Source organism: Blennius ocellaris, assembly GCF_963422515.1.
Source record: "Blennius ocellaris genome assembly, chromosome: 8".
NCBI classification, from domain to species: domain Eukaryota; kingdom Metazoa; phylum Chordata; class Actinopteri; order Blenniiformes; family Blenniidae; genus Blennius; species Blennius ocellaris.
Window position 1 is genome coordinate 8,312,268 of NC_137657.1, and position 121,554 is coordinate 8,433,821.

The 121,554-nt window shown below is 41.9% G+C and overlaps 3 protein-coding genes across 5 annotated transcripts; 2 read left to right on the forward strand and 1 right to left on the reverse strand.

Moving 5' to 3' along the window:
* Positions 1–26,560: 26,560 nt before the first annotated feature.
* Positions 26,561–65,108, forward strand: nphs1 (NPHS1 adhesion molecule, nephrin; the record flags this gene model as incomplete). Its single annotated transcript, XM_080501309.1, has 30 exons — positions 26,561–26,624; positions 28,811–29,005; positions 34,309–34,431; positions 40,660–40,782; positions 41,491–41,572; positions 44,163–44,266; positions 46,016–46,137; positions 46,378–46,549; positions 47,813–47,970; positions 48,983–49,124; positions 49,771–49,895; positions 49,973–50,141; positions 50,352–50,481; positions 50,642–50,814; positions 51,529–51,669; positions 52,279–52,407; positions 54,185–54,306; positions 54,945–55,104; positions 55,270–55,426; positions 55,749–55,900; positions 59,014–59,125; positions 59,214–59,395; positions 59,519–59,569; positions 59,878–60,000; positions 60,588–60,639; positions 62,285–62,417; positions 63,742–63,820; positions 64,004–64,170; positions 64,302–64,381; positions 64,928–65,108. 30 exons carry the CDS (start codon positions 26,561–26,563, stop codon positions 65,106–65,108), a joined length of 3,903 nt encoding a protein of 1,300 aa, XP_080357435.1.
* A 5,120-nt stretch (positions 65,109–70,228) lies between these two features.
* Positions 70,229–81,928, forward strand: fxyd5 (FXYD domain containing ion transport regulator 5). The gene is made up of 10 exons (XM_080500678.1): positions 70,229–70,366; positions 72,582–72,627; positions 75,066–75,149; positions 78,256–78,369; positions 78,476–78,526; positions 79,160–79,219; positions 79,669–79,698; positions 80,529–80,603; positions 81,103–81,148; positions 81,794–81,928. Exons 1-10 carry the CDS (start codon positions 70,310–70,312, stop codon positions 81,816–81,818), a joined length of 588 nt encoding a protein of 195 aa, XP_080356804.1. The 5' UTR covers positions 70,229–70,309; the 3' UTR covers positions 81,819–81,928.
* Positions 80,837–94,267, reverse strand: LOC308133348 (uncharacterized protein). Of its 3 annotated transcripts, none has more exons than XM_080500679.1 (8): positions 94,144–94,267; positions 88,848–88,908; positions 88,407–88,445; positions 87,591–87,626; positions 86,666–86,731; positions 86,466–86,534; positions 86,195–86,237; positions 80,837–84,981 (listed from the first exon to the last, which is right to left on the reverse strand). In XM_080500679.1, the coding sequence occupies exons 2-8, from the start codon at positions 88,897–88,899 to the stop codon at positions 84,936–84,938; spliced, it is 351 nt and encodes a 116-aa protein (XP_080356805.1). In that variant the 5' UTR covers positions 88,900–88,908; positions 94,144–94,267; the 3' UTR covers positions 80,837–84,935. The 3 variants fall into 3 exon arrangements, with proteins under 3 accessions (XP_080356805.1, XP_080356807.1, XP_080356806.1); XM_080500681.1 differs by lacking the exon at positions 94,144–94,267 and adding an exon at positions 93,039–93,286; XM_080500680.1 differs by lacking the exon at positions 94,144–94,267 and adding an exon at positions 91,589–91,714.
* Between the last annotated feature and the right edge of the window lie 27,287 nt (positions 94,268–121,554).

Consider the following 121,554-nt stretch of genomic DNA (forward strand, 5'->3'; position numbering starts at 1 on the left):
AATTTGAAAATCGAAAATGCAATTTCTTAGCTTGTTATGCAAGGTCTCACTGTCGTTCACAATCGAAGACCTTGTTAAAAACAAGACGATGTTAAAAGTGTGCCCTTTCTTTCTTTAAAGACTGCAACTTGTTAAGATTTTTTTTTTAAAGATATTGTTGACGTGTTGTTGTTGTAAATGTAAAACTGTTTCTTATTGTACTCACTGTACATGTAACATTTAGAATTGTGGTTATTTATGGATTATTATGCTTTTGTACTGATTTCACCCACTGAAGATTAAATTGTGGATCGTCTGTGGCTCCTGAACTAACATTTGTTTGCTGTAAAGTTTCTCTGTAATTCTGAAAGCAACTGACTCCTATTTTGAAATTAGTGGACCAGTTACAACCAGTCATCAAATATTGCATTGTTATGTAAGTTTATTATTATCAGGAGTGCTATACTAACTTGAACAACCATGCATTGAGGGGTATATTACTTTGCGATACTTAAATTACATTTAAAGTTTAATGAAATGTCCCTGGTATTTTTGATATGTTCAAAGTATTTGTCCTAAATTCACATGTATATGATGCACTTATCACAAGGATGCACAAAAAAGTTGCCTTGTGATAATGAAATAACTTACATGTATATTTTGCTAAGATTCAAAATCACATTTCTTTACTTAATTACTTACTTTCTTACTTTCTTACCAATGACAGCAAAACTTGTAAATGTGGTCGAGAAAATGAAATCAAATTTGTCGTTAGGATTTATTGCATCAGGAAAGTTGCATTTATTTACAGATTTGTATTATTATGAGGAATTGTATATGAAATCAGTGACATTCATCACAAGACACCATAAATATATGATTAAAAGATAAATTGACACTATATTTAGTGCCGTATTTATTGAGTGTTTGCCATACGAAAAAAGCAACATTGATCTACATTGTTCATTACTAATTATTCTCAGTTGTGCAGGGTGAACATGTTCAAACCTTTATATAATAGTTACTGTATTGATAACAAATGTGGTTCTAGACATTGTGACTTATTATTATTATATCCAGGTGGATTTAATTATGAGATACATTTCACCTTTCCAGTTTAATTTATATGTGTTATAGTAATTATGTTTTCTTTTTAAATTGACTTTCCTCCCTTGTTCTGTGGCGCTTCTATATCGAGACCACAGAGGATGTAGAAAGAAGACGTGGATGTAACCTCAGTGATGTTCACCATTTGTTTGAAGATTACCAGTGACACTTCAAGAGGTTGGATTGTTATATTTTATAAACTGAATAGGACACAACATGCAGCAATTCAGACTCTCAGACAAGAGATCTAAATGTTTAACAAAAATGTAATGGAAAATTCCAAGTTATCGCATTCATCAAACAAAACATTTTTTTTAAATGACAGGGTAGGGAGTGGACAGGCCAAGAAGTCTGGGCTTCCGTCCAAAGAACAGTCTTCATATATGAGAGACTAGTCCAAAGCAAGGCTGGCTTAAAACTGGCGACGAGGCCACTGTGGGAAATGGAAACGATGTGATGAACACGGGAAGCTGAGCAGGTTCTTTATAGTATAGTCTATTTGGCTGGATTGATGGCAGGTATGCAGTGGAGTGGGCGGAGGTAGAGAAAAGTGAGAATGAATGACAAGGAGTGGCCCGCCACACCCTGCAGCAAGGGAGAAACAGGCCTGGCATACACTGCAAGTCTTGATGTGCAGATCGGAACGCTGAAAAGTAAAAAAACAAAACAAAACTTAGAATCAGCAGATTAAATGTATTATTTAGTTACAACTTTAAAGTATTTAATTTGTAGAATACTTTTAGGATTATACCTTCCCATGCAGTAATACAGTGTATTTTGCTTAAACCACTACCACAACAGTACCATGAAGGTTCTTTTTTATTAAGACCAAATAGTTCAAAAATAAAATAAAAAAAGGATTTCATGAATACAAATAATACCAAGGAAAAACATCAAGGATTAAATGGAGACTTGATTCCTGACTCCAACATGTGCATCCAGATAAAGCTGGTTATGTTTTAAAGATCAAAATAGAAGATCTATTTAAAAATAAGGACGGTGGTCTTCAAGATACAATACGAAAAACACAACGGCTTGTTGTATATTAATATAGAACCGTAATTTGTCAATATTTGCATGACGATCACATCAACACAAACTACTGTTGGTGAAGCAAAGACTGAGGCAGCCTGCTGAATGAGACCCAATAATCATCTGTTGACGACGGCGAGCTGACGTCTGTGTGTGTCTGCGGGGTTTGTGTCAATCACTCCACAAAAAAAAAAAAAGAAGAAGAAAAAAAAATCTAACCGATTAGGAAGACGCTGGAATCATTTTAGAAAAAAGGTGTTTTATTGTGGCTTAATATTGAGTTGTTGTGAAATGTCGGCTGGAACAAACTTCAATGAAAGGTCAAACTGTGAGACCAAAGGTAGAGGTGTTAGGATAAATAGCCGCGTGCGCAGGGAGACGGTGGAAGAGTGTCTTTGTGAATCCACCGACACAGTTGCTCATGGTAACCCACCGACCCTGTTATTGACAGTCGTGTCCCACTGCATGGTGATGAGCAGCTATTAGAAAGTAGCTTTCAAACTGTTCACAATGGGCTTCCTGTATAATCATCACTGCGCCACTTTTATTATATTTTCAAGAAACCCCATGGTAAATTTATCTTTTTTTAAATTGTGTTTTTATTTATTGTTGTTTTTGAAGCTCTACAGACGTGCGCAAGCTCGCTGGAAACATGAATGGGTAGGGGTTTTTTTTAGGATGAAGGTTTTTCTCTTTTTTTTTGTCATGTTGGAAGAGCTGAGTCTTCATGCTGTTGTTTTCCGAAGAATGATGGCAACGAGGAGAAATTCCCAGAGAAGTTGAACTTAATTAGATTCTATTGAATCAGACAAGGGCTAAAAGTGAACATTTCCGCTGGTGCTCCAGTCGTGGGGAGCACAAAGCTCATTCATGACTGACAACTGAGGCTCTTGTGTATTTCTGTGCACATTAACATACCCGTCTTGAGCATCGCTACTGTAGCGCAGATATACCACATAAAAAGCCGCCACCAACAGGACTATTGTTCCACATTGAGCCACATTATGATATAATGTGTGTTTTCCCCCTGTATTCTGAGCCTTGTACATTATATTCTGAGCGAGCCATAAGAGGCAATGACTACATGTTTACAGTCCATGCGGCTGCTTGTTGCTCTCTGCTTTTTCACACCCCACATTCAGACATAGTTCGCGTCTCAGTATGTTTTTGTTAACCGTTGAAAGCAAGGGTTTTCTAACAATTGTCACAGGCATTATCAGCACATCAGTCTTCTATGTGAGCCAGTTAATGAATTCAAGGTTGAAATCTGAAAGCCCCACATGTACATTCAATAACAAGCCTTACAGGAATCCTACAATGTAGCCACATATGCCAAAGGATAGTCCCTGTGAAGCAAGAGTTATCTGGCTGGGTCAACTTTTCCTGTGCTGAAAAGTGAAACAAACAAAAGCTGTGTGGAGTCTCTGGCCAAGTTTTCTAGTTTGGACTTTGGACTCTTCGATGTGATTGCTCTTGTTTTTTTGTTGTTTTTGTTTTTGTTTAGTTTTTTGTTAGTTGTTTTTTTTTCATCTGTTTGTTTTTATGTGCATTTCTCGGTCTGACGTGTTTGCATGTCTTGAGCTCAATAGTGAATGTGATTCAGATATACTGTACGTTGGCTTGATAACTTACTGGCAAGATCCAAATGTTGGCAAATGAAAAGGAGGTCAGGAATGGAATGGAAATGAACGGACCAAGATGTAGAACCTACCTAAAGATTTAGCTAATTCGTCATGTGCGTTTCACCCATTGCACTTCTTCGTTGTCATCGTTTAATCCATCTGCTTAATGCATCTGCTGTTCGTGAACGTTTCACCCCCTTCTCTTCTCCAGTGTGTGTGTGTGTGTATGTGAGTGTATGTTTGATGTGTTTCGCTGCTCTATCGTCTCTGTTTCCTCCAGCTTGAGTAAATGTCAGAGCAAGCTGCTGCTCTTCCCAGACCACGCCGTGGGAGACAGACCAACCTCATCGCCGTGGCAACCCTCTGTTCTGGCTCAAAGAAAGAGGCGAGGGCAGAGAAGAAAGGAACTTTTATGCCTCTGAACCCCCACCAGCTTCCTCATCCCCCCTTGTCCTTGTGCATTGTAGCCCAGGCCTGTTCCATGTGGCCAAGCTCCCAGGCTTCGCTGTGACTGGAGAGGAAGAAGAGGGGAGGACTACAGCCACTGAGTCGGTGATGAAGGATTGATAAAATAAGACATTGTAGAAATATTGGCAGGGAGTCTGGGCGACATGACTTTTAGATTATATCCATTATAAATTAAGTGAATGGGGGGGGGGGGGGGGGGGGGGGGGTCACTTGTTAGAGAAAAAAGAAAAATCAACCAAAGAGATTTCACATAGGAGGTAAAGAAAACTTCTCTAGAATTACCAGCAAGGCAAGGAAATGGCTCGATTAGATTTCCCAGAATACCTTCTTGGCTTGGAGCCATTGTATTTGGTTTCAATTTATATCGGCAGGAGGCTGCCTGATACCTTTCTTCTCTCGTAATGGCTTTCTTCTCCAACCTGACTTGTCACCTCTAACAAGAAGTGCACCTTAAGGGATTTCAGTGGTCATAAGGAGAAGTCGTAGGAGCCCGGCCAATGACTGTCACTCATATCCAGAGTTGAAAACATTTTTCTTTTCGTTTCCTTGACAGCTAAATCAGTAAAGTTGAGTTGCGAAAATGATAGCATTTAGTTATTACCTGCCCTCGAAGAAACCTGGGAGATTGTTGAGGAGACAATAATTGCAGGCAGGATAACAGTGTGGCAGTGATGGTCAGAAGTGAGGAACCATCTGGTTTGATGCGCAGCACCATATTTAACACTGGCACACGTCCAGCATTGTGATTGTGGTGTAGTCAGGTTTGTGCCTCCAGATTTGTCGTCTTTCGGTCTAAATCAATTCATGGTCCTCATAATTTCACATTTTTCCTCATTCATTTCCATTGTATAAAGCAAATACACACATGGAGTCTTTTATTCCTTTACCCTTTGTGCCACTGTTATATGACATGCAAAAGCAGACAGAACAAACAGTGATGCCGATTTCAGTAGGAATAAATTAACTTCATCAACTTATTTAGTTATATTTCACCTTTTGTCATGTTTACAGCTGAGGTGTTTATTTACATTCTATAAATGTCACAGATGCAATGCTACAACTGTATTGCACAGATGGGATGGTCTAAATGTTTTAGTTCTTAAGCAGTAAGGTCCTGTTATGCCAGTAGCAATTACACACATGCGATTGCATGTTCCCTCATTAGAACTAATATGCTGTTTACAAGTGAAAGGGAGAAGGCAGGGACTCGGCAGTGGAGCCGGGGCAGGTGTGTCCAACATCATTTCCAAATGAAATAGTCTGCTTTTGGCAATCTTGATCATGCTAATGTTTTTTGAAGGTGTGTGCACATGCATGCACCTTAGTAACCATGTGTGCTTATGTGTGTCTGCGCGGGCTGTCTGTATAATAGTGTTTTCTGCTCGGCTGCCCGTGCCGGTGTGCTCCTCTGTTCAGCTTTGCACATGACCCTGGCTCCATTGGGAGGTCTGTGTCTTTCATGTCCCCTGTTCAGTTCTGCCTGGAATCTGGGTCAAAGGATAAAAGTATCACCCCAACTTGCTATGACACTAACACACTCTGACACACGCCGGCCTCTCAGAAAAATGACTTCCTAGAGATTTGAGTGGTAACAAGGTGCCATTGTAGAGGACACTGAAGCGGGCAACTTTAAAAACTCACCTTATGTGGCAGCTAACACTTTGTCCTAAATGCAGAGTGTGTCACTTCTCTTTATAACGGTAGTTATTTTTTCCCACTGCTTTAATTGAGCCCTTCTCCAATCCCACGTTATCTCCCCTTGGTTTGGTTCAGTACGTCTCAAAGTTGACCTTGTGTGGACCAGACAATGCCTTGTTTACAAGTTGGCAGCAAGCTGATTAGGAGGCTGTGGCTCAGTGTCTCCTGGTATCTCTGTGGCTGTGCATTTCTCCATCACAGCTTCCCTTCCTGCTCTTTGTCCTCCTGTGGACTTTCCCTCTTTCCCTCGCTCTGTAAGCCTGTCCAACACTGCTGAGGCTTTGGAGCAGCTTCAACTCACAGAGGAGGGGAAAAGCCATGCTCGGGCCTTTGTGCATGTCCATGTGTGTGTGTGGTGCGGCCACTCGTGGATATGTGTTGCAGCGACAGAAAATAGTCCAAAAAATAGTACGAGGATCTGTATACCTCCCCCCCATATAGAGAAGTGGGGAACTGTTCCTACTCTGGGACACCCTCCTCCTCCTCCTCTCATATCTTCAGACTGGAGCAGGAGGTTACATGTCAATGATGTGAGGACCTACTGCCTGTCACAGATAAAGGCTGAATACCTCCTACGGTTCGAGCAATGGGACATATCCATCTGGGAGGACCACTTGCAGTGTGTTGTATCCATGCAACCCCCTGCTGTGCACCTCTGTACTCATACATACACAACATTCTCAGATGTCCGTGCTGGGTGAGAGAGAGTCCTGTCAGGTTGATGGAGAAGTCCCCTTGGCACACTCAGGCAGCTTCTTTAAAAAAAAAAGAAAAGAAAAAAAAGACAGTAGAACAAAGAGTCACATCCCCACCCACCTCTTAACTCCCAGAAGTCCGTGCAGTGTTCTTTTTTCCCCCCTCTCCCATCTCGGTGTCTCTGTCTTGCACAGTCAGTGCAGGACATTGTTCCTGTACCATTCCCTGTTAATAGAAAAAAGGGGGTGTGACTTATGTGTCATTGTGTGAACAGTCATCAGTGCCTGGCAGGGGTCTGAAATGGCGAAAAAGTATTTTTCTCCTTCAGCCAGCATTCCACAGTAAGACGAAAGAAAGCGAAGGTCACTGTGTGCCCTGGTTAATGTGCATGTGTGTGCATCCACACAGCCCCATTGTGGCTTCCTTTCCCCTCAAAGTCTGAAACATTGTCGTCTGCTATTTAGAATCATTCCAGCTGTGTGCAGCTCCTCGCCTCATCTGACTATCAACCAACAGTTCTGTTCTTCTTCTTTGTACAGTACCATGTGCTTTGTTTTTTGTTTACGGTGACCCAGACTGTGCAGATATGTAAATTAGGAGATAAAGACTCTCTGTAGTGCACTCATGCTTGATTATTTAAACAGCACCAAATTATCAACAAAGAATAGTCTCTGCACAATCCTAAAGAGGCTGTTTCCTCATTCAAAGCGATCATCTCCCTTGCGTCCCTGCAGGATTGCTCAAAACCACCCACATTAGTTGGCAATATTATTAAATGAAATTCTTATTTTTCAGTTATTAATGAGATACAGAAGCATTTCAGCATGGACACATATTTACGCAGTCATATTTGATATAATCATAGTTTTTTTTTTAAGTAGGATTTCTTTATTTTAATTAGTAGGCCTTGAAGACACATAGGCTACACATATTTAAACAATGACTTTTGGAGCACTCAGAAGGAAAGGGTATTGTTTTCAAGTGTTAGCCTTTAAATTATGTTTACTGTATGGTGGTGTATATTTATTTCTATTCAGTGATGATCTCCAGCACACATGGATTCACTTGGTTTATGCTTAGTTCCAATGTGACTTTCTAATATGATGGTTGGAAGCTCCCGCAGTGAATAGAGTTTCCATGTACACAGTGACGGCCATGTGCAGATGTCCACAAAGAAGGTGTGAAAGCTATTCAAGCAGGTATGCAGGGAGGACAATAAATAGCAGTGTGAATCTCAGTCCATTTAGTTTCCAATCCAATGGCTCAGGTGCTGATCTTCTATCTTCACCGGCGGAACTGTGGAGTGAGACACAGTGCTATCCTGGGAAATTACCCTGTCGACAGACGGCACATTGAGACTTCGTTAGTGCAACCACCCAACCTAGTGCCTCTCCAACCTGATCGAACAGAGCAGCTCTCCATGACAGAGTAAACAAAGCAAAATCACACGGATGATGAGGAGGGGAAGGGCTTTTTTTCATGTGATTAAATTGCTGCAAATCGGCAGTTTTGTTCTGTTCATGTGTATTGGCAATTGAAAATCTCTAAGCTTTTGTATTAATTTGGCGTGATCATCTTTAAGCTGTGTGTGCTTGTTTGTAAGAGGGTTGTTTATTTTTATTGTGCATAGCATACTGTAAATGTCTGTGTTTGGATACTGCAAATATGTGTGTGTTTATATGTGTGTGTGTGTGTATTTCTAGTTGGCAATGAGGAATGTCTGTTGAGGAGAGAGAAGAAGCAGAGAGGAGGTATAAGTCAGACACTGAAAGTAAACAACCTGCAGTAGCTACAGTAAGTGTCAGTTTTCCTGCTGCTCCTCCGTCGCTTCCCTGCCTTCCTCCGTCACTTTTCATTCCTGCACTTAAACAAACATATACAACCACGCTGCCAAGTTACTGGGGGACTAGCTCAGCAAACTCCATGGCGTTGCAACTCTTTGTGTCTAAATTGATAATTGAATTGACTATCGCCATGTAATCAATTAGGGTGTTCATCCCCAGCTCTGAATCAAACAGTTAATTGGCTTGTGCCACAGAGAGTCCGAGACAGAAAAGCAGACTGGTGCAGGAGGGACTGTTGGATTACTACAGATGGGCTCCCGGACCCATTTGCATTGTGTCTGACTTTAAAGTCCTTGATTGCCTTTCCGGTTCGGAAATTGCTTGGGTGTGAGAAGCACACAGGTTGATATTGGACCTCGGTGACAATTCCTGCCTGTTTTAGCTTAAAAGAGGGTAGAGAGAGAGGTATAGAGCGCACACAGCTGGTTATCTCTCTGCTTTGATCACAATCTTTCAGACAGATGCATGCAGGTTTCACCACCATTAAACATCCTTTGTTACTTTATTATTTTTTTTTTTTTTACCCAATGTCCGGAAAAATTCTTTGCCACCTGCAGTCAGCTCTGCTTTGTCTGAGCACACAGAGAGCAAAGCATTTCAAGTCCAAACAACCCTGCAGTATTGATCCACCCCACACCTTATTCCATTTTGTCCTCTAAAACATGCCTTTTCACTCGGTTGACTTCTATTCAAAGCTATCCAGTGAGACCTGTGTCAATAGGGAAGCTTGACTTCATTCCATAGCTCTGGAAACCCCCTGGGGACTAAGCATAGGTTGCTAGACCATGACAGGCAGGGGGCTAATAGGCCGGATAGGATTGAATAAAAGAAGAGAGGGGGGGTTGTTGCAAAAAGTTTTAGGACCAGGACACCACCATCTGCTTTTGTGGCGATGAGCATCAAAGCCTGAAGGAGCTCTGTTGGGTACCTCTTTCAGATGGCCGTCCTACATATGGGCTTCATATTTCACCGGGACAGACAGTCAGCAAGGCCCATTGGGCCACTGCCGAGGCCGCTATTCTATCTCCCCGCATGGTTTCCAGCTTTTCAGAAGAACAGCGAGATTACTTTTATTTCTCTTGAGAAATGTGGCTAATAAATGACCATGCTTGACCCAGAGGATTTGGGCCTGCACCCCCACCTCTCTAAATGAAGGTGAAGAAGAAAAAGAGGGGCTCTGTGGGTATGTTTCTGTTGAGAAAAATGTGAGAGAAATGGGTCAACGCATGGCTCCAACGACATGCTCCCAGGATGATTAATTATTAAAGTGACTAATACTACATTTGCCTGGCAGCAACAGGGGCTTCGGTCCACACTGGTGGCACCGTAACAATAATCAGCCCTGCTGCATCTTTTATATCCATCTCCCCCTCTTCATTTCTCCCCATCTCCCTCATTTCCCCTTAATTTCCACTCTTTTTGTTGTTTTGCCCTCACAGATTCCTGCCTTTCTCCCCTCATATGTCTCTCCCACTTGACAAAAACAGACCTCATTATCCAATTATGCCTTTTCACTCATTGGTATTATATCAATGTCCCTCCTTTCCTCTGCTTCTGTCAGCTCGTTCTCTTGTTTCCCGACTGACCGTATCTTCGCCTCTATCTTTGAGGGAGGCTTGCGGATAAGTATGTACCTTGATGAGAAATGCGAAGGCCAGACACATATAATATCAGTGCTGATGGAAACCAGCCACTCTCGTCTAACTCTGCTTCTCCTTCGCCTTTTTGCTAGACTTCGCCTGCCTTAAGGTAGCATATGGCATTCTCTCAGACTGCTGGACTTGTTGGCCTCCCACACAACAGTGTGCATCCATCTCTCCCTCACTCGCAGCTCCTTTATGGGCTCTCCAACAGTTATTTTCTCCCATACTCCTCTCCCCTGATACTGTGCAGAGCCCCCATCCCTCCACATTCTATTTCACACAGCCACACTTCAGTGACGTTCACTGCAGAGATGGCTTGGTTCTGGCAGTTGGCGAGAGGAGGGCGGTCGAGTCTGGAAGGCACAGTCATTAGTTAAATATTAGCCAGACTGTGCTCTATTCCCCCATCATCCAGGGGAGGGGTACGTACAAGAGTCATACCCTTCCAAAACAATGGGCCATTGTGTCCTCATGCTCAGACACACTGTATTGTGTAAAAGACCTGGCTTCCCTAACAAACTCATACAGATGGTGCTTCTTTGTTTTATCTTGTACATAAGGTGCAACTTACCCCTTGAGAGATGTGATAACCTCTCTAAGGTTCAATCAGAATGGCAAACAGTGAACATGAGGGGTCACACAACAATAGGAAAAGCTTGCAATTACACCAGTATAAGAAAAAGAACATGACCAGATACAGTGGATATGTGTTGTGCCTGCAGATGTAACAATTCTGTGATGAGGACAGAAAGTTAAGTCCTACAGTGAAGTTGAACAGATGGTTGTGAAAAGTTAAAGTTGTCTAAGTACGTATTTACTGCACAGGGTTGTTTTTTCTTCTTCTTTTTTTTTAACGACCAGGAGAAAGTAAAACCGACTGCAGTAACAGTGAAGAAAATCTGAGTCAGGAAGGTGACTTGTGCACGGATGTAAATGCTTGTTTGAGGTTTTATTTTTACTTGCATTTAAATTGCAGTGCACTAGTTTCATGCTTCTACTGTTTCTGGTTGGACTATATGAAACGGCAACATTCATAAAAGATTCATTCCGAATCGTATAAAAAAAAAAGCAATGGAGATAATTATTGGTCGTAAACAGGACTTGGGGTACATTTTGTCTTGCTTGTGGATAACTCTTGTGGGGGGTAATCATAATGAGAAAACTGTTTTGTACCCAATCAGTCACACTTTGATATCTCGGTTGCAGTGAGGCATTGTCTCTGTGGTTCCAAGTGCATGCGTGGGTCTCCAGGGCACGATGCATGGTGTGTGTGGGAGCCACAGGGCTCACACATGCTGTTTGTGTGGTGAGCACTGTGTGGACATCATGCTGTGAGACTCAGAGATCATCTCTGCTCTGTCCAGGAAGCCTCTGGTCAGACCAGACCTATATCTCAGCAGACTCCCCCTCTTCTAATTTTGTTTTGCTATAACAAAAAACAACAACAAAAAAAGACTCAAACATGTCAATACATTGTCCTTTTCTATTTAAAAAACATGTCATTGAAAAACAATGTTTTCTTTGTAAAGCGCAGTGAATGGTGCTCTATAAATACATTTGCCTTGCCTTGCCTTTTTAATTACTTTTTACACAACTTCACAATATTTTTACATAATTCATTAATTATAGTTTTTAAACAAACAACATTAACAGGATTAAAAATATATATATAAAAGAAGATTTTGTATGTTGTACACACTGTAAGATGGTGGTTGTGATGGAAATTAATATATACAGTCCAACAGTCGTCAATCATATAGAAAATAAAGTTATGAAAATGACTTTGAGAAGACAATGTGTTTCTTAGACTTAAAAGAAAACGTGCAGGAGCTCAAATCTCCTCTGAGATAATGTTCCAGGGAGTGTTGGCCATAGGAGAACCGGGTCCAAAGCAGTCACTGCATGTTCATTTGTGTCTTTTTATTCTCTTTTCTCCACAAAGTATCGATGTTGAAGGTCAAACATCAGAGCTGCTGATGAAAAAGACGACTTATATTTGCCAGCTTTTAGTTCCAAATTGAGTGACAAAGCCCCTTTCTGGTGGTCCACCCTCATCCACCTCCTGGCGGCAGTCAGACAGACAGATGGAAGGACAAACAATCAGTAAACAAGCTCCCATTGCCACACCCACATGTTTCCAGCCTCGCTTTTTATCCTCCCATTGAATCCCCACCAGAGCAAACAGGGCAGGCACAGGTGTGAGCAATTACACAGATTCAGTATTGGACACGCCTGCGCTCAAGTCTTTTCTCTCCTCAGTCCCAGACGGAGTCCACTGGGCAGGCAACAGTGCAATTAGTTCAATTTGGTAGCCTTGAACAGCAGTCCTCAATGCACAATTCTCTCTACAATAGAACACCGTACGATCACATCAGCGCAGAGGATCAGGAAACTACTGAATCCACAGCGAGGACCCACAAAGCACTCATCGTTTGCTCAAGACATTTACAGCTGTTACAGTTATAGAGTCAAGAGTATCAGCAAACTGTGCTGTGTCAATGTACAGAAAACTCACAGCTATTGATTACCAAAGCTGTAAGTTTCTGTCCTGTAGGAATCATAACAAACTCCAGATGTAGACTAGTGTTGGATGCTTCAACTTTACTGTTACAACAGGGTAGGTGTCACAAGTCCAAACGACAAATTCACCAAAACAAAGGTGTAAAACACAAGGCCCACGGGTCCAAACTGGCCCTGCAGCAGAAGGTTTAATCCAACTTTCTTTACCATGTGAGAGAAAGTATAAATTGGTTGTCATATTGCCTAATGAAACACTGTTCACTCCAGGTGCCATTATTAGTATAAAAAGCCCCATGTTGACAGTGAATCCTTAAGAAAATGCAGCAGGTTGTGTGTTATTGCAAGTAATAGGATTTCACCAACTGAAGAGAAAAACTATGGCAGATAGAATTTTTGATATTTCACCCAATTTAAGAGAAAAAAAGAAGCAGAAATTCAAGTTATTTGCTGTATTTATGAAGGGAAACATTGACAAAAGAAGGAAGTTTAAGCCTTCAATGAAGGACATGATTTTTTTTTAGGCATTTCACACTTTTTAGGTTGTTTTAGTTTTGCAAAATGTTCAAATAGTTGGAGTAAAACAAAGATCATATTGGTTAAGTCATAATAAAAAGGATATTGTATAATTTTACTGTTGGAATCAGATTTGCTTGTATGTGGCTTCAGAATCAAAATGAGACTATTGCTCTGGTGAATACACTGATCAGATTATTGTAACTTCGTAGTCACACAGCCACATTTCCAGTGCTTGTTGAAAAATGTCAGTCAAGTCTGACTCAGCACACGGAAAAGAGTCGGCGAGAGAGATGCGAGTGACTAATCTGTCAATCACACCTATCAAACAGCAGCAATGTGGCAGATATCAAAACCTTGTTAATCCTTTTAGTATCAGCAACAAAGCGATCATTGTAGTCACCAAAAGAGCAACATTTTATTAAAAAAATATTGATAAAGTGGCTATTTAAAAGGATATTAAAGCTTTCAAATGAGAGCCAATTGGAGGTCAGTTTGCATTGCCTTTGGTCCCAAAGCCGGGGTAATTGAAGCTGGCTCCATCCAAAAGTAAAAACAAAAGAATATTGGCAAATCTGTGTAAAAAAACCTCAAAAACATCATATTGTGGTTTTAAAGGATGGATTGTGTTCAAGCATGTCTTGGCTGACTGCTGTGGCTTCCCGATTGTTTGCTTGGTGTTGCCTCCAGATGTTGTAAAAGTGTCCTTTGTCTTGTATCGATGCTACTTCTTCTTTCTCTTTTTTTTCTAATAGAGATGGCTTACTAAAACCACTGAGGCTCACATTTTATACTCAGGTCTGTGGCCTCCAGGTTTAAGTTCATCAAAATGTTTATTTGGAAGCCTGCAATATTCCACGCCTGACAAGACTTAACTATATTGCTCGTGTGCCAAAGGGGTGGGGCTGATATATAAGCACAGTCACCCCATTCACAGTAATTGAGGTGCAATCCCCTCACCCATATGGCATGTATTTTACACGCGCACCCAATACCATCTCCATACGCACATGTTCATAACCCTTTAATCAATTAGTTTCTGGTTTGCATGGGAATGTCAGCTGGTAGCACTCTGGAACCCCTCTGGGTTTTCTCTCTCTCTCTCACACACACACACACACACACACACACACACACACACACACACACACACACACACACACACACACACACACACACACACACACACACACACACACACACACACACACACACACACACACACACACACAGACATCCAGCTAACACTAAATCTCCTGCCCTGCCTCCAACTTCCCCTAATATCCATATCTTCCCTTCATATAGACCGTGTAACTGTAGACTGAGCCTCACTCTGTTGACAAAAACAAATGTTGCATAGATTACCCAGTGTAATCTACACATGCAAAATGCATGGACTGCATAGAGAATCAGTGTGTGAAAATGTGCATATTTCTTGGCCTGTGTGGTCTCTTAAAATGCATATCTCTCCATGTGTCTTTGAAATGGACCCTAACCGCCCACCCAAACCCCCACCCCCCCCCCCCCCCCCCCCCCCCCCCCCTCCAACCACCTTGCGAGATCAGGAATGCGTAGACACGTTCGGCACGAAACATTCTCACACTGTTTATGCAGCCAGCGCACTCATTTAAATAAGCTTGATAATTTTTATTTTGGAACATGCGCATGTGTGTATAACTCTGTAATTGTGTGTTTGTGTTTATGTGCAAGAGGGTAGAGATATGGAGAGAGGTTATTTAGGTAATGTGGAGGTCTTTGGAATTTTTAATTTCTGTCAATTGTGACAATATGTGCAGCTTGGGTTATTTGTTATTATCACATAATGTATGTGTTTATTTTAATGAGAATTATAATGAATGGAGCCATTAGAGTGCTGAATTCAGGAATGTTCAGGCTGAACAGCGCTGATTGCCCATTCAGTTTTTGGTTTTTTTAAAACTGGTTTTCTTTAAGGGGGCTGGGGTGTCACAGAGGGGCAGAGAGGTCTCAGGACTCACATTATAATTAGAAAAATCCAGACCCTTCCTTTATATGTTCAGCAATGGAAAGGAGGCATGGTGTCTCTCTCCAGCGCTGCATGTCTGCTCTTGTTATTCTTTTCAAACAACTTCACACGTCTGTGCTTCAGCAGCAACAAAAACAATAATCAAAAGTTATCCAGTTTGTTTACCTTCAGCCTACTTGACTGCTCGAAAAGATGAATCCGCACCACAAAGTCAAGAACCTGCGAAGATGGAATTGAATGCCAGGAACCTTATAATCAGATTATGTGTCATCGACATCACATATGTACCTTTTCAAAAAGAGACCAGTCTCAAATGTTTAATAGGATTGCAAACAGTGCTCACTGCAGTTTTAATCATCCCATTCCTCTTTGTCTACGCTAGTTTTCACACCCTTCTGCAATTAAGCAAGAATTCCGTTTGAAGTTGATTGCCCCCTTCCCTCTCGTTGCATTTGTCTGTAGTTATTTAAATGAGCGCGTAGTGACCTGGCATACCACCCTGGATTGTGCCTGCTGAGTTTGTAACACTGCTATAGAGCATAAACAAAGACTGTTTAATTAGGTGCCCTGCACTTTATTAGTCCTTAACTCATACTTAACACACATGTGCATGTGCGTGTTTGCAAACACACACACACACACACACACACACACACACACACACACACACACACACACACACACACACACACACACACACACACACACACACACACACACACACACACACACACACACACACACACACATCCCCCCCTGAATACACACAGAGCTGTCTGTGTTATCTTCTCTACTTAACGAATAACGCTCTGGCTTGGCTTGAATAAAGGCGTCAAACTTGACAAAAACATGTAACCGTTTTGGATGCTGACAAAACAGAAGAAAATTTTAAGAAAATTGTTCTCTTAGCCAGAAATCTGCATATATATTTATATATATATATGCATTGAAAGTTGTAAACCAGACAGGCCACTGACACCTTGAAGTTTATGCAGGCACATGTGCCGATGTCCCGTGCATTAACTGCTCGCCTTTCTTTAACTTCTCCATCCTTTGTCCCTCTTGACAACTTCGCCCCAGTAGACTCTTTAGGGCGGTCACCATGGAGACCCACCCTCAAGTGGCACGGGGAGTAGTGTAGGTCGGGGGAGGTCAAGCCAAGGGGCTGTTTTGGGAAACGGAGCACGCTTCATTAGGCCTTTTTGGCTTGAGGTTCATTAAAACTGCAGGAGGGGACATTCCAGGAGACTCTATTAACCAAGCAGCCTTGTGACACGCTGTCAGGCCAACAGATTTCAAACATCTTGTGTTAAACCACCAACGCTCCTCCCACCACCTTCCCGGCACACAAACACAAAGAGACAAAGGCAAAAAAAGAAAAAAAAAATGCACGCGCACACACCATACATACTTACACACGGACAAAAACAAATGTAGACTTCACATACATATGCGCATACACGCTGCGGGGATGACTCGCGCTCACGCGCACACTCTCACGGCTCCGCTGCACACACTCTTCCCCACACCCTCCGTCACACAATAGACTCCATCTGTTGGGCCGTTCAACTTTCCCTGGCGGTCCTCCGGGTGCCGTTTGAGTCTGCAGGTGGAGGCAACCACAGTCTCCCTGTCATGGCTCCTGTGACACCTTCAGATCAAAACAGAAGAGGGGCGGTGAACAGAGCAGGGGAGTGTTTTCCAACTTAAGAATGCAGGAAAATAATTCCACTTTATGAAGGATGAAGTGTGATGGAGGTAAGGGGGTTGTGGTTACATAATTAGGATGGAGTGACTGCGTAGAGGGAGGTTGTACGGGGGGAAATTAAGTGCTAGACATCCGAGAGAAAGAAAAAAAAAAAAACCCAAAACAATAAAACAAAAGCACATGGTGTGCAAGCCAGCGGCCTTCCGACTACTATATTTAGACTGTTCTGAAACAGAAAGTGAATCACATGCCGGATAATGTGGCTAAAATGACTGAGAGAATCCCATCAGATCGAGCTACATGATATAAGTAAATCACAACACTTGGGTTGAATCAAAACGCAAGCTATAGCACTTCAGAGAGCGATCCTGTCAGATCATTGCTTTTAGCTGTCTGCTGTATAAGCAGGTATAACTGGATTATCTGTGTGTTTCAGTTGGCAAGGCTTATCATGTAGACTCTATGGTTGGTCAGTTCAAACTGGGCAGATTACAGTTTGCAGAGAGGAGATTTGGCCTCGTTTGGGGCTCTGATATGTTAATTAAAGTGGATTTTCAGAAAATGGGACGGGCAGGATGGTGAACGCCATCCCTGCAAAGCCGTAAGCCCATATGTTGGCAGAGGTGTATTCGGGCCCCAGTTTGTATTTTTGATCCCTCCCATACTTCTATCCGTGTGAGAACCAGCTCGAGCCGCACAGAATGAGGACGTGTGATATGACGTGTGATATGACGTGTGATATTTGTAAGGCTGCAGGTCATTTTTACACTTTTGCACGAGGTGAGTGAGGAATACACAAAGCTGCACACCATTCCTCGATTTGTTCCGATAACACCGAGAAAGTCTGATGACACCATGTGAAAACATAATTCATAAATCAGAGGTGCCGTGGCTATAGTGTATAGTCAGCATGTAGTGGTGCTCTGTCTTATCTGCTAAAATAGCAACAGAAAATCTTGGCCAGTTTCTTGTAATGGTGAAAGTCGATAAAATATGAGACAAGCAGGTGGTCAGCCAATTTCTCTCGCAGCTTCGGGGATGCAGAGGGACCATTTATTAAATATTTTGCAGTGTAAGGTTTACAGCGCTTGTTAAAGGCTGCATTACATCTTACTGATATAAATTCAAAGTGTAAAGAAGAAGAGCCCGAAGAAACTGTTTTTTTTTAAAACTTGTAGTTAAACAAGTTGGCAAACTGTCCTCTCTGCTACTGCCCACTGCTTAATCCAACCCGATAGCGTCTTTTCATGTATTTCACCAATAATTTGAATTTATTTTCTGACTTTTTGCCCAAACCTCCTATTGTACAAAGCAAAAGTTTTAATTTGCAAACAACAAACACATCCACACATTTCTCACACACAGAAAATAGTCAATACTATCTCACATAAGAAAGAAACCAACAACCTGCATAATGAGGTAAATAGCAGGCAATAATGGCTGACCTCTGTGACTTGAATAAACAGTGTCTATGCAGAACAAAATGTGTTCAGATTCCGTCCGAACACTGGCTCTGCCTCGGGTGTCAGGTTGAGATGATACATCCTTCAGCAGGAATCCTGCTTTGCTTATCACAATTAATGCAAAGTGAATTCTGATGGTAGTTAAATTCAATCACTGAATTGTGAAACTTTTACCATACTTAAAGCTGCAGCGGTGACTGTTGGTTTTATTTTGTGATAATGTACAAAATACGATGGTGCCAGTTGGCTGGATTTGCGATTCGTGAGCATGTGTGGTGCATGTGGGTGTTAAGTTATTAACAGTGGAACATAAATAAGAAAACACAAGGGTTTTGTTATTAAAGTGGCCTTTTATTGCCTAATAGCTTTTGTTCAAGGCTCGCTTTGGAGCCTTTCAATATTGTTTCTTTTCCATGCCATGTTTTTTGCCCCCGTTTTTAGCTCACCCAGATTTAGCTCTGTTTCATCCTATAATCCTTCTGTTTTGTTAGTGACACTGGGAGAACAGCCTGGGCCGTGTGGCTCAGCCCTGCCTGTCAAAGCCTATAACATCTCTCACCAGGATCAGGTTATTGCCTGAGTTCTGTGTATCTTTATATCGAATTGCTTGTGATAGGAGGCTTTAGTGTCAGGTTGGTTTTCGCACGTGTGCGAGTGCGTACACTTCCATGTACATATGTTTGTGCATATATTCATTTTGCACGGATCAGGAGGTTCTGGATAAGCGTATGGGCCACACAAGAGCGGATACAACAATTGTCTTTTCTGACCTCAAATTTCAATATTGTCACTTAATGTCTTTTCCACTCGCCTGCCTTTCCACTGCCATACTCTTTACTTTGCTCTCCATTCGTCCATCACCACAGTGGGGGTGATAGATGGGGCAGTGGAGACGGTGAATGTTAAAGTTTGTGGGCCGTAGACGGACAGCTCGGCATGAATATCAGTGCCACGGAGTAAGTGCTGGGAATTGGATGAGCCAGAGCAAGGGAAGGCGTCAGCACTTTCCCTCCCATGCATTTTCACTCAGCAGAGAGTGAGTCTTATTATCTGACCCCGCTCTTCTTCCCTCAGTGACCTAATAATATTGTTTCAGCGATCCTGTCCAGCCTCTGACCTCATGACTTCACTCAGGAATCTGTTAGATGAAGAGTTTCACTTCCCCCAAAGAAGCCCGCTGGTTTTTATAGCTCTTCATTTCTTCCTTGGCCGAGGTGTGATCACGAGAACTGCCGCGGAGTGAATGAAGTGATTTTCAATTTTACCATCTATCTTAAAGTTACGGCAGCTGAATTACAATAAAACAGCCATGGCTTAGTGAATAACAATGCTTATTAGTCTAATGGAGATTTTCTGTAAGCGTCTTAATGTAGGATACTTAAATCCAAGTATCAGACATCATCGATGCATCTTTGATTGCTTGGCAATGTGTGTTTGTTAATGCCAGTGGAATTGCACTAACAATATCCAGTGAATTAACATGGTTAGATGGGAGCTTGTTACGCAGCTGAGGTAAATGGGGGAGATTTAGGAAATAATCCTTCCTCAATCTGGACTAGACAGCTGGTTGTGTCAAGCCTCTCCATCCACCACACACACACACACACACACACACACACACACACACACACACACACACACACACACACACACACACACACACACACACACACACACACACACACACACACACACACTGGACTTCATGTTGGCGCCAGTATGAATAGGGACACAGTGAAAGAGATTGATATGGAATGGCCAAGGGTGTGTTGGTCTGTTTAATTGGGTTTTTCCAAATCCGTCTTAACCCCCGCTACATGTCCTTCCACACGCTCCAGCATCATATGCTCTACAGGTCACTCAAAGCAGCGGTGACTTGAGAAACTTGCCAGCAGTGGGACAAGGTTCATGTCCCCATTCGGACTTCATCATAACAAAGTTTGAAGAAAAGGTCTGCTGAATGGGGGATTAAGCAACTATCTTCGTCAGACTTTGGTAAGTTTCCCTTATCTCTGTTTGCTACCGTCATTTTAGTGATGCCTGTAATTGTCATTTATGGTTTCTGATGATGCGTGCACTCAGTCTGAGGCCGCCTCCTAAATCTCCCTCTGCTGTGGTCAACTGGGAGCCAGATTGGCCAGGGGGAGAAAAAAAAACATGTTGACCTTGTCTACAGATTTAGAACACAGAAGCATCAGTGATATGGCAGCTGTACTGTGGCAGGCAACAGAAGCTGGGGCTCCAATCAGATCATCGGGTCAGATGGCTGTAGTTAATGCTGGGACTCCAAGTGTGAATATCATACTCCACAGCTCAATGCACAGAGACAATTTTGGAGGCCTTGTCAGCGGCTCCAGAAGCTTCGAAGAGTTACAGAGGCGCCTTTTCATCAAATTAACTGCTTCCAAAGAACTCCACTCATAGAACTAGTGTGGATTGCATATTATGCATTATACAAATGCCTATCTGGCGTCATCTGCTAACTAAAAAGTGTCCAATATGTTGGTTTTTTTTAAACTTTGTTTTGATATTTGATATTGACGAGTAACAGAATCTAACCGTCTTCCTTGCTGTCAGAGTGTTTTAAGCACACAGCCTCCTTCATCCTTCATGCACCTCCATACAGATATCCCCGAGGCATGCACAGACACTGAAACTCACCAAAAATATCACGTACTGACTGACTCCTACACCTTCGTTTCTGAATCAATCTCCTGGACATGACCCTACCGTTCCCTTTTCCACATATTGTGTTGCTCCCCACCATAGCGCTTATTGCTTTCTTTGATTAATCTTCTTCCTTGCTTTCCCTGACGCACTGGTCTGAGTCAGTGGACTTCCTGTTGGTTTTCAAAACAACTCTTCATGTCAACCTTCCTTCCGCCCATCTCCCCTCTTCCCCCGTGCTCCTCCCTCGTCTTCTATTCATCACTCCACAGCCCATTTTACAGTATCTCTCTGCCTCCTTCCTCCATCCGTTTCTCTCGCTCCATTACCTTACCCGTTCATGTCCCCTTCATCTCCCCCCTCTGCCTGTCCAACCTCCTGACATGAATTCTTTTCGCCCTCTTACTGTATTTCCCTCCTCTTCCCTGCATTTCCTCTCTCGCCATTCATCTTAAGGTCCTCTGTCCATCTCCCTCCCTCACTCCCACCCTCCCTCACCACCTCTCCGTCAGGCCCCGGCTCTCTCTCTCTGTCTCTCTCTCTCTCTCTCTCTCTCTCTCTCTCTCTCTCTCTCTCTCTCTCTCTCTCTCTCCTCCCCTTCCTTCGTCTGGCAGTGGTGCTGCTCCACTCTTGCTGACAGTGCTGTTTGTGTGAACTGAGTGCTGAGCTTCACAGCCCCCTCGCCTCCCATTGCCCCCCCCCCCCCCCCTTCTTCCCCCCGCTGCCTCTCCTCTTCACCCTCCAGCTCCTTCCCTCCTTTCCTCCTGCCTCCCACCTACATACCCCTCCAGGCGAGGGAATTAACCTTCCAGCCCTGAGCTTCTGGGCTTAATGACTGTCTGTGGGGCCGGCTTCGACTACACTATGCAGCTGCTAACATCTGGGCCACACACACTCAATCGCACTATACCTACACAGAGATGCGCAGTACAAACACACACACACACACACACACACACACACACACACACACACACACACACACACACACACACACACACACACACACACACACACACACACACACACACACACTAACGTTGTGCACTGTGCATATCATATGGTTGCAGTCACTGAATTTGTGGCACATAATATTTTTATTGTGCGCTGCCACCAGTGTGGGAGTTTCTTAGTACAGTCCTCAATAACGGTAGTTGGTCATTACAGGCTTACCAACAGTGGAACAAGAGATGCTGCAGTGCAAACGCCTTTGTGTTTATAGTGAGCAAATAGCTGCTACATATAGTCAACACAGAGCCACGGCACACGTTTGGACAATCAGCAGATCAAATTAAAAATACATGGACACGGAAAATAAACATGACCTTTAAGTTGCCTTGCTGGAAGAGCTTGCAGGATTTTCCACTGAGCAAATGGTGATATTCTCCAGCTACCGTTCAGTTGGAAGTGTATAACTGACGAACGGGGTGGGTGGAATTGGCCAGGGGGTGGAGGTGGCATTGAGAGAACTTTTTTTTTTTTTTTTAAACATTCAGGGGGAATTCTTGGGCCCATCTTTGTCTGCATTTCCGCAGTGAAGCCCAGAAGTATTCAATATACAGCTATGAGGATAGTCGCTACTCCATTTATTATGTATGAGCATAAATGTTACAAACGCGCAGCAATGAAGACATCTATGTTGCATCTGGATCTTTGAGGTACTGCTTTGCTCTTTCCAACCCAGCGCAATGTAACACTAAATTATGGGATCCATGAGTGCTCCCTGGAAAGACAAAACTGAAAGAAACTGCAGACTTGCTCCTCCACTTACTGGCTCACTGCAGCTCTATCAAGCTTTTATGGCTCATTCAGTTCCCCTGAAATGAGGTCCTACAACTTTCCAAGTGGTCAGCTGTCACACTTTGCTCTTAAACACATGACATGTCTTTAAACCTTTCGCACTGCCATGACTTAGCCGTTGTTTTTTTGTTTGTTTTTTTAACAGTTATTCTAACACTCAATTGACCCCCTTATAAGTACCGCCAAGATTCCTCATCTACACACCTTCCTTCATTCTTCAGTCTGTGCTGATGCTCCTCTCCCTCGCTTTATCTGTTTGCCTGTGTCTCAGACTAAGGAGTGAGAGAAGGGGGAGTCCCATTGGCATTCTTTAACATCTCCGTGGCTCACTTGTGTTCAGAGAGCCATCTGTAGATCAGGAAGACAAAAAAGACGCTCCTGAGCCTTGGCGTCACTCAACAGGTAAGCACAGCTCCCCTTCTCTCATGCAAATTCACACACCTATTGATAGATCCTTGGTTATTTGGGGTTTTTTTTAGAGAGAGCGACGCCCTCTCTGAGTGTCTGTGTGCCTGCCTCAGTCTCTTCCTCTGTGCACCCTAGGCAGGCAGATATGCTTGAGTCGGTGGAAGTTGAAAGGAGGTTTTTGCCTCCCTGTCTCTCAACTTTTTCCTGGGGAGAGCAGCCATATGAGTGTATGGAGCAAAGTCAGTGTAATCCAGTAAACTTCCACACTTTGAGCTGTAGGGGCTGGAAACAGACACACATACACACACACACACACACACACAAACAGAAAAGTAGTGTTTCTTTAGGTAAATTTATATCTGATGTTAACTTTGACAAATCCAATATGACTGAAGGAATAGAGTGAATTTGAGTCTGGATGGTGTGTGCTTCCTTCTAACAGCCAAGACTTAATCAGACCGCCTCGACAATGCACAGTTTAAAAGCACAATCAGTGATTTGGATGTGATTAGATTCAGTTGATAATCTAATCTGCATCTTTTTGAAACCTTCTTTGTCAGCATTTCAGAGTAAAAGCACTAATGGTTCACAATACAGCTTCTATTCGCTTCAGTAATTGGACCCACAGGCAGCTGGTGAGATTGGTAAGAATTTAGGTTGGTATTAAGATATAGGAGCACTTTGAATTGGACGGCTGAATAGAGGCTGAAACTTCATTTTCTGCACATTGACTGATTTCATGGAGTTTCACATTAAATTGGTCGAGGATTGACTGCATTGAATCGTTTGATGATGTTATGAAAGATGCCATTAAAATCTACCTGTCGGGGTCACACTGAATGGTTGAGCTACCTCTAATGTCCTTGCGGGGAGAGTGGCAGTCTTGTCTTTGAAAGCGAATCAAATTTCAAATCAACCTTTCTAATTTGCATTTGCAAGAGGCTGGTGGAGGACAAGGTAGGAAAAAAAAAATACCTGTGGCAATGAGTGCTGCTGTAGTAAAATATGTCCCTTTCTCATATTGGAAGACAAATTAAATTGCCATTTAACCTGGTATTCATCTGATGCCGCATTTTGAATGGCACATAACAGTTATTTTACAAATGCTACTCCGTCACATATTTTCCAGACAAAGAAAACAAACATGTATCGTCTAATGAGTATTCTTGCAAGTGGCCGTATTTTTTTTAAAGCAATTAGGGCGGTTGTTTAACTAGGTAATAGGAATGTGTGGAGGTCAGGCAGGCGGTGTCTGCTTTCATTAAGAGTCCCAACAAAACTGGTGACACATGAGGCCAGCAGCAACCTTTCAGTGTTGGACAAACAGGTCCCTTCCTCATACTAAACATTTCATGTTTGAGTTGTAAATCTCAAAGGCAGTGAGCGTTTTTTTTCATTATTTATTTTTTTTTCAAATTGTACTGTAAATGAAGATTATCTCGGACTTTTTGAAGGAAGACAAAAAAAGGAGTAAATTGGATCGCATAGAATTAAAAAACGTCATTGTTAGGAAGGGTATAATGATAATCTTTGTGGTTACCTTTGTCATGAGACAGAGATAAAGAGGAAAGAGACCATTTTTAACCTCAGGAAATCTATTCATTGAAGACAGAAATAATTGCCCTTGTGTGCTCGAAGTGTATACTGGGAGCTCTGAAATGCACAAATGTTTTGAGAGCCAAAAAAAAAAGAAAAATAATTGACTGTGAGTTAATTCTTATCAAAGCCTGTTGGAGTGCAACTAATCGACTGAGGGGAGATGCGTCAAAAAGCTGTTGCCTCCAATTCATTTTGTCCATTCAGATGAGAAAATATTTAGTTTTCAATTAAGTAAATCACTATTATTTGTTCCACTCCTGCAGCAGATAAATTGAAGTGATTACACACTGACTTAAAATCCACTGAGCTTTCTTCCAGGTCAAATAAGTGTGTCTGTGCCCACCGCATTTGATTCTATGGGCACAGACCCATGTCCCAAGCTATGGCATTAATTAAAAACTAAACAAAATCCTCCCTTTGCAGCATTCAAAACAATTATCCCGGAAGTGGATTACTCTTCCATACTTTTTCATCCTTCACAGTGGTGTAGTGCTTGGCCCTCTGACCTCAAAGCAAGAAGGAGAAGTCCACATTTGGCTTCACATATGTGGGATTTTCTCCAAGTCATTTAGTTTCCCCTCAAATAAAAAAAAAAAACACAAACAAAGAAACATTTTTAATTCATTGGTGACTTTAAGGCCCTGTCCACACAAGACAAAACTGTCTTTTTTTCGCCACGACACTAAAAAATATTCCAGTCCATGCAACTTCGGTGCAGGAAATATCTGCATGAACCATGAAAATGACCAAAATGATATAGTACAGATGGCAGGCCTATGGCTGGCGCTCTAACTCTGCCACAGAAAATAATAAATAAATGGAGAGGAAGACACAACAATGACATTGTTTTCTACAAATGTGCATCTTTCCCGTCAACACCAAGGCAGCGTGCTTAACTACTTCAGTCTATTAAAATGTGACTATTTATGGGTCTTCAATGACATTCTGCTCTGAATCTGTATTTCACTGGTACCCTTTTTTTTTTACTTAAAGATGGTGTACATTAGCGACATTGAGTTTTTCAAACTTTTCTGAAATGCTTTTCACTTATTTGGCTTCATATAATTATATGTATTCGCTGTCCTTTCCATGCATTGAGCGATCTCCCAATAATTCATGAAGTGTTGAAAAGTCAGCTTGCTGAGCCCTCAAATTTTGTCGATTCAGGGACACAAAATCCAATGTCTTCAGTTCTCTGCTTCTTCAACAAATCCTGCAAAGAGCAGCCAGGAAAAGTGCTGGAAGAAGTCACAGAGGTTTTTATAACAACTAATCACAGACTCATGTATAGCGCTGAGGGAATTGTGCACTCTTTGTGTCTCATCAGGAGGATAACATTACCAACTAAGAACCTGAAATTAAAAAGGTTTTTAGATTTTCAGACTAAAACACAAATGACAAACTCTATGTACGAGGAGAGGAAAAAAAACAAACATTTTAAGCCATTAACGTTTGTACTGGGCAAACATTATAGCCTTTCAGCATACTTTTGAAGTAGGTGGGTGGGAGGATGATAGATGGATATTCTACTGAAGAGGTGCTGTTAACACAGCATGAAAATGGAATGCCACAATATATAAGTAATAAATATGTAAGTCAAATGCTCAAGTCGCTTTGCTTGTACATATGACAATACACGTTTTAATTAGTTATCTTAGGCATTCATGTATGTAAATGTCAAAATGTCCGCTTGAAGGAAACCTATGTATTTTTTATTATTATTATTATGTTAAAAGTGTGTTTTTATCCTTGTTTCAAGGTTGTTGAAGGCCAGGAATCGAAAGTGAAATGGACTTCTTGTCGGCGTGGATTGTGTCTCCTTCAACTCTGCCCTTTCTCTGTCTCATCTGGGGTAAGGGAACCAAATGTCACCACAGAGTTGTTAGTACTGTAACTGTGGCCTTTTCAAGTCCCATCTTTGTTCAGAATATTGAGCCGAGCACAAAAGACCTTGACTTTACTGATGTCTAATAACCTTGACCTCACTGAAGTCCTAATTGAATTTTCACGACATCATAATAGCGGACGCTTTGCATTTACACATGTCAAGCATCCTCTTCCATCTGCTGCGAATTCCAGTTCATAGTGAGGATTCACAGTTTCTCCTCTCAACGGAACCTCTGCTATTTGTGCCTTTAATACCAATTTGCTTATGCGGAAAATAAATACCACCACGCATCTTCTGCTGAAGGTTACTATGTGCACACACACTCCTCATAAGTTTCCATGGTGATTGCAATGAATGACCTGATATGATTGGAAAGTTAACGTCACCTTCATCCTGCCACTGTATGACTGGATGCCAATATTCAGTTTTAATTAAACATTTCAATAACAGCTGTATTGAGATAAGACTTTTATATGAGTTGTATGCTGTACGAGACAAGTTGTAAATTCTTTATTTTCAGGAATTCGGTCTCTTAAATAATGAATTTGTTGGATATCAAATTGAAGGCATTTAATTTCATAGATTCTCTTGTAAACAATACCAACTATGCATTTCACAGCATCTATTTGCCTGTTTCAAGCGGAAATGCGCAGATATAATTAATGTCCTTCATTAAAGAGGGTTGCATTTCAGTAAACTATTCAGATCGCAGTATTATGGTTTACCCTCCATACAACTCAGGATGCTGCTTTTTAAATGGAAATTAACTCTGATATGTTATGACTTACATCTGTGCAAGGACAAGTGAGCTTCTTTATCAAGCAGGTCATTGAAAGATGTCTACTTTACATTTCATTCAGAGCTGTTGTCGTATTTGTTTTACATGGCCAAATGCTTATAATGTTAAAGACAACTCACACTGTTGCAAACTGCAGAGATTCAGAAATTCCTATGGCTCCATCAATCATTTTGAAGCCTTTGAGTTCATTTTTGTGGTTAAATCTTGGAATTCAGGCAATGCCAAAACCTCAATGTGTCACTAATTAAGCAACAATTTCATTTGTTAATCATATTTTCAGCATATCAATGTTATTTTTAAACGTGGTGCTTTTCTAGGTCTCAGAAGAATACAATGTGAAACAACTCCAGCGGCCATTGTATACGACTGTTGAGTATTCATTTATGTAAAACTCATGCAAATACACTCCTGTGTTTGGTTGTTTGTATGCATCCTCTGTAATGGCCAATCTTGCCCTTCATATTTGACGTGAGGTGACTGGTTCAGCCTTGATCTGAGAGCTCTGCCTCTCACTCATGTTGTCAGATGCAACCGAGCATGCACTTCACAAACAACTTGGTCATTGCTTCAATGAAGGTCAAAATTTAAACAACCCAATGGAATAAGTCTGGCGTCTCTGTGGGGCATTGTTTAAATGAGACTCATGCTTAGATATTAGCCTCTAATTGGAGTACGCACTCGCATTTGGCTCCTTGAACTAAATTTATTCATAAAGTCCGATGTATAATTATCATATAATCCAAGTCCCAGTGTTAAAGGCAGATGGGTGGTCTGCTTTAAGGTTACCTTCCTGACTGGAGAGCTCTGCAGCTCATAATGTCACCTAAGAGCCTCGCTGAAGGATGGCAGACACCACCTATGACAAACAAGGGGGATTACAGTGATAATCATTACTCTTCCCAGGAGGAATTAGCTAGTGGGACATCGACATTGAAGAAAAACCGCAGGTGAACAAGGTCTCTGATACCCCATGCTTTTCTCCCTCCGCCCAATACCCTATCTGCATGGCCGAGGGGGGATTTAATTTGCAGTAATTACTTTATTGACTCATTTTCAGGGCCGTATCACTGCAGTTTCCCATCAATAAAACATATGCCAGGATGAATAATGTGGCCAGGCACTACGGGGTGCCTTCTCAGACAAAAGACCACAGGACTGCTACCCCGCGGTGTGTGTCTGTGTCGCGCTCCTTTTTACTCCTTTTATTTCCTTCATAACATTTCTCACAAATACACCGCCTTCAGTCTTCGCCGTCGCTGTACATTAAATCTCTTCACATCTCTTCACAACCACCCTGCCCTGTGGTTCCACTTTACAACTCCTTCCTCCCTTCCCCTTTTTATGTCTCCAGGCGTGGAGGCCCAGCAGGCCTTCAGGTTTGAGCCCCGGAATCTGACAGTGAGGATGGGAGCCACAGCTGTGCTGAGGTGTGAGGTGCTGCGGGCCTCGGGGACGGTGCAGTGGGTGAAAAATGGCCTCCTCCTGGGACCTCAGAGAAGCCTGCCGGGCTTTCCACGCTACAGCATGATTGGAAACCCCAAGAGAGGTAAACAGGGATACGCACGGAATAAAGTTTATGGCCTGCTGGGGTGTGATGGGCTTAAGTGAGCTCAGTAAACTTAATTTAACAAGAAATCCGAATAAGCTAATCGCATATTCCTTGTGATTTGGTGAGATTCTTGATATAATGATGGATCTAATGAATGAATGGTCAAGTTAACATTCTAACACAGTGTAGAGTGATGATGTCTTAATTACGTAGAGCATATTAGTATTTCACAAATCCTACACATTCTTGATTGATTGTGACATATAGTTCGTATGGTTTTAATTACGAAACACATCTGTCCTCTCGGAGAGCATCCAAGAGTGCAGCTCGACGCCGACGACTCTAAAAGTGAATGAGACGAGGTTGTTGCTATGGCTTCAAAGTGCTATAATAAAGCAAAGAAGCCATTACCAGAACCTTATGGCTGTCAATACACAGAGCATCTGGGGCCGGCAAGGTGATGTGATTGTTAGCATCCTCTCGCAAATCCCCTCATTCCGTCACTCAAGTGAAGACAAAAGAGAAAAAAAGAAATTAAAGCAACAGAGTGTCAGCTAATCAGTGAAATGTGACAGAGAATGAAGTGTGTTTGCGGAATCCGCACCACAGTCTATAAAAAGTAATAGCCAATTAGAAGGCAATCCCGAGTAAGAGAAGAGCATCTGTTCCTGATCAGCCCGCAACTAGACGTGCCGCACTTCACCGTTGCGCGGTGTGAGAGACCGCCAGTGACATGTGAACACAAAGAGATGCATGTATACACTGATGGCTTACACACCGTTTACGCAGACAAACATCCGAAATGCTAAAATGTGGCTTTCTATCTGGCTGAGCTGTCACCAGTGTGGACGGGGGTTAGGGAAGAATCGTGGCCACTTTTTTTACTTCCAAAACAACAAAATTGAAACCTCGACACGTAAATATAAAGACGACAAGCACACATAAACTGCCAAAAACACTCAGACACTCACTCATGAATAAAATACAGATTAGCACAGGTACTCTTTCCAGGAAAAGAAACGGCAGACTGCGAACTGATGTATGCAATCACTTTACACTGCACAGAGAGAGCAAAATCATCTCAGATGACACTTGACTGTACTTGATACGCCACCCATTTTTACTGATTGTTACCATCGGTGATGTTTATTGATGCTTAAAAAAGCCAGAAATCATGGATTTGTACATATAAAACAGGCCATGATTGATTTCAACCTGTACTTACACTAAATGTAGCATCCTTCCTCGGGCTGAGGCAATTTTGCAAACGTGTATAGACAGGAGGCTAAATGTAGGATCTGAGGCTCTCATATGAGTGCAACGCTTCTTACTGTAATGACAAACAGACACATTCATTGGCGGAACGTGTTGCTCAGGACCCCAAAGCAGGAAGTTTGTCTCCTCTTAATTTACTTTTACTGATTGCCACAAGCGTCAATATAATTATAAGTTGTGCATGCAGGAAGTTAATTATGCAAAGGGAAATTATTGACATCGCAATCGGTAAACCTTGGTCATGTACAAGGTGGGACTTTTCGTGGTGCAGTGGACGGCACTCTATCCTCACAGTGTGAACATTTCCTGTTTGATTCAGGGCTGTTTGCTGCACGTTCTCCATGTGCATGTGAGGGTTTCATTAACTCTATCGTCCCGTTTACGCAACAACGGTTTTGTGTTTTGGTAGCAACGTTTCGAAACCAATGTCCATTGTGGAGATGTCAGAAATGCTGAAAATGATGTAGTTTTCATCTTGGGCCACTGGTTGGTGCTGTTGTCTGTTTTCTCATGAAACCATACACACATGGGTGCAGAGAACAAAACTCAAGTCCACAGACACCTGTATGGACAAACAACAAAGTTAGATTCCCATTACAGGTGACTCAACGATAAACCAGTTTTCAGTAGAATATGGACTGGGAGTCATGACTCGAGGAGACACGATTGTCCATCTACAGCCATGACGTGCACGTCCAGTTGCAGAGCTCCATCGTGTACACAGAGGTGGAGCCAGAGCATTTTCAAATTGTTGCATTTTCAATGACCCCGCCCACCACTGTCATATAAACAGACTCAAAAATATTGTTGTGTAAACAGGCCATATATCACCCTTCAGCGTGAACAACAACATTGCTCCGTTTCTGGAATTCACTGTTCAAACCTACAATAACAAGATATTGATCAGAATCACATGTAAACTCATGTTTTGATTTCAGAGATGACTTTTGGGTTAATGAATGAGAAAAGGGCTGCACAGTGTAAAGGTCAGAACACAATCCAAAACCACACATGATAAAATGCATAAATATAACAACCTACCACGATCGTTCGTTAAGGACCTGCTGCCAATATCAGAACATCTTAAAAAAAATTCTTCCATCAAGTTTAAAGGTCAAAATTTGAGCATTTGGAGGTTTTTATAGATATTCACATTAAAGTCAGCACAGAGCCAAAAAAAAACCCAGATAAACAAGCTTGGAGCTGGTTCACATGGCATGATGTGTGTAAGCAAGGCTTTATATTAAATTACTTGCTGTGAAAATAGAGAAGCTCCAAGTCACAATTAAAAAGTTTCAACTTTAAAAACCCACGTGGGACTTAATTATTGAACAATTTTCTGTGATACTTTTATGTTACAAAAATGTATCGTTGGTGTTGTTAGGAAAAGTTTTCTTCTAAGTGAGCATCAACACCCCACACCTGTTGTTTTGTTCTTATTGCTCTCTTTTGAGACTGACCTAATATATATATTGTTTTCACTTTTTGCACCAGTGCACACATTCAGATTTGCAAATGGAAAGATTTATTCTTCAGCAAACATGGGCGAGTGAAGAAATTGTGTTGCAGCCAAATGCTATCTTCCGTGCCATAAATACAAATACACTCTTGATTGCACTATTTGTGAATAACATCAGGAAAGAGAAGTATAATTAATAACTGCAATGTCTCTCTTTCTGTGTTCTTAATGATAACTTGGATGTGAAATTGCTTCTGATTGGCATTAATTATTCTGCCAGCTTACTTGACATATGCATTTTTAGGTCTGGGTGGTTGTCAGACCAAGATACTATTTTCCACATGTTAGCAGGCTGTGAGCCATCAGGAGCTGGAATCCCAACGCTGAACATCATCTAATCCCCACAGGTTATGGCAGCGCATCAAACAAATCATGCACTGTTGGGATGCCAGACTATCAGAAGAGCAATACAGAGTGAGCGACTGTCTGGCATCAATTAATAGACAGTTTATTCAGTCGACGTTGTGAATCCGGGATTGGATTTCATTTACCACCCTGGAAATTCATTCTGAAACAAAATGCCTCTGCTACGAATATAGACAACTCCTCAATAGAAATGCCTGCAGCGGGAGGTTCTCAACAAGTGAGATGTTACCCAAAAAATAGAACCCCCCCCCTATCAAACAGTCCAATTCCAGTGGGAGAGTATATTGTATTTAATTGACTGTTATTGTGTGAATTGTTTTTTTTTCTTTTTTTTTTTCTCATTTGCACTGGTATTTAGGGAAAGAATAGTACAATTCTGAACTTCAAACTTGGCAGTGGATTATTAATGGAAAGGTTCTGAAGTCACCAAAACATGACGTGTGGGTAGTTTATAGTCAGTCATTTTTTAATCTCAAACATGGAAACAATCAGAGAAACCAGAGAAACCGGCGTGTGCACAGGGGGAACAAAATCCTCACCGAGCCACAGATCTGAGCCACAGGAAAGTGCTAACTGCTACACCACTAAGCTCTTTATCATTAGTTATAAGATAAAAAGTCTAATACAATCTCAATCTCCACTGCCACTGTAGGTCCCCCGCCCAAAATATACACATTTATTATATTCATGAGTTCTATTTTTTTCAAATATTGTATATTTTTACATCTGTGGATGCGATGTGTTCTGCGGGCCTCTTCGCCAGGTCATCCTTATAAAAGAGATCTCGATCCTGCTGAAATAAAGGTTAAATAAATACAAGAATTTAAAAATATGACTATGAAACTGTAAAACATATTTTTCCTCATTCCAAAATATCCAGTTGAAGGCCTTGCATTAACGGACAAATAATCAAATTGGTACACTCCTCTGGCAAGACATGTTAAAGCATGTCTGTTCATATTTTCTGATATTTATTCAACAAAAAAAAACCAAAACTAAAGTAATTCATTTTTTAACCGTTTTATGGATTTGTTTGTCATTGATTTAAGTGCACAAGAAATCATGATTCTAATTGTATTTTTAAATAAAAAGTTAACTAAATTCACATTAAATCGCAAAGCAGATAAAGTGAGGAGGTGGGCAGGAAGTAGACTCCAGGCTGGGCATTTGTGCCTACTGCTCTAATACTGCTCTAATACTACCACATATAAGTTTTCAGGACATGTAAATATAGATGCACTGCAGCAGCGGACACAGGGACAATGATGTAGTGAGTATGCCGGGCCATGGGAGGGCGCTGTTGCTTGATTTTGTAATGAAACCACACAGACATGTGTGCAGAGAAGAATACGTGATAAACATGAAGAAAATGGAGAGCACCCAACATCCACATGGACTGATGATGCCTCGGATGCTATCAGGGGTGAGCCTCAACTAGAAAACTACTGATACGGGCGATAAAAGTAGAATACTGACCACGAGTCATACCACCGCGGGTCGCCATGTTTGTTTACAAGGAATGGAAGGCGAAGGGAGGGGGAGAGTTGCGCATGCGCAGTAACAGGCTAGCGGTCTCTGCAGGAGGGATTAGTGGCCATGAATGAAACTTTCCACCTTCGGAGCCGGGTTAGAAACGTCGCGGATACAGTGCGTCCGCACACTGGTGCTGTGTAAATGAACCCCCCCAAACGAGAAGGAATTTTTGCGGATAGACTCGTAATCGTTGTCGTGTAAACGGGGCCTTAGTGGGAACATAAAGACATGGATGATCAAGTTTCACTGACCTGCACACAGTCCTGACCTCATCCTGATAGAATCACCCTTGGGATGAATTCGAGCCAGGCCTTTTCGTCCCACATCGGTGTCTCACCTCTCTAATGCTGTTCTCCAAGAATGGTTAAAAATTCCCACAAATGCGCTCATAAACCTCATGAAAAGTCTGCAAAGGCAGGCGAACAAATACTTTCTGCAGTATAGTGTCATTATCACAAGTCCAAACAGTTAATGTTAAACCTGGGAGGGCGTAAAGAAGAAACTGAATGGGAACTCCATTGTTGTCATCTGCATGTATTTTGCCATGCGCATCCTTACCAGAACAAATGTGTGACAAAATAATGAATCTCTCCCTCTTCTGTTCCAGGGCAGTATCATCTTCAGATTGAAAAGGCCCAACTGGAGGATGATACCTTCTATGAATGTCAAGCGGGCCCATCTGAGACCAGCAAAGCAATTGTTTCCCGCGAAGCCTGGGTCACCGTGCTGAGTGAGGCAAAAAAACAAAAGCTACAAAAAAAACCTGTATCAGCAGAGAAAGTTATACATGTGATATGAGTGTGAACATCGTCAGTACTCCAGTGACATGCACGACCTCTTGACCAGCAATCAGCATATAAAGAGCTGTTAAATATTCATTTTTTATTGATAGAGAGCTTTCATTTGTTTAAGATGGGGCAGTTTGAACAAGGTTTTAAATGTAATATGTCCTTGGTACTGTAAAACCCAGCAGTTTACTTCAAGTACATGCAAGAACTGTGAAAAATGTCAGAATTTTCTCAACTTTTCAGTCAGTATGTACATCCTTAACAAGATCTATGCTTTTCTGAAGTAGTCCTATGTGCCTCAATCGGTCTGTGGCTTAAACCAGGAGCGACACAATACAAAATACCAGCATAGCCCCCGATTCCCCGGCAAGCCTCGGGGTGGTTCAGGTCTCTTTCTTGCACAGGAATAAATTATAAGAGAGACGACTGAAAACTTCCTCACTCAGACATGGACTGGAATAGATGTAATTGTGCAGCTACATTACACCACCTGTTGTCACTCTGTAACATCCAACATTCGTCTCTGCCTGTCCTCTTTGCTTGTGGGAGCGAGCACATATGTGGCAAGGAAAGGACTTTAAAAGAAGCTTTCTTCTCCGGGTGCAGTTCATTTACTTACATCCCCCACCCCATTCTCGCCATTGCACAATTTCTCCCGCTCTCTCTCTCTCTCTCTCTCTCTCTCTCTCTCTCTCTCTCTCTTTGACTCGTAGGCTTTCTCTTTGGTGGCCATGGACCGGGGAGTCAGGGTGTGAGGGGGGATGTGGGTTCCTCTGACAGGGGCGTCTCACTCTCCTCTGGGAAGAGAGCAGGTTTTTCTGACATCAATGGGCTGGCGGGTGGTGTGGGGTAGGAAGAGGCATAGACTGCAGACGTCTCTTTTGAAAGGCTGCGTTCTGCTCTCCGCTGCAGCAGCTTCATGTCCTACAGCAGGCCTACACCTGCAGCCACAGCAGGCCCGTTTCTCACATTCGTTACCCTTAAGATGTCTTCTGCATGCGTGCGCTCAAACACAAAGTCAAAACATTTGCTTTCGGCTTGGTCACAAAGGTTAAAATGTGTGGGAATGAGGTTGTTTCGTTGCGGCATCGATGGCTGGTTCAGATATTCACCGTGACCGAAAGCTACACTTCCCCTCTGTTTCTGACACGTTCACATCTGAATCCTCTCCACATGTCTCAGCAGGTGTTTTTATTCCATGTCTCGGGATCACACTCCAGCTGTTGACTGTTTCAGACGGACAGTTGCAGCTGCGCAGTTGCGAAAGGGCAAAGAGTGAATTGCCTGACTTAAAAAAGCAATGTGCAGCCTCGGTCCCAAAGGGTCATTTGTTCCACCCCAACAATTCAAATGATTCAAAATATGTGACTAATCTGGGGCTTGATAATGAGCTGATGAATTCAATCTCTCGTTAGTACTGAACTGGGACTGGAAACTGTGCATCCTTTTGAAGGGGACTGTCTCTGATGGGTTTCTCATGGACTACTCCATCACTGAAGTACAGCTCCCAAGGCCCCACACCCCTGGCCAGTCAGCCGTGGCCATATCCCATCAAGCTCTGCATCAAATCAAAACACTATAAACTCTTTATGAGGAGATACAGTAGGGGAGAAGGGAGTCATTTGAAAACAAAACAGAGATTGCTGGTTGTATAATTGGATTCTCAGGTCAGAGAGAGTGGTATCATGACTGGCTAATTCAAAGATGGATCACCACAGGCAGTAAATAGCAGGGATAGAGGCAAAAATGTCAATAAGCCCCATCCATAGGCTTACAAAGAGATGTTTTCAAGACATTTCTATTGGTGCAACATAACTCCTGTGTGTTTTTGCCTTCCTGCAGAGCTTAGATAGGGGATTACCGCAATAGGCAGATCAAGTGGCAGTGAGTAATCCATGACAATAACAACCTCTACCCTCTCTGCCGAAAACCCCCTCCTCTGGAAAACTTACCCCCTCACTGTGCCCGTCACATACCTGACACATCCTGTGTCTCGGTTTATACCATTAGCCTTCGCATTTAATCCTATTAATGAACAACTCTCTCCCTCGCCACGTTGCATGCAGACGCCGCCTGCAAAATGTTCAAAACAGTTTTTTGATGTGTTCTGGTTTTAGACTCTGTTACTCATTCAGTTGCCATAGTTGGGTCTTGCAGAGATGTAAGTGTGTGTCTTTCCCCGTCCCTCCCGCTCTCACTCTCTTCAGCTGTGTGTGTGTGTGTGTGTGTGTGTGTAAGCTTATTACCAGTGTTGGTTAGAGGTTGGAGAACATTTTAGGAACCAGGGCTGTGGCGAGCTTTTTTGCAGTAGCTAATGAGTTTAGCACTTGAAGAGTATATAATGAGCCTTCATTTTATGATTCCCTGTTATGAATAATGGAACGACTTATAAATGGGGGCACAAGCAATGTGGAACATGGCGACTTTATTCATCCCTGTTCATGAAAACTTCTGACAGTTGCGCAAGACGTAACCCCATCAGAGGACGGTGTGTTTTACACTGGTGCGACGTTGTGAATATTACAGTGCCGGACTGATTTTACAGTGTCGGGTCCTGTCTTTACAATGAGCTGGGGAACTTCCACTCAGTACTAAAATAATTTTTTTCTGAAGGGTGTGCCAACATTATATGTGGTACGAGTTCAAGGGTTTAATGACCTTTCTGTTTGCATGTTTTTTTAATGTGCTTTCTCGAGGTGCTCACAATACAAAAACATGCATTTTACGTCATTTTGTAACCGCTATGTGTGATTATCTGTCTCTTGGTGTGATAGACTGGTGACCTCTCCTGTGTCTACCCCAAAATCAGCAGGGATCAGCTCCAGCACTTTCGTTGGATAAACCTGTTTAGAAGATGGATGGATACTTTGAAAAACAAACTTTCGGCTTTGGATTGCTGCAAATCCACAGCTTGAAGCAGGTTTGCTTGACTTGATGTCAGCTCATGATGGATTTGTAAACAAAATCCTCTCCTAAAGGCATTGTGCATTACAAGCACGGCAATGGCAATGAGCAAAACGATAGGACTGGTGTCAAATGACATGCATTTCATGTTGCATGTTGACAGGCGTGGTGCTTCGGAAGGTGAAGTTTCCAGGAAATTGGGAAATCAGAATAAACCCGAATTGTAGATGAAGGATTTCCTTTAAAGAGACAGGAGCTAAAACAGTTTGCGTTAAAAGATGTATGGATTGAGGGACCGGTAAGAGATAAGTAAGGAAATTTCAACAGTGGATAAAAAAAAAAAAAAAAAAAAATCTAATGGGGCACCAGAATATAAAATAAACCCTGAAAATGGGCATAATAACTTCTCTTTAAACTGAATTTACAACTGTCTCAGGTCAGCCCTCGCAATGCGTGTGATATATTTTCGGTGAAAGGCCATTTGGGAGATGAATGTCGACAGATAGTAGTTAAACTGTTATGTAATGGACCCAAAACAAAAGGTAAGAGAGGTAGTAGGAGTGAAACCGTGAGGAGTGGTGTGTGTTTGTGTGTGTGTGCATGAGCATTGATGGAGTTAGGAGTGGGAAGGTCTTATTTCTGTCCTGAACACCTGCTCCACGTCTCCCCTGGAACAGAAGAGGCACAGACAGGAAAGAGGAGATAAAGAGGAAGGGAGAGCTGGAAAAGGAAAAAAGCAGACTATTTCAGTTTGCTTTGATTGCCAGAGATCACACACCTGAGACCTACAATATGTTTGTGTGTAATAATCCTCAAATGATGTTTTCATGCACACGTTGAAATACAATTCACAATCGTGTGTGTGTGTGTGTGTGTGTGTGTGTGTGTGTGTTGGATGTACGTTGTTGGCCAATATTTGTTCCTAAGAGATATAACCAAGTTATTGTGCTATTAAAAAAAAAAAACTCTGATCTCCATCATTTTCCCATTCACTGTAATAAGCTTTTTTGGGGGGGGATTGTTTATCCTCTGGGCCTCTCCAGCATTTTTCAGAGAATCAGGTTGATATCACATGTTGCACACACACACACACTGGTCCCTGGTTTTTTTTTTTTTTGGAGCAAAGTGAGATGAATGTAGCTTGTGTGCACACTCGCTCGCCTGTGTCAGTGTGTTTGTGTGTGTGCAAATCTGCATGCACTGTAGACTTGAGTTTATCTTTGGGTGTTTGTGCGCAAAGGAGGAAAGGGAGCATGTGCATCTGTATGTGAATGAGAGAAAGAGGGATAGGTGGAAAGAGCTGCTTACGCATATTGATGTGTGTCTGCTAATCTGCTTCTTATCTGCCTTATCCATCCATCCGTCTGTATTTGTCTAATGAATCGAATTTTGCGGCTCACTGTTTCTCGACTGAACAGCAGGAGCGAGCCCTTGCCTGTCTATTTTTGTGGTCATATATGTACCTTAATAAGCGACATTGAGCCCGAAAGCACAGGGGGAGTGGGATGGACATTTTCAAGAAGAAGAAAAAATAGCAAATAGGCAAAGATATAAAGAACATCAGGAAGAGTTGATTATGAGAACAGTCTTCTCCTTGTCTGAGCACATGTCTGGTAAATTGTGTGTTTTTGTGGATACTTTTCTGGCAATGCATCAGCGTGCACGTGTCTAAGTTCACCGTGGCATGGCTGATTGGGTCACGAGGTTTGCTATGGTGGAAATGATGGATAGGGAGATGTAAGCCCCAATCTGAGCTGGAACACACCTTCCTCCGCACTCCAGCAGTTTAACTGCAGTGGTCAAGAAGGATGGTGTTGGGGGAGGAGGAGGAGGAGGAGGAGGTGTGGGCTCGGGCTGCTACGGAGGGATGATGGAGTGAATGAGAGATAAGAGGAACAAGCCAGCATGAGCTTGCAAGGAAAAAAAATTATATACCTGCCTGGCTCATTTGTGAACATATCATTATTCTTATTTTGGGATTTGTTAGGCTGCCAGACACTCCTTGGGCACAACAAGTGATGCGCCTCAGAGAATTGTGTGGGCCAGAGTAGATTGGGAGTGCAGGGGCTGTCAATAGATGCATGGCCCAGTCATCTTCTCAGGGAAGAGGGGGGAAAAACAAACAAATGCATCTCATTATTGCAGGGAGCGCCTCTGCAGTGCTCTGGGTAACCCATCACAGTCCACACAGATTCAATTGCTTCTTTTAAATCAGTTTGAAGCTGCAGCCACATCTCATCTGTCTCAATAGCAGACTGGAGCCAATATTTGACTCTGCACACAGCAACAGCTCCTCCTAGTGGCGGGGATTGGCCTGTGACGTGCCAGGCAAGTTGGAGAGGAGCTGCTGAATGGCTTTGGCTGGTTTGGTTGCTTGTGGTCCAGCTGTTTAGCTTTGCACTGGCGGCAGATTTATCTCACAGTTTAGCAGCAGCTCCCTTCCTGCTGCCTGCCTCATCCTCACATTTCATTTTTCCCGTCTCTCTTTCCTCCTCTGCCAGTCTTTCATGTCTCTCTCTCACTATTCTTCCTGTGCTTACCAACTTCCCATTCTGTCTCTTAACACAGACAGCCTCTACACTTGATCTCTGATGAAAGAGAAACAACCTTCACAGAACCCTTAGTTTCTGATCCTACACATCCACTCACTTGACGAAAGCTGACACAATGGACGACCATGATTCTGTAATGTGTGCTTGATTTAAGTGATAGTAAAGAGAAACTCAACAGATCCACAGAGATCTCTTTGATAATTAGTTGGTGGCATATTTGTCAATTCACTGCCAAACATTTTATTTGTTTTGTCCCTTGTGTTAAAAGCGGTGCTTTTTTATTCCTTTTTTCCCCTGGAATCCCTATTTATGGTCAGATAAAAGCATTGTAGAGTGAGAACAGTGGAGAAGTGAAGATGCTTTGATCAGTCCAGAAAGCACATATTTAGCTTGGGGCTGAGCTGAGTGGAGAAGCGTTTGGTGTTTTGCTATGATAGATTAGCACTGGATCAGTTTCATCACCGTTTCATCTCTGTATTCTCTCCTTGTCCACGATTTGTATTGAAATGCAACAGAACATCAAACCTTATTGTAGTAAATCACTCAAAAGCTGAAAGCGTGACATTCCCGCCACTCCCAAATGTTCCAGTCCCATTATCATACCCATAAGCTAAAGCCCATCTGTCATAGCAGCGGCTTCCACCAACCCAAAATGAGTTCCTGGTTTACTATTGGGGTATTGATTACAGCAGTATGAATGTTTCTCTCATGCAGTTCCCCCGTCCAAGCCATACTTCGAGGTGGACATGGCAGCACCTTGGGTGGCAGGGAAAAAGTACTTCATCACCTGTGTTGCCCCTGATGCAAAACCCGAGGCTGAAATCACACTTTATAAAGGTGAGTCATCCTCTCTGCTGCATCATATTTGATGGTGATGGTCAACCTGACAGGCTGGAACAAAAGGCAACAGGCATTGTGATATTCTGCTTCCTGCAGTCTCCAGAGGCCCAAACCAGCAGATACACATTGCTGAGTGTGTGGTCGAGATTTCTCGTTTGGTAGTTGGTGGATGGCGTGGAGTCTGTGTGGGAGGAAATAGCCTCAGCATTTGAATTTCCAATTTCCGCCGCCTTTACAGTTGCTCGTACAGCAAATGTATCACAAGTTCCTTGGTGTTTACGAGAACAAGTGCAATTTTCCCACTTTTTGTTTTTACCTCTTGCCTGTCGTATCACACCTATTACTGCACACCATGCTGAAACAGGTCGAGATATGTTATGTCGGTGTCAACGTGTGAGTGTGCTGCGCGCCCGAAATTCAGATTTATTCCTTCTTTTTCTGTTAAAATGTACATCTTTATTGTCTTCTATAAAAATGCAGTCGCATTCTGCTGATATAGAAATCTCATCTCAACATTGAGCTTATTCAAATTTAAAAGTTGTTTGATATATATAAATAAAGCAGCACTGCACAAACATATTTTCCACTTACTCATATTTACACGTCCAGGTGTAGAAAACAGTGATGATTCTGTTTCATGTGAGCAGATTTAAACGCAATATTCGCAGGGATATTTGTGTGCCTTCTCCCTATTGTGTCTTTCAGATGGAGTGGAGCTGACAGGTGCAGAGTCGTTCACGATGTCTGGCTCAGAGGATAAGCTTCTGAACACGCATGCCGAAGTAACGTATGTGTTCAGCCGCCTGCCAGACTCATTCTCCTCACCAACCTGCTCAATCTCTCCGAGCCTTCCTTGTTTTCCCTTGTTTTTTCACCCTGCTCCCATTCCCCGCTTCTGTCTTCGCAAGCCCAATAAATTCCTGCACACAGTCAACTGTTACTTTGGCACGGCACGATTGAATTAGTTTCTGTCAAATACACAAAATTGCATTCCTGCAGTGATCCACACCGGTCCGCCAGGTGCATATACATTAAACAGGGCCATAGATTACTTTAATCCTGTATGCCTCTTCTGTGTCAAAGAGTCAAAGATAATAACCTCTTGTCATGTCCTGAGATAACACTGGTGCTGAGGAGCTGTAATGCTGTTTAGCTTTCTTGCAGAACAGCCAAGGTCTCAAGCAATATTGATGCTCCTTCCTCGTGCTCACGCTGCGCGTTCGCAGCAGTGGGCGATGTGTGAATTTTACAGTTGTCATTGTACTGTAGTTCAATATAGAACACATAAAGTGGGGGGGGGGGGGGGAAGCAAACGAAGCTCAGAATAAATCCACTGTGGATTTTTCTACAAACACTTGTAGGTTGTTGTCACGTGACCTCCCACAGCGGCATAAAGTATGCTTCTCAAAGACTCCACTTAAGTTCTCTGCTGGGTCTCTTGTTCTTGATCATTTCTGTTTAATGCCTCCCCTTAACTGCGCTCCACTACACTTATAAATGTGATTTCAGTTTTCGATACAATACAGTTAAGCTGATCCACAAAGACTACAGGAATACTAAACAAAATGACGATGAATGTCTCTATCAGGACCTAGTTTGTTTGTTCCCTCCATCATTAATCACCCTGTGACCCTTCAGATGTATCTTGTTACCTACATTCAAAAGTTCTGAGACGTTCATTGACAAGTAAGATCACAATTACAGTGTCGGTTCATGTTTGCTGGTGCGCAACAGTTCCCAATGCTCTGCTGACTCCACAGCTGAAAAGTCCTGCACCTTCACTGGCAATAATGTGAGCACAAACACTGTGCGGCAGGAACTTCACGGGATGGGTTTCCATGGCCAAAAAGCTGCATGCTCGTCTTGCATCGCCAGGTCCAGAGCCAGGTGTTGGAACGAGTCGTGTAAAGCGCATCATTGAAGCCTGTTCTGTGGAGTGACGAATTAGCCGTCTCTGTTTGGCCGCCAGAGTCAAGTCTGTGAGAACATTACCTGGAAGACTACAGTGGTCTAACTATGAAGTTTGTTTGGAGGAGGGATAATGATATGGGCTTGCTTTTCAGATTTTACCCTGACTCCATATCTCCAGTGAACAGCCATGTTAATGCTTCTGCATACCAAGGCATTTTTGACAATTCTGTTTTCAACCGTGTGCCAGAAGTTGGATAAGGCTCTTCTCTATTCCAACAGGACTGAGCCGCAAGTCCATAAAGGCATAGTTTGACGAGTCCAGACCTCAAACCCATCAAGCACAATTGGGATGATCTAGAATGGAATTTGTGAACCAGGCCTGCTCGTCCCACATCGGAGCCTGAACTCATAAATGCTCTTCGGAATCAAAGGAGACAAATTCCCAAAGGAATGCTCCAATATCTTGTGGAAAACCTTCCAATAAGACTAAAAACTATTATAGAGGCAAAGAGGAGGCAACTCCATTTCTTACTGTTTGTATTTCAAATTAATACAATATACAGTGTCTAGCAGTATATTTGTATACTTTTGTTCAAAGTGTATTGTTTTCATGATTCTGATTCTCATATTTGTATCTGATTTCTCACTGGGATTTCTGTGAAGTTATCCTTGCGTTGATCCTCTTCCTGCTCGCATAGAGGAAAAATCTGCCTCAATAAAGTTGGCGATCACAAAGAGCTGTAAAGCCTGATGGATCGAGGGTATACTCTGCTTTACTGGCCAGAAATGATGAGACGGTGGCTGATAAACTGAACGTGTTTCAGGAGGTGCCTATACCAGCCAGTCATCAAAGATTGCAGATTTGTCACGAATGCCACCCACAATAATAAACAGCAGTAAATCCGCGAAGGCATTCAAAAACCATATAATGAAAGAAGCCCATTGACATGATGCCTAAATAATCTGTTATTACATGTAATATTCGAAGACAAAGTCAGGCGCATTAACCACGACGTGCATGTGCATGCAACATATTCACAATGAAAAATGACAGGATGTTAGGCTTTATGCATCTTATCTCGTTTTCTGCTTTTGGTTATTTACTTGCTTCAGTTGCTTCTGGGGTAGCCCGGGTCTCTTTTAACAGGGCTATGCCCCCAATCAAAGAATTGCTCATTCCTCTCTGGGAGTCCTAAACCATAGCTTTGGAACAACAGGTTTAACTACCTGATTGTTATTGATGTAGACGGAACTAGCAGCACCACAAACAAGTTCAACTCAAAGAAAAGATGTTTACACACTGATGTATCAGTGTTAACAACTTAATAAAGCCATGCAATAATGAATTATTCTTAAGGAGCATTTTGCCAGCAGCTTAAGTTCATGAAACGTGGATCCTGAACTTGCACTGATCTGTATATTATGTGATGTGCCGCACACTCGTCTTTCTGTTTTCCTCTCGACAGGGTCACCGCTCTGAGCTCCGACAATGGGAGGCAGCTGGCGTGTCTCGCCAAGAACCCCGCCCTCTCCAAGCCAACGGAGACGGCAGTGACCATGAGTGTGTACTGTGAGTGTCTCAACCTTTCTGCCAGCTGACAGTCAACACCCCATTCTTTTAAAATAAATAAATATATAAACAGGAAGAGAAAGAAACTCAACCTCGGCGAGGCTCAAGGGTTTCCGGCCTCCTGTGCTCAGTCTGCGTTAACGGTCCAAGGAGAAACATCCGACCTGAAGGCAAAGTCACACCTACTTCAGAACAACATTCAGCAGGGGCAACCTTGTGAGCGCCCAGCGCTCAAGGAATGATATTAATGTGACCAAAGCAGGAGGCTGCTTTCATCCACAGTGCTGGTTAACAGTGCAATCCTGCAATCAAATCTGTATTATTGTGGATTTATTGTTTCGTTGGGTAACCTTATTGTGTTTTAGTTATTGCCTCAATGTTAACCAAAGCACATACAGCAATTATTAACTAACTTAGATGGATTATACCAGCAAGGCTTCTGGTACAGAATTTTTTAACGTCATTAAAATAACTAATATGGAAAGCTAGGCCCTCCATAGTTAATAATAATAAATCCTGCAAAACTAGCACAGCAACATTTGTGCTCATCTGCTCAAATTAAATCTAGAATCCACTGAGGCAGGAAATGAAGCCAGTTTCTGCTGCCTTTTCTTTCATGTTATTATCACAATGTGTGACATTATGTAATGAAATTGTTGCTGCTGCACAAAAAGGTATTTTGACACACATGCTGCCTCTGCCTCTTCTTGTCTTTCATGTCCTTTTAGGGGTTTTTTTCTCCTCCTATTTGGCAAGGCAACAATAAGAGCTATCGCTGCTGAATGTGCACTGTGACACTGCAGCTACAGTAGGTTTAGTAATTTCTACCCTGTTGATCAGCTGAAGTAATTGATTGTCGGGGCCTTAGAGTCTACCCACCTGCTTCTCCCAGGACTAAATCATGTTGTTGATTAAAGTGGAGCAGAGCTGCTGACACGATCAGCAGCGAGTGCTTCCTTCAGCTCCACTGCCATATTATCCACGGGCTGACGAGACGCCTTAATGTTGTCCCTATCTCTGAGACGCCGCCGCCGCAGCTGCTTTAACAATCACCAATAACCCTGAGCGCTTCTCCCTTCCTCTCTATCTCTCGCTGCTCTGTATTAAACAACATGAGCTCTCAGCTAAAGTGCTAATGTTGCAGAACTTGGGACCACCGCTGCAGTCTCGCTCAGTGTGCCAGCCCATCAGAGCCAACGCGGTGGCCATTTTCAGCCAGCCAGATTGTTAGCAAGGTGGCAATTTGTCATGCTGGCCCAGGGTCTGCAGTCTGCTCTCTGAAACTGATTGCAGCAATAACAAAGGCCCATCCTCTTCTAATTTATTTTACTGCGTATATTTTATTCAAGGAGGCTGTAATTTATTCATATTTCACGTTGCCTTATTACTGTTTGAACATCTGTTATTTTGCTTTATGGACTGGATCCAACTCACTGCTCCCTTAATACTTAATGCTTTCATCAGATCTGGACCTCTTATCCCAGAGTCATGTTGACTGTGACCAATTTATAGGCCCTGTCTCAACAAATAGGGATGCTGCTACTCAATTGCCAAGAGTGTACTCATCCCGATGCACTTTCTTTCTTTTATTTTTTGTATTGCCTTATTGACGGATGTTACCTTTGTCTTCCTCTGAGTTACTGCTCCACTTCTCTTACTTCTCTTCCTCTTTAGTTTTATTTTTGCCCTTTGTACCTTTCCACCTTTTGTCAAAAGCATTTTTATTTTTGTCTCTGCTCTTCCTGACAGTCCCACCTCAGCCTCCAGTCATTGTGGGTCTGGAGAGAAAGGAAGTCAAGGCGGGGAGAGTGCTCGTCTTGGAGTGTGTGTCTCATGGTGGAAACCCCCTGGCCACTCTCCACTGGACCAAGGTAAATCTTCTGCACCATCTGTTAAGGAAGCTTTGCACCAAACTGTCACACTGGCAAAAGAGGGACTTTTTTTTTTGTTTTGTTTTGTTTTTTTTAAGCTTGCAGCATAAGGGTCCCATTCAGAGCAGCTTCTGTTATTCACTGAGTGTGCCATATGGGAACTTGCAACTATTCAAACATGCTGTTGCCTTTTTTTCTTTTTTCTTTTTTAAAGTTTCTTGCTGTTGTTTACGTCTACAGAACGGGGAAGTTCTGTCCACCATTTGGGAAGAGGATAGCGCAGCGCTCAAGTCCAGCAGCATTCTCAGAGTGAAGATCACCCCCGCTGACAACCAGGCAGAGCTGTGCTGTGAAAGCATCAATCTGGTGTCCCCATCGCCGCTGTCTGTCAGCCGCAAAATAACCGTGCTCTGTGAGTGAAAGTAATGTTTAATGTGGCGCACAGCGCTGGGACGCACACAAAGCCCCCGAAGCAATCACTGATTATGGGTTATTAAAGATATGGACACGAGACAAAGGGAAATAATAATTCTTACCTCTAAAACCAATTCTTTTGCTGTTCCAGCAAAAAAGATCCAAATGTTAATATCATTAATGAGACTAATGGTTATTATGGCTGCAGCCCATATTTTCAAGTGCCTCCAGATGAGAATCAGTGTATGCACTTTCAGAGCGGTTACATTAATTTAGCTGAATTGCTTCAATGCACAACCCTGAGGCACTAAAAGCTACACTTTGTGCGACAGTAACGCCCATGGTTAATAGATTATACTTTTGTCTCTGAATATAAAATGTTTGTTTCAGCAACAATAAAACAAATCCAGAATTAATATTCAGCAGCCTTGGTGCATTGAGTCTAACAATAGCCTGATTTCCACTACAGAGTCAGAGAATGTAAGTCAGAGCTTTAAAGGCTTTCTGATTGATGCACCTATTTTATGTAAATATGATTAAGCACGGCCCTTCTCGAAATCTCTTGCTCGGCTTGTAAATGTGGATGAAGTTACACCAGTTCTGCTCCTTTTTTTCTTTTTTTCCCCCCCCACTGAGCCCCCACCAGGCTCCATTGCTGTGCCTCCCAGTCATCCATTCAGGGATGCTGAAAATGAGCTGCTGATGCCTGACTGCGCTCTAGGCACTGGCAGAAGCTGGAGGGCACATAGTAAGACTCACTGGTTGAAATATGAATATGCCTCTTGTAAAACGGATCACCTGTGTAGTTTCAGCAGCCTTTTTTGTGTGTGTGTGGCGCGCACGCCGCAGACGGCATCCACCCGGCGTCTCATGTCGGAAAGACGCAAACACACAAAAGATTTACATACGTGACCCTCCTTCCCGCTCAGTCCCCAGTCTTTGTATTCCCCTAAAGGCTTCATACGACTGCATCACTTTGCCTGCAGCTATTGTACCCAGTCTCCCCCTCTGGTTAAAACGAAGCAGACTTTAGAAAACCACAATGAAAACCCCCTGAGAAAACAAGTTGCCACTCAAAGTGATTTTCCCTCTCACCCTTGATACAGCTCTGTGTTTCACATCCAAAAATAGTTGCGCTGCTGCTGTGATCAGAATAGGTAGCTGTTGAATGTACTATTCAAGGGGGCGATATTTTTTATTTATTTTTTTTACTGACTTGTCATCGTATGTTTGTGTTTGTGTTTGTGTTTGTGTGTATCAGTCGAGCCCGCACAGCTAAAGCTGTTGGGTTCATTAACGGCCATCGAGGGACAGGACTTGAGTCTCAGCTGCTACGCCTCGTCCAGTAACCCTCCCGTTCACATCCGCTGGTGGCTGGGCTACAAGGAACTCAACACCACCGTTGTCACTATGGGAGAGGTGAACCACACACAACACAAACTGCACCCTCCTGAAATGTGCCTAACTAGGACGGTGGACAAGAGCAACGCTGGTAGGACACGGCCAACGCTCTTGTCATTCGACAATGGCGGTCGCTCTCATCACTTTTCCGTGTTATTCTGAGAATGTGTATATTTGTTTCTTTTTTCCCGCAAACTCGAGGCGCCAGGCATGCAAGCTAATGCAGAACAACATTGCCCTTCAGTCAGGCCAGCCTTCAGGGTACCCTCAAAGTCCATTAAAATACCTCCCCGTGAAATAAAAGATTCCCCAATATATAATTTGACCTCATCTGAATCTTTATAGATGAAAGAAAACGATGTGACCATGAGCGGTCTCTGAATAGGTCTGCCGCAGCTTTGCAAATGAATTAGTGGATTCCAAAAAGAGTATTGTTGCTGGTTCTCTCTCGCTCGCTCTCTCTCTCTCTCTTTTTGTATGTTAATAAGATCAAAGTGAATAAAAGCTGACACAGAAGATGAGTATTATTAAACAAGTTCTTTATTCGTCTGGCACCAGCATTTTCATTTGATCTTACACAGAGCACTCAGTGTGCTGTATGTGAGCTTTAATGCATTTGAAACCGTGTGAAGTTAATGAAGACTGACGCTCCTGTCTGGGCGTCTTTGTCTCTCTGAGTGTGGCTTTTACAGTAATCACCACAATAATAGCTTTAATAACCAGATGTGCTGCATAGGCATGACCACTATCAGGCAGGTGCAAAATGACACTTTGTTCAATTTATAACAGTGTGCAAAGAGGGAGAGTCAGATGAATATGCTTATTTATCACAGACCATGCACAACATCAGTTATTACGGCAGCTAATTTGCCATCTGTATTCACCAAGACAAGCCAATGAGGGATGTTTTGGGGTTTTTTTTGTGGTGATTTTCTCTCTCTTTCTCTTTCTCTTTCTCCTGCAACGAAGGATGCTTGAGCAAGTCTGCCTGTCCCCAAACTGAACTGTCTTGTGGGCTTTGTGTCGGCAGGGTGACAATGGTGGGATGACAACCATATCCAATATGACCCACCGGGTCTCCCGGGAGGAGGACGGACTGAAGCTCACCTGTGAGGCTTTCAACCAGGGCACACACTTCTCCAAAAGCCAAACCGGCACCCTTAGCGTTTTTTGTAGGTGAACTCCAATATGTAATATATTCACAAGACATCAGCGTCGACACTGTCGTAGAGTCATCAGTTTGGTCATAACAAAAGCCCCGTACCTTCTTTGGTCGCCCCTCATTTCAGTTATCTGCTTCAAATGATTGGAATTATCTGCATCTGACCTGAAAACATTCTACAATTATTTCACTCTGACAATTGATATTGAAGGATCACTGCACTTGGTTTTAGCATTCATTGTTTCCTGGTATATATCAGTGTAAGCATTTGTTTCAACATGAGTTGATCCAACAAACCAAAACGTGAGTAATAAATGTTGTGAATAAACACAAAATCCTTCCTTGACAGAGAATGAGACATTTTACTCCAGAATTATGTAATGAATTTTGTTAGAATCAAAGGTTTGTCCAGATTTTCAAAAAAAATAAATAAATCATCTGTATATGATAGACATGAGTTAACAAGGACTGAAACTACAAACATACTATACAGTATCAACATATGTGAAAAAGTAACTATGAAGTAATGTGACTGTTGAAAGGAGAGACACGTTTTTAAATAAGTACCTTTCTATAGTTGAGTACAATTTATTTATTGTTTTTTTTTAGTAAGGAACTGAGTTTTGATCTGAAAACTGTCAATCCTTTTATACCAGACCCCCCTCAAAAAGTGTGGCTTGAAGCCCCTCCTCCAGACGTCCCCCTGCGTTCAGGGAACGTTGTCCGTCTTGTCTGTTTCTCTACCGGGGGGAATCCCACCGGGACTCTGACCTGGTTCAAGGTGAGAGTGTACCACATGCACATGTGTGTTCAATGGTTTGTGTATACCTACCCTCCTCTGTGTCCTCCCTAATATAGAATGGAAGGACAGTGACTGATGCCTCCAGGCAGACGCCCTTTGATATGGGCGTAGCTCGAGAACTGATCCTGGTCCTGACAGCGAGCGACAACATGGCTGCCTACCGCTGCGACGCCACAAATGAGACAAAAAAGAGAATCTCTGCCTACACGAAGCTCATGGTTCATTGTGAGTAAGCGGCGAGGGCGAAGACATAAACACAACCACTTGACCTTTATTCCTGTCTCACTGAGCTGAGAGAAAAGCACAACATAAGATAAATGGATTCGATATAAAGCTAGTGACACAGATTTTTTAGCTGCAGCATTTCATACTCTTCATCTTGATCTAATCTGCGAGTCAAGATTGGATTTTCTTGTTTACTCCATGGTTCTTCAGTCACAGCGATAAGTATGAAGATCACAGTGAGGCAGGATGTGCTCCGCCGTGGCCAGGTGCTTACTCTGGACTGCTACGCTGGAAGCAGCAACCCCCAGGCCGGCATCTCCTGGAGCCTGGGCTCAATCAGGTTTGCGTCGGCAGCGGCCAATTGTCCTGCAAGACAATAAAGCCAAATCACTGGTGCAGGCGCCTGTTCGACAGATGTTTAAGCTGTTACTTGCATGATATTTCTGTGAAGTTGAAATCCTTTGTCGGTTGGTTTTTGTTGGATGGGATTTTCATGGTAGGTTCCAAGGGGATGAGCAGGCACCCAGGATGGCTCAGTATGGTGGTGTGTCAGTACACAGCTCTCTAGCCCTGAATCTGAGCTCCCAGTATCACAACCAGAAGGTCATCTGCCAGGCCTACAGCCCTGTGTTGGCAGAGGGAGCCAACACATTCTTCCAACTCAATGTGCTCTGTGAGTACAGGGTGACTTTCTGGGTCCCTCCTTTGCTGTTTTAAGGCGTTTTGTTTACTTCTCTCTTTTTGGTGAGCGACCAAGATAAGGCTGTTTGCATAACTCTTAAACGCTGCATAATGATGATCAATAATGGCAAGGATAAAAAATTGCTTTGCTGGTGTACTTACTGCAAAATGTGTACGTGTGGGGCTGCTTTTGTTTACTGGAAACCTTTGTTGTGATTTGTGGGTCTGTGGAGCTCTGCGGCACTGTGTCCTAATTGTGCATTTGCTTTGCTGCATGGCCATGTTTGTCTTTGATGCCATTTCACAGGCGGCAGCCAGCCACTGCTTCAAAGCTTGGTGCTGTGTATGAGCATGAAGGAATGTCACTGTGTGTTTGTGCGGAGCTGCAGTTGGACAACAGTACTGTCACTCGTTGTTTTAATGCCTGTCCCTCTCCCTCCCGCGCTGCTTTACTCCCCCGTTGTCTAAGTGTGTGAAGTTGGTTAGATCTGGATTTATTGGTGGGATGTCGACTTTCTACTGGTCTGACTCTCATTAGTGTCTCTTAGCGCTTTCATGCTCAACATGTTTGGTGTGTCTTTTGTACTCGGTTTTGCTGGTTCCAGTCATTCGGTGGGGCAGAGTTTGTATCCAATGCCCCTTTTCATAAATTTTTGGTACACAGCCAACTTACTGTAGCTGTATTTCTGTGCCACTTCTGCGTCAGACCCACCAGAATTCAGCCCAGATCAGCCAACGGAGGTCCAGGTGGTGGAAGATGACATGGCAGCCATCCCACTGCTGGTCTCAGCTAACCCAGAGGAGGTCTCTTGCATTTGGCTGCACCACGGAGAGAAGCTGGTCAAAGGTGATCCCGGGCTGTGTGATGGCTCTATAAACCAGGTCCTAGTTGAGCTGAGCCAGCAAGTAAGCACTCAGCTCTGCCATTCAGGGTCTGAATAAAACATGGCAGGTTAGCCAGCGTGGGACCCTGCCAAATGTGATTCTCATTACGGCTCTAATGTATGCAGTCTAAATGAGGATTGCTGTCTCCCTGAATACAACACAACGGTTCTAAACCTGGCTTCTCCTCCAGGCCAGTGTAGTCAGGGCTCTGCTGCACACACCCCACCCCCACATCCACTTTTTTTTTTTTTTTAACTCTCTTAGCTCCATTATACACAGCCGGCATCAGAAAATGACTGTTTCCTGAATGCAGAAACCCACATTTTGCTGTGTGCTGTGGTACAGAAGGTGTCTCTCACGCAGCCTATTGTTGGCTTGATGTGGGACTCCAGCCAGACCAATCAATATTGCAGGATTAGATGTCACTTGGAGACCAGTGGCCAGAGGACACGCAGTTGATGAGCATGTAATGAATACTTAATTTCCCATTTGTGTGTATGTGTGTATACGTGCGTGTGCGTGGGTGTGTGTTGTGTATTTATTTATTTATTTATTTATTTTTTTTGTGAAGAGGGTGAGCTGCACTACGACCATTCACTGGAGATCAAGAATGTGACAAGAAAAGATGCCGGAGTTTACACTGTCAAGTGTGCAAATGATGAAGGTGTCAACCAGATCTCCATCATGCTGACTGTTCATTGTAAGAACCTGCACGCACAGAATGAATGAGTGGACACACGCACGCTTCCGCCTACGCTCGGTGATTCACTCTGATTTCTAAGGAGGACGGCACTTGTTTCTCCCTTAAGATACTTTAATGATGCTCAAAGTTCACTCGCAGGTGCCTGAAAAATGCATATATATTCAACGTATCCTTTCTCTGTATTAAATAGAGACTTCAGGCACGTATTAAAATAATGTGTCTCTACAGCCAAAGATCAGTCAGAATGCTTTATGGTGCCTAAAGTAAGCTCTTTCTGATAATCAATGACACGTCAATCACTTAAAGAAACGTAATGATTCTTCTATTTAGCTAACTTTATAAAGATGTGTTAAACAGACATTTTGTGGGCAAATTAGCAAAAGTGTCATTCAGGTTAAATATGCTTTAAAAGTGAATTTACCTGGGCAAAAGATGACTTTTGGTCACCCTAATCAACATGCACAAGTTCATCTTGTCATTTCTCAATCTTATTTTTATAGAGTTGCCACTAAGAAATAAAAGTTTTCCGACTACATAAATGATCAAAATGACCTCCAAGGAATTAATGACTAAAGTAATAGGAATGACTGCAAGAGTGTAATATATAATACTAAAATTGTGCTGTTTTTAAAATAAGTATCAGCATTTTATTCTTCATGTTCATCGCTTTTTGGCAGGAGGTTTTAGCGTTTGCAGGTGCTGTATACCCATGGCCCTTTGAGGTCACAAATCAGTCGAATCATTTATCTGTACCGAAAAGCTACCTTCCTTTGAAGAAGGAAAACGAGCCGAGTTTCTCCTGCTGATAATATTCCATTCCGCGTATTGAATTTGAATCCGCTAACAGCATAAGTTTAAGCTAAGCGGCCAAGTATCAGGCCTGTCAGGCCATCATCGGACACTGACAACAACACTGACTATCAGAGCTTGCTCGCCAACGATGCCTCATTCATTAGGCCTCCATGCAAGGCTGTCCACCTCCAGCCCCAGGCTCAGCCTGCAGCGCCAGGCCCTCTGCTCCAATACTGATGATTTAATAATGGGCGCGTTGAAAATGTAGGTCTGCCTGATTCACCAAAGCCCATGGTACATGCCTAATGGATTCTGCCATCTTGATCTGACTGGGCCTGACAGTTGTAGATATTCATTATGTATGGTGGATTGTAGTAGCTTTTATGAGTGGCAGTGTAGCCCACTTAACAATGTCGGTCTTGGTTAGAAGGGCAACATTGGTGGATCGCACTAACCCAAAGGTCTGTGTCTCGCTCGTGTTTCCCACCACTGTTCTTCAAGAGCGAACACAGGTTTAGACAAGTAGGCACTAATGGCCTGCCTTGTTGCAAGTATATGGCACCCATGGGAAGTGGGAAAAAAAGAGCTGGAGGGCCAGCAAAGAAAAGGAGAGGAGCCTTGTAGCGTGGCTTCGGAGATACATTTAAGGATAGATGGATAAAGTGAAGAATTACAGGGAGGAAAAATGGTCAGTCTGCAAGAGTCCAAATATGAATTTACTGTTAGAGGACTTCATGGGTCACATAAACAATTTCCAGTTTGTTTGCAGAAGACTTTGTGATGATTTAACATATAGGATAGTTAATTACATTGTATCCAAAGCAGCAGAGGTTGATTACCATGGGGTTATGAACATTTTCAAAAGCAAACAAGTGTAAGAGTAATTATACCAGTGCAGCATGCATTTTTAATGGATTGTCAAAACCATTTGTCCCAGGCTGACATTGGTGTTGCTTTAATTGTCTATGTTTTTAACTCTTAGATGCTCCCAGTGTCAGAGCGGAGAAAGACCCCGTGCTTGTGAACTTGGGCGAAACGGCGGACCTGATATGTGTGGCCGACACCAGACCCATCATACCTGACATGTTCTCCTGGAAATGGCTGGTAACACCCCCCCCCCCCCACACACACACACACACACACACATACGCACACACACGCACACACACGTCTATTAAAAAAAACTAAAAACAGCCATTGCTTTAAAATATATACTTTATTTCCTTGGCTTGCTTTCTGTTATTTTATCTCGTCTTTCCGTTTATCACTGGCCTTTGTAAAGGCACAGATGCCCCATATTTCACTGCCTCTAACTATCCTTCCACCCCACCTCTTCCCGCTCTGCACCCAGCCCAAATCCAGAAAAATAGCTTTCATTACTGCGGCGTGACTAAAGGGCACATTCGTCAATGTGGCGTGGTCGCTGTATCTACTGATGGCTTCTCCGGTCTAACCCACCCCCCGGCAGTAGAATGGGTCCTGTTTTCAACCTGCACGTTCCCTCTTTTTTCCCTCCATTTGTGTGGTTCTCCGGTCTTTGGCATCTTACTTCTTTGTTCTCAGAGCCTTTTCCCACCGAGACCCCGAACCCTGTCCTTGTCGCTCGACTCTTTCTCCTCCCCTGCCCGTCTTGCTCTCCTGCAGTAAGACAGGTAGGCGAGCTGTCACCCAGGAGGAAGGAGGTATGCACTGAGGGATAGTGCCTGTCCTCTGCTTATTAACCTTCACTCTGTCTTCCACAGGGGGAAGAGGAGGTGGAGATGGGCGAAGAGACCCAGGAAGATGAATCGGGCCTCCTCACCATCCATGAAGTGACTCGGGCTCATGCTGGTCTTTACCAGTGCACAGCCGACAACGGCATCGGGCTCGCCGCCAGTGTAAACATGCAGCTGGTGGTGCAATGTGAGCTTGTAGTATTTATACTCGGTGACAGAGGGGAATGTAACATTTCCAGAGATGTATTGGCAAGGATCTATACATATTTGTTACCAGTGTTGTCAATAAACAGAGTTGTGCGCCGACCACTTTCTGCATGAATAACCTCCATGCCCGTTTCACCGTGTGCAGTCAAACCAGAGCTTCGGAAAGGGCCCCAATGGACGAAGGTGGCGGGCAGAGGGGATGGCACCACTACAGCCGAGGTCGTGTGTCAGGCAGAGGGCATCCCCCGCGTCGACTTCTCCTGGGAAAAAAATGGCGTGCGCATGGATTTTGCCAACCCAAGGTCGGAGAGAATTAATTTCCCATTATGTTCTGTTGTCAGCATGTGATTACATATTGATGAGTCTCCACAATTAGGTTAGGTTCAACCAAAGCACAGTGTAATATTTTGCTACCCTTAATTATTTCACTGCTAAATCCAGATTTAGTGCATTTTGTTTTGTGTAGTTTCTCTCAGCAAATATCTGTTTAATACGTCTTTTGATGTGTGAAATTGGGCGACCCAGAGCAATCTGCAGGACATCACAGTCCCCCGCTGTCAGCCTGCTCAGAGTTTGTCTTTGTCTTTGTGCTCGGATGTGGGTGTGCATACATTTGTGCTGCAGGTATGAGGAGCAGACGGTGAGGGAGGGCTCCTTCCACACCAGCACAGTTCGAGTGGTGAATGTGAGCGCACTTTTGGACTACGCTGTCTTCAGCTGCACCGCTCGCAACCCACTTGGGGAAGACAAGCTTGACATCCAGCTCGTCAGCACAAGTACTGCAACTACGTGCCTCTTTTGTGTGTGTGTGTGTGTGTGTGTGTGTGTGTGTGTGTGTGTGTGTGTGTGCGTGCGTGCGTGCGTGCGTGTGTGTGTGCGTGCGTGCGTGCGTGCGTGCGTGCGTGCGTGCGTGCGTGCGTGCGTGCGTGCGTGCGTGCGTGTGTGTGTGTGTACGTCCCCTTTGCAGCATTTTTTGTCAGCATTAAGTCATGAGCTGAGAACAACGACCCTATTTCACCTTTGGCAGTGTACCTAAAATACTAAAGCACAGGGCTTTTAAAGAAATGCCATTGTATTTAATAGTTCGTGACCATGAAGTATATCCAGTGAAGTCAATGTGTTGTAACAGAAAAAAAAACAAACTGGAAAAACTCTGACGAACATTCAAAAAAGAAATTGGATTGAATATGACATTTCATTATCCTCTCATGTGAGCTAAATCTGCTTCATTCAGACTTGATCTTTCCATTCAGTTAGGTTATACGGCCGCCACTGAACCTGCACGGTTAGGTATCGTTATTATTAACTCACAGAACAATGACGAGTTAAACTAACAACTTCATGTTCAGTTTTTTGGAGCCTTAGTGGGCAAAACTAACTCATGACTGCTTTGCATAAATAGAAATGATCAGTTCAGGGGTGTCAAACTCATGTCACTTCAGGAGTCACATAGAATTTGAGCTCAAGTGGGCAGGACCAGTAAATGATTATATTATAATTTATAAATAACGAGAACTCTAAATATCTGTCTGAAGTTCACATTTACATGAAGTAACCGCTTTCTGTCATTGTAATGTTCTGAATCCTCAACAAACCGCCAAAGAGATTACTCTGAGCCCTGATGCAATTGTCAGCTCAACCTCAAATCTGTATAAAATAACAGCAATTTCAATAATGTCATGCCTCAGTTCACCATGTGCTTTAAAACCTACAGATCACTGTGGGTTTTTATTACACTATTTACACTTTCAAAGGCACAAAACGTTTAACTGGAGCTAAAAAATATAGTAGCGAGTTCATATTATGATCAGAATAACTCTTCAAATTCTTAATTATCATTAAAGTCGGCACATTTCTGCGTCTGTGTAGTAATCCTGATCACCTGAACCGATTCACTACAAGAAACAAAGTCAATTTGAAAGAGAATCATAATAATAAAGACTCCTGTGGGCCTCACAGATAATGTCCTAGGTTGTCACAGTTGGAAGATTTCATCTTGTGGGCCGGATTGGACTCTCAGGCCGACCTCTTCTGGCCCGTGGACCGTACGTTTGACACTCCTGAGTTAGTTTTGTTTGGTACAAAACCTACTGGATTTGTGTAGATCACAGCACTAAATTCAAAATGTCCATTTATCCACCTTTTTTAAGTGCCAACACAATAAGCTGTGAGAGCCGTTGAGAAGCCACATTTCAGTAAAGTGGGGTTGCTGCTGAGAGTCGGTCCTTTAGGTAAACTTAGTCCATCCCTGTATCTCTACCTTATCGTTTAGCCTTTAGCACTGCTTCACTTTCTCTTCAGATAATGCTGCAGTGATACGCTTTACTCTCCTGGCATGTTTAGACTTCCCTACCTTTGAGCTACCAGAGTATCTGTGCAAAAGCCACATTATCAACACAGTCCAGCTCTCAGCGAAAGCCTCCAGCCATCATTGGTTGCATTTAGTGTTTACTATAAAAACCATAAAATACAATCCAATATTGGCCCTGTTTTTCCCAGTCATTTTTTTTTTTTTAGAGCAGTGAATATTCATAATTAATCGGACGCAGTGATAATACATTTTATGTGCCTCCTTATCATTTTCAAGCCCGAGAGGAAGAGAGAGGGTTTTTTTTTCTTTTTTCTTTTTTTTTTCTTTGCATGGTGAATTTTGGATTTGAAGAAAACGAGATCCAAATAAGGTTGACCTTTATGCCCTGGAATCTTATGAGTTGAGCTGATAGTGAGAATTATTTACTTTGCAAACTGGGCTGCAGCCTGGAGCAATAGATGAGCAGTGCATCTCCTTCTTATGTTGCTACTCGACTATCTCTCCTTCTCCTCCTCCTCCTCCTCTTCCTCCACCTCCTCCTCCTCTCCTTGACTATCTCTTCCTCTGCCCCCCAAAACCACCCTCTCTTTTTTTTTTCTGTGCTCCAAATGCAAAATAATCCACTTTCCCTTCACTACGCTCAGACTGAAGGCCCGGATCGCCTCCTTTGATCTTTGCTCACAATATTGATAATAATCAAGAGGCTTCGTCCATCATTGTACGACTTTGGTTTGGATAAACCGGACAAATAAGCCACTTTGTTCTGAGGGGGGATCAGAAAAGGTCTGCCTGTGTTTCCTGATCATTTATACAACAAAGCACAACCTTAAGCAAGAGGAAATGAGGGCCGACGCTAAAAAGGCAAAGCCGCTGCTGTCAAAAAATACGTTTATTTAAGCAGACGAGAGGCTGGGAAAAAGGAGAGAAGAAAGCTTTGGAAGCTCGCTGACAAGTTTCGACCATGTTGATCATCTGTCTGCCCTGATTAAATTCTACTCGCTATTTTCTAATATTTGTCATCAGTGTTCCTCATTAAATCCACCGCGCTCTCATTGTAATACTTGAAATGATGTGTTATGAGTCACAGCCTGAATTCATACAATTATATGACAAAAAAAAGTCCACCCCCCCAAGTCATTTTCCTCTGAGGTAGACTGTTATTACCAGTCCTTCTGACACATATATCTCTCCAAATAATTTTGTTTTCAGACACCGCTGTATGTAATGGGAAAAGTGAGAATATCTGAAATAATTTTTCTTCCTATTCTCGTTCTATAAAGAAGAGCATCAGCTCTACACGCTCACTTAATAATATAATTTTGTCTATAACAGCTCCGCGGCGAGGCGGGAGGCCTCGGGAAGGCGCGGGCCCACAGACAGCGGGGCCTTATGTGTTCTTTCAGTCCGCAAATATAATCACTCGACTATATAATGGTGCTTACCTCCATTTCTTAGCACCTGAAGCCTTTTCAAATAGCCCCCTGTTGACTGAGGGTGTTCAGCTCTCACAGAAAATCGAGAACATGTTTGCTTTTCCCACCGCTTCCCCCAATTTTTCTTCTGTTCTCCTGCCTCCAGGTCACCCAGATCCTCCCTCTTCATTCCGCAAACTCGCCGTTACCCACCACTCCGTCACTCTGGAGTGGATCCCAGGTTTCAATGGCGGCCGGCAACAAAGATTCCGGATCAGGTGAGAGGCATGAGAGGACTGTAGTAGAAGAGTGGCACTGTTGTGTTTAACAAAGCTTTTTTTTTTTTTTTTTTTTTTGGGTTGATAGATATCGTGGGGACGAGTCCCCCAGTTTCATGTATGTGGACGTTTTTCCTCCGGGTGCGACAATCTTCACCGTGACCGGTCTGCAGCCTGCAACCGGCTACAACTTCTCCCTCAGTGCCCTCAATGCAATAGGAGAGAGTAGCTATGCTGACAACAATGCAATTCTTACAATCACCACCAAGGGTCAGTTTGGAGTAACCCCAGCTTGACACTGAAAGGACCGAACAGTCCAACCTTCATAATATGATGCATTCTGCATGAAGTTCTGAAGTGTGCGGGCAATGTGTTTTTGTGTTTCCTCTGCAGAGCAACCGGAGCCCGACGACGTCCCGTCAGATGGAGACTCGGGCTCACAGAGTAAGAGCCTTTCACCGCAGCTCCCTAGAAAAGCTCTTAAGGGCAGTTGGAAATTGCTGTTTGCACAGCAGTGAGATTCATTTGGCTAAATCATGTTAATGTATGCACCTCCAAGGCTGCTAATGTTTGCTCTAAAAAAAAAAGTAGTGGTTGTCATGGTGCCCACCCATATTTTTTTTCCCCCAGCTCTGTTAGTTTTGAATCAATAACTGCCTCAGTCAGTTTTTATCTTAATAAATTTCCATATAACTTCCTCTTTGAGTTTCATCACTGTGCACTGATCTAATGCGGTTAATGTTCTGCACTAGGTACCAGTGGGCTGCCGGCTTATCTGACGGTGGTGTTCACTGTGGTGTTCGGAGTGGTGCTGGTGTTGAATTCACTGGGTTGCTACTTTGGACTGAGGTGGAGAAAGAGTCGCGGCCAGACAGGTAACCATAATTATTCTTTTATCTGTGGATGCGAGAGGGTTTCTCCCACCGCTTTCTGTCATTGTAATGTTCTGAATCCTCAACAAAACTCTAAAGAGATTACTCTGAGCCATGATGCAATTGTCAGCTCAGCATCTCACTCCCTCCTCATCTCTCCATATCCCACTTTCTATTCGTCTGTCCTGTCTCCTCTCCTTTTGCTCATTCTCTAAGCCTCTACCTCCCACCACATTCATCCCTCAAAGCTGTCACTTCTGTGTTTCATCCATATCTTTTATCTCATTTGCTAGCTTTATGTCCTTCCTCTATCGCTCCTCTTGTCTCTTTCTATTTGTTCTTCAGTGTGACTGTCAAGGTCTCCCTCTCAATCTTTTATTTTCTATTCCTCACCTTCCTCTGCCCTCTGCTTTTTAGTAGATTTTTTATTTTTTTTAATTTTCCCCCACAGCTTACTTGTCTTTCATTCACTGGCACTCTGGCCTTTTTATTGCTCTGATTAGTTTCGGTACCAGTGATTTGACGCTCCTCTCTTCAAGTTCTAATATTACCGACATTAAGCCTTTTTCCTCCTGTTTCTGCTCTCACAGCAGGGGGTGGAGAGGGCAGCGTGCTCGGTGGAAAGAAGAGCGGAGAGCAGGGGTAGGTTAAAACCCTAAAGTTACACTAATAAATAAAGATACACACTCCAGTGGCTGGTGAAAACTGCCAGACAGGCACAACAAAAGGCTTCGGTCAATATCCATTCACATCAGTGTCATCACATTTCTCAAACTCATCTTAGTTCAGGCACACGCAGACAGATTTGATCTCAACAGGTCTGGACAGTAATGGCTTAATAGAATCATCTGTATATTCCATCTGCAAAGTTTGTTTGCTCAATTTTACATAAAAAAGTATGAACTAGAAAATGTATGTTCAATTTCTGTGTTTGTCTGCTGCCCGCTGCTGGTTAGTACCCCTTCCTTTATATTCTTCACCAAAATCCCATCAATTTTGATTGGAACATTTTTCAGTTTTTTTATCATTTTTGTTAAAAATGTTTTCCGAATCATTAACAAAAGTGATAGCACACTATTCCCCAATTTTACACACATTTTGTAATGCCTTTGGTGTATGTACCGCCATGTTCACCAAAATCCTATCCTCTTTGACCAATGTTTCTTATCAATATCAATTTTTCTTTTTAGCCATTTTTGGGGAAACAGTTTGCCGAATCATTAACAAAAAAAAATCGAAGTGCACTATTCTAGTCCAAATATCCTGCATGTTTTGATGTGCGTTTTGTGCAAGTGCCACCATTTTCACCAAAATCCCTTCCACTTTGACCGGCCAACTATTTGTAATTTTTTTGTGATGTCTGCAGATATGGTTTGCCAACTCATTAGTAAAAGTCATAGCGCACTATTCCCAAATTTTCCACATGTTTTGATTGTCATTATTTAATTTTAATGCATTTCAATGCTTTTTCGGGGGGGGGGGGGGTGGGTTAATGGCGATTTTTGATTTGCCAAAGCATATTGTGGAAATGATTTGCCAAATCGTTGACACGTCATAAAAATAGCACACTATCCCCAAATCTTCCTGCACATTTTGATGTGCTTGTTGTGTATCCAGCAGAAGAAGAATAAGGACAACAAATGGGCTCCTTGAATAGTAATCTTTGCACATTTGCACTTATTAAAGAAGACTCAAAGTAAGTAATGAAGAAGCTCACCTTTAATGCGCCATTTACATTTTTTTTTTTAACAAAAACTATCATGAATCGGAATTTTTTAAAGTGGAGAAAGTAAAATTTCCAGCTGTCACTGTGTTTTGCTGAGGCAAATGTTGGCAAAAATTGGATTTGGTCTGTTTTTTTTTTTTATTTATTGTGCAGGATTTTCTAAACACATCCTTGTAATATGGCTTTGATTTCAATGCTAGTTCGCCAACATCAGCTCACTTGCATCTTATTAACGGTTTTGGTTCTCGCTGTTGCTGAGACATGAACTCTGAAATGTTTTGACTACCAGGCAACAAATCGAGAACAGAAATGACTTCAATTGAAAAATTGCAGTTAATATCTTCTTTGTTATATTTTTTAACTTTTCAAATCCATCCACAGGCCACGTGTTCAACATATGCCCCATAGTGCATTGCGATGGGGCCCTGAGCACATGCAGTAAACATGCTACTGTTTGCATCAAGAGGCTTGAAAAGCTGCAGACTTACGCTGGGGACTAATTATTAGCAGCTGCTGGAAAGTAATTCTCACAGATAATAAAAATTGGATTTCTCTGTGCAGGTCAAGCCAATCAACTGTAACAAACTCCAATAAGTATGAGAGCAAAGAAAAGATCAACGCCGCAGCACAGCGCACCCTGCTCATCGACTCTGGATCTGAAGCAGACAGCAATGTCTACGAGACCTACGCGGCGGTAAGAACTGGAGAGAGGAGGAGAGGCGAGAGCCGGGTGATGAGAAAAGGGCAATTGAAAAAATATGCAGAGACACAGAAAAGGTTGAGCAAACAGATGAGGGGAGGAAAGAGGTTAGGCGGAGGGTAAAGGGATCTGGCAGAAGAGGAAGTGGAGAATTCAGCCATAACAGGGAAAATGGATAGATAAACTAATGAAACCTTTAGCTGTGCACGGAGACGGAACATAGATCAATAACTCACAATTAGCATTCAAAATACACATCGATCTTGGAGAAATTATCATTTTGTACTTTAAAAAGGCCAACGAGGATTTGAACCTTGAAGAAAACTATTTAGTGAGGCAAAGAAAAAAAACAGACAGCGCCGGTGCTGTGGGAAGATCCTGGTAATACCCATGAAGACAGACTTCACCTTGCCTCTAATTTACATACGGATATGATACTACATTCATTTGAAGAGTTGTGAGCCTTGAGTCAAGGTAGTTTTCGATTAGATATAACCTGAGCTTGAAATGCAAGATGACCTGCAAGTTTGTGACTGTACTGAAGAAGAAGAAGAAGAAGAAGAAGAAGAAGAACTTTATTCCTCCCCAGGGGGAAACACAAACTTACAACAGTTCAAGGTAAAAAGGTGCAGAAATTATCAAATTAAAGAATTTAAATATATAACATATGTAAATATATAAACAAGAGCAAAAAGAGCACAAAAAATAGAATAAGTAAAAATAAAAAAATAAAACAATCCAGTAAGAAAAGAAATCCTTAAAAAAGAACATCTAGTCAAAGAAAATATGCTCTCAGGCTTTAAAAACAACAGAAAGCAATAGAAGGCAGCATACCGACAAGACTTTACTTATCGTTCTTTTAGTGTTTGGATGGAAAAAGATACTTGTTTCGAACTTCACTTATTTCTATTTCTGTGGTGATTCCTTTCTTTTTTTTTACGTGAGAAATGACGCATGCTGAGAAAAAGGTGACACTCCCCATGTGTTCGACTATAACTAAACCTGATTATGTCTGGCATCATATATTCTGTTCTATATATCTGTGTTGTATTTCGCACATACACATGTAGAGCTATATGGAACTACTTCATTTTCATCTTCTGCCACAATTGCATTTGATACAGATTCAATCAGTCGACCATAAAGGCAAAACCCTGCATGGTTCGTAGGAAAGGAATTGAGTATCCCTGCCCTCCAATGCTTCAAAGTGTGACCTTTGTACTAATGGAAAACATGTGCAATTGCCATTTGAAGGGAGTTGTTTAAGGTCAGCGCTCATCAGATGTTATCTCTCCCATTTCCCAAATTTCAGGACGGCTCCCACCATTATTATTATTATCCTGCTGGTGACTACCTGCCGCCTCTCAGTCCTCACGCCGAGGAAATGCCCCGTCCCGGTGAGACGCACAAATACTTCAGAGTAAACAAGGCAACAGTAAACAAATATGTAGCCAGGGGTTGGGGGGGGAGGGGAGTTGAAGATTTGATTAAACGTGGAGCGAATGTTGTCGCCGTTTGCGAATGTTTCAACTGTGATCCATATTTGTGCTGCGAGTGTGCGTGTCCACGTGCCCTTGAAGATGTGGCCCACCTCCCCTCAGACTCTCACAGCCGGCTGTACGAAGACGTGAGAGAAGACGGCCCGCTTCAGGACATACCCGCTTCCTTCTTTCCTTCCCTTCCGCTGGCGTTTGACCGCCAACGGCCTCAACAAAGGAGCGAGTGGAAATCGCCAAACTACCCCCAGGTCTGTAAATACATTTTTTTTTTTTAAACCCGGAATGGTGACGACAGATGTTGTTATGCCACAGTGAAAGCAGCCAGATGATATACTGTCGCTTCAGTGCATGACTGAGATGCAGTCTCTTCTCTCGGCAGGTCACGGACAGACTGAGGCACTCGCTGGACGTTCAACCACCCCAGAGGGTTTCAGAGCTTCCCTTTGAACTGCGAGGAGAGTTAGTTTAAAAAAACAACCTTGAGGTCAAGCTCATGTAGTTTTTGCGGGGGCTTCGCGGATCAATAGAAGTCATTAGGTACAGCACTGTGAGGCGGATGTATTTACCGCGGCATTATTCATTTCATCGGTTATCAACAATATCTCACAAGTCACCTTGAATGAACCCTTGAAAGAGCATAACCGAAGTGAAATACCACGGAAGGCGGTATTTCACTTCTCAAGTGTTCCAACTTAACAAGTGTTTTAACATTTTTCCCTCAAGGATCGAGTTGACCTCGTATATGAAGCACTACGGTGAACTGAACGCGCAGGAGACACTTGAATAATAATTAAAAAACAAAAAAAACAAAAACACAGCAGTCTGATCTGTAAACAACAAAAAGAACGCTTTCATAACCTCATAATCAGATGTATCACAGTGAAGTGTTTGCTTTCAAAACAGATTTGCCTTCTTGTCTTGAAGCCGGTTTGTTGTGTCTTTGATTCCGCTCAATCTCCGCGTGCCCCGTTTCCCCTCCTCTTACCTCTGCCCTCCTTCCCGGAGCCTCCTGCGCCGCCGCGGCCTGCAGGTCGGCACGAATCAGTCGGTCAGGGACAGAAATGGACCGACGTCGCCGCGGTTGGCCACCGAGGCCGAAGCGGCGCGGCCTTACAGCGCCACCGAAGCAGACGTCATCCTTTTAACCCACCCGGCGTCGACGTTTCCCAACACGCATCCAGACTAGGAGCTGATGACAGCGGACCCTCCCTCTCCTCTCCTCGACAAAGAGTTTTTCAGATCTCGCAGCCCGTCTGCGGGAATCCCTACAATGGGATGGTAGTGAGGGGTATTTAGCACAGTTCTGTCTTCAGGAGGTAAAGCCGTATCCAGTGCCAGACTCTAATCCTGTTTTCTCGCGGATTGAAGTTCGGCTCACAACACCAGTGACAGAGAGGAAGCGTGCGGGGAATTTGTCTCGGTGAGAGTGGGCAGTCAGGAAGAGATAGAGACCAGAAGAGAGGGTTAGCCTAAGCTGTGTCTGTGGCGAGCGTCACTTAAATCTCCTCTCCCTTGTTCACTTCAGAGCCTCGACAATACTTGGAACAAAGGCTCTGATCGACAGAACGGCACGGTGGCACACACACGTCGCCATAACACAAAGGTTTTATACACAACGTGGACATGAGCGCACTTTAAACATGTTTAAACACTAATGCTGTCACGGCCATGTGAGTAGTTGCAGATCTCTTTCTATTATCACTTGTTTGTGTTGACATGGTCACTTTTTGAAAACGATTACCTAGAAACACCAGAAATGCAGAAAACAATGTAGTTACAATGCCAGGCCACCAGTTGGCACTATTGGGTTGTTGTTTTTTTGTGCACAAGTGCAGCAGTTTCAGAAAAGTAGCATTTTTTTTCCGTTTCCATGGAAGCGAAGCATTTTCAAAAAGCTCCACCCTGGAAGCTGTTTACAAAAAGTGGTCACTTTTCAGTGGTTCTGAGCACCGTCGTCACATAAAAACACCCCGAAAACACAACAAAAGTTTTCCGCTTTGACTTGAAATGATTTAGTAAACGTGGCCCCAATGTTCAGTTAGTTACATTTTTCAGGCAACTTCGATAACGCTAGCAATTATAGAAACGGCAATACGAGCGCATCACTGATGTCATCAACGTCCTCTGATGTTTTAACAGTCAATGTTACTATCAACCAAAACACAAAAGTTTGAAAGTGACTAAAGCTTCATGAAGAGAGAAATAACAGGTACGTTTGTATCAAACTCAGTCAAGAAATAAATTATGCTTTATAATAAAACTTTTTTACTTGATGAAAAGCACAGAAATTCCACCATCAATCCTATATTAGGCTCAGTTCCTCCACAACTGAGACCTAATTTAAAAAAAAAAAGTGTATATAGGCTGAAATATATGCATGAATATCCTCAACATCCTGATATATTGATTAAAATTAAATCAAGTGATGTTTTTCTTGCTAAATCAGGTGGACATAAAGTATGCAGATTAAAAAAATGTGCATGAAATCTAAATATAAAGCAATCATAGGAAGATGTCTACACTGGTAACTTGACAAAACGCAGGAACAAGAATATAAAAAGACAATCGAGACAAAAGAAATTTTAAAAGGTAAACCAGAAGTTATTAGTAAAATTGAGAAAGAAAAATGTTGAAATGATTGAAATACCTTTAAGGAGACAGCTTAAGAATAAAGCTTTTGTTAATAAGTAGGTCAAACAATCCTAAATAAACCACCTCATATTACAAAGGAAAGGTCAACTGAGCAAAGGTATAAAACAAATAAATATACATATGTTGATAATGAGGAAAGGACAATATAATAATTAAGATATCACACATGATTAATAATAACTAAAAGCCAAGCTGCTACAAGAGTCATCTTTTCTCTCTACTTTACATGTGTGACTCATCCTGTGTGTGGAACAGAAAACTCATCCTGCAGCCTTAAACTAAATATATCTGATTGCTTTTATCCATGGAGGTGCAGATTGGTGCTGTCAATGCAGTGGCAGCTTTGTGCATTTGTGTAACTCCGTCTATTGTTGTTTACCGTGTCGAGATCAGAAACTTCCTCAAAGTTTCCACGGCTCTTTTAGGTTGGGCTGCCTTGTCATAAACACAGATAGTGGATGGGCTCTCATTATATCCCTGCACAGATCTGTTATGCAAACAACCAACTTCTCCTTTTCCCTCAAGTACAATTTGTGGCGTCAGTGTCACACAGCACACGTGCATCCATACGCGGTCTAATAAGACCTACACATGAAGGGGAAAGAGGAAATAATCAAAATGTATTCTAAATTCAAAATGTCTTCTTTTTTTTTTAATCATTATTATTAATAAGCTGATGAGGTCAGCTGTTTTTACTCCAGTGCATTATTTCCGCCGACATATTTACTTACAGGATATGTGAGGTGATATTTACATCCTGCTGAGATTATTAGTGTCCACACATTTGTCAAAAGCTACATAATTCTGTTTCCTCGGTGCGGGCCCTGACTGCCCGGAGATAAATCTGCATGTTTCAATGAGCTATGCTTCCTCACTTAGCCCGGCTATTCTCCATCATGAGCTGTCAAGGTGTTTGTCTCATTACTGAACAATTGTTTAAGTTCCTGTCTCGCTGACTGCTGTTTTCATACCAAAGCCTGTTCATAATGCATCATTTCACAGGAGCAGTAATCTGCTAAACTGAAGGCTTGACAGCTCAATACTGTATGTCAACTTCTATTTTTTTTTTTCCCCCGCTCGCCTTGCGAACATTTTGATATGTTGTTTTCAGAGGAATCTCCAGGGAGCTCAAACAGACAGGCCGCATGAGTGCACAATTAAGTCAAAAGAGAAAACAAATAAGAGGCTTTAATTACCTCATCTCTCCGAGTGTTTTTCTCACCCCTCGCAAGAATGTTTTTTTTTTTGTTTGTTTTTTTTCCCCAAGATTGAACAATTCTTCTTCATCATTTTAACAGGTTGTGCTCCATGACAGAAAGCGGAGTCAATTTTAAACCAAATTCTTGCAAACTATTGTCGTTGCTTGTCATTATTGAGATTAAAAAAAATAATTTCTATTTCAACTGAGAAATCAAATCAAAAACAACCGCAGGTTTTACAAATTAGGACATGATTTTATTGGCAGTTATTACGACTCACTTTGCGGCTTTGCTCTCCCGTTGTTAGTAATGAGGATGTAATTTGCCCCTCAATGTGGAAAGAAAGAATACAAGTGATTAAATTCCTGAGTAGTTTGTGAAAGATAACTGGGAAGGAGAGACACGCTGAATAATGTATGTTGATTAGAGCAGCATTGGAAGCATCGCTCACACTCAGGTTAACACTTTATTAATTGTTCACTGCTCTTTATTAGTTCATTTTACTTGGTTTACTGGTTTGAATCCCGTCGCTCCTGAATCAACTTCTGCCAAATCAAACATACGGATCAAGTGATCCATGTACCAAAAACACAAACTCCCCCATCTGATCCAGATGGACATAAACTACTAAGAAGTTTTGATTTATTAAGAATGAGCAATTTTTCTACACCTGGTATTTCTTAATTTTGGATGTAATCTAAATGTATACTGTATAAGCTACAATGAATAGGATGAAATGATGTTGAAGAATCTAAATAAAGGTATATCTATGAAACCAGTTTAAAATGATATGCCTTAGACACAACATGCCTTAATTTTCACACGTTGAACCAGTGACTCTAATTACTGACTCGGGGAAACTGTCATTTACACATATTTGTAAAACTACATCTACAGATTTTTTTTTTTTTAATTTTGTATCTCTCAGTTACAGCAAACTGAATGAGTTTCTAACAGGAATGAACACCGAGAAGTACATGACATGTCCTCTACTTCCGCATTGTTGTACATTCCTATTGCACATGATAGTTTGTACAGGTATTGTCAAAGTCGATTGTTATAATGATACTATCCTCAGGCTTTGGATTTCTTCTGACACAATGAACCTTGAATTCCTGTATGTCATGCAGACTGACAGTGCCGGAAGAGAAATTGCTAACCTGCAAAATAATATTACCCCCAGCTACATACAACATGCACGTGCTGAACGTATTATTTAAGTGCAAATCTTTGTTTTATCCACTCTAAAGATGCTTTAGAGAAGCTGCTGCTGCTGCTGCTGCTGCTGCAGAAGCAAACACATGTCGGAACACGCAAGATCCTGTTAGTGATGATGAGGATGGCCCTAAATGTAAATACGGCTCACTCCTGCAGCTCACACACACAGGGCGGTGTATTAGCTGTCGGAAAAGTAATTGGGTTTTCCATTATGTAAATGTATGATTTCTTTTTTGCAGTTGGACACTATGACACACCCTGTTGTGGCTGTAACAGGACCTCCCACCTTTTAATCAAAGGGAAGGAGGAGGATGTCTGTTTCTGAAGACAGAACAAACTGTAGAAACAGGATAAATAGATATTTAACAATAGCGTGTAAGCGACACTATTAGCTGAAACTGAGCGTATAAAGCCTCTTCTAACTATACAATTATTGTTAATAGTTTTGTTTTGTTTGGCTGTTCTTGGGGGTTTTTATTTTCAGGGAAAGGACATTCAAATGTGACACATCTTGAGGACAAAGCTTGTCTTCTGCTCGTGCGCATGAATCATAGCTTTGTCTGCTGGAACAGTCTCGAGGTTTATGCTCCTGACTGGAATAAAGCAGTCGGGTCACAATCAAAACCTCCGTTCATTCTGTATTGAAGCAAAAGCTTAAGAAAAGAAAAGAAAAACCATCATTCAAGAGGTTGACAATGGCAGTTACTTCTACCTTCAAATCGTCAAAATGAAATGTAAGTGAAATTGGTAATATTTTCAAATAGATGTGTTTTGACTTCTTATGGAGTTTTTATCACAACTACATGAATTCAAATCTTCATAAAGTGTGTAGGATTGATGTTTTAACTACTTTTGAAAAGATTAAAGTGAATAACGTGTTGTGCAGCACAGAAACAAATAATTTATGTCATTCTCAAGATGAGAGTTTCCAGAGGAGTGTTTATAAATAAAGTCTGGGCCGATTGAAGCAGTCCATATAAGTGCATATTATCAATGTAAGTCCAAATATAGAAACAAGCCCTTGTTCAAGGTCATTTATTCATTTAAACAAACAACATGTGACAGTAGGAAAACAAGCGTGAACAAGACGACCAGAAGTCGAGATGGACGAAGTGCAAAGAGCAAAGCATGGCTGAAAAACTGGAAGTCAAACGAGGAGGAGGTCATGTCATGAGTGGGAGGGGGAGAGAGAGAGAGAGAGAGAGAGAGAGTTGACAGTTGGATGAGGAAATCATGCTGGTGAGCACATGGGTGTGGTTAGCTCGCAGTTTCCCCATCAGGCCCTCAGAAGTGACAGACAAAAGAAAAATCAAAGTGCATGATGAGGCCGAGGATAAATCTCTGGACTCGGGCGCCTCACAGGATGGATACCAAGGTAAGCATAATAGCCTGGATGAAAGACTAAATATTCGCCTCGCTGTGGGCTGTTTTGGGGCGAAGCCGGCTGAGGAGAGGAGATTGATGGAGGATGACAGACAAATGGATGAACAGACAGACGGAGAGTGAGTGAGAGTGCTGGATGTGACAAACAGGCAGGCGGGTCAGGCCAGGGGAAGGGAGAGACGCCTGTACAGCCCAGGGGAAACAGGCCTCATCCTGACATATGCTCTGGAGTGAAATTAAGATTGGCATGACCTGCTAATCTGAGCTGTCAAAGCTCATGACGACCACAGACGCTCACCTGTCACGCCGCTCCCCGCCTGGAGGATGAGCTGCCACCAGGATAGGTCAAAGATCGGGATTCATTTTCTGTTGGGGGTGGGCGTGGTGGGGGGGGTGGGGGTTGGAGGATTCAAACCCAGACTCTCATCTGTCTCTGTTGCACCTACCTGGCTGTTGTTCTCTGTAAAGTTGTTCCTGTAATGTCGCCACAAAAAAACTAATTGAAAACAAAATGGACGGCTTTTATGTTCCGCTTTTCTATAGTGTTTTGTTGTCAAGCTACAGGCAATATGTCGAGGAGGAGGAAGTATGTTTTTTCCCACTGATTGGGAGATTTCTCCTCAGCGATACAGAATTTCCATTATGTAAAAAAAAAAAAAAAAAAAGTAGGAGCATTTTTTTGACACATCCACCAATGCCATTTTTTATTTTTACTTTTTTGAAATTGGTGACAGCTTACAAAATACGATCAAGTCGGATCCGCCGGTGGTACAAAGTTCAGCACAGACACGTGTGGGAGGAATGCATGCACAATGTGTGGCCTCCATCACTCATTTTTGACAAAAAAAAACCAAAACAAAACAAAAAAAGAAAACCCCACATCTTTAAAGGAGTGACATTCAAAGCGAGAATGTGTTTTCTGCCAGGCTGCATGAGGAGTGTGGGTTGAGGACGGCGCGTGCTATAGGAGGAAGGAGAAGTGAGCGCGTGGTTCTAACCTCAGTGACTAAATCTTCCTGTCTCGGTGAAATTTACGCTGGACGAAATGTTCCAGGTTGAAATGCCGCCTCAATTCAATCATCTCACGTCGTGTGCCGCTGAGGACATTCACACTCGCAGCATATTCAAAAACTATTTGTCCGAGGCTCGTTGAAGTCGATTTATAAATATTCGCACAATTAGAACATGAGCACAAGGAATGCACCGACCGTTCACGTTCACATTTCAGGAATTCATGTAATTTCATTAGAAATTAGGATTACTGCTGTTCTTCCGCTTAAATTCAGTTGGTTAGTTGATTACCATCCACAGTGTGGACCAATAACAACCCCCCACCCCCCCACCCACACAATCCCTTTCCTGTTTGGTTCCATCTATGCATCTTATCCATCGACATCAAGGATGTCGAAGATAATAGAATACAAAAATATTTGAAGTTTTGTCTGTTGTGTTGCAGAATATATGTTATGAAAATATTGATATTCAAGCAAAAAACATGACAATCTCAACATAAAAGTAATTTTAATGAAACCCCCCCCCCCCAAAAAAAAATGTAATTCCTCCTATAGATGTTGCATTATGCATGTTTTTACAAACTCACCCTGACAGCACGAGGCCAGTTTGATAGCAACCAGGCTGTTAGTTTTCATGCCAGCATCCCCGATATCTCAGTTGGAGGCTCAGTGTTGTGTTGGCCCCACGACTCTGAACAAGTGTGTTTATAACAAAAAAACCTTGTTGTCTTTGAAATGCCACATCAGAGAATCTTTCAGGCTGTTTTTGGCCCACGGGCCTTATGTTCGACACTCTCAATCGACATTGTACTTCAAGTAACCATCGTCATCATCATTGGACATAACTGTACATAAAACAAGTACAGAGGAAGCACTGCAGAGCCATAAATAAAAAGTATATCCGCGTGTTTATGAAGAAATATTTGGTGTCGATGTGATGACTCTGACCCTGTCATCCATAACAAATGCACTGGAGTGTATACATATGTATGATCGCTCATAAATTATGGATCTACCTCTGCTGTTTGACAGGCTCCAGATTACTTTGCCAGATCTTTAGAGGTCATTTCAATCTAAAAACCCACAGATTGTGTTTAAAGCAGCGTGGAGTCAAATGCAGTTTGTTGGGATGAAGCTCGGTCACGTCACCGTTTCGCCTCCTCTACATACCATGTGTGTTTTCTTTCTTTGCAGATTCATTTGGCTTCATTCATCCTTTGCCTATTTGTTATGTTGAAAGGTGAGTGGCACAAATTTACAGTGCAGAGTTTCACACTTTCCTTTCACACTTTCGTCATGTTGCAATCTGAAATTATCTTTTTTTTATTTTGAACTTCTCTCACAAAGGAGCTAATAATTAAATCATGAAATATCGAGCTCCTCAGCCAGACCACAGTTTGGAAATGTCAAAATATCATCATTTTTTTTCACCATCAAACTATAAGACATAACAATCTGGATTAAAGAAAAATACTTCTGTTAAACGATTAACCCCAAAAAAAGTGATCAAAGATTGTTAACTTGTTCTCCTAAAGTCTCCGAATCAAACCAAACTTGGCAATTTACCACTTTCTAAAAAAAATTCACAAGAATTTATTTATACTGATGATTGGTGATTACAGATTACAGATTATAGAGAACAGAAGACAATAATTGATTTAGGCAATCATACATTAATACAATTAACCATGTATAGATATAACTTATTGTTTTAGTGTCATTCAAATTAAAGCAGTTCAAGTTGAAGTCCATGAAATCATTGTCTCACTGTATGGTGTAATAAAAGTATTACATTATCAGGAGAAAAATATTTTACCTGCTCCATATTCTAATATTAAAAATGTGAAGTTTTGGGCTCTGCATCTTGTTTTACGATCGACCAGTTATTACATTTTGGGTTTTATTCCATTACATTTCATAACAAGTCGGGTCGTTGTTACATATCAGGCTCTAACAAGCCCCTCTACACTTTATAGTCATGTTCAAGTAAGTGATCACTATTACACAACGCAGTTACAATTAATTTTTTTCTGTAAGATCATTACTTGTTACTTTGTCCATAAAGTCTCTCTGTCAGTGTCCCTGTTAGCTTTGGCTAATATTAGCCTGCCTTCACGCTGCCACGCATGAATTCCCAGCCCAGAAATAAACATTATCTCAGCTTCACAAGAGCTGTCTGCTGCTGTCTGCATGTCGGTGGTTTATCTCTCCGCTGCTTTGTTGCCTCCTTTCCTCTCGTCATCTTTCATTCAATAATGTTTCTTTTCAGAACAAAATGTTCCTCTGAGTTCTGCATGATTGTTGCAAATTGTTCACCTCTCATGGAAGTGTGTGCAGTGGAGCCCCTTGCAGCCGACAACAACAGAGTGAAGAAAGGATTAACTCAAACATGCCTTCTGATGTAATATTAGTCCTTATATACTGACCCACATAGCAGCACGACTATATTAAGACATCCTAAATAAGAGAGAACCACTGCTTTTCCACGCAACTCCCCATTTTCCAACAAATCAATCAAAGTTCCACTCATATCATGTTTTTTTCATGCACTTTGGGGCAAATCAAAGTGATTCGGATGAAGACTGAGGTGGTAAGAACCAGACGAAACAGCAAACAGCAAAGAGAAAGACGAGAATAGAAAGGAATGAATTTAAAAGGTGATTAGCTTAGTGATGAACACTTACTGACAGGCACAACAATACAGTGTTTTTCCTCCATGAGTTTGGCACAAATGTTGAAAGAGGATGGTAAAACTAAAGCAAGATTGCTTCACTAAAAAAAAAAAGAAAGAAAAACTTGGCAGGATCCACGTTGAGCCCATTCTGCTTTGTAAATGGCTTAACGTTAGAGTACTTTTGCTCAGATCCAACAAAACAATTTTGCGGCAAATGGCATTACCTCTTAGTTTGCTCATCTTGAATAGTAATCGCTGTCGAGGTTGTTTGAAGGTAGCAGGATTAAGTTTGACATATTTGAACAAAGGTCTGTGCTTTTAAGAGAACCTAAGTCAGAATTCATCATATTGTAATATCAATAGAGCCACTTCAGACAGACACTGTGATTGCACTGGAAAAAGTTTTTACATCTCTCATTTAACAGCCGGAGGCAAGTTTGGCAGAATAAAATGGCGTGAAGTTCTTGGAAGTCAACAATGAATATGGCTTCATACCATTAAGGGGTAAAAAGAAAAAATGAAGTACCTGTAGTCAACACATGAAAATGTACAAACACTGCAGTTGACTCGGTCTATCAAGTCTCTTCTTATGGGTTCATTAAAGTTGTGGGATTCACGGGAGTAGCTCTGGAAAGTGGAGGTTTTGTGGAGCTTCGGGACTAATTGGAAGGTGGCGAGTGAGTCGCCAGACAGCGGCCCTTCTGTCCCACAGCCTCGCACAACAATCCAGCTCTGTTGTAAGCTGGATTTTGCCTCGCAGTCCCACTCACAGGACCATTACTGTCCTGTGAGTGGTCCCCTTCGTGGCCAGACACATTCTGGAGTCTGCCCTCTCGCCACTAATACACCACAGCATTGTTTGAAAGAATCACCGGCATAAACAACACCACGCTTTGTTCCGCCCTTAAAGCCGAGTGCAACCACATCTCTTTGTGAGGTTTTGTCTCACTTGTGCATTTTGGTGATTAAAAAAGTGTTTTGTTTTGTTTTTCTTTTGCCCACAGTGTCAAAGGCTCAGACTCCCACACCTGAGCATCAAACAAAGACAGTGAACATCGTGACGGAAGTAACTTCGCTGACTCTCACCGGTTCAGTACTTGTTGCTTTTTTCTATTCTTGTTGATGTTATTCTTTTTTTCACTTATTCTAAATTTAAACTCACTAATACAATCATATATATGCAAGGACATGCAGTCGGAATAATAGTTGATAAGGTAATATGATACTGCAATTACACTACTTTTGGCCGTAACACTAAGCATATATACAAAATGAATGCTGGCTTTAGCATCATCATCAGGCCCTGTTTACACGACGTTTCAGTTGAAAATACATCATTTTTGTGTTTTCGTTTTAGAAAGGTTTTGGGTTTACACAGCAACATTTTGAATACGAGGTTTCGTGTGGTTTTCATGTCGACCACTCGTGGGTGGCTGGTGTTTGTTTTTGTACTGAAAGGGAACACAGAGAGGACAATACTCATCAATCAATAGTGCACATGTGCAGTTACAGCATATTTTAAAAAAGCTGCATTTTTTTTCCCCCGTTTCCACAGAGACGGAGCATTTTTGAAAAGTTGCACCTTGGGAGCTGTTGACTGTGGCTCTGACCACCATTATCGTGTAACCAGACACCTAAAATGCATCACAAGTTTTCCGTTTTCACTTAAAAACTTTGTTGTATAAACAGGGTTTAAGTCAAGGGCCTCTCGTCCTCCACTCTAGAGCCGCTAGTGGCTCTTCACCTCCTAAGTAGTGACTTACTGTAACGTTTTCTGATTCATTTTAAGTGCTGCACAAAAAAAAAGAAAAACTATTCTTCAAAAACAACTCATATCTTGGAGGTGACAAAGATGAAACTCAACCAAAAATAGTTTGTTGAATAGTTTGTCAACTAAAATGTGGTGCTGCTTTTAACTGCAGGTGATAAATGTTGAGTTGAAGGGAAAAAAAGAAAAAACCTGAACATATTAATTTCCCCCTTACTGTCAACAACACAGGTTTTCCTGTATTTTTGATAGATTTGAGAGAAAATGCAACTAAAAAGCAGAGATGAAAGGTTCTGCAAAAATGTCTCAAACTACTAAAGTCTAAAGGTCTAACTCGAGTAAAACAGAAATCCAAATGGATACAAAGAATTCCATGAAAAAAGCAAAGTTCAACAGTAAAAAAAAAAGTCTGAAACTGCTAAAATTGCTATCTTAAATAGCTGTACTTTCTGAAATTGCTTTTATAATTATAATTTAAAAAAGAACCTGAAACTATCAAAAAGTAGTAAAATTGCTAACAAATATTAAAATAGCCTATAAGTGACTTAAAGTGGCTAAGCAGGGTGAAGCAGGTAAAACTGCTGAAATGGCTTCATAGTTAAAAAGCTCCACTAAAGTGTAAACAGTTCTTCTATTTAGCGAGTAAAGCAAAACTACATATAGAAGTTTATAAGCCATGTGAACTTCATTCTGAACGTGTTTTTCTTTGGTATAATGTAGACAATAAGGACATGTTCTAAAGGTTGCTGACCCCTGACCTGAGCTGTTGTCCATATAATTACTGCCTGACTTTACCGGAGGAGGGACGCCTCATTAATCTAGAACTAACGTGCTCACGGCATGCTTGGCCAAGCAGCGTTAAATAAACCTTATCTTACTTGTGGAAACCCTGTCTGCATCATCCTTCAGTGAAGTGACATCATTGTCATTGAGCAAAAATAAATAATTCATCATTAATTTGATACAGAAAGTGCTCATAACTCACCTCACAGCAACAGTATTATTCAGTTACCATCAGTAAGAAAGATAATTAAAGGCAAGTTACTCTCACAAGTAACTAGTAACTTCTTATTTTCAATGAATCCTAAAGCAGGCAGTCTGGGAGGGCTTAAAAGAAAAAATAAATTGCCAATAAAGGTTTTCATTCATGTCTTAAAGTTGTGTTTTAGTGTCATTTTGCCAGCCAATGTTTCCTAAATGAAAAGTCCCCCGATATGAGTCACATTGGTTAGAATATTTTTGCTGCTTCTTCCACCTTGACCTTGGGAGTATTTGTTTTAACACCCATCTTTACTTTGTTTCACTTTTCTCTTCAACACTGAATGCTGACACTGTATTCATGTGTGATTTGTGGATGGCACCGAACACTTTTTGCAAGGTCTAGATTAGCGTTGAAAAATCAAATAAAAAGAAAAAATAATCATCTGATTTCTGCTGCAATGTGTCACATTTTGTTTTTTAAAAAAAATTCATTGAAAAGTCACCATGTAGCCCTCTGTTAGGAAGTCCCCCTCTACACTGACTTCTAACACACACACACACACACACACACACACACACACACACACACACACACACACACACACACACACACACACACACACACACACACACACACACACACACACAGAACCAAACAGGAGTGTGGTTTCACAGCCAGCTGGCTTCCTGCATTACAGAGGTGTGCGTGTCAGTGTGGTCCACCATCTTTGTTCCTCTTCTATTACCAACGTTACAAGGAAACAATGTGGTTCTTCAACAAATAACCCAGAAGGGACTTTTAAAGCGAAGCTCTGCACTTTACAGGAATTAGCTGGAAGCAGCAGTTTCAGTCATTTCTGTATCCTGGCATATCACTGTATGTTTAACAGTCATCACAGTCCAGTAGATGGAAACATTTATGAAACCTCCATTATGCCGGGGAGTCAGACATTTTTTGTATATGATGCTGAAATAAAACCTACTTTGCATTGGGAGGATAAAAAAAAAACAGAGAAAAGTTGTGGTTTCATGTTGGGAGAGTGACTTTCTCATCATTTCCTCTGTGGAATAGTTTAAAAAAACAAAACAAAAGAAGAAGCAGATGTGTTTAAAACTGCTCACAGTTGTAAGTTCACAGCTGTGAAAAGTGTAGAAAGTTGCAAGAATAGCTTGTGAAGAAAATCCATCCATCATCCATACTCCATCCATCCATCATCCATTCATCCATCCATCCATCCATCCATTCATTTGTTGATCCATTCATCCATCTGTCATCCCTCCATTTATCTATCCATCCAGAAAATTAAGGAATTGAGCAAAAGCAAAGGAGAAAAGTCATTTTTAAAATGTTACCATCATTTAATTGCTGTGTGTGTGTGTGTGTGTGTGTGTGTGTGTGTGTGTGTGTGTGTGTGTGTGTGTGTGTGTGTGTGTGTGTGCGACAGGAGGTGGAGCAGTGAGCAGAGTCACCAGAGACACAAACTCTTCCCTGCAAACTGCTGCAGTTCAACCCACAGACCAACACAACGGCACCACACCAGGAAGCAGGACTCCAGCAGGTGAAGTGGAGTCACACTAACAGCACAGCACAAACACATTTCACCTCACATCACCATGATTTATACTATTTTATTCTTCTTTTTTCTTTTTTTTCTCTTCATTTAGTGCCCGGTCAAACAACAAAGAAACAACAACCAAACTCAACGTCCATCCCAGGTGAGGTGACCACCTCCACCTTCTCACTCTCTGCATAAAGTTTGGGGATGCTTTGATTCTGGCTGGTAGACAAAACAGACCATAACATCCCCTCACATTAACAGAGAAAGACTTATAGTATGCTTTCCTCTCACAAAACGCTCTCAGAGTAATTATGAGGCAATTAGAAAATGTTCAACTCCCTGTCCTCGCCAAGATATATAGAGGCGTAATTCTGTACAGTTTTACAGCACTGGGGGAAAGGGGGAGCGAACCGGAGTGATAGAGACCGAGAGAGTGCTGATATGCTTTAAAAAGTGTCAACCTAAATTTCCTCAGAGAGTCATTTTGCTAAAATATTCAGAAATTCAATAAAAAATTGAGTTAAACATAGGAATGCATCTGGAGTTTAATGAGAAACAACTATCTATGGACGTGGCAAAGATAAGGAGTCGATGTGTCCCGGAAAGGAAAATATGTTTTCGTAGATCAAATTATGACGTTGAATTATTCACTTGTGTATTATAAATATGAGATGATGTTAAAAAAAAACCCAACAACAACAAAAAACCTGAACAAAAGAATACTTTTTTTTTTTAATAAAAACAAAACTCACGGGAACTAATGCTTTTATAATTTTTTCAACATCCACAGTGACATCATCTCCATCTGGGACCACCACCAAAAGGGGCACCGTTCAACCTTTTGTCTGGAGTAACTACATCATATTCTTCCTGCTCCATAGTTACCTTAAATGCCACAGGCGTTGCAGTTTTTTTTATTTTATTTTTTTATTATCTCATGGCAGACTGACAGTATCACAATTCCCTGTCTTCCCAAACAAAGCCCAAGTCGGAGAGGTAGAATACGTCACCTCACTTCCTCTTTTGCCAACAGATTAAGGCTTGATTGCGCCTTGTGCGCGAGGAGATAAGATATGTGTGTCCTCGTGCTGCGCTGCCTTACCACAGACAGGGTTTTGATACGCCGTCAACAGCGTGTCACCGGTGCCAGCAGTTTTGTCATGTCGTCCCAGACAGCTGTTCCCCGATGATCCTCTCGCTTTTTCTTTTTTTCCTTTTTGTTCCTCTACGTATATGCTTCCTCTGTTCACCAGTCAAACTCAAGTCAATACTTCTCTTTCTCCTTTTGACTCCATATAGATCCGAAGTGGGATGAAGGTTTCACCTATGGTATGAGGCTTCTTTTGAACGAGTCCTTTTTTGTGTGTATGTTTGCCACCGCTTGTTGTTTGAGTGCAGAAATCCACTGGCAGTGTCATATTTTATTTTTTGGAGGCTTGGAATCAGACTCTGTATCAGGAGTGTCAAACATAATTTAGTTCAGGGGACACGCGCAGCAACGATTTCATCTTGAGTGGGGCGGGCCAGTAAAATAGTATCATAATAACCTTGAAATTTTAATTTTAATGGTTTTTTCGTGATTGTAGTGCAACAGTGTAGTGAGGGAAGTGTCTATATTTTTGCAAAACCAAACAATTACCATGGGAAATTACAACAATCTCAACATACAGCCAATTTTAATTAAACCTTCTGGCGCAAAATAAAGTGAAATGTTTTTTTGTTTTTTTTAAAGTTAAACTTTTGCTAATGCTGTTGCTTTAAAAAAGTTTTCATACAAACTCACCCTGACAACATGACTTTCACGGCAGCATCACTGATATCTCAGCTGGGGTTTCAGCCTTGTGTTGTGTTCGCTACTCTTAGATTTCTTATAATAATCAATGTTTTCCTTGACATCTTTACATTTTGCTCTGTGGTTTGGCCAGACTGGAGCCTCTCGTGGGTCAGTTTTGGCCCCTGGGGCTTATGTTTGACACTGCTGCTCTATATTGTTTCATACTTAAATGAAACCATACTAAAACTTTTATTTATAGCATGAAATGATGCAGTTTTCCTAGAATGAAAGTTTTTGACGGCTTTGTGTCATATCCCCGCCATGATTTACAGTTTATCTGTCCAGTTGAGTTCTATTTGTCATGAATTGTCTTGACTGTGTCCAGATTACAAGTCCCTGAGATATATTGGCCTGGTCATTTCTGCAGTGCTCTTCATTCTCGGAATAATGGTCATTGGCTGTAAGTATTGAATATGTTTGTCATCACTAACAGCGGTGGGTCCATCCAGAGCACTTGTAACAAAACTTTGATATTGAGATTACTAAGTGGAAATGTAGAAAGAATTGAAAAGATTTCTTTACAGTGTCAACATTCATATTAGCCTGGACATGTAGCCTCTTCAACATCTGCCTTTCAGTGGAGTTTGTGAATGATTCAGCTTCAGTGGTTCAAAACAAAAAATCATCAAAGAATGGTCAATTTGTAAGTTTATTGCATTCTTTGTACAATGAAGAATATACAGACATATCCTCAAAGTGATTATAACTGAGGTTGTACACTTTCAGTTTAAATTAATTTCAGGTTTGATTTACGATTTTTATAATAAAATAGTGAAAACATTCACACCACTTGGGTGGGTGGGGGTGGGGGGGCACATTGTGGGGGTAATCTCCCCCAGATATTTAACCACCGTTCTCTTTTTGTAAAAAAAAATTCTTGTTCTTATACCCGACTTTAGGTGGAAAAGTCTGTCGGTTCCCCAAGTGTCACAAGAGGTCGACAAAGTAAGTATCTACAGTCATGATGCTCTACGAAATGTTATAATCTTAATTTCATTGTTTTTTGCTGCACATGGGATGGTAAAGCAGAAAAATAACAGTCAAACACTCGACACCCGTGTTTAAGAGCCCACCTCCTTTGTTTTCCGAGGGTCTGCGACACATTCATCATTGTATTACATCAGTCAGCAACAGTGACCTCACTGTTTAGTTAAATTAAAACCTGTGAGATTATTACCTTGACTAGTTATAGATAGGGAGGGAGACACACAAAGGTGATATTTGGAGTATAAATAACATTTGGCCTACAGCCAGCTGTGTATCAAGAGTAGCTGTGATTATACCTTGCTGGTGAAAAACTGCGCTTGAATGATGTAATTAATTTATATCGCAGGCAAGTGCATGATGTATGGCAAACAATCAGTCACTTCAGACATATAATAGCTCGACGGAATGCTGACGGAAGTCTCTGTGATGATTAATAGATCAAAAGGATTATGATTAAGCTATTTGTTGAGCAAAACCGTAGCGCGGCAACTGCAATAACTGCAGACCCGGCGGTTTGTTCCCCTTATATTTATGTTTGGTAGATATCCTTGACTGCTGAAACTGTTCCCCCTCCTTAGATGCTGTGCATGTTCTATTTCCCAGATCATATCGTGTGGTCCAAGGATGAGGACAGAAAAGCCCGTACACAACGTCAGGAGCAAAAAACACACAAGAAACCAACAAAGGAATCCATTACAAAGTCTGGGGGAAAAAAAAAATCCACTATGGCAACATGTGTGTACATGTCGAGTGACACACGGCATGCTGCTTGGTAACCATGTTGTTGAAACGAAACCAATAAACATAAAAATATGATTCATGCTGACATGTGAAATAAGGTGAAGCATCGTGTTTAATCTTCCTCAGAGGTTTTTTTCTTTTTCTTCATCAATTGTTGAGAAAAACTGCAGTTAAAAAGTAATTATCTTTGCAAATAAAGATGATGATTCACATCTTAATCACACCTTCAACCACGAGGAACGTTTGATACTAATGGCCTTTGTGTCTTGTGCATGTTAAAATAGCAATAGGCAGCATCTCACAGCCAGGGTTATCATTAAAAGTTATGAGAAGTAACCTCGCGGCGCAGTCGCGCTGGGAAATCTTCACCGTTCCTATAAAAGCTGGGTCACTTTCTCCTTGCGATAGTTCCTGCGCTCTGTTTACACATTCAATCTCGACAGAAACTGATGTTTAGCACGAGTGTCTAAGCCTCTTAGTGTCTCTCTGTGCATGTAAGTGAGTAAAGCTCTAGATTAAACATCCATTGGCACATTATCTTTGCATCCATATGGCTTCGACATTATGCAAACAAGCAACCGAGGCAGAAAGCAAGCAAATGTTATAACACATTTAATGTCAAAAATAAACACAATTCTGAGTTCGGCGGAGCTACACATTAAACAGCAGTGTTCTAAAAGACATCAGAACAAATCAAGGTGACTGCAGCTGTGCAAACAGAACCAAGTTATGATATACATTTAGTGGCTGCTTTTTTACGTTATATCAGGTCATTTGTAAATGATTATATGAATGAAGTTGTCATAAAACACATATAGGCTGAACTGCATAGAAAAGTGCATATACATTCACATAGGAGGTCCAAATTAAAACTTTTTTGGGGGATACAATATGATAAGACAAATATTTTACAGTAAAAGGTCTTTGGTTCCAACACCCAACAGGACATCACCCTTAAACTTAAAAAAAAAGAGAAAATCATTTTTGCCAAATATTACTTTTTTTTTTTTTTTTGGCCCCAGCTAGAAGGCAATGCACAGCTTTGTAAAATTGTAATCACATAAAATATATTATAAATCTAAAAAGCAAGGGTAGATGCATGAACAGAAAAGGCATTCAACCACGACAGATAATGAATCTCTTTTAAAACGGGAAACGAGCTTTTCTATATACATGGCTTTGAGATGGATTGAAAAATTGCCGCACGTGTTTCCTGTTACCATGCATGTGTAGTGTGACCATAGCAAAGCTTTAGGGAGAAAGAAGAGGCATAGAATTCAGTCACAAGCTCGAAGCAGAGTCAACTAAACACTCCCTTTGGATTGTAACACAAGCTTGTTTGCTTTCTACATTTGAGAAAGTGTTTTCAAAGAGGAGACTTGCTGCACTGTTTGTCCAACAGAAATGAAGAATAGAAAAACAAAAAAACGGCTGCACAGATTTTTTTTAATTTTTTAAACTGAAATGTTAAAATTTTTGTTGATTTGTCCTCGCTTTGAAATGTTGACACACCGCAAGTCGTATTAAACGCTCGCCCTTGTAGGCAAGGTGCTCAGATACTGAGGCGCGGCGATTGTGTCTATGTTGAGATCGTTCATCGTTTTCCTATTACTGTTGCTGTATGAATGTCTTTAGGAGAGCACTCCAGCTCAGACCGACTGCCGCTGCACACTCTTGATAAAAGACACGACTACACACTCTTTTCGCTCTCAGGTCTGAATGGATGGCAGCCAGGGCCTGCCCCCGGTGCCAACACAAGCTGCAGGGGAGTACAGTGAGATTCAATGAGAGTTCATGCAGCCATTCCCGACATTGTTGACTTCATCATAGGAGCTCTTCATGAAGCCGTGGATGAGAAGGGAAAAAAAAAAAAAAAACCTGACATGTCAGACAGTATTTTGCCTTCCCTTTTAACTTGTCAACACCAAACAGAAAGCAACCAGCGCCTTGGATTCTTGGATCGAAAGCTCTCCTTCACACAGTGCGATTATTTCCATTTGATCGAAGTAAGACAACCCTTTAGAAAGGAACAAAGGCATTGTTGGTATTGGTATCCCCCCAATCATCCCACTTTATTTAATTTGATAGATTTCTATCCCTCCCTCACACCGAGCTTCCCTCTTCTGGTGTGGGAGGCATTAATCTAACTCTTGCCAGCATTCGGAGTGCTATTTACAATCTGAAAGACTATCGTGAAAGCCTTTCAGAATGAAAAAGTGAAGGAGGGGGGAAAAAACCATCATTCATGGCGGTCAATTAATTTGCAGGATTGCGAGACGGTGTTTGCATTGGCCGATTTTAAATGTTTCTTCGTCTTTTTTTTAACCGAGGTTGAGAGTACAGGGAACAGGTATTTAATCTTCCTATTGCACTGCCTCCTGTCATTCCTAATGGGCCTGGAACAGAAGATGTCAGACAAGCGAATAAGGGAATGAAGTGAGCACTGGGTTGGCTTAGTGTAGATTAGCGCGGTTTGTCTCACTCAACGACCATTTCACACAGACAGGTCTGTTCCACATGCACCAAATCAAAAGCAAATACAGTTTCGCAGCGTAGCTGGTGCGAATAATTTCTTGTTTCAGGCAGTTAAGGAAAAAAAAAATAGGGGGGGGGGGGGGGGGGGGGGCTCTGGCTGTGCTAAATTATCCCTTTTAACAAAAGAAGCTTCAAGCCATATTCACTGGCTTTGATTTGGATTCCTCAAATAGAATCCAATTAGAAGGTTTGAATGTGCTCCAAATGTCCCAGGCTAAATTGTGTGTGTGTTGAGTAGAAACGGCTGGGACGACAACAAAAATGTACAACAGCAAGAAGGAATAACATATATAGCATATGTTACGCGTGTATAGGCGTTTGTGTAGGCGTGAGCGATAAACTGAACGGTGTAAAGCAGGCTGTTGTGCAAAGAAAGTCTAACTGTCCTGAGTAGAAGAGGAGAAGATAACAGCCCGATGCACCGCTCCTCTCTTCCCTGCGTCTCAGAAGGCTGCCGCTGTGCCAGGAATTAGACGGCCCCTTTCTGGTCCTGCTCTGTGGGCACCGAGTAGATCCTGAGGAGGGAGAGAGCGAGCACAGGCCAATCAGGTGAGACGGGGCAAAAGTGTGTCACATTTAAGATATTTTTAGGTTGCATTTCAGTTTTTGAAGTTAACCCCCCCCCCAAAAAAACCAAAAAAAAACCACAAGAAGCCTCCTCGTCTAGTGCAATTCAGGAAACGGTGTGTCTGCCTGGCGTTGCAGGGTTTGACAGGTGCACGGTGACTGCATCGCCTCAAAACACAGCTCATCCCCAGGTGGGACTTCTAAACCGGGCAAGGCGCTGTTGATCCAACAAGCCAGAGGTTGCTGTGTGATTAAGCCTCTTTTCAACAGACCGATCAGTCAGCACCAAAGACTGCCAGAGCCGACTGCAGCCCCCAGAGGCGGTCGGTAATCCTGCAGAGGAATTTAACCCTTGTGGATTCACTGGGGTGTCTTCTCCCCCCCCCGGTGGCTGCCAGTCTCCTGCTGCTTGATGCTTGCAGGGCGCTAATTTGAACTCCCTAACCCCGTGACCCAGCGCACAGGTCACGTTATACTACACCTCTTGAAAAACAAAACTGATTACTCTGCAGAAAGCCTTTCCAAAGTGGGAATCGCTTGAATAGAAAGAGTGTCCAAGGGAGGCCATGTGAAGAGAGGGAGTGTGTCTAACTGGTTCAGGCTGTTCTGTGTTGGCCGACGGCTGTCATCGGGGCTGTATTGCCTTTATCGCATTGTTTTCTTTTACCGGAGCAGAGTTGTCGACTTAAGCATGAGTTCACAAGGTGAGTATTCAAACAGGTTAAGTCCTGTCCCATGTGGTCACACCGACCTCAATGCACTGTCTTAAGGCCATTGTTGGATGGCTAAGATGGATAAGAGGGGCGTGTTCACCAGACTCGGGCTGTGATGCTAATTGCCGTGCAAGTCTGGACGAGCTGAAAAGGGCGGATGCTGGTTCTCTTATTCCTGGTGAGTGTTTTTCTGATGCTGATGCAGTCAGATGAAGTAGGGCAGATTGGCAAAGCAACAGAAAGCTGTTACCCACCAGACCGGTTTTGTCACCGAGATGAGTTCGTGTAAAGAAGGTGAGATTCTGATGAAGACACTGGCACAGTCCACACAGGGGCCACGAGGAACAACATACATGCGCCGTTTATGTTAGAATTGCACCGTGTGTGTATAAAGTGCAGGAAATGAGAGTAAATCTTCAACTCTGATAGTCGTGTAATGCAACCTTACCCTTGCTGCCGAGTGTGCATTTTGCGTCTTACGAGGAATACGGCTGCAAGTAAAGAAAGGGGGGGAAAAAAATTAAAAGCTCATGGCTCCACAAGTGAAAAGTTCATATTGGCTTAGGATTTAACAACTCTACAAAGCACACTGACAAACAGTGACTCTGACAGGTGAAATACAAAGCTTTACAGTCCTACATTTGTCAACTGTGGGAAATGGAACAAGCCTCAACCCACATCTCACTACAGCATGCCCGAACAGACCCAATAATACTTACCGACTATCGCTGCGATGGAGAGAGTCAAGACTGTCACAGCGACAATGATGACGATCAGCGTCAACTGATCTAAAAGACAAGACATGGAACAAATACGATGAAAAGAGCACTGAAAACAACAGCACGGGGAGATTACTACTGTCTCCAATGAAACATTTCCACACATAATTGTACCATATTTATAAAAATACTTCTCTCACTTGTTTCATCCACGCCTGTAGCCTTATCTACAGCTGAGTCGGAAGATAGCACATCAGTTTCTGTGACTGGGGGAAATAAAAACATGATAAATTAAAAATATCAGGTGAGACATACATTTCAAACTACTTATTTATATCGATGCATAATTGCTTCACTCTTTGAGATGCAGGTGCATCTAAAAGAATATAATTGAAAAGTGTTACAAGCTACACTTATAAAAACTGTCAAGCATTTTTGTAACACTTTAATAGTGGTAATTATGTCAAATATTTAAATAATTTGATAATACATCAACATTTTTTGTATTATTTCAGTTTAAGAGCAACACATTTCAAGTATATGCATGATTAAATGAGAAACCTTGATGGTTTCTATTGGTATTCAAATCTTTTTGAGATGCACCTATAATTTCAATGGAAAAAAATTTAATACTATGTGCACAAAGGACTGGCCGTGACTTCAGAGGATATTTGTAAGAATGCTGCGTCTCCAACAGCCGTTTTTTTTTCCGCCGCACTGTTTCTAAACAGATCAGTAATTCTATCAAACGTCCATCAGAGCGAAGATGAGGAGTGGCAGGGCGAGGCATGGACAGAGAATGAGAATGCCAATGTTGATTAGCGGAGCGGCGGGACAGCGGAGACGTCGACGTGTTCATTGGCCTTTTCGGCAGAATCCACGGGGCTCCTCTGCAGAGCTAATTGATTCCATTCAGGCCTCAATGGTCGAGGGGAGGTGGGGGGGGCGGGGGGCAACGGGGGCCGCAGCACCATATACAACAATTCCAAGTTACTGGCAATAATCACCGAGGTCACAGCCTCCATATACGCTCCTCTGGACAGCTGCCATCACTGCCTTTGTAAGAGACACAAGAAACTATGCAACTGTCCGGCCCACTCTCAGGACCCGAGACGGTAAACTCACCACTTTTTTTGTCAAAATCCTCGTCATCATAGTCGTCTGTGAAATAAAAAGAAAACAAGACATTTGTAAAAAAAATAATAATAATAAAATAAATAAATAAAAATGCTGGCTGTCGGTGTGAGCCAGTTCAAGTAATGAGAGCATGAGACTTCTTCTATTGTACAGCAGTCAGGACACAGAGAGCACTTTTAATCTGTTAGCAGCACTATTGTCTGGACGGTTTCTGAAGTCAGGTCGGGGTGAAAAAGTTCTCTGGGCAAAATGAAACGGGGATCAATATACACATATATAACTAAACTAAGTTTAAACTGGAAAAATAAAATGGAATGGCAAGTGACACCACGTCCATCAACAAACCACCAAAACTGTGAGTAAAGAAAGAAACTCAACCACTGCCAGTCATAGTCATGAGTCATAGGCATAATGGATGCGGCTCCTACTTTACAAGTAGAAATGAAACAACAATCTAATATCAAAGATATTGACAATAATGCCATTAGTTCATGCTGAAATCTTTTTGCATATATTCTCATGTTTATTAACGTATTAACCTTTAAATGCATCTTTATGTCACATTTATCTCTAACACAGTTGGAGTATAAAAATACAGAAGATAAATCTACCAATTATTAAAAACATATTTTTAGAATATAAACAGCTTCAGTGAAATAAAAACCCTACACTACTGATCTGTTGCACACTATACATACGGACTCACCAGATACTTGAAATTGAAAGGGAGCGGGAGGGTACAATGTTTATCAAGCTCTGTACGTGTGTGTACTTTTTCCATTTATCTCAAAATATGTCACATACCATCATTATCGACTGATCCCTCCACATCTTCTGAAACAGCTGAAAGAAAGGATAAATGGTTAGAGCACAGCATCGATTGAACAGGATCTATAATCATACGACTCCGAATGAAAGAAGTATTTAAACTCCACCAGTAGAACTATATAAGCAGCGCAATTAAAATCGCTGCGGTCCATCTGCTGGTTTTAAGGTGTTCCATCCTGAGAAAGCACAGCAGTGGGAATAGCGTTGCCAATTTTACACCTGCATGTTGCTCAATGGTGTTGCCGTCGAGCCAGATGTGTGAACATTTTCTCCCACTGTAACACCTTCCCTCCTTCCCTCCGGTGGCAGTGGTTGTGCACGTATGTAGGTAGTTGAGGAAAAACATGCCGGCGCAGGGACGCACAGACCCTGATTAGATGTTTATCACCTGAGAGCGACACAGAGATGAGAACATACCCGCAGCCGCTGGCAACAGGAGCAGCAGACACAGGAACAGCAATCGCATCATCTTCAAATGCTGCAGGGTGGGGGGAAAAAAAAAAAAGAAGAAAAAGAAGAAGAAACCAAGTTAAAAATATCTGCTATTAATATTCAGCCATTGATGTCTGTGAAATCTTGGTGTTTTGGTTTAGAGACGGAGTGCGGCGGAAGGCAGAAACACGGTCTATTATTGGGGGCTCGTCTGGCACTTTTGAGTTCCTGGATCACTTTCTGCCAGTCAGTGGAAAACTTCACATTCCAAGACAACCAGTCCTCACACTGGTTTAAGTAGTTTAAAAGCGTGCATGATAATCGAGATTGTAATCTGAGATGGGCGGTGGAAGGAGGGTCGGAGGGCGACTGTATTTCCCATAATGCTCAGCATAAATTGTGACACACTCGAGTGGCGGCGACTGCGTGTTCGACATTTTCCTCTTGCTCGGCCACATGTAAACCATTGGCAGGTATTAAAACTCAAAATTAAAAGGGGATTGAAGAAAAATGCTCTTTTTATTTGTTTACTGCATTCAGCAAAAGATATTCTCGTTGAGCTTATCAAAAAAATGAAAAACATATATTTTTTTCTTTTTTCTGGGGGGTTGTGGTGGTTTCCTTCTTGAAAAAACCCCCAAAAGACTCTGAACTTCCTCATGGCACACGGCCCAACACCAGCCTTGCCTCCCTTTCCCATTTACCACAGCGTAGATGTGAAACACAGCTGTTCAGTGCCTGTCAAACAAAGCCCCCAGCTGTGTCCAACACAATACGGATGTCGATAATTTTAAATGGGAAATCATAAGAATGACCTCTCTTCGACTGGAGGCCTCCTCATTCAGATTTAGCCTGGGATCACAAACCGGTACCCATTCAGTATTTTGATACTGTTACACAGTGCAAACTCTCCCTCTGACCTTTGTGCCACATGTTTGTCCTCTGGGCCACTGTTCATTGTTAGCAATGTCCATTGTGTCCTTGTTTCCTCCACTCTTAATGACTATGTGGAAAGAACTGAGATGAACTGCATTGTGAAGACGTCTACCATGCGCTGCGAGACGCCAGAAGACCTATGACCACCGGCGCGACACCCTCACACAGCTGACAGTACTGTTTTCTGCGAGTCGCTACAATTTGAGGAAGTAGACTGTGGTCTGTGGAGGACTTTTCAATTTCCAATTCTGGTGAACGGAAGTGAAAAAGAAAGGTGTCGGCACATTAGGAAAAAGAATTAGACATGCACCGCTTCTTGCAATAAGATCATCAGGGTTATAAAACACAATGCGATCAGGTATCAACCGTAATTTAATCTGTGAATACTTGTAATGCAAGTGAAGTGTCTGTCAAGTAGAACAACTGTCTTTATGGCTTCGGTAAAAGCGTGTCTGCAACAACTTATTGTAATACTAAAATGGCAGAACGGCATCCAGAGCATTTCAGGTTGATTATAGGGAGGGGGGGAAAGATGTTAATCACACAAGTGAGGCTGATTGGAGAGGGGGAGCCGTGTGAGCTGTTCTGGCCTTTTGAATAACTGAAGTAAATCTCCAAACGCTAGCAACCCAAGAAGCTGCAAATAAAATCCCCCTTCTGTATCCAATTTGCTTTGCAGACTCGCTTTGGGTGAAATAATAAGCCGATCCAATTTGGAAATATTTATCAACCCAGTCCGCTGACTCCGTATCAAAATGGCTCCTGACGCATGTATTATTTTTCAAATTGGGTAATATATTCTTGTGTATCTGAATGGCGACTGAATTTGCGCTTTTATACCACATCCAATTTGCTTCATGTAATAAACCAGTGGCTTGCTTGTAAAGTAGACATGCCAGCTGCCTTCTGGCTAAAGATGCAAAGATCATAGACAGTAAAGAAATCAACAAATCATAAGAACGACTGTTCAGCTGCAGCGCTCCAAAAAACAACAACAACAAAACACAGAAAAACACTGTACTGTACTGAAGGGTAAATAGGTCTTGTTTTTTCCACCCAGTTCCCCGATGCAATTTTCCACTGGCAGGATTAACCCCAAACCTCACACCCGTCAGCAGACCTACAAACCCCCAAAAGCTTGTTTATCAAGCTTCATTTTGAATAAGTCTTCTTCACCATTCAACTCAACCAATGCAATTTCTATCAACACACACACACACACAGGTTTACAATATTTATATAAGCAGAAGCTACAGACTCTTATCTACTTGCACAGATAACAGCACTCTGTTCAACCACTGTGCATCACTGACAAGAATTTGACACCAGCGATAACAATCATAAATGTGTAAAGATACCAGCACTGCTGTGGCCTACCCAGTCCATTGGAAAATAAATGCAAGCTGAAAAAAAAAAAACAACAACTTGTGGGTGTGACATGACACCCCAGCAAACTTTCTGATCATTCTGTGGGTGCGTTGAACAAAGAAGGAAGTTGCACTATAAAGAAAATGCACCACAATAAAAAAAAAAGAAGAGTGAGAAATGCATCATTTGTTATTCAATGTCATTCACTTTTTTAGAAGTGGATGCTTATTCTGGCTCGGTGAAGACGTGAGAATATTCCTGAAATGTTTACATAACTCTGCCGTCTCTCCAGCTGTTTATTTAAGGCTGATACTAATTTACTCTCGATATCACAGCATATTGCGTCACTCCACTGGACCGCAAACAGAGTGACAAGGAACCTAATGGTTGAAAGGAGGAAACAAAATGAAATTCGCAAATACCTCAGATGGTCTCACGCATGCCAGTCCACCTTAGATAAGCGAGTGTGACAACTAAGCAGGTATTTCCAATACAAACAGGCTGTGGGTCACCCTCTGAGCATCAGGCCAAAGATGCAAGCAGTGAAACAGCTCAGAGGATAAGAGAGTGCCTGACAATGACGCACTGCCTCCTTGAAGACCCATATCCTGTATTTGCCACTTTCCCCGCCTTCTGTGTGTGCGCGTGTGTTCACAAACATACAACCTGTGAACAAGAATGAGCAGAGATAATTTTACAGTTGCAGCAAAGCCCGCTGCTGCTGCTGGTATTTCCAAACTATGCAGAGAGAAAAACATCAACTTGAGGGAGAACATAAAGGTCTCTGGGCACGTACGCCTCAGATTAACTTTTATTTTTTATCAGATGGAGACAAAGCTGTTGTTCTGTGTTTTGTTAACAGCACTATCACAAGAACTATCTGCAGTCTCAGTGAGGGCTGCCACAATCCAGGCTATCCGAGACTCCTCGTCACTCCTTCAAAATAAACAACGACAAGAAAAAAAAAAAGGTCTTTTACCTTGTGTAAATTTCTGGGAAGAGAACTTTTGCGGCACATGGGGATATTTGCAGAAGAGGAAAACGCACCGAATTGATCAGCTTTAACAGAACTCTTACTTGTCAAACCCAAATCCCCAACATTCCGGGTCAAGACTTGGATGTTCAGTCAATAACAGGTAATTTACCTGTACGGTATGATATATCTTGAAAGCACACTTCTTTGGAACAGCAAAGTCTGAAAAAAATGACACTTTTCTAACTTGTTTTGTAAACAAACGTAAATACGAAGCCAGATCGTCTCTGTTGAAAGGATAAACTTTACTGGCTACAAAAAAAATGAAGATGAAAGCTGTTAATATTGTGTAAAATTTGGGGTGTACTCGGGAATGGCTTATAATTTTTGAAAGTGTCAGAGTTGATTACATGGTGTATATTGTACTCAAGCATGAGTAAATTACATACCTGGGGGGGGGGGGGGGGGGGGGGGGAGACATACTCCCCCAAATACTACATAATTACAGTAATTTGCGTAAAAGTAATCCGTTACTTTTTAGATTATTGCCCCAGCACACACTGTTGAGTTTGACAGTCGGTGACAGGAAGTGAAACACAGTTGCTGACCTGTCAAGTCAGGTTTGGAAAGTACCAGTTTGACAGAGGGGTGGGTGGGGGACTAGTGAAAAGTAACATATTAACATAGTTTAGATAAAAGATAAACACAAGACTCGTATAGCGTGACAGAGATATGGGATGTGTATATAAAGCATGACAAAGACGCAAACTGTACAATGAAGCTCAGCGCGTGGGAGACGCACTTTGAGGAGCAAACTGGTTCAAAGCAAATAAAGTGGATCGAGTTTGAGTAAATTTAAGCTGGTATATTTCCAGTCTCTGCTGTGAGAAGTGACTCACCGTTTCTCTGCACTTCTGTCGAGCAGCTGGAGTCGCACGCAGTGGAGTGAACCTGCGCGCGCGCGCGCGCCGCAGCTTCAATTCTCACCTGCACGGGGGGAATTCACGCACTCAGCCGCCTCACTCTGGCCAACCGCCTTTTCAAAGTCGACTTCTCGCGCAGCGGAGCGCAGCGGAAAATACCTTCGCCTACGTGTGCTCACAAGCGCTGCCGAGGCAAGTTTTCTCAGAACGGTGCCGTTAAAATACCGCATGTAATGAGGCTTATTATTCTCCACGCCATTATTGCGCAACGCGCGTTTTGTTTGAACTGGAACCAACAGCTGCTTACAAAAAAAAAAAAAAAAACAGTCCCACCTTCTCAGAAGTAACGAAAATGATCAGTTATCAGAGTTAATGATCATGTGGATTACTTGGCAGCTCGCGAGCCTAATTTGTCTATAAAGTATGACTCGTGTCCACATTGCTGATTGACGGGCTCATAAGCGCCCTGCCTCGCACAGGTGCGCTCACAGGGGGCCCACCGGTACAGACTCCTCTCTGTTCAGTAGCTGCTCATGCTGAAAGCTTTCCCACGTCATGCAAAGAGGACAGGACCCATAAAGCAGTTTCCCTGCATGTTTGGTGCTTTCTGCACTGCCCCCTCCAGCTGTCCCTCTCAGGACTTGATGAGTGCCATTAAAAGAAGGTTGTTTAATTAACCTCAATTTAAAAGTTCTTTGCACAAACACCAGAGTATAGAGCCCAAGTAGTTTTTTTTTCTTTCGTTCAGCATGTCCTCACTCAGTATGGTCTCTTGTGCCGTTTTGGTGAAAAGTTTAGTTCCTTGGTTTTCTCAACAAAAGATTTTAATCTATGCTGCTACAGGGAATGGTAATGAGTAATCAGCCCAAAAAAGAAATGCACAGTTGTCTTAAGCAAGCGGCCGCTGTCTGTGCATTGTATATATGGAATACCACCACACCAACAATCAGTTCAAACAGGATTCATTTTTGTCTTGTTTCGTTTAGTCGTCAACTTTCTGCAATAAGACACAAAATAAACTTCCTGGCATGCAAGCCTCCTCCCATACTCATTTCCAATATTGAATGAAAATTAAACTTACATTTAAATGAGTTGTTTTCAGAGTTGTTTCTACACACTGCTGGTATGTTGTCGCTCCCACGCCAAGATCCTTGTTATCATGGAAACTGCCAGTGAGTGTATGTGTGTGCGTGTGTGTGTGTGTGTACACATTAATACAGGTGAAGTGAGTCAGGAACAAGAAAACTGTTCTTCATTGGCCGCTGACTTGGCTGAAATATGACACCACTGGTCTTATCTGTGCAGCAGGTAGACCTGCTGTGTGCTTATTGCGGAGCATGCTCACTGCTCTCGTAATCACTTCAGGGCCAGTGTCGAGTTTGTTGTCATACAATCATCGGCTGCTGTCAGAGTAGTTCATCTTAGTTAGTTAATCACATTATTGTTCATTCTATATTTGCATTTCCTGCAGTTGGGGACGTGGGAGCATATTCAAATATCTTATATTGAATAAACTGTGATTCGATTTTGCCTCTCTGGGGTCTGTCCTGGTAGGAGGTTTCTGATGATGTTTCCACGCAGTAATTTCCCTACACGGTGACTGTTGCTTGTTGCTGTGGTCGATGCTTGAACTCAAATCCCGGTGAAGATCCTGGAGAAGGAGCTCCCAGCAGCACATGGCCTTGCCTGCTATGCAGTCAAAGACAAGTCATCCGCCGACATAAGCGCCAATCGCCCCTCATAACTCTCGTCTCGCATTCAAGTTTGCCCTTTTGTTGTTGGCCTGTCACAGTCCCTACCATACGCAGGCCGGTTGTGGCCACTGCTTCCTTCATGACGTGTCCTTCCGAGGGATAAACCGCTCTCCCATCATTCTCACTTCCCCTAACCACACTGCTGTCTGATCGAGGGCCATCAACCAGCTCAGACCACAAGACAGCAGTGGATGTATTGCACTTAGCCTTAAAGGCAGCATGTTCCTCGCGGGTTGCATTCAGATATCCTGCAGGGTGTTTGCCTCCCAAGCAGCTTGAGTCTTTCTGGATCCCAAGTAAATTCCAATAAAACTGTAGGTTGTTTTTTTTGTTTGCTTTTTTGTAAGCTTTAACTACTCTATATTCTCACCTGGAGATCAGCGGTGTGAATTTGTTGAGTTGAAAGAAGCTTTGTTTGGGTTTGTCCTGCACTGATGAACTGTGAAAATAGATCCACTTCTATCAATGGATGATGTCGATTCCGAGCTGAATGCCACCAGCAGCACTTGGCAAGATGTCTTTTGTCAGGTGTGTTTTAAAGAACATCCCAATTATGACTCCGGCTTGTTTACAGCGAATGGCGTCCTTCACCTCCAGCAGCACGGACGTCTACAGATGCTATCCGCCAGACTGTGAGGTTTGATTCAGGTGATATGAGTGAGTGGGAAGAAAACCGCATGAACACGGAGGATTAAACAGCCAGTGTTATATTTTGGCTTTTGCACATCTTTGTTTTTTCTGAGTACAGTTAAATGTAGGAATCTGTGCGCAACGTGAACAGATTACTGGATCCAATAAGGCATGAGAGGAGGCCTTTCTAACGTATTTTTGGGTAAATCCTAGGATTCTCATCTTTCATATGAGAGCCTGTGATTTGATTCATTACATAATGTGTATTTTCTATCCATCCATCCATCCATCCATCCATCCATCCATCCATCCATCCATCCATCCATCTATCTAGGATTACTTAAAGGATTATTGCAATTGAAGGAGAAAAGCATAGGCGGCGCCAGAGGGGGGTTGGTTGTCGGGGGTATCTTTCCATCAATGATTTTAAAGTGTTATTTCCAGTGTTGGACAGTGTATTCAGTTTACTCCATGCACACCCACAAACGACCCCTTGAAATGATTACTATTGTAAATGTGACTAAATTCGGTCTGTTGTCCGTCTCCTGTTTCAGTCTGATCACGTCACCATCAGGAGAAAGAGTGTGCGTCTTCAAAAGCCTGGTTGTGTACTTTAATGAAGGTCAACACACTGTCCTTAAGATGGACCTGGTAAGTTTATCAATGGATATTGTCCACGTAACAGTCTGACCCAGTTATTCTTAAAATGGCACACTTATTCTGATGAGTCTCGACAATAATGAAACATTCATCAATGTAATTTTTAGTCTTTAGATAAATGACACATACTTATGTTCTTTGAAAGAGAATTAAATCATACACGTTGACATTCTTTTTGATGCATACAATATTTTTTTTATAGGTACTATAGGTAATCAAGTTTGAATGTAGCATGTTGGTGCGTTAGGTTCAAGAAAATAGAACTTTTTCAAGACTCTGATTTGTAGCGTGATCTTGGTAACTGTAGTTCATCTGTTCATCCTTACATTTCAATCATAACAAGAGTGTTGACTTGAGTCTATACTGTAAGCAGATATACTATGTAAGAATTATGCACTGAATATCGTAAAATGAGTTTTTTTTGTTATAAATTTGTAAAGATGTGCACTCACATTATTACAGAGATCCACAGGTTCAGTCAAAGTAACGATGTGCTCAATTGTGTCTTTTTGGGTTAACCAAATGAAAAATAATACAATTACTGCAATGCAAATAATTAGTTGAAACTCTCTTTAACTGAATTTAATAGCACTGTACAAAATAAATTAGCTTACATATATGCGATTGGTTTGGTTTAGGAAAATATGAAAAAAAATTAAGTTAGAGAAGCGCGATTAGGCGTTTTTTTTTTCATCATAAGTTTGATGGAACACATTCTGTCCTCCAGGGAAACTGTAGCGACACTATACAGTTCAGACGGCCTGTTCAGGCTTAAATACTTCTATTTTCCTCCAGGTTGATAGAGCGAGGGTATAACAGCATTACAGTCACCACCATTCACATAGTGCTGATAAGTATCCTGAGCCTTAATACCTTAATGTGAAAACGTCCTGTGCAGTATTCTGGGGTCTTGTGCAGCTTGTATGGAAATGCAAATCACAGATCCTTCAATTATATAATTGCCTCTAATGGCACTGATCAGGCCCAGTATATGGATTTTACCCTCCAGTGGGTATTGAGCAGTGCCATACACTCCTTTATTGAGGATTGAGATATTACTGTGTGCAGTCAAAGCCAAACCAATAGTTTTATTGCTCCTAAAAGCGTCTCTTTTGTAACTATTTGCACTCAACTGCAGAGAAGTGGTGGACCTTTTTACAAGACACCTTATGTATTGTGATCCACATGCATTTCTTCATAGTTTTGTGTGCAAACTGGTTGTAAGTTAAACTGCGAATTGTATTTGTAAGGTCTTGACAGGTTATTCTAACATCCTAAAGCTATATTCAAATAACAATTTATATTTAAGGGCTATACTTTTCCAAAATAGCTTTGCTGATAGAAAAACATGTTAGTTATGTGTCATTTGTCTCACAACGCTCTGTGAGCAGCCGCCATGCTCACTTTGCGTTAGTTAGTCCAACTATCTGTGATACTCCCCTGAGGGTGATAATAAGTACATACTGCCTCACGTGGCGTTACTCCAATAAGGTATATCTGCTAAGTGGTGGGAAGCGTTGTTCAATATATCGAAGCTTCTAACCTCATGAAGACTGTCAAGTGTACATGCTTATTTAACTTCAGACTGAAGATTTTTAATATGCAGGTAACAAATATTGTCATTTCAGTAGCAGGGTTGTGCCTGGTGTAGAAAAAAGAAAACTGATGTAAATTTCACTTTTAGTGTTTTAGGTAAATAGCCTCTACCCCACCCCCCATGTAAGTCAATATAAACACACACACACACACACACACACACACACACACACACACACACACACACACACACACACACGCACATACAGCTCTCATGTTCTTATGTTTCGAATGCTGCCGATCTTCTTTGGTGCTTAGTGATGTTTGTGGGAACTTTAATGTTAATCTATATGGGATGACCTTATGTCCAAGCATGAATATGATACTTGTAAGCCTACTAGATGCTGCCAAACCATCAGGGATCATCAACATATGGAAGCACATCAGATTTATAGTGGATGAATGTACGGCTTTAGACTTTCGGATTAATTTTAAAACCATGATGATTTTCGATGGTTATCCTCTTTTTCCTTTGCCAGTTCTTCAGTCACATATCTCTGACTGAGTGGAAAGTTTGTACGCACCACAATTTTAAGAAGGCTGTTGTTGCAGATCGAGAGTTTGAAGCAATGGCTGCATACCAAAGCTTCACTGTGGTTGCATCCACAACAGTGTTCATCATCAAATCTTTGTGATGAACATGACATGCTGCGCTCTGTTTGCGATGCAGTGCAGGGCGCCAAATTTTCTTGTCCAAACGGAGTAAAATGTCATATCCATGAATGGCACGGAGCATGTGGCACATTAAATGTACAGTCAGAGGTGGCAGATGCTTTAGGAGCTGCGATGATCATAGATTTCACTTTGCAATGGGCAGCTGGTGTGTGTTCTGTCAAAGCTGTGTGTCGGGGAAAAGACTTTCCTCCTTTTTATTCAGCAAGGTCTGCTTCCCTGGGTTTATGGAGTTAACATGTAATTGCGCACACAAATGGTTTTTCTTTGCATTGATTGAAATGTCAACATTTAAATCTTGAAAACCGATTGTGTTCTCAGGGCTCCGCCTTGCCAAATTGGCTCATGTAACAATCCTTCTTTTGTGGCACGCAAATCGGTGTTGCTTTGCAAAATGCAATGTTTATCACATAGGGAGGGTCCAATCTGGTGCATAGAGTAACTTATCGTCCTCTCCTTAGAAACGTGAGGAATGTGTAATGCTTTTGCAATAGACCACAAACCGAACCCAGAAACTCGTTTTGCAAGAGACATTTCCATGCGTGTGAGTGTCTCTTCCTGGTCGTCATGCACTGGTCTTTAAAAGGCCGTCTTTGTTCAGTGCAGACGGAACTTACTCCTGACATCTGAATTTGCATCCGAAATGATCTGTGTTCCATGTTACCTTCTTCTATGGAATTACTCAGTGGCTTTGCAAACTACAGTGTCAAACGGGATGAATGAATATTTGTTTAGACGCAGGTTAATAGATTACACCACTGCATGCCAAGAAGTAAGAGCCAGGGTCAAACTATATAGAGGTGAGAAGTCTTGCTTAGTGTAATTAATCTGGAGTCTCTTTACACGTACATGCCTTGTTTCGTCAGTCTGTCATGAAGTGCCAGTAAATCAAACAAGTCTGCACACATGATGCTTCCGTTGTGCTTGCTGAAACTCTGGCAGGCTGTATGCAGGGAGCTTTCCAGTTTGATGTGAGGCGAGTTCAACTCTGTTCAGCATATAAAGCCTTTCTTCTCCTCCCGCAGTGCTCTCATGCCCTGCAAACTCTCAATACAATATATGTGTTGACGCATGCCTCAAGTCCTGTGGTATTTTATCCAGTATCCCCTGCCTCTGGCCCCGCTATGAAGGTTGTCAGTGTAACATATGCAGAGTGAAAATGGATGCATCAACTCTGACTAAAGTAGGTTTTTTTTTTTGGGGGGGGGGCGGGGGGGGGGTTCCATGGATGTTGTCACAAAGTGAGCAGCAGTTGTATTAACCTTAATACAAACTACCCACATCTACACATGCCATTTCTTATTTCTGTAAAAAAAAAAAAGATTACTGCTTTAAATGTGCGTAAAATGTCAGGTTTGTTTAATTTATAATAAACCTGTTGGCTCACTTGGGAAAATCCATGACAAATTCACAAGAAATTCCACTGCACGCTCAGTCATGAACACCACTGGTGTCTTTGTCACTCCATGTGCTGTGAACAACATGTGTCATTTTATTTGTTTCTGGGCCGAGCCCCATTTGTACATGGAGCATGTGACTTAATTCCAAAAATCCTAAATTGTTTTATCTCCGGTTGTTTGTTTGCTCGGTGTTCGGAGCTCAGTTGGGCAATGCTCACAGTGACTCACAGTGTGGATTAGGGCGATGTCGTCTGCCTAGCGATGCTCTGAGCAAAGTAACTGCTCTGCCGCTGCCGCTACGAGCTGCGATCCGGCCTTCGGCCCCCGGGGGACAGAGCTCCACCCTCAAGTACACCCGGGGCTGTGCAGGGAAAGGTAGATGTAGCTGGTTCTGCTGGATCGGGCGACATTTGCTCATATGACCGTTGTTGATTCATCTACATGTGACGCTGATCCTATCAATGTGTCATTTAGTTTTTGTTTTGTTTTGGTTTTTTTCTGTCAAGCCTGTTCTTGCAATCCTTTTCCCCAAGTGTCTTTCCATTCCATCTAAAATGAGGTTAACTGCTTCACCCTTCTAAGTAGTCCATTATGTACTTAAAATCTCTTGTTTGCCTCGGGGCTTCAGCGCAATTTCACTGCTCGCCAAATATAAGTAATAATGCACCTTTTATAATATTACTTTTTCTTATGTAAGACTATAACGTTAACTTTTAGTGTTATGTGTCACAAAGATTGAATGTGCATTAACAATAAATGCCGTCCAACTATATTGGGTGTTTTTTTTACCCCCTGTCTTCTTGATTCTGTGAATTGTTGTCTTTTCCTGCCAACCTCAGCAAGTTTATGAACTTTATAAATCCAGTTACTTTATTTGCTGCAGTTGCGTGCTTACCATTTGTCTGCAAGCATCTTTAATTTGAAGTCTTTTGAATCTGACACTTACTGCAAAACCAGTTTTGGGTTTCGGGCCATGTGAACTTTCACATTCTTATTCAAACGCAAGACAAAACCAAAAAATGTATACATTTATTTCCAATAATGAAGACATCTTCACAAAGGTGTTCCTGAGGTTTCTGACAATATTCATCTGCTCTGTTTGGGATATTTTGAATTTAAAGATACAATCATTTTACCATCCGACTTTCTTGTGAGATAATGTGTACAAAGACTGATGATTTATTTTTGTTTGGTCACAACAGATAAACAAAAAGGTATAAGATCTCGTCATGGAATTTCATTCTGGAAGGCATGAAGACAAATTGGGTTTGTGGCTTAACAGCAAGAGAAAGCTGCTGCCTGTCATTCTACAGTCGTGACTTGTTAAGACAAGTCATTACAAGGTTTTATGTTAATGTTGTCCTTCTAGTGTGTGAAGTGGAAGTCTATATGTGTACGAATAATAGTATGGCGTTGCCAAAGATGAGTTCATCGCCATAAAGGTTAAGATTATTAATCTTATGTCCTAATATTGAACCTGTAAGGTTTCCAGACGACCGTGGAGGCACATACCCACACAGATCTGCTCAACAGCTACTGTAGAAAACTGTAGTTGGTAAATGGATCATGAGTCGTGTGAGTTTTCACAAAAAGCCGCTCGGCTCGTGCCAAGAAGTTGCTACAACAATGAATATATTTGACTTGTGCTCAAGTAATGACTCAGGGACCTGCGCTTGATGTTGGAGGTTTATGTTGCCGCCTGCCAAAACGTGGCTTTTCAGATTGGAAAGCGAAGGAAAAAAGTAGCGTCTGTCGTGAGTAAATTTGTGTAACTACGGAGTCAAATGTGCTGCTTGCAATTTAGGGTGTCGTTGAGGAAACGGCCCGCGTTCCGTGGGATACAGGTGTCTTGTTTGCTCACATTTTTTATGCAGATATGCTTTCACACCCGACTACACCGACACCTTCCTAAAGCAATGCTTATTATACTTAACAGCCCAACAGCTGCCTCCATTTACAACATACAGTATATTCACTGTGTCAGCAAATTTAGGAGCTGATGCCTGCAGTTTTTTTTTTTTCCCTCTTCTATTTTGTTGCTTATGGCCCTCCTCTCCTATCAGCCGTGGCCTGCCCACTGAATAGCCATAATGTGTCCTGTGGCACAGCCTGCCACTCCTGCCACCTGTCGTGGTGAATGCAGTGCAAGTCCCTGCACCCTGGCCCGTCTGGAGGCACCGCTCTTTTATTTTTTTAACACAAGCTCCGTGATTTTACTCAAAATGCTAAGATTCTTTTAAACTTTTACTATTGTGTAATTGACAGTGTCTCGACCAACTCTATTACCGGTACTGACTGTGGAAGAAAAACATACTTTGAACAAAGTGGTTCGCTCAGCCAGCAAGACCATTGGCTGTGCTGTGCCGCTCCTGGAGGCCACACATAAAGCTGGACTCTTGAATCGATCTTTACAAATCGTGAATGACGCCTGAGGACACCCCGCCGTGGCCATTTTTGAAATGCTTCCTTCAGGGAAGAGATACTGCTCCATCAAATGTTCCACTGCTCGTCATTCAAACAGTTCCTTTCAAAAAGCTGTGATGACTTTAAACAAGGCACTTTAATCTTGTATGGACTTTTTATTGCACAGTAGTTTACCCTTTTTACCCAATAGAATTTTATATGACATTGATTGATTGACTGATCATTTTTCTTTTTTTATTATCATGAAATGGCTTTTAAATGTTGACAGTGCACTTTGAGCTCCTCGCACATTTTTTTCCCCAATGTGGTTTCCATACTACAAATGGCTAATAATCTGAATCTGAGCCAGTGTATCCCATACATCAGGACTATTCAACTATATTGTTGGGAGGGCCACATTTTCAGAAAGCTAAGGACCCGGGGGCCGGACAATTCCCTGATCTCAACCTAACACAACGCTCTTCCACATTCAAAAGTGTTTTATTTTGGTACATGGGAAAAAAGTACAAATCACTGACTTTATACACATCAAACTGTTTTTGTTTTGGAACAAAGGCTGTTACAGTCCCATAAACACATATTTGAAACATCTGAACTAAAAAAAAAAGAAAAAAGTAAACAGAACTGATCTGCGGGCCGGTCTGATGTCATCCGCGGGCCGGAGCTGGCCCGTGGGCCGCCAGTTGAATAGGCCTGCCATACATGGTGACACCCGTCGTAATGTGCCTGCACTTGATTTGGCAACCAAAATCACAGCAATCAAACGCTCTGGGAAGGTGAGGCATCCTCCTGATGCATACAGTGGCCTTCATGCTCATAGGGACCGGATAAACACTGCGGTCCTATTGGCGGGCTGAGAAGCTACGTGAAGGACCGCCAAGCACACGCATGCATCACATAATCACCTGTGTTCAACGCGGCTTTGATTTCCACCTGTCGGTACCAGTTTCAGGGTGTGTGAGGACTGAGTCAGAACCCTGGAGCCATTTCAGATTCATGCACAGACAGACAGACAGGCAGACAGGCAGACAGACAGACAGCCACGTGGAGTCAGGGTCAGTGTGGGTGGTGTGCTTATGAAGCTGAACAGCACAAACACTGAGAACAGTGAGGCAAGAGCATGCATTTTGTTGATTTGGAAAAATGTCATGTCTCACGGGACATTTTGTAATAGGTCAAAACTAAATATGCACATCATTACACAAAACTCAACTGTAATTTTGAACCCAAACGCCCACACTGTCTTCCAAATGTAATATTGGCACCATCTACAGGTTGCGTGGTGTCGAGAGGAGACTGCCCTGTCACAACTGGCTGTCTCACTGCGGCTGCACGCTTACATTTGTTTACTCGTGGATTTATTTTGAGAACAGAGGAAATAGTGAACTCAAGTTTCTCACAAAAATATGACAGTGTTATTTTTGGCCCTTATTGAAACTCAAACTAAATTCCTTCCAATCATCTTAAAGTTAAATGGCAGTAGTAAAAAGAGTATGTCAGCGCTTGACCGTTGTGTCAGCCCTTTGGAGAAGCTGGCATGATCTTTAGAGTGTGGACGGCTGTCGGAAAGGAAGTTGCCCAGAATGTTCATCTGAGCGTCGGGCCCCATTCTCTGACCCAAAGGCTTGCAGGAAAATTCTGGAAGTTAATGGACCATTCAGACACTGTCATGGCAAAGTGGAGCCCACCGGCTTTTACAAGCGCTGCGTCAGTGACCTGTGTCTTCATGGGGGTCTCCAGCCTGTACTGTGTCACTCCCTGGCAGATTATACCGCTGTCTGCCTTTCCCGGAAGGCTGCGGTTTGTGCCCTGGAGGAGTCCTGGGTTCTGCCGCCGTAGTGTCAATGTGCTCGCACTTCTGTGGTGCGAGTGAATTAAACGAATATATCGTCTACAGTTGTAACTGTGCTGTTTGGAGTTCGGCATCGTTGCACATCCAATGAAATATGGAGAGATCGCAGATGCCTGTGTGAGCGCGTCCCATTTTATCGTGTTCAGATTGTGGATATTGATCAGGGAAAATGAAGAAAGGGGAATGGAGATCATGTGCATACAAATCAAACGGACTCCTGTCGATATTTAGCATTTGCTCCCTTATGTGTTTATAGTAGCTTTGAAATTGCAACACAAACTGGATGGTGTGCAGTGACTCATATTGGTATTGAAGACACCACCTTTCCAGGTGCCATTGTGCCACTAGATGGTACTAATGCATCACTGACCAACCCTAACCTCTACAAGCTTTTCCCGCCTCCCTGCTCTGATGTCTCTGTATCTCTGCAGACCAACCCTGCCCCTTCAGTACTCTTATGGCATAAACTCTGCTTCTGTTCACCTCTGCCTTGGATGACAGAATAACATAGTAGAGATGAGTCCACACTGCGGGGAGAACTGCCCTCCTGACGACCCCTCAGTTTACATGTGTCCTTCCAGAAAACTGTGGCTGCTTTCATCATAAATAATATCTAGGGACAGGTCAGGAGGTTTCTACCAGTGAGCAAGGCTCAGTTTTTAGTTTTGTTGAGTTGTTGCTTTTTTTTTCCATGCTGGGGGCGTCACGACTCGTCATGCTTTTCCCTGTGGAGACGATGTGGAATGTAAGATTGTCCGAGGGATGTCCAAGCCACCGCAAACCTAGAGCGGTTCACTGTTCTGTTTATGGATCCCAATACACCACTTTTGAAAGAGAGGCCTTTCAGTGTTATACTTCATATAAGTGCACATTGACATGCTCAGTCAAAAATTTAGATTTTGAATCTCTGGGTGGTGACTGTTGTCTGAACCGCATCAACGACTTTTTCTGGGGAATAAATAATGAAATTCATGAAAACCTTCAATTGCTCCTTCAAGCCATAAATGTATCTTTTTTATGAGAACCTACCATAAACCATACGACTAAAACGTCTTTGTTGATCAGAAGGTATTTGGATAAAAAAAATTGGGTTTCTGCAACAATATTGCCAGATGTTGATCCTGGAAGGCCACTGCCACATCTGTTAAATCAGTGGTGTCGCGCACATTTCACTCCAGGGGCCACATACAGTCCAATCTCATCTTGAATGGGTAAAAATAGTGCCATAACAACCTTTAAATTTAAAATGTTAAGTTTCTCTTTGTTATGGTGCAGAGTATACATGATATACATGATCAAATATTTATTCTATTCTTCTTCTATTTTTATTTTCCAATCTCACAATAAGCCACATTTAATGAAACCTTCTGTTGCGAAATACGTTGTATGAAATTTCTTCTATAGCTGTTTCATTATGCATGTTTTTACAAACTCTCCCTGACGGCATGGCTTTGAAGCTCGTTTGATAGCAACAAGGTCAATATATTTCATGGCAGCATCACTGACATCTCGGCTCAGGACTCATGTTTGACACCGCTGTGTTAGATGTATCTGTGTTCCTACACACCTGACTGTACTGACTCATTATCCAGTTTTGTACGAGGCTTCATGTTGGCAAATTCATTAGATGTGGTTGCGTTAGAGCAGTGTGCCACCTTAAACAAATGGGAGTGTCCTGCCAGGAAATATGTTTGGATGGTTCTGTAGTTACTGTGGCACTTGTGGAAAACGCAGTGATAATCCATTATGTGACCCGAACCTGATCAATGGCTCTGGGATTTTTGATGCTTGGGTTTATGTGCGAGTATTTCATGAATAAAAAGAAAAGTGCTTTGCCCTGCGTGACGCCCGTCGGTCCTACGAGGTTGACCACAAGGAGGCAGAATGGTTTCTCTATGAATTTAAACCACTGGCTGCAGTCAGTCTGAGAGCCCGTGTTTAAAATTGAATTACAGTAACTGCAAGGTCAATATTACACCTTTTGCGCACTTGTATGAGAAATGTTCACGCATTAACTTGGTGTGATAATTTGTGTTGAAGCCTAATAAAAAAGAGTATTTACTTTCTTTGCCTACCACTTTATATGGCCTATGTTTTATAGTTAACGAAGTTCGGCATGTCCATTAAATGTTTGCAAACACAAGCTGGCACCAAATAAAGACACATACTGTAAATAGTTACAGTATGTGTCTATTGATTCAAATGGTTAACTTTCTCATTGTAACTGCTGCGTTGATCTAAATGTATTTTTAATAAGTTCCTACAGGACATGTGGCTCAGTCTGGTCTCCACCTTGTGAATACAATATCAACATCAACAATAGGATGTTTTGACTGCTGCTTCAATAACCCTGCTTTCACTAGACGTCCAGTGGACCTTGTGCTCCCATCATAGTGTTGCTGTAAGGACAGTACTGTATTGTACATCAATTCAAAGGATCCTGTTCATATGTGGTTGAATCTACTACATATAGTCACTGCTGTCCAGGCCAGTTTATCGAAATAATAATCTGAACGCATCACAATCCCCAAAAAAACGGTTGCCCATAAGCACAATATCCATTACATAAACATCTTCTTCAATTTTGCTATGTGTTGGTTAGCTCTCATCAGTTTATGGTGGCAATATTTGTGTTGTGTTAGATGAGATATTTATTTAGATATAGAGTTGTTTTTTACCATCAACAAGGATTTTTTGAGTATCTTCTTTCAAAAAACTAACATCACGCAGTTGTTGAATAAACCAGAGACAGTTTCAGACAGGCAAATGCAGGGCCCTCGCTCACTGTATGCACAGTACGCCCCATGCAAGGGGTGCACATTACACTGAAGTTAGGAACCTAATTATAGAACAAATGCCTGGCAAAAAATAAAAAAAGCACACCACAGAGCATTCTACCTGTAGCACAGTCCAGGAGTCACTCATAAAGCATGCATGGTGCAAAAGGAATGAAGGACACGCACACTGCAAAAGAAGAGCAAATTGAGGACAATCATTGTGAGAAACTTAAGAGTGGAACTCCGGAGAAGAAATGAAAGAAATGACAACTGTTTGTTTTTCTTCATTACCAGTAACACGATGTTATGCGACACCACAGGAGCAAAAGGTTGTGCCTAAGATGACCCATGGGAAGAAGTTTAACTTATTAAATCGCCATAAATAATTTTATTTAGCTTACACTTATTTAATATTAAATTCGTTTAAACATGATATAACTATATAACTAATATAATAGGACAAACTGATGAAAAGGTATGAATGAATGTCATATATTTTTAATAATTAATGACATGTAATGTAGAATAAATATAATGAAGTTGTTTGACCATATCCAATTATACATACATAGATTATACATATACCGTATACAATGAATAGAAATGTATTTGCACATATATCCACATGTAGAAATAGCATGGAGGCATCCTCATACTCTTTATATCTTTATATATACATCTTTATATCTTTTATTGAACTGTTTTATGTTTGGACATCTCTTGAGGTCCACAGTCAAACTGTTCCACAACACAAACGCTACTCTTTGTTCCACTAGATTCATCAGTCTGGTCAAACCTAAAGCCCCGACCTCCTTTGGATGCTCCTCATTTTAGTTTTCTTCTACAAATGACAGGAATCATTTGAAACAGACCTGAAAACGTTGATCCATTACATTTATTCCAATCTCCTCTTTCACAAATACCATAAAACCAATTATGAAGGATCACTGCACTTGATTTTTATCATTCACTGTAATTCCTACTTCCTTTTTTATGTGTTTATTTCTATGTTTTGCTTCTCTTGCCTCTTGGCCAGGTTGTGATTGCAGAGAACTGGTTCCTGAATATTCTCACAGTTTTGATTCCATAGTTTGTTCTTGTGTTTCAGCATTGCTTCACTTGAAGCGCCTTTGTCGACACTTCTTCACCAACTACTGCCTTTACTTTCATGAATTTAACACACTGTCTATGTGTTTCAGATTGCGCAACATAGTAGGAGGATTGTATGCTCATTGGTTAATAAATAATATTTACTATGGGCTGCACAGTGGATGGCTGTTTGGCCTCACAGTGTTATGAGTTTAAATACTGGCCAGGCCTTTCTGTGGAAGTTTGCAAACAAATGAGCATCAAAGTCGAACTGGTTCCAGAAGATTGTTCTCATGTAGGCACCTGTTTGAATGCTGGTGACATCAATCATGGTGTTATTTTTTATTACAATCACATGCCAAGTCAAATCTATTTGCAGAAGCATGCAGTTTGTCTTGTGGGAGATGCCATATCTTCTACAAGAAATCAGGCCAGTAGAATCCAAAGTGAAGCAGAAGAATAGTCAAGCTTAATTCGAAAGGGGCTTTAATGCAACAGTTATAAAAGCAACTGGGTACCAAAGCCTTTCTGGGCTCCTGAAGATTCTGATATTCCCAGCAGCAGCAGACATGATGATCCATCTTTAAATGTCCCGTCGACATCTTGACTCCTAAAAATTACTTTGCAGCAACGCGTACCATCAACAATATCTGATTAACTCAAATGGACTGAGTGCACCGCCATTTAACTTCAAATTAAGTGACGTAACTTGTGCTGAATTGGTCATTAGACAGACCCACACGGCACTGACAACCCAGCGAATGTGTCACAGCAACACAACAATGTTATTAAAACATGACATCATGAGGGGAACTACTAAAGGGAAACACTGGAGTCACTTCACTTTGAATAAGTTGTACTCAACTGCACTATCATTTACAGTGGTAAGCACAGTAGGAAGATTATTAACAGTAAATGAGCACTCATTTTTTTGTAACACGGTGGCCATGTGTTCCGTGTGATTGTTGTCATTAAAAGCAAAGGCACTGCATTTTAGTTCTGCTGTGAATAAATTATGAAATTGTCACGTTTGCAAACCATTGCATTCTGTTTTGATTCACATTTCTCATGTCGTCCAAACCTTTTAGATCTTACAGCTGTATTGTGTCATTTTACTTGAAATTTTTGCGGCGCATCAAATATGTTAAACTTTCTCCTCCAGTCCCAAAAGCTTTGGATTGTTAAATGGATTTCACTTGCATAGCACTTTTTCCACTGTCTGAGTGATACCCAAAGTGCCTTACACTGTTAATTACAGTCATCCGTTCACACACACACTCACACACCAAACTTGCTTCGAAATTTTAAACCTTTCTTGTAGCGTTACTAGATCTGGGGTTCAAACTCTGTGTGTGGGGTTACCCTGCCACACTGACTTTGATTATTGAGCTTAGAATTGCATTGTGAGCCATTTGACACCCAATCCAAAGTTTATCAATTTCAGTCTGTCGATGAAGGTTGAAACCCTGGACAGGTCACAAATCCATCACATTGAAAATTCAGAGAGACAAAGGTGGATATGCACATTCACACTCACAGGCAATGTAGAATCAACATGTGAAACATTAATTTAGTGACACAGAATCACAATGAACTGGAAAAGTCATTTCTAGGTGAAGGTTGGTTCGTTGTAAACATTAAAATATGAATATCACAAAATCTGGCTAGAAAATCTATATACAGCCTATCTCAAATGAGCATTTTCCATTCCATTTTTTTTCATGTATAAGATTACCAATTAAATGTTTAATACATTTCAAACTTTTCAGTTCACGTGTTATTAGTACAGAAATATTTAACAAACCAGACCAGTGACTCGGTAAAGCACACACCTTTTGCCACTCCACATTTGTCACCATGGAAACCATCACCAAGGTTATTTGATTCACCACACCACTCCTTCCATCATTTGTCATGGTCATTTAAAATGCTTCATGTTGTCACTGTTTGACACTGATGTACACTCATTTTACATTTTCCGTGTGCCCCTCCCCCCTGGGGCAATAGTTTTTGCAAAAAGTTGGTAACATACATACATACATACATACATACATACATACATACATACATACATACATACATACATACATACATACATACATACATACATACATACATACATACATACATACATACATACATACATACGTACGTATGTACATACAAATGAATGCACGCAGACATAACATAACCTTTCCCCCAACTTTCTATGGTGAAGGTAAAAATGAATAACCCGTTCCAATGATGTTGACATCCTTTAAAATATATCTATACTTGTAGATTTTGATTCAAAAGTTAAATTTGGCTTTCAACACTGATTTGCAAAAATTGAAAACTCTAAATTATTGTAATGCTGTGATCCCAGTTTCATTTGCTCTTCCTTCTGTATAGCCTCAGCTTAAAATATGACAAATATAGTGAGCGTGAGAATTTATGATAATTTGTTGAAGTTAAAATGTAAGCGCATGTCTTCTTCTGTCTTTGCAGCTTTGAGCTCCCGGCAGCAGGAAGCTTCCCCTACAATTTCTTCAACAGTGTTGTTGGTCCCACCAAAGAGTCTTTCCTCTCGCTGGAAACCTTCAGCTAAGTGGAGAAGTGCTAGAGGATGAGGGCCTCGAAGCCTCCAGCAATCAAAATACGTAAGAATCACCCTCCAAACGTCAAGGCAGCTGAAACAGAATTAAGAAAAAGGACAGTTTCATTTCAACTAATTTGGCTTTGTACAATCAGTGCAGCTTTTCTCTATACAAATAAAAAGTCCTGTGTGGGGATTGAAGTTGCATTGTGTGGGTCTGTAGCAACCAATAATGTAATAATAGCCAGTAACATAATAACTGCCAGTAATGTAATGATTTTGGCCATTTTGAATGTAGTAAAGCCAGTACAATCATAATTGAGACAGAGAGCTGCATATAGCATGTGTAACATGAGGGTTCGTTGTGTGGTGGTTGGATCACTCTTATTAGTAGTACGTATATTTTCTGGAATAGTTTTGACTATAATCTACAATTCTCAGACACCTAACAACATCTCCTGATTACACTTCCTCATCATCCGTCAACCATCACATGCCTCAACTGAATGACAAACAGCTCGACTGAGATATAACATTTCAGAAATAACCAGACCTTTTAAGAATGCTGCTGTACATACTTTAGCATGTAAATAGGTCAGAACATTAATAATTGTACAAATGTTGTGAATGAATGAGTATGACAACAATGCCATCTATAATGCTTGTTTCTTGTGCAAACTGCACAGAAACCTTTACAAAAAGCTTTTATTTTCAAGAAATGCTAGACTACTTTTTTTTCTTTATTATTATTGCAATATTGGCTGCATTTATATCCTTTTGAAAATATGTTTTAAGCTACTCATTATTGTAATAACTTGTTAGATTATTGGCAAAACGTTATTATGATAATGGCTCAGATATCCTATTATACTATGGGCAAGTTATTACATTATGGCCTTCATTTCATTTAAAATGGCCAAAATGATGTCAGTATTGGCAGGTATGATGTTGTTGGCCCATTATTTCATTATTGGTTGCTGCAGGGCCTCATTTCATGAACAAATGTATAATGTTGTGTGGGCCGAAATTGGCCATACATGAAGCACACATGTGTCCATACCAGTTAGTGAGGTGAGAGAAGGATGGGATCGTCTACCTGCCATGACGATTGTCAGCTAACATCTTGCCACGTGGGTTCAGAGCAGACACCAGTTCAAGTGAGGAGATGTGATGAAAAGAGTCTTTGACTGTAGTTGATTGCGGAACATTTCTCAGCACGTTGGACTTCTATTGTATTTTATACTGCAGCCTGCCCAGCAGCTCCAATGCCTCTCAGACAATCAGATAGTAATACTTTGCGGTCTGAGTACATGATTTTGACGATGTCAAGGATATATTCATCTACGACAGCTTTATCGTCTACGCAGTACCAGGGGCAGCAACAGGCTTAGTCAGAGTCAAAGTACATGCTTAAGCAGTTTTCTAATATCAGGAGGGAATGCACAGCAGCATGGGGGACATGCATATGCAACATCGACTCAAAAGAAAGTGCTAACCACTGCGTCACCGTGCCACATGTCAGGTCGACATTCACTTCAGAAGAAACCTGAAGCATCTCCTCCTAAACTCTACTCAAAGTATCAGTTACTCTTTTCAAACACATTGTCAATAGCAGACATTCGGTTTAATTTGGGAGCAGAGTTCTCAGACAAACAACAATTAAACACACTAAACAAGGAATATGACAATTACACAGGAGTGATTTGTTTTCTGAACAATTAGTTGTCAAGAAAGATATTTTCCCCATTGTAAGACAAACTTATTAAACAAAAAAGAAGCTCAAAATGTCATGACTTGCCATTATTAGAGTGGTTTAATAGATCGCATAGTGTGAATTGTACCTGAATGTTAGTAAAATAACATTTACACGTACCGTAATAAATTACTTTTTTTTAATATTGTTGTTCAATGATTAATCATTTGTAGTAACATGGCTACACCCATGGTTATCTTTAAGGTGAAATACCCAAGTAATAATAATTAACCTATAACAACAAACAACTGTCTAGCAAATTAAAAAAAAAAAGATCTTTTGCTCCACAGGCCTGAAAAGGATTAAATATGTTGGAAAGAAAAATCCTTTTCAGAGTCATTCACATACTCAAAGGGAGCTTTATTGGCAATTCTGCTGTACATACAAGAAACACAGTGGAATTGAACTTTGGTCTCTCTTGACCCAACACACTTATATCACCTAAAATAGAATATAAATAGGAAAATAGAGGATGTAGGTGTGATGAAGAGTGCAACACAGATTTTGAAATGTGCAATATCTAATACAATACACTCTTGAAATGTGCAATGTACAATACAGTTTATCCTCAGAAATAGCTGTAAGTCTCCATGCATATGAAATGTACAAAAGACGTCAGGCGATCGCTGAGTGTCCACTGCAGTGGCATTTTAAACTTTGTCAGTGTTTGACATCTTAAAAAAAGTAATTAGATGTAAACATTATTCATTTTTACTAAGAATGTGCTTATTCCACATTCAATTTTGCCCTGTCATCACAGAAAAAACACCTTGTGGACTTGTTTCGTAGGCTGAGGGATCCTCTGGTGGAAACTGCAGGGGCAGTGGTGAGGACGGCTGCCAACAAGATCCTGGCTTTGTCCTCAGTGATGGAGAGCGTGTGCTGGTTTTTGCCCAAGGCTGTGAGCAGGAGGGACGGCGTCACAGTGCTGGCCACTCACTGCTGTGAGAAAACCTGCCAAATGTGTAACTGTAAAGAGGAGAAGTGACCTGCATTCCTCTATAATGCTGTTCAGTAACAAATGGCGTTCCGTCGTAGTGCCGGATATGTCAAGGCTTTGGTTGCGTTGCTTGTGATTGTTATTCCATCTTCCAATGACCTTCTATCAATACTAACCATCCTATTAAACATCAATTTGTGCATTAATATCCCATTCATGAATTAATCCACTGCCAAAACAGTGGAAATCTGTCAGGTTAAAAGCAGAAAAGTAGTATCATGGAGGGAGAATACTCTATGAGTGAATAATTCTGATGAGGTTTAGTTCCATTATACTCTAACTCAACTGGCAGCCCCCATGTCCTTATGTGCATCTATCAGCCAGTTTCTGTAAATGGTGATTTAAGGAGGAATTTAGATTTTAGCTATATATGAATGGAAATTACTCCAAAAACAAGGTCCAAGTAAATGCATCTTAAGGTTAAAATATCAAGCACATCTGTTTTCTATTCATAAACTGAATTTACGGTGGGATATTTAGAAATTATCGCCATCATTATCATGTATGCTTATGGCAGAAATGTTTGGGCTACAATTTGACCCCCATTTAGCAACGATAACACATTTGAGACACTTAAGCTCCATATATTGGAGCAATTGATTGATTTGTCCCAACTAACTAACTGCTTTCATGACAAATATGAGAGGACGCTTTGGGTAGTTCTTCATATCTGATAGGAGCCAGGATAGATCAGAGGTCATCAGGAGAGGCTGGATTACAGCTGGAGATAGAGATTGGCGTTGCCACGGAGACGGTTGAAGTATGTATCTCTGTGGTCTTCTGGAAAAATGATGTGGTCTCTGTGGAAATCCTAATGACCTCCACAGCTTAGTCGATGGGTTTGTCCAGACTTCCCGAACTAATAAGTACAGCTTGTCACAGCTGCATTAATTTTTACTTGTCAATGGTTTTTCCAGTGGCTTCACTGGATTTCTGATCAACACCCTTGAACCCAAATGTCCCCAGTAGTGACAGGAAGGTCCTAAAACTTGTATTAAACCAAACATGTGAAACACATCATCTGCTCTGGTTACCCCCAAAATTAGCATTTTCCCTTCTTTCCAACACTTTAGACAATTTTCAGACATGTCACCTTATAAATGCTGAGTATGTGCTCCCAAGAAAAATGATAAAGGCCACACCTTACTCTAAGCCTGATTAAACAGTATGTGTAATACGAGCTGTAGAATTGTCGAGCCCAGAACAATATTTGAGTTTTTGTTGTTTTTCTTAGCCTGTAATGCAAACTGTACACCCAACCTGTATTTACCTTGTCCCACATTATTTTTCAATGTGTACTTGTTGTCTTTTGCAAAACTAACAAAAAAACGCCCAGAAGAGAGATGTAATATCTTATGCCTTAGTTGCATGGTATCATCCACCTTGAACAGGCTTAATAAACACAGTGTGAACCTGAGCATACATTGTAAATCATGCATTGAAAAAGGAGTACACCCCACAATCTAGTTTTATATGGCATGATCACAGATTGTTGTCTGTATAAAAACAACACGGTATATTAAAGAACAGGATGCGCAAAAGTAAAATAAATGTCAAATATAGATGCCAGCATGACAACTAACTCTAGACATAAGTGCATGATAGGTGATTTATCACTGCATTTGGTATCTGAGAAAACAGGTTTCTAAATAGAAATAACTGGAAGGATGTGATTTGGTTACTCAAAGTACAACCCTGTGATCAAACTTGACTTTTGATGGTAACTTTGAAGTCTAAAAAGGTTCATAATATTTGGTTACAACATACCGGTCATTTTCATTGAGAGAAGCATTAATGTTTAAATGGTGGATTTGTTTGGTACTTCAATCAATGGCAATTTGAGGTATGGGGGTGTGGTTGAGCGGAGCTTTCAGGGTGAGCTTGAGGAGGCGGCTCAAGGGAGGTGATAGAGAGAGAGGTAACGAAACACACATGAGTCCCATCAGGGATATATTACCTTTCATGGCTAAATGCCTGGGAGATAAGAGGAGAGCATGCTCGTGGAAGGAGGAGGAAGAACGGCCTGAAAAGGTAACAAAGGACTGACGAGAGGAAAATAAATGGCCAAACGTGAGCTCTCTCTGTGTTATCTGTGTTGGAGCACTTACCATACAAAGAGTCTCTTTTTTACACTGGTGCACAACTACACCAAGCGGGAGTACTGATCAGTAACCAGCACAGTCCATGGCAGCATTTGGCAAGATGATATGGACATGGTACGGATGTAGCAAGAGCTGGCTGCAGTGAACTAACAGTATCCGGAGTCCCTCCTGCAGCAGAACGAGAAGAAGGCAAGGATGTTGGAGGGTCCACTGTTCTGGTCAGTCGATGTGCTGGGACACCAGACCACCATCTCCATAAGTTGCCTGCGTCAGATGACAACCACACGTTCACTGAAATGTTCAACGTGACAGCATCTGGGTGTGCAGCAGTGGAATGGGCTGTGTTCCCCCCGCTCCTGACTGGGGAAGTGCAAATGGTCGTGCTCAGCCTGTCAGCCGCAGCCTGAAGCATTCTCGTGGACATCAAAACTCTGTTCTAGACAGACTGGGTCTGTCTCTGAGCCTTTCTCCATCACCACTCGTTCTGAGGAGATTGCCTTGGAAGAAAAGAGCAGTCTGAGAGCCGTTTGTGGGTTTGCTACCACTGAAAAGCCCATCTGGAGGCCACCATAACCCTAGCCATGGACAACATGGTAGTCTGTCCAAGCCCCGAGCACATAGTCTCAGCTCCACACAGGAGGACATGGCACACAGAGACTTATGGACATGTCATGAATGGTAGCCCCGCTCACACAATCATTGCCCCTGTGCTTGCTTCTCCACAGGTCCCAGCCATTCCGAGCATGGCTCCCAGCCCACTTAGGGACCGTCAGAGGTCAGGGCAGGAGTGTTGGAGATGTGGACAACCTGGACATCTGTGGTCTGACTGCCCCGTGATAGAGTGATCCGGGTCACCAGACCTCCGAAACCCTCTCCCTGTCCAGAAAAGCCATACTGGGTACCGGTGAGGGTGTACACTGATCTTTAGTGGATTTGTTCTCCATGCAGTCCATGAATCTGTTTCAACCAGGGCTTTGATGGAGGTGGACTGAGTGGACATGAGTTGTGTAATGGATGTAGACTGAGAGAAACTACGGTTAGTTCCCAGCTGGCACACCCACTGAAATGGAGTACTGATTAGTCAGTGTTTCCTAACCTGGTAGGACAGTGCGTCGGGGTGTGCTCATCTCAGACAATGGTGTGTTTTGTGGTGCTCAGTCGTGACGTAAGGTTGTCGACCACTGCAGAGATGGAACTGGAATTGGTGACTCCTTACAGGTCACAGCACAGGTTCCAGTCATACACTCCATGGGAGATTTTCCACTCGAACAGCCTCATGATGACGTTACACCTGATTTTGATACTGATGGTAGTTTCGCCCGCCCTGACACAGTGCAGACCACATTTTTCATTTAATTAATGAATGAGCATATAGTGACTCATAGCACCCACATAGTTGTTAAAACAAACACCTAGTTCTTGGTGCCAAAAAGCCGCTGGGAAATGTTTTTTATGAGTGTAAATGAGCTATAATCAGCAGCTCATTACAACTCTATGACCAGTCACATGAGCTATGACAAGACTCTGGAGTAAATTATTGTCTCATTTTAATTGGCATTTGGTTAACCAACCGGGCCTCCCAAATCACCTGCGAGCCCTCTATCATTAATGGAGCTCCCATTTGAGCTTACTTCATCAGGCCATTTCACGTGTGGCTATCAATTTTTGTCAGTCCTGGTGGACTACACAACACAATACCCAGAACCAGTGCTGCTATGCACCATCTTTGCAGAGATGGTGCACATGCACTGCTTCGGGTCATCTCCCAAGATCCTCACTGACCACGGCACCTCATTCATGTCTAACACACTTAAGGGGCTATTCGGATTACTTAGCATTAAGTCTATTCAGACCAGTGTCTATCATCCACAAACTGCGAGGTGGAATGGCTCAATAAGACCTTGAAGTCTATGACCGGCAAATTCATTCACGAGAATAAACACAATTTGGATAAGTAGCTTTACTCTTAGTTGTACGCTGTGTGGAAGGTTCCCCGGGCCTCTACTGATGTTCTCCCTTTAAATGGCCGTTTTAGCAGAAAACCACGTGGGGTGTTGGACTTGATTAACATAAAGTGGGAGGAGGGTCCAAGCCAAAGTTTGAAATTAAATTCAGTATTTCCTGGACCTGAGAGCAAAACTCCACACACTTTGGAGGTTGTCATGGGAGAATTTGAACAACACCTGTACAACAGAGGCTCCAAGTCAAGACAATTTTCACCAGGAGATTAAATACTTGTATTCCTGCCCCCATCCGGCTCAAAATTACTCACAAAGTGGACCGTTGGTGGTCATGCAGTGAGTAGAGGACATGGACTATGAGGTTGTTCAGGAAGAATTGGCTACTATGCGAGAGCCATGTCTCATAGGCTCATACAAGAGTCCAACAGTGCCTAGTGTAGCCCCAATTGTTCTGGTGACCATGAAGGATGGGTCTACATGGTTCTGTGTGGAGTATCGCAAGATGAATGAAATTTCACAGTTTGGATGCCTACCCAATGTCCCAGGTCAGCCAAAAACCATTAGAGAGGGAGACCAGCTACAGCAACCTTCAAGGAAAGAAGCCCTCGACCTCCAGTGCGCAGTGGACTGCCTGAAATACTACCTCTTGAGACGCTCATTCACCCTCTGGTTGGACAATACCTCGACTCGAGTGTCTCTATCATGGGAAAGACATCAACACTGAATTGTGACAGGTAACGCAGCACAGGTGAGTCTCCTCAGGGACTAATAACCCTTCACCTCTTTCTCATGAAAGCATGCTGGGAGAAAAAAGGCGTGCATGCTTGAGGAAGGAGGGAGCATGAAAACGCAACGAAGGAAATTAAAACGTCAAACTTTAACTGTTTCTGTGTTCCTGTGTTGGAGAACTTAACACCCAGAATTTGCATAATTAAAAAGTTCTAACTAAAAATTATTATGATAATTGCTATAATTTTCTTAATTACTATCTTAAATAAAATGATTGTGGAAGGGTTTTTGGCTCATGACTTCAAGCACATGATTCATCCCAAATATGTTGTTTGCATTGGACGTCACAGCTTTGTTAACATACGGACAGACAAGTTCAACCTCAATTTGTTTAAGGGGAAGCATCTTGTTATTTGAAACCTTTCTTCCTGGCTTTTTTTTTTTTTTGGGTGGTGGTGGTGTTTGTATAAAAGGATGGGACAGTGGCAAAGCCATCACATCTATCACTCATAGCAGGTAAGCACTGTTATGCAAGATATTGTCACATAGCTTTAGAATGTTAAGATATATTGAACCATTTTTCCTCTTTTTCAGCCATGGGTACCCTGTTGCTGCTTTGTGCGATTGGTTCTTTACTCACTTGTAAGTGTTTATTAATTTTAATTTTGTGCTTTATTTAACCTGTTGTCTGGCATTTTATCATCGTGATGATCTTTTTTCAGTTTATGCTCATTTCAAGCTGTTAAAATTTTTAAGAGCTAATTTTAAGAAAACTTCCTTTCCCTTATCGCTATTAAAACTTTCGGCCTACTTTGAACCACCATTCGTTTTGTCTAAAGTCTGAATATCTTTGATTGTAGAGTGAGAGAAGAGAGTGATTATTCAATTTGAAGCAATTTATCCCGGCTGTCAACCTCATCGGTTGAGAGCACTGTTGTGCAGCTCATGTGAATGAGGCAGAATGTTAAACAGGTGAAGAATTTCAGAGTGCAGCACATAAAGGATAGCCATCTAAATTGAAATTTTCTTTTGTTGGAAATAGCATTTACCTTTTGCTGCTATTGAGTTGGAACTATTAAGACTGAATGGCTGAAACGGGAGTGTAATCTAAATCCCCCAGGCCCTGACTGAGCCCAGAAAGTGCTCCTTTCACAGCAAAAGCAAAGATATTGATAATATTTCCATTATGCAATTATATTGTCTGCGTGAGGGACTTATTGAGTGCTGCCGAAAAGCAGTCAAGTGACTATTGCTCCGTTTAAATCTCTCACAATGGTTATCAAGGGGGGAAAAGCAATCCATTCATTACAGACAAGCATTCATCCTTTCTTTTTAACTTTGAAAAAGAAGCATTTTTTTCACTCGCTTTCTCTCCGGTGTCATATTGTTTCTTTGCACTGTGTGTGAAGACCTTGCTGTCCAAGCAGTCTCAAGCCAAGTTTTTGTTCAGCCAGTCTGTGGTACTTTAAACTGTGAATCTTTTGATTGGCTTGGCACAGAATGTGTCATTAATTTCTTCATAATTTTTTGACATATTTTCACCATACACTTGATAACTTGAAAAAAGCTCTTCTTTTGAAAAATATGTTGTTTTTTCCCTTTGCCCTCTCTCTGCCAGGTCCAACTCATGCTGAATGGATAGGGAAGGAGTTTGCCCTGTCATTTTTACAGAATTACCTTAAAGGTTATGATACTCCTGATCTTCGACTGTACATTGTGGCAGCTCATGCTGATGCTAAAGTGTCAGTGCGAGTACCGTCTTTACACTTCATGGAAGAGCAAACTTTAAAAGCAGGCAAAGGAACAACCTTCAAAATCCCTGGTTCTGCTGAGCTGCATGATAGCAAGAGGTCTTTCAATACGGTGCGCATTGAAGCTTCGGCAGACGTGGCTGTAATGTCTCTCAACTCCAAGAAGAATACAGGAGAGACTTCTGTCATATATCCCATTACTGATTGGGGTACCGAATACATTGTTTTCACACCACTTCCATCACCTCAAAGTACCTTCAAGGCATTCTCTGTGACTAATGGGAAAGAGCACAACACAGTAGAAATTTCACCACGAGCTCCAATCACGTTCGAGGGCCGGAGGTATGTCAAAGGTAGCCAAATGACGATTGTGCTCAGGCCATACGAAAGTGCCCAATTTCTGAGTGCAGATGATCTGTCAGGCACCAGAGTCTCCTCTAAGCATCCCGTCGCTGTTGTCTCAGGTCATACATGTACCTGGAAATTCTCAAAGTGTAACCAGGTTTATGAGCAGTTACTGCCAGTGAGCGCCTGGGGCTCCACCTTCATGGTTCCTCCCCTGAGCTTCCAGAACCAATATGATAGTGTGTACATTCTGGCCTCCCAGACCACACAAGTCACGGTCAAGAATAGCCAGCATACAAAGGGTTATATCATGCAAAGTGGTCAAGTTGTGCCCTTAAAATACCGCACTCCTGATACGCTGTACATTGAAGCTGATCGTGGAATCCAGGTTTTCCTGCTTTTCAATGGCATCACTGTGAAATACAGATACGCCTATGACCCTTTCTTAGTGACCATTTTGCCGATGAACCACTTCTGTTCTTCCTACTCATTCGAGGCTATAGCAGGCTTTGAAAACAAAGTCCTGATTGTAGCACAAACCAGTGCACTGGCATCACTCCGCCTGGACAACGCAAATCTACCAAGCAATGTCCACTGGAGACAGATTGTATCAACAGATTACTCTTGGACAGAGATGACCTACAAATACAACCCAGTGAACAACAGACACATTCTATCCAGTGACCAGTTGCCCCTTGCACTTTACTCAGTTGGAATCGCTAACCAAAATGGTTACGGTGCTCCAGGAATGTGTGTACAGCCAGGTAATATATGCACACTGTCATCCCATGTAGTAGTTTTAGTAAATGATCATGCTGGCAGTAATTCAAGATTTGCATTATTTTATTTTTTTCAGGAAGGAGCTCTGTGACCTGCAGCAACGTCAGATGCAGTAATAACCTGGTGTGTGAGATGAAGGGTGGCTCTCCCGTCTGTGTCCCTAAGCCAGGAACCTGCTGGGCTTCAGGAGATCCTCACTACCGCACCTTTGATGGGCGACGCTATGATTTCATGGGTACCTGCACGTACGTCATTGCTAAAAAATGTTCCAAGGATAATGAACTACAAGACTTCGAGGTTCTTGCCCAGAATGAGAACCGAGGGAACACCAGGGTTTCATACATTGGCCTGGTCGTGGTGAAAGTGTATGGCATCACTATCACGATTGTTCGGTTTGAGACAGGGCGAGTCAGAGTAAGTACTATTATTATTATTGTTTTAAACTATCATGTTTGTTTTCTTCTTTTGAATTCTTTTTTTGTCTGACCCTTTGGCACATTTCAATATACACACACACTATGGTTAAAAAAAATGTTAAACTCCTTTTATTTTATTTTTTTGCTTGTGTAGATTGACAACAACATGTGGACTTTGCCGGCAACATTACACAACAACCAACTGAACGTGTTTCAGAGCGGCCGC

Excerpts from the sequence above, each read along its gene's own strand:
- LOC308133348 (XM_080500679.1), bottom strand. The coding sequence starts at position 88,899 with ATGATGCGATTGCTGTTCCTGTGTCTGCTGCTCCTGTTGCCAGCGGCT. Across the intron at positions 88,446-88,847 it reads CCTGTTGCCAGCGGCTGCGG|CTGTTTCAGAAGATGTGGAG; the intron begins GTATGTTCTCAT and ends CCTTTCTTTCAG. Across the intron at positions 87,627-88,406 it reads GGGATCAGTCGATAATGATG|ACGACTATGATGACGAGGAT; the intron begins GTATGTGACATA and ends TTTATTTCACAG.
- fxyd5 (XM_080500678.1), top strand. The coding sequence starts at position 70,310 with ATGATGAGGCCGAGGATAAATCTCTGGACTCGGGCGCCTCACAGGATG. Across the intron at positions 79,699-80,528 it reads GGATGAAGGTTTCACCTATG|ATTACAAGTCCCTGAGATAT; the intron begins GTATGAGGCTTC and ends GACTGTGTCCAG. Across the intron at positions 81,149-81,793 it reads TGTCACAAGAGGTCGACAAA|ATCATATCGTGTGGTCCAAG; the intron begins GTAAGTATCTAC and ends TCTATTTCCCAG.